Raw genomic sequence first — 144179 nt, 5'->3', positions numbered from 1 at the left:
TTTTATTTATTTTTATTTTCTATTTTTTATTAGAGTATAATTGCTTTACAATGTTGTATTACTTACTCTGTACAACATCATGAATCAGCAATATGTATACATATATGCTCTCCCTCTTGAGCCTCCCAAGCTGTTAGTTTTTTTTTTTTAAGAATTTTACTGAAATATAGTTGATTTATAATGCTGTGTTAATTTCTGCCATACAGCAAAATGATTGAGGAACCGATTTTTGACAAAGTTGCAGAGGTATTAATCAGAGAATGAATAATCTTTTCAACACAGGTGCTAGAACAATTGAATAACCATACGAAAAACTAAACTTCAATTTATATATTGCACAATACACAAAAAATAATTCAAAGTGGATCATAGCTGTAAATGTAAAACCTAGAACTATAAAACTTCTGAAAGAAAACCTTGTGGAAAGTCTGTTTACCCTTTGGTTAGACAAATATCATTATTTTAGACATGATATGACACCCAAAGCATTATCCCTGAGGGAAAAAAATTGATAAATTGGGGTTCCTCAAAATTAAGAGATTCTGTTTTTCAAAAGACACTGGTAAGAAAATGAAAAGACAAATTGCATATGGGAGAAAATATATACAAGCCCTATCTTGTAAATAGGTAAATACCTAAATATAGGTAAAATATCGAGAATATGTAAAGATGTTTCAAAACTCAATCATAAGAAAACCAGCAATCCAATTAAAAAATGGGCAAAATATTTAAACAGGCTCTTCACTAATAAAAATATAGGGGTGGCAAATAAACACTATAAAAGATGCCTACATCAGTTGTTAACCATGGAAATGAATATCAAAAGTATAATGAGATAACATCACATGCATGTTAGAATGGCTAGAATTAAAAAGATTTACTGTACCAAGTGTTAGGCTTCCCTGGTGGCTGAGATGGCAAAGAATCTGCCCACAATGCAGAAGACCTGGGTTTGATCCCTGGGTTGGGCAGATTGCTTGCAGAAGGGAATAGCTACCCATTCCAGTGTATTCCTGCCATCTTTTCTTAATATCTTCTGCTTCTGTTAGGTCCATACCATTTCTGGTAAGAATACACAGAAGAACTATACAAGAAAGATCTTCACAACCCAGATAATCACGAAGGTGTGATCACTCACCTAGAGCCTGACATCCTGGAATTCAAAGTCAAATGGGCCTTGGGAAGCATCACTACAAACAAAGCTAGTGGAAGTGATGGAATTCCAGTTGAGCGATTTCAAATCCTAAAAGATGATGCTGTGAAAGTGCTGCACTCAATATGCCACCAAATTTGGAAGACTCAGCAGTGGCCACAGGACTGGAAAAGGTCAGTTTTCATTCCAATCCCAAAGAAGGCAATGCCAAAGAATGCTCAGACTACCGCACAATTGCACTCATCTCACGCTAGTAAAGTAATGCTCAAAATTCTCCAAGCCAGGCTTCAGCAGTATGTGAACTGTGAACTTCCAGATGTTCAAACTGGATTTAGAAAAGGCAGAGGAACCAGAGTTCAAATTGCCAGGATCCACTGGATCATTGAAAAAGCAAGCAAGTTCCAGAAAAACATCTACTTCTGCTTTATTGACTATGCCAAAGCCTTTGACTCTGTGGATCACAACAAACTGCGGAAAATTCTGAAAGAGATGGGAATACCAGACCACCTGACATGCCTCCTGAGAAATCTGTATGCAGGTCAAGAAGCAACAGTTAGAACTGGACATGGAACAACAGACTGGTGCCAAATTGGGAAAGAGTATGTGAAGGCTGTATATTGTCACCCTACTTATATAACTTATATGCAGAGTACATCCTGAGAAATCCTGGACTGGATGAAGCACAAGCTGGAATCAAGATTGCCGGGAGAAATATCAATCACCTCAGATATGCATATGACACCACCCTTATGGTAGACAGCAAAGAAGAGCTAAAGAGCCTTTTGATGAAAGTGAAACAGGAGAGTGAAAAACCTGGCTTAAAACTCAACATTCAGAACACTAAGATCATGGCATCTGGTCCCATCACTTCATGGGAAATAGATGGGGAAACAGTGGAAACAGTGTCAGACTTTATTTTTTGGGCTCCAAAATCACTGCAGATGGTGACTGCAGCCATGAAATTAAAAGACGCTTACTCCTTGGAAGGAAAGTTATGACCAACCTAGACAGCATATTCAAAAGCAGAGACATTACTTTGCCAACAAAGTTCCATCTAGTCAAAGCTATAGTTTTTCCAGTGGTCAGGTATGGATGTGAGAGTTGAGCTATTAGGAAAGCTGAGCACTGAAGAACTAATGCTTTTGAACTATGGTGTTGGAGAAGACTCTTGAGAGTCCCTTGGACTGCAAGGAGATCCAACCAGTCCATCCTAAAGGAGATCCACCATGAATATTCATTGGAAGGGCTGATGTTGAAGCTGAAACTCCAATACTTTGTCCACCTGATGCAAAGAACTGATTCATTTGAAAAGATGAATTGGGAAAGATTTAAGGCGGGAGGAGAAGGGGACAACAGAGGATGAGATGGTTGGATGACATCACTGACTCAATGGACATGAGTTTGAGTAAACTCTGGGAGTTAGCGATGGACAGGGAGGCCTGGCATGGTGCAATTCATGGGGTCGCAAAGAGTCAGACATGGCTGAGTGACTGAACTGAACTGAACTGAACCCACTCCAGTATTTTTGCCTGTAGAATCCCATGGACAGAGGAGCTTGGTAGGCTACAGTCCACAGGATCTCAAAAAGTCAGACATGACTGAACAACTCATGTTTTCATACCAAGTGTTAACCAGGATGTGGAAGAAACAGAACTCTCAGACATTGCTGATGAAAAATGATTTGCCAGTTTCTTTAAAAGTTAGGTATATGCCTACCATATCATCCAACCAATCCACTTCCTAGATATATACCTAGAGATATGAAAACATGTGTACATACTCAGACTTATTCATGAGTGTTCATATTTGTAGTAGCCAAAAACTGAAAATAATTGCCAGCAACAGGTGAGTAGATTAAAGAATTGTGGTGTATCCATTCTGTGGTAGGCTGAAAAACTGCCCCCCAAAGACATCCAGATATAATGCCCAAAACCTCTGAATGTTACTTTATTTGGGAGAAGGGTCCTTTTTTTTTTTTTGTACGAATTTTCTAATGAAAAGATAATCCTGGATTTTCCAGATGAACCTTAAATACCGTTATAGTGACCTGATTAGAGACCTGAAGAGAAGAGGAGGAGGCCCTCTGACCACAGAGGCAGGGATTATGATGCAGCAATAAGTAAAGGGTTCCACACTTTTGCCAGGAACTGGAAAAGGTGAGTAACAGTTTCTCCCCTACAGCCCCTGGAAAAAGAGTGGTCTTCTGAAGTTTCGGACTTTGAGCCGCCAGAACTGTGGAGAGAATACATTTCTGTTGCTTCAAGCCATTTGGTTTGTGGAAACTTGTTGCAGAAGCCCCAGGGAATGAGTATACATTCAAGAGAAAAGTTTTCAGTAATAAAAAGAAATGAACACTTCATCCGCATAATAATACGGCTAAATTGGAAAATAATTACGCTGAGGGAAAGAAGCGAGACCAAAAACAAGACTGCATATGGCAGGATTCCACTTGCTGGAAACTATGGAGACAGAAAGCAGAAGAGTGCTTACCTAGGGTGGTAAGGGGCAGAAATGAGACATGACAAAGGGCACGAGAAAACTCTGGGGGGTGATAGATATCTTCACTATCTTGACTGTGGTGATGGTTTCACAGGTATATACACATGACAGCTTTATTAAATTAGACATTTTAAATGTATGCACATTATTATATGTTCATGATGCTCTATTGTATTTTAAACAAAGCAAAGCAAATCAAAATATAGATGGCCATCGATCACCAGTGCCCATAGTGTCCTGGTAGAAGTAAATCCAGATGCTGTCTGGAGGACCAGACACTTTCAACAGTGGGCTTAATAAATTCTTATCAATCAGCTTCAAAAGAATGGGAAGTCTGGGGGCTTCCCTGGTGGTCCAGTGGTTAAGACTCTGCCTCTCAAAGCAAGGGGACCAACTTTCATCTCTGGTCAGGAAGCTAAGGTCCCACATGCCTCAAGGTGCAGCCAAAATTTAAAAAACAAAAGAAAATGTGAAGTCATGGTATAAACTCCCAAAACACAGAAAGATGGAAGGCAGATAAAAGGCCTTGCAGGAAAAAAAGTAAGTATCAAAATCAGACTAACATTTCAGATATTGGAATGACCGGAATTGGAACATAAAATAAAATATGCCTACTATGTTTAAAGAAATAAAAGAGAATTAAAAATGTGAAAAATATAAAGGACTATAAAGTAATAATACAATAAAAGTTTAAAAAATAAACCCATAATGTTTAAAAATAAGCCTATAATAGTGGAAAATTAAAACCAGAAGAGCTTTCCTGGTGGCTCAGTGGTAAAGAATCCGCCTGCACTAAGCAGGAGTTGGGGGTTGAACCCCTGGGTCAGGAAGATCCCCTGGAGAAGGAAATGGCAACCCACTCCAGTATTCTTGCCTGGGAAATCCCATGGACAGAGGAGCCTGGTGGGCTATAGTCCAGTCCCTGGGGTTGCAAAACAGTTGGGCACAACTTGGTGACTAAATAACAACAGCAACTGAAACACAATTTTCTTTTCCTTTTATGACCCAGAACTCACTTGATCTTACAAAACTCCAACATCATAAGGGAGATCAGTGTCAGAGCACTCAGGACCACCTGCATAAACAGAGAAAAGTGTTCTGGAAAAATCCCACACAGAAGTGAGGATTTCGTCATCTACCGTGTTTTCCATCAATAAAGTCTTACAAAATTTGAATGTGGAAGCATCATGTTACCTAAAAGGAAAGCAGACCTGCCCCCGCACACACAGAAGATGAAGTGCTGGTGAGGAAGTGTAGAAACTGGAACACTGGTGCACTGTTGGTGGGAACGCAAAGTGGTGCAGTCACGATGGAAAACCATATGGAGGCTCCTCAAAAAAGTTAGATATAGAATTGCTGTATGATCCAGCAACACAGAATTCTCTTTGATCTAGTAGATACCCCCAAAATTGAAAGTAGGGGTTCAAAGAGATCCTTGTACACTCGTGTTGACAGCAGCATTGTTCACACTAGCCAAGAGGTGGAAGCAACTCATATGTCTATGGACAGATGGATGGATAAGCAAAATGTGAAAAAAAAGTCACTTGCTTTTTCATTATAACATCCCCAGGCATCTTTTTTGCTTTTTATCCCCCTAAACCTGTACCTTCTCCCATACACTTAAAATATGAGAGAGAATCTGTAAATCTCTTTAGATACTATATGTGTATCTGTGCTTTTACACATAAAAAAAGTAAGATTCAGTTCAGTTCAGTTCAGTCACTCAGGTACATCCGACTCTTTGCAACCCCATGAATTGCAGCACGCCAGGCCTCCCTGTCCATCACCAACTCCTGGAGTTCACTCAAAGATGTCACTTAAACAAGAAAAATGTATAGCCCCCCTCATAACAAGAAATCCAGAGGTTGATGATTTAGGCTTGGTTAATCCTTTATTCCACTGTAAGCTTATATGATCTTTTAACTAATCGACTTCTTTTTAAGTTTTTGTTTTGTTTTTTAAATTTACAGAAAAATTAAACCGAAAGTACAGAGGGTTCCCATTTACTTCCTCACCTATTTCCCCTATTACTTCTAGTCGCCCCTATTACTAACATCTTGCAATTGGTGTACATCTGTTACAATTGATGCACCAACATTAATTCATTACTAGTAACTAAAGTGGGGCTTCCCTCATAGCTCAGTTGGTAAAGTATCTGCCTGCGATGAAGGAGATCTGGGTTCAATTCCTGGGTCGGGAAGGTCCCCGGGAGAAGGAAATGGTAACTAAAGTGGGCTTCCCTGGTAGCTCAGATGGTAAAGAATCTGACAGCAATGCAGGAGACCTGGGTTCAGTCCCTGGGTTGGGAAGATCCCCTGGAGAAGGAAATGGCAACCCCTCCTGTATTCTTGCCTAGAGAATCCCACAACAGAGGAGCCTGCCAGGCTACATACAGTCCATGGGATTGCAAAGAGTCAGACACAACTGAGTGACTTACAAGCACACACACACAGAGTAACTAAAGTACATCATTTACATTAGGGTTCCTACTCGGTATTGTAGAGTCTTTGGATCTTGAAATATGTGTATAATGACTTGTGTCCTATATTAGAGAATCATATCAAATACTTTCACTGACCTAAAAATGGCCTGTGCTTGACACCTTTATTACTTCCTCCCCCCAAATCCCAGGCAACCATCTTTTTACTGTCTCAATATTTTTGCCTTTTCCAGAATGTCATACATAGTCATATAGTATGTAGCTTTCTCAGATTGGCTTCTTCTTAATAGCAAACATTTATACTTAATCCGTGTCTTTTTTTATACAGCTTTTTAAAAAATGTATTTGTTTAATTTTTATTTAAATGGCTGCACCAGATCTTATGGCATGAGGGACCATTAGTGCATGTGGGATCTTAAGCTGCAGCAAGCAGGATTGTTTTTAGTGGTGTCACGTGAACTCTTAGTCACAGCATGTGGGATCTCGTTCCTCAACCAGAGATCAAACCAGAGGCCCCCTGCTTTGGGAGCTTGGACTCTTAGCCACTGGACCATCAGAGAAGTCCCTCTCTGTGTCTTTTTATGCCTAATAGCTCATTTCTTTTTATCATTGAATAATATTCCACAGTCTGAATGTACTATAATTTGTTTATTCATTCATGTACTTGGTTGCTTCCAAGTTTTGGCAGTTACGAACAAAACTGCTATAAACACTCATATGCAGGTTCTCATATGGACTTAAGTTTTTAAATTACTTGGGTACACTCTATTTCTGGATCATATGTTTACTTTTGTAAGAAACTCCAACTGTCTTCCAAAGTGGCTGTGTGGTGTTGCATTCCCACCAGCAATGAGTGAGAATTCTCAGTGCTCCACATCCTCACCAGTGTTTGGGTTGTCAGCGTTTTGGATATTAGCCTTTCTAACAGGTATGTAATAGGATCTCATTATTGTTTTAATTTGCAGTTCCCAGTGGGGTCGCAAAGAGTCAGACACGACTGAGCGACTGAACTGAACTGAACTGAACTGAAGGACATATGATGTAGAACATATTTTTATATGCTTATTTACCATCTGTACATTCTCTCTTAAGGTATCAGTTCAGATCTTCCTGTTGAATTTTGAGTTCTTTGTATATTTTGGATAACTATCCTTTATCAGGACTTCCCTGGTGACTCAGACAGTAAAGTGTCTGCCTACAGTGCAGGAGACCAGGGTTCAGTTCCTGGGTCGAGACGATCTCCTAAAGAAGGAAATGGCAACCCACTCCAGTACTCTTGCCTGGAAAATCCCATGGATGGAGGAGCCTGGTAGGCTCCATGGTGTCGCAAAAAGTCGGACACGACTGAGTGACTTCACTTTCCTTTTCCATCCTTTATCAGAGATGTCTTTTGCAAGTATTTTCTCCTAGTATGTAGCTTGTCATTTCATTCTCTTGATAGTAACTTTCACAGAACAGGAGTTTTTTTTTTTTTAATGTTCAACTTATTACTTAAAAAAATTATTTTTACTCAACTGTAGTTGGTTTGAAATATGTTGGTTTCAGATGTTGTTGTTGTTTAGTCATTAAGTCATGTCCAACTCTTTTGTGACCTCATGGACTGTACTATATACATATTTTTCAGATTCTTTTCCCTTATAAGTTATTAGAAAATATTGAGCATAGTTCCCTGTGCTCAATATAGTAAGTCCTTGTTGGTTATCTATTTTATATATAATGGCGTGTATATGTTAATCCCAAACTCCTAATTTATCCCTCCCCCACTTCACCTTTGGTAACCGTAAGTCTGTTTTCTATATCAACTTATCATTTCTTTCTATCAAGGATAATACTTTTGGTGTTGTATTTAAAAGCTCATCACCAAATCCCAGCTCACCTGGATTTTCTCTGTGTTATTTTCTAGGATTTTTACGTTTAGGTCTATGATACATTCCATTTTCTTTTTTGATTAATAATATTCACAGTTTCCCATTTCAATTATGGCTTTGGTGACTATTTCCCATTTGCACTATAAATTGCACTCTGAAAATTTCTTTCCTCTTACTTTCTATTCCATTATGTTTTCCTGCTTCCTTTCCATGGCATTTCTTCTATAATAATCCTGTATGGTTTGGACTCGTGCAATAACTTCTGTAATCAGGAGCATATTATGCAATTAGTAAGTTGTCAAAGATCTCTCATTTACAAATGGGAAATAATTCAAACCTTAAAGGAAACTAACTTCATACATATCTAACTCAATATGTATCACCCAACCCAAGTGAAAGGGCACAGCTGAAAAGCTGTGAAGATTCATAAAGGATCCCTTGAATGGAACGTTCAAAGAAAGCGTGGTGTTCTAAAGGAGCTTGAGTTGGGATCATGCAATTCATGAAGTTGCACTCGCCCTTTGCAGCCTAACATACATGGTGACAGGTGGAGAAACTACAAATAGCCTTGGCCTAAGAATGGAAAAAATGATAAGCCAAGGCCAAGACTTTCAAAGTAACTGAATGATAGGAATGCAAGAAGCAGACATGAGGATACAGAAGAGGGTATTTACAGGCCTCCTAAAGAACCTTAGACTAGGAGAGAAAACTCCTAACTCAATTCTGTGCCGGTGGCGAGATCCATGAGTCCACACGGCATGAACCACAAACCCCAGCTTCTTCAGAACAACCCAGGCTTCCATCAGTCCTTGTCAGGACACCAGACTGAGCCACCCTGAGCTGCACATTTCCTGGGGACTTTGGGCTCCATTGGTTGGTGTTGGGTTTGGATGCTGGTGGAGAGTGGCTAGCCGGTTAGCTCACCTGTATCGCATTACCTGTAGGCTGAGCAGAGGGCCCTGGGCAGGGCATTTAGGAATTCTGGGTTTTGATTCCAGCTCTGCTTGTGGACTCACTGAACAATTTTGGCATTTTGATTTCCTCATCTTTAAAACTGGGATATGAGCTGGCTTGGCTGGGAAGATGACCATGAGTGATGAACCACAGACCATTCGGTGCTCTAAAAATTGTTCAGCAGATGAGTAGAGAGTTAACCATGAGCTCTAGGCCTCACTCTGCTTCACCCCACCCTTAATTTTCTTGTACATGAGATAGGTCTCATGACCCCTGAGATGACTTCCATTCCAAAATTCATCATTTTGGGACTTCTCTGGAGGTCCAGTGATTAAGACTCTGTGCTTCCAATGCAGAGGGCATGAATTTGATCCCTGGTCAGGGAACTAATAACCCACATAATACAAGCCAAAAAATAAAATTTAAAATGAATTTTAAAAAAGGAAGATAACAATTAAAAAAGGAAGATAAAACCCTCCAAATCCATTATTTTTTTTACATGGTATTTCATTTTATTATTTTTATTTTTTATCAAAGTATAGTTGATACACAATATTATGTAAGTTGTAGTGTATAACAGTGATTTATAATTTTTAATAGTTATGTTCCATTTATAATTATTATAAAATATTGGCTATATTCCCTGTGTTTTACAATATACCCTCATAGCTTATTTATTTTATGTATAATAGTTTGTGCCTCTCTATCCCTCACCCCTGTCTTTGACCCGCCCCACTTTCTTCTCCTGACGAATAACCACTAGTCTGTTCTCTATATCTGTGAGTCTGTTTCTTTTTTTGTATATTCACTAGTTTGTTGCATTTTTTGGAGTCCACATATAAGTGATAGCATACATTTGTCCTTCTCCATCATTTTAAGCACCAAAATCCATCATGTGGCAGTGGTTCTCAAACATGAGTGTGAGACAGAATCACCTGGAAGGCTGGTTAAAACACAGGCAGGAGCCCAAGATGGGAATGTCCCACAAGTTGCCCTAGGTCTCTGTTGCTGGTTTCTAGGGATCTCGCCCCCAAGAACACTAGTTTGTGGCTGTTGAGAAAACTAGTCAAAGGAAAGTTGCTGAGTCAAGCTCTTCATGGGCACACAACCCAGTACAGTACCCACACAACCCGTGCAGTACCCCAGGCTCTCCCCCTCCCCTCAGAAGATTCTTGTGCTTGGCTTCATGCTCTGCTGTCACCACTGGGAAGTCCAATTTTCAACAAGAGGCCTTGCATTTTGCACTGGGCTCCATAAATTACGTAGCCGGTCCTGTTCAAAGTTTTGATTCTACAAATAAATTTTGGGTAGTGAACAAGTGTCATTTGGAAAAGGCATCTTAAAAACCACTAAGAACCTTTCAGCTGTTTCTACACCCCAAGAAACAGGCTTACTGAGAAATTGTTCTTTTAGTTACAAGTGTTTTGCCAGTCTGCTCATCCACTCAGCGGAGGCTGGTATGCAGAACTGGGCAAGTCCTTGTTAAAATAGGGCAGGGTGAGGCCCAGTCTCATCATCCCACTTCCTTTGCTCCTTCCTGTCCTCTGTACACCAGGTCATCTGGGTTTTCCTCACTGCCCTAGGCAGAAAAGCCTTTAATAGGTTGTAGCAGGAATGTCAGGGCTTCCCTGGTGGCCTCAGATGGTAAAGAATCTGCCTGCAATATAGGAGACCGGGTTCGATCCCTGAGTCGGGAGGATCCTCTGGAGAAGGGAATGCCTACCCACCTAGTATTCTTGCCTGGAGAATTCCATAGACAGAGGAGCCTGGCGGGCTACAGTCCATGGGGTCGCAAGGAGTCAGACATGACTGAGCGACTAAGCGCATACACACAGCAGGAGTGTCTGTGTTTCAGAAGACGAATACTTCTGATTTTTTTTGAATAACACAGATTTGAACTGCCTGGGTCACTCATAAGGAAAACAGGAAACCTATCAAAGCATGAGTTTTAATTTATTTGCTATCTGTTTAATCATTTTGTCTTTGATCAACCCAAGTTCTTAAAGAAAAGTGTGGAAAAAAATAATTTGAAGTTGAGAAAATCCTATCCATCAAATCATCATTTTCTGAAAGCTGAGAAACAGTTACCATTCTTTGAATTTAGCAGCAGAATGCTTGAGTTCAGCATTGGAGCAAGAGGGTTTTTACAGCAGCATAGACTGCAATCCACCTCAAAATGTGGGCCCGACAGGAAAATTGTGGGGCACTTAAGACATTTTCCAGAAGAGTTGGCAGAGTTAGTCTCTCAGTAGTGTTCAACTCTTTACGACCCCATGGACTGTAGCCCCCGGCCACCCCCTCCGGCTCCTCTGTCCATAGAATTCTCCAGATAAGAATGCTGGAGTGGGTAGCCATTCCGTTCTCCAGGGCATCTTCCCAACCCAGGGATCAAACCTGGGTCTCCTGCATTGCCGGCAGATTCTTTACCATCTGAGCCATCAGGGAAGCCCATTTTCCAGAAGGAGACCAAAAATAGAAGCCAGAATAAAAATTCAATCAAACTTATTCATAAGAGGATTAGCATTTGTATCAGTATGCCAGTGCCTAGGATAAGATTATCATCCAAACCAACAAGATACTACTTAGGTTCCAGCAAAGAGTTGGCTTTTATTCTACCAAGGTTAATTGAACATACCCCTCACGTCTGAAACTTTGCGCTGTTCACAAGGTATCTAAGCACACTGAACACTAATGTAACATTGCTTGTACCAAAAATATACATATTTCAGGAGGGGAAATCTGGCTACAAGAGTCAATTCTGAATCCTGCCATCCTGTAACAGTTTTGTGAGTTTGAACTGAGTGCATTTCTCACACTAAGGGTTCCAGGGCTCAACCAGGTGCCCAATTTGAAGGCAGCCCTCTACATATGGAGGGTAAAATGGCCTTTACCACTGCCAATGCTGGAGACACAGAGAGGTGGATTCAATCCCTGGGTCAGGAAGAACCCCTGGAGGAGGAAGTGGCAACTCACTCCAGTATTCTTGCCTGGAAAATCCCATGGACAGAGGAACCTGGCAGGCTGCAGTCCATAGGGTTGCAAAGAGCTGGACAACTGAGCCCCTGAGCACACACGCATGACCCACTGCCGAACAGATAATTCTCACAAATTGTGCCTATTGCCAAAATGGCCATCCTAAATTCAGATCAAGGCAATATCTACTAATTTCAAAGGAATTAAAACAAGAATCTAAGTTTTCAAATCACATTGCTTGGGTGGATCACATCTTAATTGACTGCTTAGGGACTAAATAAAATTTTAATTCCTTAATCCCTTTGATACCAATGATAATTGACATCCAAAAACACATCTTCCTTGTACCACTCATTATAATAATGTTTTAAAATATCAGAGATGTACTTTGCTGTCTCATTGTGTCACCTACTGATTTTATACTGTGCTTACATTCAGACCCATAGGGTTAGGCCAGGCTACTTGAAGAAGAGCGAGTTTGTTCTGGATCACCTCTGTGCCAACCAGCTTCTGTGCTTGTCTTCATCGGCTAAGCCAAGAGAAGAACAACAGTGTTTTGCATACAGCTTTTCAAGAAATGATTCACTGCTGGACCTACGATGAAGATTACAATTCTTTATTTTCATGTGAAAGAGCTGCTAATGAATGTTCTTGTTTTGTTTTCAGAAAAAAACATCCAAAAAATCTAGCAGTGACATGGAGAAAGGAAAGGAAAGGGAAAAAGAAGCTAGATAATATGCAGCCTGAAGGATGCTTCTGAGCCATGATCACCGTCCACAGTCACTTATTCATAGGGTGACCAGAAAGTTTGCCTTCCAAACTGGAATACATCTGAAAGTAGAGGTAAGTAGCCTTGTGATTAGGAATTGGCCTTTTTTCCCTCCAAGTCTGAAATGTACAATAGTAGTTACATTTCATGCACTGATTGGTTGCATGTTGATTGGTTGCATGTTGATTGGTTGATCCCAAGGAAATGCATGTTGATTGGTCGATCCCAAGATTGGAACCTAAGCAATTAAAACTTATGAAGCCTGTACTATGGGCCAACACAAAGAGGAATGCTCTCCTTATGTCACCTCATTTCATCCAGGGATGAAAAGCAGATTAGAAAGAGAAAACGTTCAGTTTGCTTAGTCACACATTCATATATATTTCAGTAGTACACTTTTATATCATTGTATAATTCCATTTTTACCAATTCCAAAAATACAGGAATGCTATTATTATTTTATACATGTAATTATACATATTATAATTAAATATTTTCTAATTAAATGTAGAAGCCAAATGATCTAGGAGATTATATTTATAATTACATACTGATTGCGAATGCAGCTATTACCATATATTACTAGTTATACTTAAAATATTATTTTACTGTGCTAGATGCAATCATTTCTGCTTCTGCTTGTTGTTTCCTCTTTCCCTTTTCTTCCTCTTCTTATTCTTTTTCTTCTCTTCCTCCTCCTTGCCTTCCTCCTTCTCCTTCATTGCTGTCTTTAACCACAACAAAATAAATATTCAAGTTCCATTTTTCCTGTTCCTTATGATAATCATTATGAATAAAAGAATATTCCCTTAGGTGTGGGAATTAGCTTTTATTCTTTTTTATTGTTAACCTAAAAGAACCCCCTCAAACTCCTTTCTTTGTCCAGTTATTTTTTTTCTTTCTATAATATTTCCTTTTTCCAACACCAAGTTACATGGAAACATCAATTCTATTTAGTGCCTAGGTAAATTTCAGCTTTGAATTTGAGGAGGCACTGAAGAACCCTGAAAGCTGGTACTTGTGTGATCTGAGATTCAGGAAACCTTTGCCATCTCTTTCTGTATCACCAATTTCTTTTTATTAAAGGATAATTGCTTTACAATGTTCTGTTAGTTCCTGCTGTACAGTATTTTGAATCAGTCATAAGTATATATATATCCCCTCCCTCTTGACCTTCCCTCCCAACCCCCTCCAGCCCATCCCTCTAGGTCATCACAGAGCATACAGCTGAACTCCCTGTGCTGTATAGCAGCTTCCCACTAGCTATCTATTGTATTTATGTCAATGCTACCCTCTCAATTCATTTTACCCTCTCCATTCATTCTATCCTCTCCATCCCCCACTGTGTCTACAAGTCTATTCTCTATGTCCGCATCTTGTATCACCAAATTTTTATGTGGTTGGGCTGTGGAGGTCATAAGGCCAGCATCCTGTGTTAGATTCCCAGGTAAGCCAGACAGAGTCATTAGCTTCTGTGCTTTTTTTTTTTTTTAAACTTTACATAATTGTATTAGTTTTGCCAAATATCAAAATGAATCCGCCACAGGTATACATGTGCTCCCCATTCTGAACCCTCCTCCCTCCTCCCTCCCCATACCATCCCTCTGGGTCGTCCCAGTGTACTAGCCCCAAGCATCCAGTATCATGCATCGAACCTGGACTGGCAGCTCGTTTCTTACATGATATTTTACATGTTTCAATGCCATTCTCCCAAATCTTCCCACCCTCTCCCTCTCCCACAGAGTCCATAAGACTGTTCTATACATCAGTGTCTCTTTTGCTGTCTCGTACACCGGGTTATTGTTACCATCTTTCTAAATTCCATATATATGCGTTAGTATACTGTATTGGTGTTTTTCCTTCTGGCTTACTTCACTCTGTATAATAGGCTCCAGCTTCTGTGCTTTTAATCCCAACCCACCTTCTCTCCAGCACACATAGATGGGAGAGGAAGCAAGGTTGAAAGCGGAATGGATCAGCCAACTGATGAAGGGAGGTAAAAGCACCCCAGAGGCTCTCTTCTCTGAAGCCTCACTGGAGTTGCTCAGGTTTGGCCTCTGAGGAAATCCACAAAAGTGGGCTACGTCTACCCTTTTCCCCTCCTTGATTGTGATGCTGGGGGAGGTGAGTCTTCACACTTTGGGTCTCTGGGTAGCACTAAATGGTAAGGGCATCATTCCAGGGTGCTGGGGCTTGGCAGGTGTGAGAAAGGGGAAGCTGGCCCTTGAGCCCTTTCCGGGGCTCTCCCCACATGGTATCTCTGGAGCCTCAGCAGCTCTGCTCTTGCCAGAGATGGAAGATAGCGCCCTCATCTTCTGCCCAGCCACTGAGCTGTCAGCGGCTTTCAAAACACACACACATGTACTCCTGCCAGAGTCCACACTTTCTTTTTGTGTGTTTTTGTTTGTTTGTTTCAGGCACAAAGTAATCTGTAAGTACATGTAAGAGGGGAAAAAATGAATAAACATTCAGCAGCCAGGATCTGCAGCACTGCCTGCCACAGAGCATCTTAGGTAACTGTATCCTTTGCCATGCTTTGGATGCTAAGAGCAGAAAGTTTTACCGACAGCTTAAATTAGTCTGAGGTGATGAAAAGAATAATAAGCCTGCATATCCAGAAGGCCATGTGTGTGGTGCCTCACAATTGCAATACAGATGCCCCAGCCCAGGCATTCCAGTCAAGAGGGAGGGCACAGGTCATGCCAGCATGTCCTTGTCTCCCACCTGGACTTTTTGGGGGAAAGCAGCTCTAAGAAACAGCTCTCACTTATTTCCTGGTCTCATTGGTGAGAACTCAGACACATGGCCATGCTGGCTGCAAGGTGGGCCAGGAAAACAAATATTTGTTTCCTGTTTGTTTTCCTCAGTTTCTCCGGTGGAACCATAAAGAGCTTTTTATTTATGTGGCTTATATCTCTCAGTATTTACCATGTGCTGTGTGCTTAATCACTTCAATCATGTCTAATTCTTTGTGACCCCACAGACTGTAGCCTGCCAGGCTCCTCTGTCCACTGGATTCTCCAGGCAAGAATACTAGAGTGGGTTGCCATTTCCTACTCCAGGGCATCTTCCCGACCCAGGGATTGAACCTGTGTCTCTTGAATCTCCTGTATTGGCAAACAGGTTCTTTACCACTAGCACCACCCAGGAAGCCCAGTGTAAGCCCAAGAATACTGGGTAGCCTATCCCTTCTCCAGTGAATCTTCCTGACCTAGGAATCAAACCGGGGTCTCCTGCATTGCAGGTGGATTCTCTACCAGCTGAGCTACCAGGGAAGCCCAATATTTACCATAGCAGATACTAAAACTGAGGATTATTTTTAGTTAAAAAATTTTTACTTGGGAACAATTTTGTATTTTCAGAAAAGTTGTAAAGAGTAAGTAAGGAATTCCAATATGCCCAGATTCCCCTGTTGTTAACATCGTAATACAATTTCATGGAACATTTGTCAAAGCTAAGAAAATGACATTGGCATATTACTATCAAGTAAATATCTATATTTAATTTTATTTAAAAAAACTACCAAACCATTTTCCAAAGTAACTGTACCGTTACACATTCCAATCAGCAATAATGAAAGTTCCTGCATTATTTGAGTAGAACATGATGAAAACCAGTTATGTTGAAACATCAGTATTTTAACTACTTAGAAATTACAAAAAAAATAAGTAAAAGGAAGTGTCTTAAAATTGCTAAGCCATTGATTACAAATGACAAAGCAGAGATTCTGTGGTATGTACTTACACTGGAATATTATACAGCCTTAAAAAGGAATGAAATTCTGATGCAACATAGATGAATCTTGGAAATATTAAGTGATGGGAGCCAGCCACAAGAGGAAAAATACTGTATGATTCCACTTGTATGAGGTACCTGGTGTAGTCAAATTCATAGAAACAAAGAATAGTGATTACCAGGGTCTGGGAGAAAGGGCTAATGAGGCATTAATGTTTAATGGGTACAGTTTAGTTTGGGATGATGAAAAAGTTCTGAATATGGACAGTGGTGATGGTTGTACAATAATATGAATGCACTTAATGCCACTAAACTGCACATTTAAAACAGTTAAAATGTTAAATTGTGATGTATATTTGATCACAATAATAATTTTAAGAAGAAAAAAACAGAAATTTTAAGAATATTTATTACTTCATTTTAAAATAACAATAACAAACCCATAATATTGGTTTCACACAAAGAATATATTTTTATGAAACATAACTATATTTTCAAAAAATATAGTGAATGCAGTAGCATTTTTTGCACATCTTTATTATGTCTCTTTTTGTTTAGGTTGTAAAATTGACTTTTGTCATTTTAAAGATTTTTTTGATGTGGATGATTATCAGAGTCTTTATTGAATTTGTTATAATAATGTTCCTGCCTTGTGTTTTGATCTTCTGGCCATGAGGCATGTGGGGATCAAACCTGTACCATTTGCATTGGAAGACAAAGTCTCAACCACTGGACTGCCAGGGAGGTCCCTATACAGTATGTTCATAAAAGATAGCTAGATTCTCCTATCAGGTCCAGCAATCTGTTTCATTATCACATGTCATATAACACTGGGAGAATTTGACTATAAACTTGTGAGAGGGTGGGAGTAGCAAAACCAAGTCTGTCATTGTGTTGGAAAAATAGTTCCAATCTCACAGATACCCTGAAAGGGTCTCAGGACCGCTTTGAGAACCAGAGTGGCGTAGACGTGGTCATTAGTTTGGAATCCATCAAGGGGTGTCTGCCAAGGTCTCATGTTCCAATTTGGGGCTTTATCTTTTATTTGCATAAGTAAATGGCCAATATAAGTGTTAGCCTCAGAAGGAAAAGTCGTCCCCACAATTATGTAAAATTCTTTGTGCCTTACCAAACAGAAAACGACCAGCAGCTTTGAAAATGCAGGCTCATTTTTGTTTCCCTAGTATGCATTTGGATTTCAAAAGTCATAAGATCTTTCCCATCACAGCTCAGATAAATAATGCCTGTGTTTTACCCTCTTTCCAGGCATCTCTGCAAGAAGGACGCTTCCCTCGAAAGCTTGGGAATGGGGTATGGAGCAGGAAAACGCATCTGAGTCAGGGCAGTGGAAGGATGTATCTGCCTCCACCATCAGACTTTTGCTTCAGGGCTTATGGAAGATGTGATTGATGACATCCAAATTTACACTTGAGATCTTCTGCTGAAGATCTTCTGCTCCAAGGATCAAACCTAACTAGTCAGCCAACTGTTGTCAACGTTTGATTATATGCACTTGGTTCTCCCTATGCTCTGTGTGAAAAAGTTCACGTGGCAGTATTGGCAGAGGGAGGCTTGTGTCATCTTCCCTAAGTGCTTCAGAGGTTAACTCTGAAATGTCAGGAGCACTGTGGGCAAATTGCAGAAGCCAGAGAGGGCCTCCGTCAGCATCCAAGATCTGTGCCAGCGGTTTTCTGAAGAGGCACTGGGGTTTGCAGGTGGAACACGGAATCACCTGGGAGCTTCCTCAGACTACACTTGCCAGTTCCTTCCCCCAAACCCTGAGAGATGGATCTCGCCTCGCCGCCAGCCCGTTTAAAATCACTGATCTGGGTTGTTAGGAAAGAGCTTCATTAAACTTAAATTTAGCATGTGAGGCTGTGGATAGCCCCATCTCTGTTTCGGAGAAACAACTGTTTACTATTCTAACACTCTGGAAACCTGGCAAGCCGCTATGGGAGGGCTGGCAACCCTGAGCTCCCGAGGCTTCTGTGCAGCTGCTCTGTAAGGGACCCCTGCCCCAAGGGCTCCCACCTGCCCAGCTTGGTGTTCAAATTAGGAGGGGGTACACGACGAAGAACTTTGCAGGACCCAGAAGGGCAGCCGGAACCTATTTTTGATGATCCTGAGGATTATTAAGAAAGGAAATTCCACAAAGTCCTTGTAACTCTCAGAAAGGATTTTGTTCCACTGCTTGCTTTCTTTGTCTTCCAATTCTATTTCTGGATTTCCCTCTTTACGTTTCTAGGTCTGGAACTGAATAGCAATGAAGTAAAAGTGATCATCCTAAAGAGATATTCCTGGGTGAGAAAATGGGTTACTGAGAATCCCTGCCCCCACCTATGTGATAGTGGTCTTGGTGGACTTGTGGGAGGATCTGAAGGACAATTGGAGCCCTGGGAATTTGGAGGGGGATTTTTATTCTATTGTCGCTTACTCTAGGGGAAAGGCGATGTGGGTTACAGCTACCTAGGTTGTGGGGCTGAATTAATTGCTGCAAACTGAAAAATTGCCTGGCTCACACTTTCTTTCTGTATTTATTTATTTTATTGAAGTATAGTTGATTTACAATGCTGTATCACTTAGCAAAATGATTCAGATATACATATTACATATATATATGAAACTTATAACCATATACTTTGATTGTATTTTATTATAAGGTATTGAATATAGTTCCCTGTGTTATACAGTAGGACCTTGTTGTTTATCTGTTTTATATATAGTAGTGTGTATCTACTAATCCCAAACTCCTAATTGTCCCTACCCTCCTTCCCCTTTGCTAACCGTAAGTTTGTGCCCTGTGTCTCACACTTTCCTCTAGAAACATCTGTTGCAGGAAAAGCCTTCTGGTTAGATCCTCATCTTCTACATCACAATCACGGTACGTGACCCTGGGTGTTGGGAGTAGGGACACTGGACTGTAGAGGCGAAACAGCCCCAGGATCCACAAGTGACGTGATAGACAAGCCGCGTGATCCCGGCAGCTAAAATGAGACTCCAGACGCCGGAGGGAATGGAAAGTGATGACGCCGGACACCCGAACAGCACCGTAACCTCAGGGGATGTTCACAGCCAGGACTCTGTAAGCTGAATGGACTGCAACTAAATGCGTAAGACAGCCTTGTGGACAGAGAATGTAATGACGTTGCCTTTTATTTCCTGTTTGAAGTGTCCTGTCGAGCGAGCCTACTCATTACAGAGAAGATAAAGTAAAGCTTTAATTCATCACTATTTGATGTTGGAAATGCACCCTGGAAGAGGATAGAGTTTACACACTTGAAGGCTATATTTAGCCAAACTTGTCCAAAGCCATCTTTTCTGCAGTTATCTTTATTTTTGCCCAGCAGGCAGTGAATACATAATTAGTCCTTACGATGGACTATTCTCCCCAGAATTCTGGAAGCCAGGGCAAGATTTCAGAACCTTCTTTTTAAAAGATGTTAGTTACTGTTATAACAAAAATAACAGCAGTGAACTAACAGTGAAATATGATATATACGTGTGTGTGTGTATATATATATATATATATATATATATATATATATACTCCTTGTATAATTTAGTGAATGATACCTTTTATTTTTGAGATTTTTGCTCTTTTCTCATCTTTTTAAAGCCATTTTAAAGATGGAAATGTGGTTAATTTACAGTGTTATGTTAGTTTTAGGTACACAGCAAAGTGTATCATGCCTGCTCAGTCGCTTCCGTCATGTCCAACTCTTTGCAATCCCATGGACTGTAGCCCACCAAACTCCTCTGTCTATGGGATTCTCCAGGTAAGAATACTGCAATGGGTTGCCATGCCCTCCTCCAGGGGATCTTCCCGACCCAAGGATCAAACCTGTGTCTTCCGACTCTCTTGCATTGGCAGGAGGATTCTTTACCACTGGGCCACCTGGGAAGCCCTGACAGTTCTTATACTTTGATTTTGAAATATACATATGTGTTATAGTTACCTAAATACTGTTCTTTTATAGGCTTTCAATAATTAAACTGACTCCATTTAAATTTAAACAGTTACTTCTAATAGCAATAGAATGAAGTCTTAGTGGAGAAGGCAAGTTTTGCAACCTGAAATCTTTATTTATATATATATATATAGCTATAGAAAAACAGTGCATACAATTGGAACTATTCTAGGAGTTTGGAGAAAGGCTTAAAAGCAAATTTGAAATATGTCCTTTAACCTTCTTAATTAAAAACCAAAACAAAACAAGCAATCTGACCATCAGATGACTAGCATGTTTTTCTTTAATTTACACCCTCTTGGTCTTGCCCTAGGGGAGCCATTCTTTCCACTGAAGGTCAATGCCAATCCTGTAGGAGTCCATCAAGGAGTTCTTGGCACGAACCTCAGAAGCCACCGCAGTAGAACCACTGAGACAAGCCCTGTGGCTTCCTTTCTGCTAGGAGGCTCTGGGCCTGGGCAGCCCCTCCCTGACTTCAGGACATTGATCTACACAGGCCGCTTGCACCTGCCCCTCCCCAACACCCCCACTGGGCAATTCCAGAGATTCCCTGTGCCTCCGCTTCATAACAGTTGAGGTACCCGCATGCTCCTGGGAACACACACACTTTGCCTGTCTCTGCTGGGTTCCTTTGCCACTGCAGAATCATCGCTGCATCACACCATGTCTGAGTTTAGCCGATACTGTCTTCCACATGACAACCCCTCCTCGCCCCCTCCTCTCGTTTCTACAGTGAGTATCTGTTGAAAATAAGAGCTTTGCTGGAGAAAAGATAGAGAGGGGGCAGCATAGAGATAGAGAGTTCCTTTCCACCTTAGTCTCCTCGCCAGGCACCCTCCCCAACACCAGTCCCTGGTATTGACAATGCAAAGATGCTCATCTTGTCACCTATGTCCTGCTTCTGCACCTCTTCCCCTCCCCACCACCTTGCTTCCTCCACATGTCTGTGATGAGAAGAGTGAGAGGAAGATGGGAAAAGATAGACTCAAAGAGGCTGGGGCCCAATGCTGTCCCTCGCTGCCCCTGACCCACTCACTGTGTCACACCATTACTCACCACCCAGAGGGACCTCCACCCACCAGCCCTGCCCAGTCCACGCCCAGCCCCTCTCTGTTCCCACATCTCCTGCCCAAGTCCCTTCTTCTTTAGGATCTCCAATCCTTGCTCCCCACTCCTTCCCAGCCTCCAAGGCTCAGTAACCTCTGACCTCGGCCATGGGATCCTTGCCAGTAGTGTAGACCCGGGGGGTTCTTAATCATTTCTAGGACTACAGTGGTGGAAAGGTAAGTTCTTGACATCCAGAGTTAGGTCTCTGTCAAGAGTAGGATTTGCTCTCATCTCCCCAATACCTACAGAACAAAGTCCAGATTATGATCCACAGGCTTTTTATAACCTAGTCCTGCCCCTCTCTCCAGCCCTGCCACCCACCCTCTTTCCTATACCCTCCCCATATCAAGCCAACATAACACTTACCTTTTCCTTCATGTGTGCTTAGTCACTCAGTTGTGTTTGACTCTTTGCCATCCCATGGACTGTAGCCCGCCAGGCTCCTCTGTCAATGGGGATTCTCAAGGCATGAATGCTGGAGTAGGTTGCCAGGGGATCCTCCAGGGGATCTTCCCAACCTAGGTATTGAACCCACATCTACCACGTTGCAGGCGGATTCTTTACCATCTGAGCCACCAGGGAAGCCCAAGAATATTGGAGTGGGTAGTCTATCCCTTCTCCTGGGGAATCTTCCCAACCCAGGAATCGATTCTTTACCAGCTGAGTTACCTGGGAAGCCTATTATCCTTCATACTCTTTTCTTTTCTTTTTCCTTTTGGCTGGGCTGGATCTTCATTGCCATGCACAGGCTCTTTGTTTCTGAGCCTGGGCTCAGTAGCTGAGTGTGGGGGCTTAGCTGCTTCACAGCATGTGGGATCTTAGTTCCCCCACCAGGGGTCAAATCCACGTTCCCTGCATTGGAAGATGAATTCTTAACCACTGGACCTCCAGGGAAGTCCCCACACTCTTTTTTTGTATGAAATGTTGCCTTTCACCTCCTAACCATTTGCTATTCGTTCTTCAAGGAGCAACTAAAATGTCCTATCTGTTGTTCTCTATGACCTGCTTCTCCAGGCAGAATTCATTGTTCCCTAACCTGGATTTCCATCCCTCGTCTCATGCACACTTCTATTAGAGTGTTTATCACATTGTGTTCAAGGTTTTGTCTATGTTCTGCCCTCCTCCAGGCACCGTATGCAGCCACAGGCAATGTTTGGGAGGTCAAGGAACATATCTGATCTACTTCAAGTCCCAGGGAACGAGTGTGTGATAAACTAATGTGTGTTTCATGAATGAAGTCAAATATATGATACACCTTTGACTTATCATGTAAGATGATAATGTTATATGCAAGATGATAACCTTGACCTTGGGCTTCCAGCCTCTGGAACTGTAAGAAAAGAAATTTCTGTTGTTTAAGCCCCCAATCTGTGGTATTTTGTGATGAAAGACCAAGCTGACTAGCACAGAGCGTAATACCAGAGGAAGTCAGAACAGCAGGCGGAGGAAGAGATCTTTTAGGACCTGGTACACTGGGCTAAGGAATATGAAACTGTCACACTGTTTCTGTTCTGCCTAGTGCCAGGTATTTCAGTTGTCTCTTTATGCATGAAAACCACCTGAACCCTTAGTGTCTTGAAGCAAACACCACCGTTTATCTGCTCCTGATTTTGCAATCTGGGCAGAGCTCCATGGGGATGACTTGACTCTGTTCCATGAGGTATTGGCTGAGGTCCCACATGCAGCTGTGCTCAGCTTGGGGCTCCCCTGAGGATAGACCACAAACATGGCTTCCTTAACTGCATGTTAGGGGCTGCACGCTGCGAACAATGAAGCCGAATGGCTGGTGGCTGGCTGGGCCTTCTGCTCTCCCTCTGGTTCCTCATCATTTAGTGGTATATCTTGAACTCCTTTCTAGGCAACTGGATCCCGTGATGGGGAAAGGAGAAGCCACAGTGCCTTTTAAGTGCTGGGACCGGAAGTCCCAGAATGTCACTTCTGCAGCATCTGCCAATATTTGAAGAGGCTGGAGATGCTGAAAATACAAAATAGTTGTATTTTCCAACCCAACAAGCTGGGAAATATCTCCTCTAACTTTTGCTTGAAAAGAAGACAGGTTTTTTTGTTTGCTTGTTTGTTCTCCTTTTTTGGCCATACTATCTGGCATATAGGATCTTAGTTCCTCGACTAATCCAACCTGCATCCCCTGCAGTGGAATCATGGAGTCTTAACCACTGGACAACGTGGGAAGTGTCTTCTTTTTTTAATGGGTAAGATAGTCAATTTTATGTTATATGTTTTTTACCACAATAAAAAAGTGGCACAGCTTCTGCTTTGTTCTCTTGGAATCCTTAGCTGTGTTGTGAGGAAGCCCAGACCAGCCCTAACAGAGACATCACATGGAGAGGTATCCGCTCCCCCAGCATGGAGAGATATCCCCTTCCCCCACATGGAGAGGTATCCCCTTCCCACCACATGGAGAGGTATCCCCTCTCTAATGAGGTATCCCCTCAGTGGGCCCCACTGAGGTCCCAGCCACCAGCCAGCATCGACCACTGGGGTGTGAGTTAAGGCAACAGCAAGTCACCCCTGCCTTCCAGGCTTCCCAGCCCCAACATGCTGGAGCAGAGATGAGTCAACCCCCTCATTAACTATAGTCACCGTGCTGTACATTACATCCCCAGGACTTACTTATTTTATAACTGGAAATTTGTGCCTCTTGACCCCCTTCACCCATTTCTCCCATCCTCCCACCTTCCTACCCCATCTCTGGCAACCCTCAGTCTAGCTTTGAGTTCAACTGTTTGTTTGTTTTAGATTCCACACCTAAGCAAGATCATATAGTATTTGTCTTTGTCTGACTTATTTCACTAAGCACATGCCAACGGCAAGTTTTCCTTATCTTTTTATGGCTGAATAATTTTCCATAATATTATTATGAGTAATAAAGTATAAAATATACTTTATACCATAAAATACACCATGTTTTTCCTTATCCACTCATCCATTAATGGACTCCTAGGTTATTTCTTTATTTTGGCTATTGTAAATAATACTCTGTTCTTGGGGATTCTCCAGGCAAGGATACTGAGCGGGTTGCCATGCCTTCCTCCAGGGTATCTTCTCAACCCAGGGATCAAACCCAGGTCTCCTGCGTTGCAGGCGGATTCTTTACCATCTGAGCTACCAGGGAAGCCCAAATAATGCTGCAATGAACATTGGAGTGCCTATATCTTTCTGAGTTAAGGTTTTTATTTTCTTTGGATTAATATCCAAAATAGGATTTTCTGGGTCATTCAGTAGTTCTATTTAAATTTTTGAGGCTCCTATACTGTTTTCCAGTAGCTGCACCAATTTACATTCCAATCAATGGTACACAAGTGTTCCATTCTCTCCACAACCTCACCAACACTTATTTCTGGTCTTGCTAAATAATAGCCATTCTAACAGGTGTTAGGTAATATCTCATTGTGGTTTTGATTTTCATTTTATTTTTATTTTTTTATTATTATTATTGTTTTTTACTTTACAATTTTGTATTGGTTTTGCCATACACCAACATGAATCCACCACGGGTGTACACGTGTTCCCCATCCTGAACCCCCCTCCCACCTCCCTCCCCATACCATCCCTCTGGGTCATCCCAGTGCACCAGCCCCAAGCTTCCTGTATCCTGCATCGAACCTGGACTGGTGATTCATTTCTTATATGATATTATACATGTTTTAATGCCATTCTCCCAAATCATCCCCCCTCCCTTTCCCACAGATTCCAAAAGACTGTTCTATACATCTGTGTTTCTTTTGCTGTCGCGCATACAGGGTTATTGTTACCATCTTTCTAAATTCCATATATATGCATTAGTATACTGTATTGGTGTTTTTCTTTCTGGCTTACTTCACTCTGTATAATAGGCTCCAGTTTCATCCACCTCATTAGAACTGATTCAAATGTGATGCTGAGCATCTTTTCATATATCTGTTGGCCATCTGTATGTCTCCTTTGGGAAAATGTTTATCCTGCTCATTTTTAATTGAACTGCTTAGTTTTTTGCTACTAAGCTGTATGAATTCTTTATGTATCTTGGATCTTCACTTTTATCAGATATCTGACTTGCAAGTACTTTTCCCATTTGGTAGGTTGCTTTTTCATTTTGTTGATAGTTTCCTTTGCTGTGCAGAAGCTTTTTAGTTTGATGACATCTCACTTATTTTTCTCTTTGCATTTGATGTCAAATCCAAAAAATCATTGCCAACGCTGATGACAAGGAGCTTACTGATTATGTTTTCTTCTAGGAATTTTATAGTCTATGGTCTTATGTCCAGGTCTTTAAACCAGGTTTAAAGAGTTACTTTCTTGTGTATGGTATGAGCATGGTCCAGTTTCATTCTTTGGTATGTGGCTGTCCAGTTTTCCCAATACCATTTTTTGGAGAGACTTCCCTTTCCCTATTGTATATTCTTGTCTCTCTTATGTTTTATTAATTAATTTATTTTAATTGAAGGCTAATGGCTTTACAATATTGTGGTGGTTTTTGCCATATATTGACATGAGTCAGCCGTGATTGTACATGTGTTCCACCTTCTTGTCTCTTTTGTCATAAATGAATTGATAACGTATGTGTAGATTCATTTCTGGGCTGTCATTTCTGTCCCACTGATTTTTGTGTCTGTTCTTATGGCAATACCATTCGATTTCCAGTCTTCCCAGTGTTAGCCATTCTGGTGGATGTGTAGTAAAGTCTCACTGTGGCTTTAGTGTGACTGTTACAGTTGATGCTAAGAACATATCCATATGTTTATTAGACATTTAGAGATTGTATTTTTTGAAATGACTGCTAAAGACTTTTGCCCATGTTTCTGTTGGGTCATCTATCTTTCCTTTTTTATTTGAAGTTGTTCCTTAAATAATCTGGATATGGTCCATTTGTCAGATATGCAGTAAATATTTTCTCTCTATTCTTTGGCTTGCCTTTGAGCTTCATGGTTTTTTCGATCAACTCGTCTTTAAAGTATCATTACTCCTAGACGGCCATTTCAGAGAAGGCAATGGCGCCCCACTCCAGTACTCTTGCCTGGAAAATCCCATGGACAGAGGAGCCTGGTGGGCTGCAGTCCATGGGGTCACTAGGAGTCAGACACAACTGAGTGACTTTACTTTCACTTTTCACTTTCATGCATTGGAGAAGGAAATGGCAACCCACTCCAGTAGGCTTCCCTGGAGGATCCCAGGGACAGAGGAGCCTGGTGGGCTGCCATCTATGGGGTCGCACAGAGTTGGACACGACTGAAGCAACTTAGCAGCAGCAGACGGCCATTTGCTAAACTCTACTTCCCAATGGGGTCACCCTGTTTCTTTGGATTCTCTCTAATGTAACTGTCGCCTGTGCCCTGGCCTTCAGGACAGTGTCTCCTGCTGGCTGCATGGAACATCCTCAGAGTTCAGTGCACCTGTTGCTGTCCTTTTGGGGTCTGCCCCATCCCAGTGGGCATATCTGGTTCCCAGTTCTGGCATTATCCAGTCTTCTCAGACTCCCTGCAGTTAACTAACTGTGCCCATAGTGTTCTGAAAATAAGTTCAGGATGTGCAAACAATTGACTTATAAATGAACTTTGGAACCCATGACTCTGTCTATTGGGAAGTCCTAGATATTCTATTTACTTCGCCTGAGTCACTTAAGAACAAGTACTTCTAGTCAAAAAGAACTGAAATATTAAAACCATAATCGTGGATCACCAAGACATCTCTGCAACTTAGTACTAGCCTAAAAGTCTATGGGAGAAATGGTACTATGAGAAAAAGAATCTTTTAAACCAAGTTGAGAAATTCAACAAGTAATGATTGACATGTCAGTCACTGTTCTAAATACTACAGAAGTAACAAAAGGAAAAAAAAAAAAAAAACATGCACCAATCCATGCCTCCACAGCCAGCACTTATATTTTAGCTGGAGAGACAGATAGCAAACAGGATAAAGAAACAAAACATGTAGCATATTAAATAAAAAGTGCTAAGGGAAAAGAGATAGGTACATCATGAGAGAGGTTGTGGGGTGATCATTTTACATGGAATTTGCGGGTAAGAGCTCACCAAAAGAGTGATAGTTGAAGGACTTCCCTGGTGATCCAGTGGTTAAAGCTTTGCCTTCCAATCAGGGGGTGCAGGTTTGATTCCTGGTTGGAGAGCTAAGATCCTGCATACCTCAGGTCCAAAAAACCAAGGTACAAAAAGAGCAATATTGTAACAAATTCAATGTGTGCATGTGATAGCTGCTGAGTCCTGTCCGAATCTCTGCAACCCCATGGACTGTAGCTCGCCAGGCTCCTCTGTCCATGGAATTCTCCAAGCAAGAATACTGGAGTGGGTTGCCATTCCCTTCTCTAGAGGATCTTCTCAACCCAGGGATCGAACCCGAGTCTCCTGCATTGCAGGTAGATTCTTGACCAATTTCCAACTAACAAATTCAATAAAATTTTTAAAAGATCCACATAAAAAAATTTATATATAAAAAAGTGATATTTAAGCAAAGACCTGAGAAAAGAGAGAGAGCCATGGAGATATTTGGGGAAAGAAACTTTAAGGCAGAGGAAACAGCAAGTTCAAAGGTCCTGAGGTGGAAATGTGTCTCCTGTGTTAGAGGAACAGCAAGCATCAACAATGCAAATGTGGCTGGATTTGAGAGAGAAAAACAGAAATAGGTGAAGAGGCCAAGGAGATATTAGGGGACTAGGGCCTGACAGGGCAGTGATCTACAATATGACATAGTTGTCAGTCACTTAGTTGTATCCAAGTCTTTGTGACCCTGTGGATGGTAGCCTGTCAGACTCCTTGGTCCGTGGGATTCTCCAGGCAAAAATACTGGAGTGGGTAACCATTCCTTCTCCAGGGGATCTTCCTGATCCAGAGATCGAACCTGGGTTTCCCACATTGCAGGCAGATTTTTTACCATCTGATCCACCAGGGAAGCCCTGCAATATGACCTAGGACTATACTGACTTGGGATGGTGATGCTCAGAGGCCAAATTCACCTTGTGTTGTCGATAAGGTGGTAATTTCTGCAGCCCCGAGAAGAAAAGGAAAATGAGACATGGGGAAGGATGGGGCTAGAGACCTCACTGTTGAGTCAGAGGTTTGGCCAGCAGTAAGTGAGGAACACTGCAATTCTGAGTCCACAGAGGCAAGAAGATTCAAGGAGAGGCCAGGACATAGGAGGGGATCAACAAACCCCAGACTCAGAGGTTCAGCAGTGCCTGGCTGGCGTCTTGCAGAGAATTAATAAATGAGAAAAAGAGCTGAGGTCACTTTAAGAGATCTTACTGGTTCACAGCTTATTATTCAAGGATTATCTCTGTAGTGTCTGCCTGCTATGGGTCATTCTCTACTACCTCAAATTATAAGATTTTTAAACAATTTGTGAAGACTTAATGATTTTTATCAGCAAGAAAATTAGTCCATCTGAGCTACTATATCAGTTCTAGAAGTGACTTCTTTTCTTATTTTTTAAAATCCAATATGTTGGTAATCATTTTCAGCAACATGTGTTGTGTTAGTTCTGACTTATATTCCTCTGTTTGGCTATTTCCACATCTTTGGAAATAAGGTACATTTTTCTTTGTTTTTTCTCTTTTCCAAGGAAGAAGTTCCTTCTTTTCCCATGGCTCATTTTTCCTTTCCTTCTCAGAGTTGCAGCATGCTTTTCTTAACCATTCCCAAATTACAGCCATTCTCCTGGTCTGATATTGGATTGCCCAAGTTGATGGCTCCCTTCATGTAATAAAAGCTGAAGCTGTTGCTCCTCCTATGATTTGACAGTACAGAACCAGGCGGGTGAAGAGTCTCATCGAGGATCACAGACAAAATCTTTCTGTTCCCAGTTTCTTCTTACTTTCCTAGCCTAGAGACCAGTGATGACTCAGGGCATTATCAAACTTTGCATTAGTCATCATTGCTAGGTACCAACGTTACTGCAAAACCACACGTTCATTATCTCACACTTGCTGTGGGTCAGGGGTCCAGGCACAGTTCAGCATCTCACAGACCTGAAATTAAAGCATCAGCAGAGGCTGTGGGTGCATCTGAGGCTCAAGTAGGGAAGGATCCGCATCTCAGTTCATGTGGTTGTTGGCAGCCTTTAGTTCTTTATGGGCTGTTGGACTGAGGGCCTCCATTTCCCTCTGGCTGTCAGCTGAAAGCTGCCTTAAATTCCTTGCTAGGTAGATATTCCCAACAGTCCCTTGTTTCCTCAGAGCCAACAAGGAAGAGAGTCTCCTGGTGAAATTAATGCTACAATTGTATACATGTGCCGAAGAATTGATGCTTTTGAACTGTGGTGTTGGAGAAGACTCTTGAGAGTCCCTTGGACTGCAAGGAGATCCAACCAGTCCATCCTACAGGAGATCAGGCCTTAGTGTTCTTTGGAAGGAATGACGCTAAAGCTGAAACTCCAGTACTTTGGCCACCTTATGCGAAGAGTTGACTCATTGGAAAAGACTCTGATGCTGGGAGGGATTGGGGGCAGGAGAAAAAGGGGACGACAGAGGATGAGATGGCTGGATGGCATCACCGACTCCATGGACGTGAGTTTGGGTGAACTCCGGGAGATGGTGATGGACAGGGAGGCCTGGAGTGCTGCAGTTCATGGGGGTCGCAAAGAGTCGGACACGACTGAGCGACTGAACTGAACTGAACCAAATCACATATCTTGTCACCTTTGCCATATTCCATTGGTTGGAAGCAAGTCACCAATCACCAGCCCCATTTTCACTCAAAAGGAAACGTAAAGGCATGAAGACCAGTAAAGGGGATATAGGAGACCACTTCAGGATCTGTCTGCCAGCAGTTTCTTTCTTTTTTTTGTCACACGGGGCAGCATCTTAAGCTCCCCAACCAGAGACGGAATCTGTGCTCCCTGTGGAGTCTTAACCATTGGACCCCCAGAGACGTTCCACCCACAAGTTTCTTCTCGCCCTCTTGGGGCCGAGAAGACCAGACACACTCACACATTCAAAGCCAACCTACCAGAGGAGGGAGCATGGATTTTAGCAGGACATGCTCTACCCAGGAGTCTCTCCTTTATGGTCTTCATACAAGAGTTTCTTGATGTTATTAGACTCCATGCTCTTCCCTGGTGCCTAGAAAGCATCTCAACCACACACCCAACAAAGGGTCTACTTCTGACTGCTGCTGCTGCACCTACCTGGTCCAGGTGAGGCACAGACAGTAAAATTACAATTTAGCCTCACTCAGGTGGCACAGAATCCTCTCTGGAGTATATTTTGTGTGTGTGTGTGTGTGTGTGTGTGTTCAGTCGCTTCACAGTTGTGTCTGACTCTTTTGCAGCCCCATGGACTGTAGCCCGCCAGGCTCCTCTGTCTATGGGATTTCCCAGGAACCATACTAGAGTGGGTCGCCATTCCCTTCTCCAGGGGATTTTCTTCATCCAGGGATCAACCCCTATCTCCTGCATCTCCTCCATTGCAGGTGGATTCTTTACCACTGAGCCATCAGGGAAGCCCATATTTTTTAATAACGTGGAATATTTTCCAGAGCTTAAATGTTTGGGAAATATTTAAATAAATTATGACCCCCATAAAGTATAGTACCCTCAAATTTTGTAGCTATTAACAGAGATTTTAGCATGGAAAAATATTCCTGGAGTAGGGAAGCAGTTTGGAAAAATAGTAGTGATTTCAAACATGATTTCTTTAAAATATATGCATTTATGTGTATATATTAAAAGTGGTTATTTTTAAGTGATAAGGAAAATGGGTGATTTTCTATCTCCTCTTTTAACTTAGCTATATCAAAAAATACAGTGAAATATATTCTTTTGTATTAAAAGTCCTAGTTTTAGAACTTTTTGCTTATTTTTATTTGAGAGTGTGATCTATTTGAGATTGAGGACTGTGTTATTTATCTTTGTATGTCTAACCCCTTAGTAAAACTCCCTTTGATATATTAAGCTCTTAATAAGTGGGGTTTTTTTGACAGATTGGTTTCAGAAGATTTAAAACTGATATCAAGATATTCTGTGGCGATATGCAAGCAATATGAATTTCTATGCATTATTACAAAAAAAAAGAAACCTCCCCAATCTCCAAAACTTGCACTCTACTTCTTCTAAGAAACCAATTCCACTGCACCTTCCCCAATGCCATCAACTATTAGAGGAGGTAAAAGTGGCAAATGGCATGGTCCCTGGTTAAGGATGCTTTAGGCAGGTCAAATTCTCAGATAATCTAGTATTCCTTGTTTTAAGCTATAGTTTCAACTGTCTTTCTTGATATGACTTCTGAAACTAACAAGAAGAAACATGGAAGGAATTGGCATTACATTTCCTATTTTGGACCACAACTTTAGCAGTTGGTAATGAATATCCAATTGACTTTGAACTTTAGAATGAATGAGGAAGAAAAATAAGGAACCAAGTAAATAACCCCAGTACTATTGAGAACTTACTATAAATAATTCCTTGCTATTTTTTACTTCACCCAAAACAACTGTTACTCACCAGGAGTGAGTGGGCTAGAGAATTTTCCCCCCAAAATACTAAATGCTAACATATCATGATATGTTTATAAGTTGTTATTTCAGCAGTGCATTTTAATGCTTACACCATTTTTAAGGAATATTCAGTTCAGTTGCTCAGCCGTGTCCAACTCTTTGATACCCCATGGACTGCAGCACGCCAGGCCTCCCTGTCCATCACCAACTCCCAGAGTTTACTCAAACTCATGTCCTTTGAGTCAATGATGCCATCCAACCATCTCATGTTCTGTCGTCCCCTTCTCCCACCTTCAATCTTTCCCAGCATCAGGGTCTTTTCAAATGAATCAGTTCTTCACATCAGGTGGCCAAAGTATTGGGAGTTTCAGCTTCAGCATCAGTCCCTCCAATCAATATTCATGGTTGATTTCCTTTAGGAGGGACTGGTTGGATCTTCTTGCAATCCAAGGGACTCTCAAGAGTCTTCTCAAAAGCATCAATTCTTTGGCACTCAGCTTTCTTTATAGTCCAACTCTCACATCCATACATGACTACTGGAAAAACCATAGCCTTGACTAGACGGACCTTTGTTGGCAAAGTAATGTCTCTGCTTTAAGGAATATGGACGAGTATAATGTGGATCCTATTTTACAGAGGTGAATATTGAAGCATGGAAAGAGGCTAAATTTTTTTTACAAGATGAAAAAGTCAGCGGCCTATCAAATAACAGCTGTTATTTTTATTTTGAAAGTCAGTGGTCCATCAAATAATAGATATTAATATCACTTATCAATCTATCTTTAGTATGACTAAGACCTTTTTATCTCCTACTCAATGTTTTCTTTTTTTAATGTATGAAAATTTTTTTTTAGTTTTATTGAAGTGTGGTCGATTCACAGTGTTAATTTCTGCTCTTCAGCAAAGTGATGGTTATACACATATATATATTCATATAGAACCATGTTCTATTATGGTTTATCCCAGCATATTGAATATAGTTCCTTGTGTTCTACAGTAGGACCTTGCTGTTTATCCATCCTATACATAATAGTTTGCATTTGCTAATCCCAAACTCCCAATCCTTCCCTCCCCCTTGATAACCACAAGTCTGTTCTCTTTATGTCTTTGAGTCTGTTTCTGTAGTTTATTTGTGTTGTATTTTAGATTCCACATATAACTGATATCATATAGCATTTGTCTTTCTCTTTCTGATGAACTTCACTTAGTGTGATAATCTCTAGATCCATCCATCCATGCCACTCAACATTTCTTGATTCCTAGGAAAATAAAACAACAAATAACTAATTAGATCATTGGTCTTTTCTTTTTCCTTCTACAACTCTTGTATTTTATGATAATTAGCTCAGTTTCCCCGTTTTAGTCTACTCTTTGCCTAACTGTCATGTCAGGACCCACGATGGGGCGTTCAGGTACCAACTCTTCTGGCCTCAGCTGAGTAACAGAGCTGTCCACCAACATCATGATCCCAGCAAGAGTGAGCTGCATCTTGGATTTCCCCCTATAATTGTAGTCATTACTTCAGTCCTATCTAGGTTCAAACAGCTGTACTTTCTTCATTTATCATCCTAAAAAAAGAGAAAAAAAGCCTGCCACGTACTTGAGATTGTGTTAAGGCATGGCTGAAGGATGGGGTGAGGAAAAGAAAACCCTGTTACAGCTGCTGCTTTCCTGTGCCCAGAAGAAAGTTTCCTTTCCCGGTCACTCTATAACACACCTTCCCTTCTACCATCAAGTTCCTGCTTGGAAGTCCCTGGCTTTGTACATCCTAGTTTGAAATCTGTGCTCCACCCAGGCAAATCAAGTCAGTCTACTTACTTCTTTTCCCTCTCTTCTTGTCTTTTAGTTTCCTTTTCTCTCTTCACTGAAGGCTAATTTTTCTTTAAAAAGGTCAAATTTCAATTAGACCTTACCACCCGCAAGAATGTTTAATCGCTAGGTCGTGTTGGACTCTTTTGCTGCCCCATGGACAGTAGCCCTCCAGGCTCCTCTGTCCATGGGATTCCCCAGGAAAGAATTCTGGAGTGGGTTGCCATTTCCTTCTCTAGGGGATCTTCCTGACTCGGGGATTGAACTGGTGTCTCCTGCTTAGCAAACCAGCAAGAAAACACACACAAATTAAAATGAGATTATGTCACTCTCTTCCAGAAGTGCCTAAAGTTGACTATTGTTCTCAGAAAATGACATTTAGAAAGTATTGTTTCAAGTTAAATTGGCTTCTAGGTCTTTTTTTCTGATGTTGAAAATAAACATTCTTTCAACAAAATGAGAAACTGCAAGGAATTCAGAGAAGAAAACAGAAATCAGAGTTTCATCATCCAGAGTTAATATTAATATTGGCATATGTTTCTTTCAAGCTCTTATTTTATGCATATATGATTAGATATAAAATATACACGATTACTGAGTAGGGATAATTTGAGATACACATTTTAGTATCTCTTTTTATTTAGCATAGTGACATTTCCAACATAATTAAGTATTCAATTAAACATGTAATTACCCTCGAATTACTTTTAGATGCTTCCTTTCATTTATCAATTGAGAAAAAGATCAACCCAATAATTACGGGCTTCCCTAGTGGTTTAGACAGTAAAGAAATCTGCCTGCGATATGGGAGACCTGAGTTTGATCCCTCGGTCAGGAAGATCCCCTGGCGAAGGGAATGGCTACCCACTTCAGTATTCTTCGGGCTTCCCTGGTGGCTCAGATGGTAAAGAATTTGCCTGCAATGCGGAAGACCTGATTGAATTACTTTCAGATGTCTCATTTATCAATTGAGTAAAAGATCAACCATATATTATGGCCACTCCTAAAGTTTGAAAATTCTAACTCCACACTGGAAATTTTTTAATCTCTAAAAGTAAACTTAAAAAACTAGACATATGGAAAAATCTATTATTGCTGTCGATTTTAAACAAAGATTTCATATATTTTATTTTATTTTATGAAGAGCAGTGGTGCCATCCATCATGAATACCAAAATGCAGCTAAAAATAACAACTATGGTTGAGTAAGACAGCAAAAGATATTCTAAGAACAGATGAGGAAACATGATAGCAAATTCCTCTGTAGTTTGCGAATAGGCTTATGAGCTCTGTTGGAAAGTCTGGGTCTTCTGTTCAACTATGAAATAAGATCCAACTTAATTTCAATCTTGTCTTTGTGGGCTAGTAGTTAGGGAAATGGTCAGAACTGGTCAATAAATAAAATATAGTAGTTTTAAATGAGTATTTCCATGATGATTATAATAGTGCTAGAGAAAAAAATTTTTAGAAGGGTATATTGTTAAGAGGCTCAGAAGTTTATTTGCCTTGATAAAAGAAGGAAATGATACATTTTACCTACTTTCTTTTTTTTTAATTTAAAATTTTATTTATTTACTCATTTTTAGGCCACAACATGTAACGTGCAGAATCGTAGTTCCCCAACTAGCGATCAAACCCATGCCCCCTGCTTTGGAAGCACAGAGTCTTAACCATTGGACAACCAGGGAAGCCCTATTTTTAACCTACTTTCTTAAGAAATATGCAACCTGACTAGATCTGCAGAAAGCTAATGTGTTTGTGTGCTGTTAGTCACTCAGTCATATCAGACTCTTTTGTGACCCCATGGACTGTAGCCCTCCAGGCTCCTCTCTGTCCATGGAATTCTCCAGGCAAGAATACTGGAGTGGGTAGCCATTGCCTTCTCCAGGGGATCTTTTCGACACAAGGATCGAACCCAGGTCTCCTGTGTTGCAGGCAGATTCTTTACTGTCTGAGCCACCAGGGAAGCCCTGCAGGAAGTAAGATGTTCAGGTAAAGTATCTCAAGGCCTTGTTTGGGAGAAAAAGCATCTGGTTGGGATTAGAAAACCTGGATTCTCATCCTGTCATTTTCACTGACTGTTTGAGTGATTTGAACAAATTACTTCACTTATTTTAGACTCAGATTTTTCTTCCAATAAAAGAAAAGATAAAAGTAATGCATGCTCGTTAAAAAAAAAAAAAAAAAACTGTAAGCAATATTTAAGTATGTAAAGTAAAAATTTACTTTGCCTCACTTTCTGAGTCCACTCCATGGTGTAATGTAATCACTGTTAAAAATCTGGTGTACATCATTCAAATATACTTCTCTATAACAAGGTAAAATATATTTTTAAAATAAAAATGGAATCAAACTCCATATATTATCTTATAATTAGCTTTTTCCACTTAATACTATATGGTGGACATTCTATTCAACTTCAGTCTTATATTTCATGCTACAGAGATACCCTAGCGATGAAACAATTTCCATTACTGATGGAAATTTACATTGCCCCCAATTTTTCACCATCTAAAAATTATGAAACAAATATATTGGAACATATATTCAATGTGTATGTATTAGGTTTCTTTAGGATAGCTTTTTTATTTTTTTCTGCTTTTTGGCCATGCTGCATTGTATGCAGAATGTAAGTTCCCTGACCAGGGATGGAACCTGTGGCCTTTGCACTGGGAGTGCACTGTCTTAACCACTGGACCACCAGGGAAGTCCCAGGATTGCTTTCTTAAAATGAGCAAATTTTTAAAATTTGTGGAGGTGCTTCCAAACTGCCCTCCCAAAACATACCATTTGATATTTTCCTTAATCAGGTACAAGAATGTTCCTCCTGGACATTTTTGCCAACTTTAAATATTACATATCTTCTTATATTCTGCCACTATGGTCAGTGAAAATGGAATCCTACTGAAACTTTCTTAATTTATAAGAGGAAGAGTTGGATTGCATGATCCCTACGGACATCTTGGTTCTAAAATGGTACATATGGCAGCTTTCCCTGGCTCTTCAGTGGTTAAGACTGTGCTTCCAATGCAGGGGGTGTGGGTTCGATCCCTTGTGAGGGAACTAAAGATCCCATATGCTGCATGGTGTGGCAAAATAAAATTTTTTTAATATACAAAAGACTACATGTGGAGTTACATGGAAAACAAAATTGCCTTCCCTAAAGACGTAAATGTCTGGCATCATAATGGACTTTTCTGGGCCGTTTCTGATCTATCTGCAAAAGTATAATGTACAGTCCTAAGATTTCTGCTGAGGGATTCCAGAGAAGGTGGGAGATCTAGTTAGAGATATGGGATCTGACAATCTCATCTGATTCGAAGAAAGACAAATGTTGCTTTGTCAGCAATTTTAACTAAAAACAAAAAAAAAGCACCAAAAAAAGTAATAAAAGCACCAGAAATACACAGTCCTTCATTCAGTGCTACATGTTGTAACAATTCAAGGACAAAAGCTCAATATTTGACTTGGACTCTGTAACTATTGGTAATTCTACTGATGAAACTATATCAGTTAATGTCTTTCTGGCTAAATTTAGATATGTAGATATCGTGCTAATGCTAATAAAGTCGTCAGTTAGCCTCAGGAGGGGAAAAAAAGATTATGACAGAGCAATGGAAAATCTACCCAGGACAAGGTTAGTTTGACTGATGTGCCCTTCTGACTCTGGCAGTCACTTATCCCATTGAGTTACTATTTCTTTTAAGTGGCAGTTTGGAAGCCAGCTCCTAAATGTAAGGCATTTGTGAGTCTCCAAGGAGCTCCAGACATAGGCAGAGGCTTACATCTTAATTACCTTTGGCTTTTGTGTGACACCTTCCTTTCCAGTAGCTTTTTATTTCATAAAATCCTTGTACAGTTTCAAAACTTTTACCTTTTAAATTTTCAGTCAATCATACTATAAAATGAAGGAAATAATTTATTTTTTCTTTTAAAAATTTTTTATTTTTTATTGGCGTGTAGGCTCAGACAGTAAAGAATCTGCCTGTAATGCGTGACACCCAGGCCAGATCCCTGGTTTGGGAAGATTCCCTGGAGAAGGGCCTGGCAACTCACTCCAGTATTCTTGACTGGAGAATCCCATGGACAGAGGAGCCTCGTGGGCTACGGTCCATGGGGTCAGAAAGAGTCAGACATAATAGACTAACACCTTCACTTTTCATGGACGGTTAACAGTGTTGTGATAGTTTCAGGTGGTCAGCAAAGGGACTCAGCCATACAGATGCACGAATCCAAAGTGAAAGTGAAGTCGCTCAGTCGTGTCCCACTCTTTGCGACTCCATGGACTGTAGCCTATCAGGCTCCTCCGTCCATGGGATTTTCCAGGCAAGAGTGCTGGAGTGGATTGCCATTTCCTTCGCCAGGGGATCTTCCCGACCCAGGAATCGAACCCAGGTCTCCCGCATTGCGGGCAGACGCTTTACCGTCTGAGCCACCAGGACACGTATCCAAACCCCTCCCAAATTCCCTAAAATGCAGGAAATAATTTCTAAATGGCATTTGTGAAGAAATTTATTAGAATGGTAACATAACCCCAAGGATGAACTATCATAATCATCACCTCCTACTGGTCTCTGCCAGCAGCCTTTGCTGCTTTGACCCGATTTACAACTTTCCTGCCTTAAAGAGATTTGGCTTAGAGCATCTTCCATATCCAATCTTGGTCTCCCAATCCCACTTCCTTTCTTGCCTTTTTTGCTTGAGTGTACTCCGTGTTCCTATCAGCCTGGCAGTTCCCCAAACTCTCTGCTCTGTTTCAGTGACTTTTCACAGGTAGATCCACTGCTCAAAATAACTCATCCCCAGGCATGTCACCCCTTGTTTGTTTCTTTTCAATGTTTCAAGACGCAGCTCACACGTCACCTTCCCTGGGAAGATGAACTCCCTGGGGAAAGCTGACCCCTTTTGTGCCCTCAATCTCTGGTCTCATGTCTGTTACACAGATAGCAGAGGTTATTTTCAACGGCTGCCTCTGTACTAGACTCTGCTAACACCTCTTTCTGGAAGGACATGGGCCTTGTGTATTGGTCATCTTTCCATCATTTATCAAAGTGTCAAGCACACTGCAGAGATGTAGTTGACGTTCACTGAATTAACTTGAACTGACACTCCAGGAAAACCTGGAATGTACTTGGACACTCATTTTATTGGTGATCGTGGTGTGAGTTCTAAGAAAGCATTGTGTATAAACTAGTTACAAATCATGCAAACTCTGAATGAATCATATCTCTTGCATAGTGATCCCTAGCTCCTTATTACTGGGAAAAGGATGTATAACATTTCATTCTGTTATTTTTATAGTCTTCTTTGATGTACTTCTTGTACAATAGCCATGGTTCCCTAAAGATTCTGCGATCTTTTGAAATGTTTGACAGAACATTCAATGAAAACACAAGGCTAACAATGTGTGAAATAAAATAGAACTCCCTTTGCTATTGTTAATCCAATTAACTTTTAAAGGTATATGACCATCCTTCCAACCTTTAAAATGTTCAGAGAACTTTGATGTGACCAATTTTGAAGCTTTAATGTAATGGATTCCCCATTTACCTATCTGATAGTCCAAAATAATAACTGTCTATATATGAATACATTGCCCTTTAATCTAAGGCCTTGAATTCTTTAATGTCTGTAATTACACTTGTAGCTTAAAATTTGTATAAGTATGATTTTTACAGAGAGGTCCTCTGAGATACAGACTGAAAATTTTTTTGTCTTTATATGTATAGCAAATAGAGTGAATTCATTTCATTATTCTTTCTGTTATAGAAATCTGATTCCCATAACTGAATATCTTCTTCAAAGTATGCTCTTTTGTTCTAATGCTAAAGAAAAGCCCTTGAAAAAAATAACATAATTCAAAAGGTACCAGTGTCCAGTTATAAGTATGAAGGATGTACTCTATAACATAATGACTGTAGTGACCACTGCTGTGTGATAGATAGGAAAGTTATTAGAGAATAAATCCTAAGAGTTCTCATCACAAGGAGAAATCTTCTTTCTCTTCCTTTTACTGAATCTACTCAGGAAGATGGATTTTAGCTGAACTTATTGTAGTAATCATTTCACAATATATGTAAGTGAAACCACCACATTGTATGCCTTATACAGTGATGTAGGCCAATTATTTCTCAATCAAACTGGGACTAAAAAGCATATCCCCAAATGTCCTTTTTTATTTAAATACTTGTTAACAGATTATCTTTAATCAATTATGCGGAGCTATTTATGAAGAAAACTTAACTATATTAAAGTTCAAATACTAGAAGCTGACTTCAAATGAAAAATAACATTATTTAAAAATGGTTGGTATGCATAGATAATTCAGGAAAAGACCTTTGATTATTTGTTATTCATTTTTCAACTGCTCTTTGATTATTTTTGTTTTACACTGTTAAACTATATGCTTATATTTAAAATCTATACTTGTATATTAACTGTACATTTAATTATATGTAACTTTACTTTTTAGAATCCATCATTCCACATAATAAAATGACAACAGTCTGTGTACAACCGTGGCATGTTGGACGTTTGCATTCCTGCTGTATATTTCCAAATTGCATCTGAAAGAGTGATACTGATTTACAGTATCACTCATAATGCATCAATATATAAATTAAAATCTGCTTTTTCCAGGAATAAACATTACTAGGTAGAAAATTTAGTAGATATATGGTACATTAATTTAGTAGGTATATGGTACATATTTAGTGGGTATATGGTACATTAACCTAATCTACATTCCTACAGAGTTGAACATTTTCCTGTAAATTTAATAATTGGACTTTGTACATGTGAATCATTTGTTTATATTTTTTGGCTGTTTATCTAATTGAACTCAGTGTTTTTATCATTATTCTTATGAGCTATGTGTTAAAAGCATACATATATACATATTTTATCCTTTTATTTTCTGTATTTGTTGTTTTTTCACTCTGTTGCTTGTCTTTTAAAGGTCATTTAGTTTGTTTACCCATTATTTTAAAAAACAGAAGATACTTAAATTTGCCATTTATATGTAGTTATATCTGCTGAACTTTTCCTCAATAATTGTTTTCTGAAACATCTAGAAATTCTTTTCTCACATCATTCCTCATATTGATAAATATGCAGCTCCATTATTTTCTGGGTTTTCTAATACTTGTTTTAATATAGAGTCTCAGCATTTGATTAGGATGAGACTCGGTGTTGTTTTCATCTTGTTTCTTGTGTGGGTGCTTATTGAGCTTCCTGGATCTATGGATCATCATTCTTCATAAATTTGGAAAATGTCCAGTGATTGCCTTTTCAAATATTTTTCCTACCTGCCCCATTTCTTTGGGGACTCAAATTACAAACACATTAGTCCACTTGAAATTGTTCCATAGTTTACTGATGTTTTGTTCATTAAACAAACAAACAAAACCTCTTTTCTCTGGATGTTTCATTCTGATTACTTTCTATTGCTATGCTTTCAAGTTCTTTTCTTCTGTGATACCGGTGTGTGTGCTCAGTTGCTCAGTCATGTCCGATTCTTTGCGACCTCGTGGACTGTAGCCCGCCAGGCTCCTCTGTCCATGGGATTTCCCAGGCAAGAATACTGGAGTGGGTTGCCATTTCCTCCTCCAGGGGATCTTCCCTACCCAGGAATCAAACCCGCATCTTCTGCTTCTCCTGCATTGGCAGATGAATCCTTTACTGCTGAGTCATCTAGGAAGCCCTCTGTGGTATTTACTTTGTCATTATTCCCATGTAGTGTATTTTTCATCTCACACATTGTAGTTTCTTTCTCACTGGTGAAATGACTGAGATGACAGCCTCATGATTGGATAGAATTTCACTCCTGGTCATGTGTGAATACAGGTATTGTCCCCTCTGACTCTTTCAGACTGTTCTTTCCTCAGCTTGAGGGAGTTCCCTCATCAGCAAGTGCCGACCATTACTCGAGGGGGCCCTCTGCAGGTCTCCAGAGCCTTCTCTCAGATTCTCCATACTCATACAAATTTCAGCCGCCGTGTCCTCCCTGCACTCTTAGGTCCATTTCTTCAGCTCAGAGAGTCCATCCTGCTCTGCCTGGGTTTCCTCTTCTTGGGCTGCAGCCAGGAGACTCACCCAAGGTGATAAACTGGGGCAACCATGAGGCTCACCTTGCTTATTTTATTTCTTTCTAGGATCACTGACAACTTAGTTGCCTGACCTACAGTGTCTTGAAAAGCTTTTTGTATATTTGTCCACGTTTTGGTTGTTTCCAGCGGGAGTATAAAAACGGTACCTGTTATTCCATTCTGTTCAGAACTATAATTTCTTTAGGTATCTGGAGTCCCTTCTTGCATATGGATTGAAGAGATTATACATTTTGTTTTTTTTTTTTTACTCCATTCAAAGAATTTACCCCAACATCAATTAGTGAAAATTTTCTTCCCAGATTGTTTTTGATACTTACATTGTACTATTTTAAATGCTTACTAAAATTGGGGTTTATTTCTTGATTATCTAGCTCTTTGGGTAGTGGTGGCGGCGGTGGCTTAGTCACTAAGTCCTGTGCAACTGTTTTGTGACCCCATGGACTATAGCCAGGCTCCTCTGTCTATGGGATTTCCCAGGCAAGAATATTGGAGTGGGTTGCCATACCCTCCTCCAAGGGATCTTCCCAACCCAGGGATCAAACCCGCATCTCCTGCATCCCTTGTATCGCAGGCAGGTTCTTTACCATTGAGCCACCTGGGAAACCCAGCTCTTTGGGTACTGAGGATCTATTTGTCTAATTTTGCCCCAGAGCTATACTCTTTTACTGGCAGCTGCTTTGTCATATATTTGTAATATATTATAATGCTAATCTTCCCTATTATACTTTTCCATTAACTATTCCTCTGAGAATTTTTAAGATGTATTCTTTTATATCAACTTAAGAAACATTTTGTCAAATTAAAAAAAACCATTCTGGGATTTTTTCTTAAGACTGAATTAAATATGTATATTAACTTGGAGATGGCACACAGACATTTTACGTAATATTTGTCTTCCTATCCAGGAACATAATATAGCTATCAATCTTCTCCATTCATTCAAACCTTTCATTTTAATTTTCTAATGGCTTTTATAGTTTCTTCTCAAAGACCTTATATATTTTTCTCTCAGGTACTTTTATGTGTGTGTTTTGCTTTGGAAATTGGTCTTTATTTTCTGTTTGTTTTTGTGAAATTACAGATAAAACGTTCTAGACATCACATGTATGTTTGTATGTGTATATGTACTTGCACTGATTTAATGTCCTGTATTCTATACTATATCCAATTGTTTTCAGAACTGAATCCTTGACTTTTCAAGTATATAATCATATCACTAGGAAATAGGTATTTTTGTCACTTTATTTACACTTAAATAACTCCAGAAAACTAGCCTGGCTTATTGGGTCGTGAAGCTAGCTACAGCATAGTTACACGACAAGAATATTAGTCTGGATCCCAAATAGAACTGAAAATAAATTGAATCTTCATAGAAGTCTTTTAAAAATACCAAAGGGAGAATTCAAATGTAATACAAATCAAATAAATTGTATTTTTTTCTGTTTACCTCTATCTGTCTAATATCATGTCATACAAAGAACTGGTCTTCTCTTCAATTTATCCCCCAAACTGCTCTCTCTGCCCCAAGTTCTTCTTCAAATTCAACTCACATAGAGCCAAGTCCTTCCCCCCATCCCCACTCCTACCCAAAGTTTTCTGATAGCTATTTACTTCATTTTGCTGGCTTTCCTGGTTCTCTACTTCACCATTACTCTAATAAACAAAAAATCTTTCCAGTGGCAAATATTCAATGGAATTTAACTTAGGATGGGGTGGGAGTAAGGGGACTCAGGCTACCCACACCTATCATTTAGGGTACTTATTAAACAGATGATTGTGAATGCTTCTCATTAGCTAAGAAAATATAAACATGTGAAAGTCCCATTGCTTTCCAAAAAATGTTTAAAAACATTATTTTTATTAAAAATCTTAATTTATGTGGAAGATTTAATGAACCAATTTTTATCATTGTACATCACATTCAAACCTTAAATTTGGAAACCGTAGCTCCTTTAAGGCACCTGGAGATACAGCTGAACGCACTCTGGGGGTCAGAAAAATGCTCTGGTGTCATCTGCTGGTTGTTAAAGATATAGCAGGTATTTGCTATAGTTTGATTTCCAATTTTTTTTTTCTTTTCAACTTCCTACCAGTGCCTTTCAAAATAACCAGAAAAAAATAGTTGTAATTTTGGGTGGCAAGATCACAAGTGCTCAGATTCAAAATAATGTATATGACTTTGTGCAGGACACAATATGAAGAAACAAATTCTTCTCAGTTCTCACTGAACCAGTCATCTATTTGTTGGCACTTGGCTAACATATAGATTTCACATGCTGCATTTACAGTGTTTATTATGTACATCTTATTTTGTTTCTCATCAATAGATACATTTTCAAGGAGACAGTATGCCATCAGTCATAATATAGTGAGAATAATCCTATTTTAAGTTATTCCTGTAACAATGCTACTCTTACTTACTTGCATTCTGATACACACTTCTTGAACAGGAAGGAGATAGAGCTAGAGCTTACACGCATTTACATTCATTCATTCATTCATTTGTTCAGTTAATAAATATTTACTGTCAACCATATTGACTATGCCAAAGCTTTTGACTGTGTAGATCACAATAAACTGTGGAAAATTCTGAAAGAGATGGGAATACCAGACCACCTGACCTGCCTCTTGAGAAACCTGTATGCAGGTCAGGAAGCAACAGTTAGAACTGGACATGGAACTACATATTGGTTCCAAATAGGAAAAGGAGTACGTCAAGGCTGTATATTGTCACCCTGCTTATTTAACTTCTATGCAGAGTACATCATGAGAAACGTTGGGCTGGAGGAAGCACAAGCTGGAATCAAGATTGCTGGGAGAAATATCAATCACCTCAGATATGCAGATGACACCACCCTTATGGCAGAAAGTTAAGAACTAAAGAGCCTCTTGGTGAAAGTGAAAGAGGAGAGTGAAAAAGTTGGCTTAAAGCTCAACATTCAGAAAACGAAGATCATGGCATCTGGTCCCATCACTTCGTGGGAAATAGATGGGGAAACAGTGGAAACAGTGTCAGACTTTATTTTTTTGGGCTCCAAAATCACTGCAGATGGTGATTGCAGCCATGAAATTAAAAGACGCTTACTCCTTGGAAGGAAAGTTATGACTAACCTAGATAGCATATTCAAAAGCAGAGACATTATTTGTCAACAAAGGTCTGTGTAGTCAAGTCAAGGCTATGGTTTTTCCAGTGGTCATGTATGGACATGAGAGTTGGACTGTGAAGAAGGCTGAGCGCTGAAGAATTGATGCTTTTGAACTGTGGTGTTGGAGAAGACTCTAGAGAATCCCTTGGACTGCAAGGAGATCCAACCAGTCCATCCTAAAGGAGATCAGCCCTGGGTGTTCATTGGTATGACTGATGTTGAAGCTGAAACTCCAATACTTTGGCCACCTGATGCGAAGAGCTGACTCATTTGAAAAGACCCTGATGCTGGGAAAGATTGAGGGCTGGAGGAGAAGGGGACGACAGAGGATGAATGGTTGGATGGCATTATCGACTCAATGGACATGGGTTTGGGTGGACTCTGGGAGTTAGTGATGGACAGGGAGGCCTGGTGTGCTGTGGTTCATGGAGTTGCAAAGAATCGGACACAACTGAGCAACTGAACTGAACTGAACTGAACTGATATGCCAGGCACTTTTCTTTGGAGCAGTGATTCAGCACCAACCTTGAGAAAGTCCTGTCTTCAACAGCATCCTTGGACCAGCCTAAGGTATCCACATCGGTTCAGTTCATTTCAGTCACTCAGTCATGTCCGACTCTTTGCAACCCCATGAACTGCAGCACGCCAGGCCTCCCTGTCCTTCACCAACTCCCAGAGCTTACTCAAACTCAAACTTACTCAAACTCAGTGATGCCATCCAACCATCTCCTCCTCTGTCATCCCCTTCTCCTGCCTTCAGTCTTTCCCAGCATCAGGGTCTTTTCCAATTAGTCAGTTCTTCTCATCAAGTGGCCAAACTATTGGAGTTTCAGCTTCAGCATCAGTCCTTCCAATGAATATTCAGGACTGATTTCCTTTAGGATGGACTGGTTGAATCTCCTTGCAGTCCAAGGGACTCTCAAGAGTCTTCTCCAACACCACAGTTCAAAAGCATCAATTCTTTAGCACTCAGCTTTCTTTATAGTCCAAATCTCACATCCATACATGACTACTGGAAAAACCATAGCTGTGACTAGACAGACCTTTGTCGACAAAGTAATGTCTCTGCTTTTCAATATCCTGTGTAGGTTGGTCACAGCTTTTCTTCCAAGGAGCAAGTGTCTTTTAAACAAGCGTCTTTTAATTTCATGGCTGTAGTCACCATCTGCAGTGATTTGGGAGCCCAGAAAAATAAAGTCTGTCACTGTTTCCATTGTTTCCCCATCTATTTGCCATGAAGTGATGGGACCAGATGCCATGATCTTAGTTTTCTGAATGTTGAGTTTTAAACCAGGTTTTTCACTCTCCTCTTTCATGTTAATCAAGAGGCTCTTTAGTTCCTCTTTGCTTTCTGCCATAATGGCGATGTCATCTGCATATCTGAGGTTATTGATATTTCTTCCAGCAATCTTAATTCCAGCTTGTGCTTCATCCAGCCTGGGATTTTCCACAATGTACTCTGCCTAGAAGTTAAATAAGCAGGGTGACAATATACAGTCTTGACACACCAGTCCATTGTTCCATGTCCGGATCTATCTGTTGCTTCTTGACCTGCATATAGATTTCTCAGGAGGTAGGTAAAGTGGTCTGGTGTTCCCATCTCTTGAAGAATTTTCCACAGTTTGTTGTGATCTACATTCAAAGGTTTTGGTGTAGTCAATAAAGTAGAAGTAGATTTTTTCTGGAATTCTCTTGCTTTTTCTATGTGTTGATCTCTGGTTCCTCTGCCTTTTCTAAATCCAAATTGAACATCTGGAAGTTCTCAGTTCACATACTGTTGCAGCCTGCCTTGGAGAATTTTGAGCATTACTTTGCTAGCGTGTGAGATGAGTGCAATTGGGCAGTAGTTTGAACATTCATTGGCATTGCCTTTCTTCGGGATTGGAATGAAAACTGTCCATTTCCAGTCCTGTGGCCACTGCTGAGTTTTCCAAATTTGCTGGCATATTGAGTGCAGCACTTTCAGAGCATCATCTTTTGGGATTTGAAATAATTCAACTTGAATTCCATCACCTCCACTAGTTTTGTTTGCAGTGATGCTTCCTAAGTCCCACTTTGCCCTCCAGGATGTCTGGCTCTAGGTGAGTGATCACATCATTGTTGTATTCTGGGTCATTAAGATCTTTTCTGTATAGTTCTTTTGTGTGTTGTTGCCACCTCTTCTTAATATTTTCTGCTTCTGTTAGGTCCCACAAACTGCACAACAATTATACCAAAAAAATTCTAGCACTGTTAAGAAAGTTCTAGGACTCACAACAGGTTTCCCAACGTGGGGATCTAGCAAAGGACTGAGAAACCACCCCCTCCCCCCACCAGGGAATTTGACTTTGGAGGCCAGTGGGATTTGATTACAGAACTTCCAGAGAACTGGGGAAACAGACTCTTGGAGGGCACAAACAAAACCTTGTGCACCCCAGGAGCCAGGAGAAAAAAGTGTCCCCACAGGAGACTGAGCCAGATTTGCCTGTGAGTGTCCAGGGGTCTCTGGTGGAGGCATGGGCCGACAGTGGCCTGCTGCAGTCAGGGTCACTGAATACAACAGTGTGTGCACAAGTCCTTTTGAAGGAGATCGCTATTACCTTCATTGCCCCTACTTCAGTCTAGCCTCAGGCCAAACAACAGGGAGGGAACACAGTTCCACACATCAACAGAAAATTGGGTTAAAAATTCACTGAACATGGCCCTGCCCTTCAGAACAAGACCCAGTTTCCCCTACAGTCAGTCTCTCCCATCAGGAAGCTTCCATAAGCCTCTTATCCTTCTCCATCAGAGGGGAGACAGAATGAAAATCACAAGCACAGAAAACTAACTAAACTGATCACATGGACCACAGCCTTGTCCAACTCAATGAAACTATTAGCCATACTGTGTGGGGCCACCCAAGATGGGCAGGTCATAGTGGAGAGTTCTGACAAAACGTGGTCTCCTGGAGAAGGGAATGGCAAACCACGTTAGTATTCTTACCTTGAGAACCGTATGAAAAGGCAAAAAGATATGACACTGCAAGATGAACTCCCCAAGGTCTGCACATGAATATCACAAATACATGAGAAATTTGTTTTAAAATGTAGAAGTCTGTCCTTCAGAAACTGCCATTTAGCACTGCTGTGGCACATTCCATAACTCTGAATCAATCTCCAGGCTTTGATTTATATACTTAAGCTTCAGGGAAACAGTTTCTCGCCCTGTGTTCTCAAATAAAAGACAACCTTGTCTGAATGTTCTGAAGGTTTGTGAATTGTACTATTGCTGGACACTGCTTTAGTATAGGGGGAGGATTCAAATCCAGAAGTGCTTAAGTAAGAGAAAAGACAAATTGATGAACTCGTCACACTTTTCCTTTTAGACTGCATGTACATACTAGATTTTTGCATAGTAAAGTATAAAGTATTATTTCTAGGTAGTACCAAACACACAATTTCTTGTTTCCTTTTGTTTTCCAATTTATGGTTCTGGAGGTACAAATGAACTACTGTAGTACATACTCTCAACAATTGGATGTGGTAACTAAAGATCCTTTAACAGCATTAAACGATTCATATGATCCTTAAATTTGAAAATAGGTAGATATAGATAAGGGTTTCCCTGCTGGCTCAGACATAAAGAACTTGCCTTCAATGTGGGAAACCCGGGTTCTATCCCTGGTTGGGGAAGATCCCTTGGAGAAGGGAATGGCTATCCACTCCAGTATTTTTGCCTTGTGAATCCCAAGAACAGAGGAGCCTGGCAGGCTACAGTCCATGGGGTTGCAAAGAGTTGTACGTGACTGAGTGACTAACACAGATATAAGTATAGAATGAATGGAAGGGAATTCTGATCTTTCCTTTTTTTGGCAGAGGGGATGTGGTGGGATATTGATTCTTTACACTGGCAACTAGATAGACATGGAATGACAAACTTGTGAATAACTTTTATGAGTATTTTATTATAATAAGGTAATAATATTTTCCAAAAATAAAAATTAGCTTTATTTAATTTTAGTTAAAATGTTGACATTATAACCTGTGCTTTTGCCTTGTTGAGGATAATTCTTTTGAAAACACTGAGAATAAGTGAAAAATATAATCTTTGGATTTTTTACATAATTTATATTTTTATGAAAATACATTCAAATTTTGTACACTTTGAATGTAATTACATTTTATTTTTTAATCTTTTCATTCATTTTTGTCAATAGGACACAATTTGTGAAAGTCTGAATTAAACAACATAATTGATAATTATGCTGCTATGAAGGCAAAATTCTATGGGCTAAATATATAGGAAATCCATTAACCCTCAGTCAATCAATATTGTATCCAGTATGTATGCTTAGTCACTCAGTTGTGTCCAGCTCTTTGCAAATCTATGGACTGTAGCCCACCAGGCTCCTCTGTCCATGGGATTTCCCAGGCAAGAATACTGGAGTGGGTAGCCATTTTCCTCCTCCAGGGGATCTTCCCAACCCAGAGATTGATCCTGCCTTTCCCTTATTGCAGGCAGATTTTTTACCGCTGGGCCACCAGGGAAGCCCGTATTGTATCCAGACAGGTATGATAATAATTAAATGCTGTCATATTTTGTATTTTGCTGTCTTTCAGTCATATGAAAATATTTTTGTTTTGTCATTATACTTGTTTTTTTTTTAATCAAAGTTAAAGTTTATATCATATTGGAGGTTACCGTGTGTTAGGTTGATTTATATCTCTTAAGTACTTTAGACTGACAGCTGTTCTTCCCTCTGCACCTTTGCCTTGGTTCCAAAATCTTAGGGATGGGCTCCATGCCAGTGTGAAGACAGTATTCTATGAGTGGATACAAGAAATAAATAGGTAAGCAAACAAATCAGATCATTCCAAGTAGTTGTAACTCTGTGAAGAAAATACAAGCTTGGTATACTTGGTAGGCAGAAAAGAGCCTTGCTGTGATTGGAGTGAACATCAAGACTGATCCTGTCTAGGGTATTTCCAGTTTATCAAGACTGGTCATTCAGGTCTTGGCTTAAACGTTCCCTCCTCAGAAGGTCCTTCTCCAAAACACTGAAATTAATGATGCCCTCCCTCTTTTACCCCTATCCTATGGCTTTTTATTATTGCCAGCAGAGCTTTTATTACATTACCTAATGTTTTTCTGATTTATCTATTTGCCTTTTACCTGTCACTTCCTGGTGGGATGTAAATTCCACAAGAGCAGAGAACTTAACTTGTCTTGTCCACACTGTATGCCTAGCTTGGTATAAAGTGCATATGGAATGAAAGTATCTGTGCTCTGGAGTAAAGAAGAATGGGGTGAGGGAGGGCTTTCAAAAGTCCTTTAAAAAAAAGCTCATTTATTCAAGTCACTCTTATAAACTCGTTTTTTGGGGATTAGAGTCCTTGCCATGAATAGTGATTGAAATAAGCAGCAGAATCGATCACTCTGCCATGTGACATTTCCCATCGAATGAATGAATGGTTAATATACCATGTCTGAAAACAATGCTTACCCTTGCGTCAAAAAATACATATCACTATGGCTAAAATTTTGGATTTAATGTGTGTAAAATGGCAAAATGCATTAAAAGGGTTATTAAGAGGAATTGCAGAGCAACAGATAATCTATGACCAATATTTTAAATTCAAGTAACAACAGAAAAGAAGTTTGCTCTGGTCCTCAGCTGAATAATCAAACCAGGAGATAAGTTTATAATCACAAAAACTGAGGAGGTTGTAATCAGAAAACAACCAGGAATACATCCAAACAATTCTTTTTAAATGGAGAAAAAGACACAATTCAAGGTCACAGCATGTTTTTTAAAACAGATATTATATTTACGAATCTCTGTCTTGTTCTTTTTACTTTTCTAGTTAAAAATTTTTTTTTCTTCTCATTTACTTCTAAAGTAAAATTCAGCACAGTACCATATATCATTGGAACTAATATAAACATGTTGAACCAAACACTTGTGGCATCTCTCTGTTTATTTGCATGTTGATGAGGCTTGTAAAAATATGAGGATTTTTTTAGGCGAAAAAACTAATATGTCTTGAGGATAAAAATAGGCCTGATTTTCATTTCTCACTATTTTCATTTCTCCCAAAGCTAATCATTTTTGTAAAGAACAACAATAAAAATTCCTTTGAGAGATCTGTTTTTAAGGATGAAAGAGATATCCCTGGAACTTATAAAAACCACATCATTCTCTGCAAGGCAGTCAACACCCCATGCAAAAGATGATTAGCTATCTCTGGAAGTAACTGAGAAGTTTTGGTTGTTGTAGATGCTGTTAAGACAAAACAAAAATGAAAGGTTGTGTTCACAAAAAAGAGAGATCTGCATGGAGTAGAGAAGGGAGCCCCTCAAACTATCTGTTTCCAACAATCTTCAAGAAAAAAGACTGACACCCTGCATCAAAGAGAGCTCCACGTCCTAAGAGAAAGGAATGCATCTAAAAAATATAGGTAGGATATCCCATCTCACTCCCGCATCCTGTGCAGCTTCTTGGAGGGGCCAGTTCACTCCATTTGGGCACATACACTTGCTTGGGGAACAGACTGTGGTATACCCATATAGGACACTCTTCAGCAGCACCAATCTATAGTGATACTAAGACGTCTAGTGGTTATCTGGGACCAGGAGTGGGGCGGGCCACACAGCAAAGGGACCAGAGGGAACTTTTGCGAGTGACGGCAACTTTTTAAGTCTTGAATGGACAGATAGTGATACCCACTTATTCCTTTGTTAAAACTCATCGAACTGCTAAACGGAAGTGTGCGGTGTAGTTTGTAAATTGTATTTCACCAGGGTTAGTGAAAAACAAAACAACAAAACACACAGGGCACGTGTACTCCGGAAATACAGTGGCTGGCCCCAAGCTTCAGGATAGTGGTAGCCAACATTTTATTTGCAGAGCGGCTCGCGCTGCGATCAGTAGGTCATCTGATGAAATTCTCAGCCTGTTTTCATTTTATAGAGGAGATACCGAACTCCGAGAGATGAGAATTCAGTGTAGCTCACACAGCCCAAAGACCCTAGAGCGGGTATATCAACCCAGGCTCTGACTGCATGGTTCAGTTTTAACCACTGCACCATGCTGCCGGTATGTAGTAAAAATCTGGATAAGTATGTTGAATGAAAGATTCCTGCTGCTGCTGCTACTGCTGCTGCTGCTAAGTCACTTGAGTCGTGTCCAACTCTGTGCGACCCCATAGACTCCTGCTAAGGAACGTCAAAGATCACAAAAGGCCCAGTCAGAAACTGAGACCCAGCACCGAGCCAAGTACGGACCTCAAGCCTCCAACAGATCAGGACCGCGCGGCGGAGGGGCGGGGCTTCGCCGCCTGGGGGCGGAGTCATCGTTTCACTTTCCGGCAAGCTTGTACCTCTTCTCTTGCCGTAGTGCCTGAACCCGGAAGTTCGCGCGAGGCGTGCTCTACATTTCCGGCCGAGAGCTGGGCTTCTTGGTACCCATGTGGGAGCTGCTGTGAAGATTCATTGGCTTTTGAGTCCAGTCCAGAGTCGAGCTCTGGGTGAGCAGGGGCTGTGAGTCGGGGCGGTATGCAGGGGAGGGTAAGATGTTCTCGGCTTTTCGAGTCTCCGCGGAGTTGGAGCTGAGAAACGCTTGGCGCGGCCCTCGGGGATGTCATTGTCTATTATCGCTGTTGCTTTAGGGTTTGCACGTTTGGCGTCTGGGGGTTCCTGGACAGCAGGTGATGTGTCCGCAGCCGCGCTGAGTGCGGAGGAAAGTTGCTTATACGTGAGACATTTGCTGTTTGCTCGTTACGCCGTCTTACTATTTTGTAGAGGGTTCTCACGGTCTATCTGTTTCTTAACCTGTGTTTTTAGAAGTCTGCCAACGTGAACGATGACGTCCTTAGCGCAGCAGCTCCAACGACTCGCCCTCCCTCAGAGTGACTCCAGTCTCTTATCTAGAGATGAAGTTGCCTCTTTGTTGTTTGACCCCAAGGAAGCGGCCACCATCGACAGAGACACCGCCTTTGCCATTGGTGAGCTGCCTTTTAACTTAGGAAAAGCCCTGGGAAGCATGTGTTACCCGGATGTTGCTGTGTTTTCTGATCCGCTCTCTTAGCGGTTTGTAATTTGCTAACTCGACTTATGTTGTTAAGGGAAAGAGAATGGCAAATAACTACCTTCTAGATGCATAAAATGTGTATAGGTAGCCGTATCTGAATTTCACACCAAGGTTGGGGGGAGTCATCTAAGGTGTAGAAAGGAAGAGGCTAGAAGCAGAGGTTAGAGGGTCAGGGAGGGGTCTTCCAAGGACTGGCCTAGTTATTGTACTGAAATTGTATTGGAAAAAAAGAAAAAAGGCCCCCTGCCTGGAGGTACTTTTTCTTCTCCTTGGTGAGATGAAATTTATTTTTTATGTTGGATAGAAATCTATGTTTGGGACTGTATTATTCTAAAAGAGAGAGTGTTAGAGAAAACTAAAACTGTAAAAGAAGTGCGAGGTGAGTTTACTTGCTAAGAATTGTTAAATAAACTGGAGTTTTCCTAGGATGCACTGGCCTGGAAGAGCTGCTTGGAATTGATCCTTCCTTTGAGCAATTTGAAGCACCGTTGTTCAGCCAGCTAGCAAAAACCTTGGAGCGCAGCGTTCAGACCAAAGCAGTGAACAAACAGCTGGATGAAAACATTTCATTGTTTCTTATTCACTTGTCTCCTTACTTCCTGCTGAAGCCCGCACAGAAGTGTCTGGAGTGGTTGATCCACAGGTAGCAAATGAAATTACAGAAATAATTATGGGATGATAACATTGATGTTTTTAAGTAATGAGAACATTTATTAATTTAAATATTGAGATAAATACAGTTTGTATTGGGTGAGATAAGCATGTCCTTCTATGTTGAACTCATTTTTATTGATAGTGAAAAGTAAAACTACTTTTTAGAAGATCTTGAGTAAAGTCTAACCTCATTAGTTCTAAGGGGCTTATGTCACTTCGCTATTACAAATTGCTACTGCATATTTGGGGCAATGAGTGTTATTGAACTTCTTGCCAAAATAACAAAAATGGTGGCTTGGGAAGAGAATAATAACTTAAGAAAAGCAGTAATAGCTAATGTGTATGGAACACTTAACACCAGGCTGGATGGTAAGCATGTATGTGTTACCTCAGTGCTTACAACATTCCTATGGGGGAGGTACTTCTTTTATCCCCATTATACAATTGAGAAAACAGGTGTAGAAAGTTAAGCTGGCAGAGCCACATGACTAGTAAGCGGTGATATAAATTTGTTTCCAAGGCCTGATCTTTCATCTCCTTTTGAAATTGTCTTAAGTTTACTCAGTTTATTTTCTCATTTATTTACATCACATTGGTATCACATCATAGTTAATACATTTTTTTCTTATGTATGTTTTAAAAGTAGAAAGGCTTCCACTTCATTAACTGGAGGCATGGGGTTAAGGGAAGCCAGTGAGTCACTGAGAAAACATAGTTTAACCTGGGTCTTCTGATTATCACATCATTAGATTCTTCAGACAAAAAAAGAGTCAAATTTGTACTATTTCCCTCTGTCTTCTAGCATTTAATTTCCCCCAAATAGATCATTATTGTAAGGAGTACTTTTTGCCTTTGGTTTTGCATTTATTTATTCATGTAACTTATTTATTTAGCAAACATTAAGCTCAATACAAGGATAAATATGCTGCCCTTTCTTACCATTGTGAAATAAATGCCACAGTAAGGGTGTATACAAGGTTTTGGGAGTGTATGGTGATGCCTAAAGTAGTTGAAGAAAGCTTCACGGAGGAAATGATGTCTTGGCTAGTACTAAAGCCCTAATACAGAACTAATAAAAGGCAAGAGGTGTGGTGCTATAAGAGAGAAGGGATAGGAGAGCTTAGACAGAGGGATCACTTGGCTGGGAGAATTAAGAAAAACATCTTGAGAAAGAAGCCTGGAAAGGATTTAGATCTTAAAGGCTGCTGCTGCTGCTAAGTCACTTCAGTCGGATCTGACTCTTTGCGACCCCGTAGACGGCAGCCCACCAGGCTCCCCCGTCCCTGGGATTCTCCAGGCAAGAACACTGGAGTGGGTTGCCATTTCCTCCTCCAATGCATGAAAGTGAAAAGTGAAAGTGAAGTCGCTCAGTCGTGTCCGACTCTTAGTGACCCCATGGACTGCAGCCTACCAGGTTCCTCCATCCGTGGGATTTTCCAGGCAAGAATATCTTAAAGGCTAGAAAGGATTTAATGAATCTGACAGAATTAATAAAACTCTTATGTTAATTAGGTGGCATGACCAATATCAAGTTTTGTAAAATTCATGGACAAATTCAATATGCTTGTAATTACATAATTTTTGTATTCAAAGAAGGCAATATGATTTTGTATGTAATTAGTCTTCTGGTTTTAGGATCATGATATTAATAGTCAGGTAAACTGAGGAAACAGCTGTGGAAGGTGAACTTTGGAGAACAGAGAGGAATTGAGTGTTGCCTAGTTGACCCAGTTTGGTTTTCTGTTGGTTTGACTGCAGTGATCCCAAAATCATGTTAATGTAATAAACGGGTTTTTTTAAGGTTGAGAAAAAGTGAATGGATGTCAATTTTGATATTGAATATTTAAAAATATTACTGCATAAGAATTGGCCAACCCTATTGAATACTTTAATGTCTGTGCTTTAAGTGTGCTATACCTTGCTTCTAGTTTTATCGTTGTTTTAAGTGGGTTTAGGTCACTGATGTACCATTTGGGCACATAAGGAAATACATGCTTGTTAGTTTTGTATCAGTTTGAATTGTTTGCTTCTTTTTTCTCCAGGTTCCATATCCATCTTTATAATCAAGATAGCCTCATTGCTTGTGTTCTGCCATACCACGAGACAAGAATATTTGTGAGGGTTATACAGCTTCTAAAAATAAATAATTCAAAGCACAAATGGTTCTGGTTATTACCAATTAAGGTATGATTGTTGAATGACATGTATCTGTATTAATTGCAAGGCTTCATTAAAGGTATTTGGAAAAAATAAAGCCATTGGTGTTCCTAAGAGTACACCAAGTATTACCTCCATCACTTTTATTTCCTAGCTTCCATTTGAAAGTATGGTAAAACAGCTGGCTAGTATGAATAATAGCTGGCTTTTGTTTGGTATGTGATAGTAGAATAGGCAGTTTGTATTTTATTATCTTTGATTCTCACACAAAAAAAACTTTTTACAGATAAATAACAGGCTCAGAGAATTAAGTTACCAAAGTTCAAGCAGCTCTAAAGTGGCAGAGTCAAGATTTGAATCTAGACCTGATTCTAAAGCTTGTCTTTCCATGATACTATGCTGTCTGGCATTTAGAATTTTGGAACTGAAAAGCTTAAAAAAGCCAGGTGAAGAAAAGCATAAAATACTTAGAAAAAGTAAAAAAAAAAAAAAAAAAAAAAAAGACTTGAAGGACGTCAGGAAATTATTATTGTGAAGAAGATGCTAAGAATTAATTTACAGATAAATAATAGGATGATTGCCTTACAGGAAGGCTCTGGCTGAGATCAGATAGTGTAATTTTGTAGGAAAACAACTGACTTGCCATTACCACCTTGTTTATAACTATAGTAAAGAAAGTAGATGTATGTTGTTAGCAAGAATTTTTTAAATGTTGAGTGGTGATTTGGGCCAGCAGGCAGCAAATGGGATGAAAGTAGGCTAATAGGCTGTGACCTTGGAACGAGTAACTTTCTGGTTGATGTCAGGTCGTCCATGATCAGAATAGTAAAGAGAAAGGAATGGGAATTTTAATTAAAGAAGAAAAGAATTTGGATGTAAAGCATTTAAAGAATATTCAGGAAGAGAAGGCCAATCTGTAGTAAAGCCTATCAAACTTTTACTCATTTTGCTAGTAACATTATTTTTTTCCCTAATCTACACACAGACCCTGCTGTTCTCTAGACACACTTGTTTCGGGTATCCAAACCACACTTATCTATTACAATTTGCTGCAAATTATCTTTTCATTGATCTATTCAAAATTTATTGAGCACTTATATGTGCCATGCCCAGTGCTAGGTCGTGGGAAGAGCAGTATAAGTTGACTGGGTTCCTGGTCTATTTCTGTTACTAGTGTTACTGTAAAGCAGTGACAAAACCATACCCCATTGACTGAAAAACCAAGTCTAAATGGTAGAGTTACTAAGAACTTAGAGAATCTGGATTTAGATAAATACATATCAAAATGCAACACATGATAAGTAACCATTTTTCACTGAGTACCTCCACACACATTGCTGGCCCTTCTCTTTTGAATTTCTTAAGTTAGCACAATTTTATATGTTAATCTCTTCTTTACCACCAGTTATAATGGAAGACTATATTTTGTATTAATGAACTGTAGCAGTTTGAAGTTGTTACTTTGGTAGGTACTTAAATGATGAGTTGGTGAATTATCCTTAGTTAACAGTTGGTTCTTCCTGTCTGTAACAGCAATCTGGAGTGCCCTTAGCTAAAGGAACTTTGGTTACCCACTGCTACAAAGATCTTGGCTTCATGGATTTCATTTGTAGTCTGGTGACAAAATCTGTGAAGGTGAGTAGTAACACTGTTTCATGAACGTGTGATTCCATTAGAAGGTTGTTTCCTCGGCCTGGAGAAAGCAAATGGCCGTTTGTAGTAATAGTGGGACTTTGAAGAAGTGCCTTTTGTTAAGTGATCTCCTCTTTTCTTCATCTTTTCTGATGAGCAGCTTGATCAGTCTTTCATCATCAAAGCTGTTTTTCTGCAAAAATAAATTATTGTCTTCCTTACCAAATTCTTTACAATGACTGTTTAAACAAAGACACCGTCTAAAAATGTCAGAAAGCTTGTTTATTCTTGCCATGTTTAATTGAACTGTTAAATGTATTTGTCTAATATGGTAAAATTAGTGTCAGCCTGAAGTACTTGAGAGCTATAAATATTTTTATACTTATATCTCATTAGCTTTTCACTCCTGAATGTGTTTGGTTTGTGGTTTTTGTTCCAGGTTTTTGCTGAGTATCCTGGGAGTTCCAGTCAGTTGAGGGTGCTCTTAACTTTCTATGCCTCTACCATTGTGTCTGCTCTGGTGGCTGCCGAGACCTTATCCGACAATATAGTTGCCAAGCTGTTTCCATATATTCAAAAGGTTTGGCCCTGCTTATGTGTAAAATAGATTATTTTGTACTGGAAGAAATTTTCTTGCTTTTGAAAATTTCACTTAGGCATAAATGTTTTTACATTGGCAGTTTATTTCAGATGGTTTATGAAATTTAATTTTTAGGTAAAAAAGATGACTTCTTAAAAACTTAGCAGAGTGGAATCTTGGTTAGGAAGCTCCTTAAGAATGAACGTTGGGGACTTCCTGACTGGTCCAGTGGTTGAGATTTGGCCCTCCAACCCAGAGGGTGCAGATTCAGTCCCTGGTCAGGGAGCTAAGATTCCACATGCCTTGTGGCCAAAAAACCCAAAACAGAAGCAATATAGTAACAGATGTAGTAAAGGCTTTAAAAAATGGTCTAAATCAGAAAATCTTTGAGAAAAAAAAAAGAAAAAGTGAAATTGTTTTTAAAAGAGAATGAATTAGAAAAGTTCTTCAAGGCAGAGGCTCTCTTTTCATTCCTTTTGTATTGACTTCTTGATGTTTCTCCTGCCCAAGCGCCTCATAGCCTCCTGCCTTTCCAGGTCCCCCATAGACGAACTGCAAAAGCCCCCCCACCAGAGTCCCCAAATTATTGTCTTTAATCAGACACTGTTTTGTTTCTGAAGTCTCCCTTACACAGGTGGATGTTTGCAAATAAAAGAAGACTCCTTTGCTCCTTTTAGCATGTGTAGTGGATGTTTGAGTTAGGAGACCTTCTGAGATCCCTTCTGTCATCCGAGAGTCTTGTCTCATTTCCATGTCCCCTCAGGAAAGGGGGCCAGCATCTTGATTTTTCACTTCCGAGGAGTGTTGACTCTCAGTGTGCATTAGGTTGTATTCATCTCTAATTTATGACACTTGCAATTTGTCAAAGTAGAGTAACATTTTCCAGTAGGCTAAAATAACATAGTTTGTCGCTTTTCCTTATATTTTAAAAAATATTCAGGGATTGAAATCATCTTTACCAGATTACAGAGCTGCAACATACATGATAATATGTCAGATTTCCGTGAAAGTGACCATGGAAGATACCTTCGTTAACTCCTTGGCTTCACAGATTATCAGAACACTGATCAGAATTCCCTCTCTGATCAAGGATGGATTGAGTTGCTTGATAGTGCTCCTTCAGAGACAGAAGCCAGAGAGCCTGGGGAAAAAGTACGTACAATTGAATTGTGAATGATGATAATTGGAGGTGAATGAAGTTATTTTGAGTAGTTTTTTTCATAGGATAAATTTTATGCTATTTTTAAAAATTGCCATTCATTGTCTTCTAACATGTAAAGTCAACATCTTACGTCCTTGTTTCTTCAAAGGCCATTTCCTCACTTGTGTAATGTTCCTAATCTTATTACACTACTTCATGGGATTTCTGAAACATACGACATTAGTCCTCTTCTGCGGTACATGCTTCCCCACCTGGTCGTCTCCATGATTAATCAGATTACAGGTAAATGGTTTTACATGTTGTGTCCAAAAACTTACTTTCTCATATTTAATTTTCTTAAGATAAAAATCACACCCTGGTTAATATCTTTTAGATATCTAGAGTTTTCTGCTGTCCAACTCTTTTTGTGTAATTTGTCTGTTTTTCTGACATGAGAAACATTTAGGGTGGGGAGCAGATTGGTTGAAGGGAGAACCTTGTTAATTGAGTAATACACTCAGTATTTTTTTAAATTAATTTTTATTGAAGTAAAGTTGCTTTACAGTACTGTGTTAGTTTCTCCTGTACAGCCAAATGAATCAGTTATAACTGTACCTATATCCTTTTGGATTCCCTTCAGGTTACCACAGAGCATTAAATAGAGTTCCTTATGTATACAGTAGGTTCTCATTGGTGGTGGTGGTTTAGTTGCTAAGTCGTGTCTGACTCTTGTGATCCTGTGGATTGTAGCCTGTCAGGCTCCTCTGTCCATGGGATTCTCCAGGCAAGAATACTGGAGTGGGTTGCCATTTCCTTCTCCAGGGGATCTTCCCGACCCAGGAATCGAAAGTGGGACTCCTTCATTGCAGGCAGACGATTTACCAACTGAGCTATGAGCGAAGCCCAGGTTCTCATTCAGTTCAGTTCAGTCGCTCAGTCGTGTCCGACTCTTTTCAACCCCATGAATCACAGCACCCCAGGCCTCCCTGTCCATCACCAACTCCCGGAGTTCACTCAGACTCACGTCCATCGAGTCAGTGATGCCATCCAGCCATCTCATCCTCTGGCGTCCCCTTCTCCTCCTGCCCCCAATCCCTCCCAGCATCAGAGTCTTTTCCAATGAATCAACTCTTCGCATGAGGTGGCCAAAGTACTGGAGTTTCAGCTTCAGCATCAGTCCTTCCAATTAGTTACCTGTTTTATACATAGGGTCAATAGTGTGTATGTGTCAGTCCCAGTCTCCCAGTTCCTCCCACCTGCCGCCTTTCCCCCTTGGTATCCATACATTTGTTATCTATATCTGTTCTGTTTCTGTTGCAAACAAGATCATCTATACAATTTTTCTAGATTCCACATGTATGTGTTAATATACAATATTCGTTTTTCAGACTTTACTCTGTGACACCCTCTAGATAGTACTTTTTTTTAATATGTGTTCTTTTACATGTTTCTACATGAAAAAAGATGATGGAATTACTTTAAAATAGTTAAAACACATTGTTGAGTCAAACTTTCCCTTTTCATTTAGATATTTAATAAACTTTAGTGATTCCTTTATAATAAATATCTAGTTGCCCGAAAAAGTTTTTCTCTCTTGAGTCATTGAAAATATAAGATGAAAAATCTCATGTGTGAAAATCCAGATTTAAAAAAAGCCCAGAAGTTAATTAGAAGGTGATTATTTGCAGTATATGTTTTTCGCCTTTCAATAAATATGGAAAGACAAGGAAGACATTCTTGGTGCTGTTGCTACTAGACTAAGAAAGACGTTCTAAGAAAGTTGTCTCTAAAGTTACATCCATTTATTGGAAAACGAGGTTTACTTAACCCAATCTCAATTTAAACATGAGTTTTAGAAACATGACTAGCACAAAAAAAAGGGTACATTTCCTGTTCAGATGGTGAGTAATGAAGTCAGGGCCAACATTCATTCTTACATAATGGAAGATGACAGCTCTTGCTTCAGTAAGGAGGCATTGAGATGAAAGTGTAGCCTGTATTCAGGTAGTTTATTGAAGTGTAGATTCAGGTCCCAGCTCCACCACTTGTAATGTGGCTTGGGGAAAGACTGTATTCTTTGGACTTCTGTTTCATTAATGAGAGAGGCATGATAGTACTTGTTTTTAAAAAATTTAGAGGATTTCAAGTAAAGGATAAATGAGAGTGATGTATACAAAATGATTTTAAAAGATACAAATGACCAAATAGGTGAAGTACACTTGAAAATAGGTATAAAGCTGGATGTGGATATATGTCTTAAAGTTATTCCTGTAGAAAGATTTTCTGCTATAAAAAACCTAATAGCATGCACATGCAAAAACATTTTTCTCCAGTCAATTTTAATTTGTTATGTATGCTAAGGAGAAGAAACTGAAGAGATGGATGGTCAAGTCTATAGGAGACTCTTAGAAGCCATACTTACAAATATATCGCTGAAGAACAACTTAGACCATTTGTTGGCTGGGTAAGCTCTTACTTTTGACATGCTTTTGATATTTGTATTTCTGTGGCTAAGTATACTTCTCAGGGTTGGTTAACAGTTTTCCAGTATCCCTTTATAATGTATTTTTTGCTTTGTCCATGTTCATTTAATTGTAAGTACTTAGTCAAGTGATTGTGGCAACAGAAAAGAAGTAATTTCTCTTGTTTATCTTTAATGTACATATGTGATCATGCAGAGTTAATAGTGAAGATAAATTTGGGTTATATTATATGTAATTTGTGGTTGTTTAAAATTTCCTCATACTAAGTGGACCAAAATGCAATAAACAGTATATCACAGTTGGTAATCAGTAAATGTCATTAAGAAACTTAAACCACTAAGTAAAGATAGTTGAGAGTCTCCCATTTTCTTTTCTTAGTAGAAGGGCAACTTGATACAATGAAAAGAATGTAGTCATAGTAGTCAGAAAAAAAGTGGAGGTGTTAGTTGCTCAGTCACTCTTTGTGACCCCATGGGCTGTAGCCCGCCAGGCTCCTCTGTCCATGGAATTCTCCAGGCCAGAGTACTGGAGTAGGTTGCCATTTCCTTCTCCAGGTGATTTCCCAACCCTAGGGATTGAACCTGGGTCTCCTGCAGTGCAGGCAGAGTCTTTACCATCTGAGCCACCAGGGAAGCCCAGACATAAGTTAAATCCTTCCTCTTATCACCTCCAGGCGAGTAGAGTAGTAAGTTCTGAAGGTCAGGCTGTGTGGATCTGGTTTTGTCATTGTGTATCGTTGGGCAGGTACCTGTCTACAGGGTGTGTTATTTGTGCACCCTGCTCCCATGTTGGCTTGTGAATTAAATGAGGTTAAATATGCAAAGTACTGTTGAGAGCTTGGCTGTGGATTCAGACAGGGCTTGAACACTGTGCTCCACTTTTTATGATATAATAGCGCTCACTGGAGAAGGAACTGGCAACCCACTCCAGTGTTCTTGCCTGGAGAACCCCAGGGACAGGGGAGCCTAGTGGGCTGCCGTCTATGGGGTCTCACAGAGTCGGACACGACTGAAGTGACTTAGCAGCAGTAGCAGTGCTCACTGAGTATTGCCTCTTGTTGCTCTTCTTGTTTAACTTCAGGCAAATTAGAAGACTTCTTAGTCCAAGTTTTTGTACCCGTAAAATTAATCTAATTTTTACCCTGTGGAGGTCTGACAGAATTAATACATTCTAAAGCACGTAGTATGTAGTAGGGTTCAATACATAGTAACTCTCATGCCTGCTAGTATTTGTTTTGTTTTGCAGCCTTCTTTTTGAAGAGTATATTTCATATAGTTCCCAGGACAAAGTGGATTCTGATAAAGTATCTTTGCTTAATGAACAGTTTCTTCCACTTATCAGACTTTTAGAAAGCAGGTAAGCTGTGTGTATATGTGTGTGTGTGCACTTATTAATGTGTACCTCTGGTTTTATAAAGAGATGATTTACAAGTTACTTAATAAAGTGAAGGAATTATAAAGGGATTGTTTTTCTTTTCTACCTTTCAGGAAGGGACAATTAGAGGATTTAAATATATTTGAAATATAAGAGGGAATAAAGGTATGGGGACTATGGAGAGTATAATTTTTTATATAGACTGTTGTTGAAATAGTCATAATAACAAACTCAATTAGTGTCATTTGGTTTTACACATTCCGTTTGTCAAAAATTTGAGTCTTAATCTCAGTAATTTTTTAAAAAGTTAAATTTTTTCCTTTTATACCTGGATGGTCTGTGTAGTTAATAACTTTATTAAGAATAATGAACTGACTCTTTAATTTCATCCCAGATACCCCAAAACATTAGATGCTGTGTTAGAGGAACGCCTGAAGGAAATTACAGACCTGAAAAAGCAGGAGCTTTTTCACCAATTTATCTCTCTTTCTACAAGTGGAGGAAAGTATCAGGTAACTTTTTCTTCAGGGGATTTGTGACACGGATATTCATGGGATTATTTGAAGAGCTTGGGAAGGAAATTTGCTACTTCACTCCTCTGTTTGAGAAGTTCCATGGAGAGAGAAGATTTACTCAGTTTGCCTTAGTTACCAGAAGTAAGACTCTGAGGCAGGAATTAAGTAATTGCAGAAAGGTACAGTAATTTTTAAATAACTGTGAACCTGATGCTTATTTCAGGAAAAGTGTTATTTGGAAATTTTATGTCTAATGCTCATTAGCAATCACCAGAAGATGGCCTAACTTAGATTTCTAGAGATCCTTATCTTTCTCCTGCATCTTCACTTCTTAGCACAGCACCCACCAGCCACATGTGGCTATTTAAGTCATTGATTAGGAAAAGGGAAATAGATTTTATTTCATGATTATGTTCGGACTTCAGAAATTTTCTAGGGACAATTTGCCCCAAGTCTTTATGCTAGAAGTTAGACATTTATGTAGTTCTTATTGTTTGCCTTGAAAACAAATGTTATGAAGAGAAATGTGATTGTTTTGGTTTTTCTCTTCCATAATTAGACTTTCATCTTTAGTGGTATTTCATTTCCAGATCACAGGTTGATAGACTTCCTTCTTAGTCTAATTACATAAATAAATGAAGTTGTCAACAACTCCAGTGTCACATCATTTTCTTAATAGATGAAATGCAGTCCCTCTTAAGTGATCAATTTTTTTGATACATATTTTCATTTAGGTGCTAATACCCAGTGGTTTATCTTAGGTGTTTTTCACCTTGCCATCAGACATACATAAAGAACACAGAATCACCTCATAAGTTACTTCACTGATTTAAACCTACATATAGACACAACTATAAACGAAATCCCACTCCAATACTCTTGCCTGGAAAATCCCACAGGTGGAGGAGCCTGGTGGGCTGTAGTCCATGGGGTTGCTAAGAGTTGGACACGACTGAGTGACTTCCCTTTCACTTTTCACTTTCATGCATTGGAGAAGGAAATGGCAACCCACTCCAGTGTTCTTGCCTGGAGAATCCCAGGGACGGGGAGCCTGGTGGGCTGCCGTCTGTGGGGTCACACAGAGTTGGACACGACTGACGCCACTTAGCAGCAGCAGCATACACGAAATCACAGCATTCACAGTACAGATTTTTGTATCTATTTACAAATCATACTGTGTTTTGGAGGCAAAGATTTTGCTTTACTCTTTACTTTTGGTTTACTTTACATTTTGCTTTCTGAAATTAGATGGTTATTGAATATGTCAGCGTGGTGTGGTTTTCTTTGGTTCTTGATTATATGCTGCTCAGATTTAATGGTGAGATCATTTGCTAATTGTGATGAATCCTATAGTTTTTAGCAGATTCTGATACCTCCCTGATGCTCAGTCTGAATCATCCGCTTGCTCCTGTGAGACTTCTGGCCATTAATCATCTGAAAAATGTCATGACAACACCAGAGGTTTGTGTCAAATAGCTTTGATTTTTGATGTTTTTATCCTTGAGATGAACAGTGTAATTCTAGAGTAAGAAATTGAAGTTACCACCTAGAATCAATATTGTTGAATTATAGAGGTAAAGCTAATAAAGCAGATGCGAGTTCATTGGACAAAGATTTAGGACCATACGTACTGGAAGCCACCATTTTTAACCTGTATATGTCCTAGCTGGTAAAGAATCCACATGCAATGTGGGAGACCTGGGTTCAATCCCTGGGTTGGGAAGATCCTCTGGAGAAGGGAAAGGCAACCCACTTCAGTATTCTGGCCTGGAAAATTCTATAGACTGTATAATCCATGGAGTCGCAAAGAATCGGACACGACTGAGCGACTTTCATGTCCTAGTAGCAATTTGTTATCAATATGTTTCCACATTGCAGATGATTAGGTTAGCTTTAATTGAGAGTTTTTCAGACTGGTATTAGGGATGAATTTATAGAGGGTCACAAATTATCTGAGTTTTCAGTTTTGAAATTTGAATTTGACAGTCTTACTTAACATGAACATATTTGAGGATATCAGAATGATAGCTTTTGGGACCCTGTTCAGTTTTGGTACCTGCCAGTCTCATTTGTGTTTAAAATTTAAGTACAGAAGCTGACGTAATTTGTAAATAAAGCTTTTATGCCCAAATAGTATTTTACAAAGACTTTGCAGTGATTCGAGTAGAGTGGTATTTTCCAAACTTTAGTCATTCAGCAACATTTTTTTGCTGTTTTAGCTTACAACTGATGTTGTTTTGTAGCTTCTTTTAAATGGACTCACTGCTTTTCACATAGCCTTGATTGTTTGTTGTTTGTTTTCTTAAAATATGGTGGATTGGGGCTTCCATGGTGGCTCAGTGGTAAAAGAATCTGCTTGCCGATGAAGGAGACTTGGGTTTGATCCCTGGGTTGGGAAGATGGCGTGGGGAAGGAAATGGCAGCCCACTTCCATATTCTTGCCCAGGAAATCCACTGGACAGAGGAGCCTTGTGGGCTGCAGTCCATGGGGTCACAAAGGAGTCGGACATGATTTAGTGACTAAGCTACAACAATAATGGTTGATTTAAGTATTATATTTCTTTTTTTTTTTAACTTCTAATTTTGTTTTGGGGTATAGCTGATTAACCAACAATGTTGTAATAGTTTCAGGTACGGTATTATATTTCATGTGAACAGCTTAGTAATTCAGTATTTTTATAGGTTATGCTTCATGCAAAGTAAATATAAAATATTGACCATATTCCCTGTGCTATGAATTAACTGCTTGTAACTTACTGAATTTATGCCTAGCAGGCTTGTACTTCTTTATCCTCTTCATCTGTTTCACATAGCTTTTACATCATGAGTTTGAAGTGCTAATTGTATGTACATTTTATTATAGTTAGTAGAGTTGGAAATAAGAATGTGCATCTATGTAATATCTAAAATCACCTGATGCTCTACCGCTTGCATATTTGGGAAATTTTTGGACTAGAGAAAAACAGTAGGAGAAATTCATTTCTTCACAGCACATAGCAGTGTGAACAGGCTGAACTCTATAAACTTGTGTCGTGGCCGTTAAAACCAGATTCATATTGCACGTAGAATTTAATTTCAGCTAATCATAATTACTGCTTTAAATTTATTCATGACTTTTTTTTTTTTTAGTTTTTTAGCTTTTAACTTACAACTTTATAAATATTTTGAAAATGTTCTAATTTAGATTTTTAAACAGTTATACTTACTTTTGAAAATGGTTGATGTACTCATATTTGAAAAATACTGCTTTGCTTGGTTCATTCCTGATCTGGTACAAATTATGTTTCTTCCATAAATTGCTGCTAGATTTGTCTTACTGACTGATTGGATAAGTAAACTCAGTGAGTACTGTTCTTTGTTGTAATAGGAAGATTTCAGTGAGTAGAATAAGAAAGGAGTTCCTGAAATCTCCTAATATTCTTGAAGTCATTCGCATCCTTCTTTTACTCTTAATCCAGTCCTACCCTGGATTTGTTAGTTTTTCAGTGAAGGGCAGTGTATACGTACGTTCAACTTACAGGCTTAGGTACTGTAATTGCAGTTAATGTCTGTCTTCGCGTGCATTGATTTCCTTTCACTTCTCCATTAATGTCTGGACACAAGTAGGTTCCGTTCTCGAATTCCAGATTGAGCTATTGGGCTACTTGTTAGCTTTTGAGGAAAATTTGACATTATACTTTGACTTAGTTTTGTGGATTTGAAGGATTTTACTTTTTCTCTCCCAACCTTCCCTTCTGATCTACATTTTTCTTCTATAGGATTATTTACTTTTTTTTTTAACCACCTACAGGGAGAGCTATATTCAATTGGGTTCAGTTCAGTTCAGTTGCTTAGTCGTGTCCAACTCTGCAACCCCATGAATCACAGCATGCCAGGCCTCCCTGTCCATCACCAACTCCTAGAGTTTACTCAGATTCACGTCCATCGAGTCAGTGATGCCATCCAACCATCTCATCCTCTGTCGTCCCCTTCTCCTCCTGCCCCCAATCCCTCCCAGCATCAGAGTCTTTTCCAATGAGTCAACTTTCCGCGTGAGGTGGCCAAAGTACTGGAGTTTCAGCTTTAGCATCAGCCCTTCCAATGAACACCCAGGACTGATCTCTTTTAGAATGGACTGGTTGGATCTCCTTGCAGTCTAAGGGACTCTCAAGAGTCTTCTCCAACACCACAGTTCAAAATCATCAATTCTTCAGCACTCAGCTTTCTTCATAGTCCAACTCTCACATCCATACATGACCACTGGAAAAACCATAGCCTTGACTAGATGGAGCTTTGTTGGCAAAGTAATGTCTCTGCTTTTCAATATGCTATCTAGGTTAGTCATAACTTTCCTTCCAAGGAGTAAGTGTTTTTTAATTTCATGGCTGCAGTCACCATCTGCAGTGATTTTGGAGCCCAAAAAAATAAAGTCTGACACTGTTTCCACTGTTTCCCCATATTATTTCCCATGAAGTGATGGGACCTGATGCCATGATCTTCATTTTCTGAATGTTGAGCTTTAAGCCAACTTTTTCACTCGCCTCTTTCACTTTCATCAAGAGTCTTTTTAGTTCCTCTTCACTTTCTGCCATAAGGGTGGTGTCATCTGCATATCTGAGGTTATTGATAGTTCTCCCGGCAGGCTTGATTCCAGCTTGTGCTTCCTCCAGCCCAGTGTTTCTCATGATGTACTCTGCATATAAGTTAAATAAGCAAGGTGACAATATGCAGCCTGGAAGTACTCCTTTTCCTATTTGGAACCAGTCTGTTGTTCCATGTCCAGTTTAACTGTTGCTTCCTGACCTGCATATAGGTTTCTCAAGAGGCAAGTCAGGTGGTCTGGTATTCCCATCTCTTTCAGAATTTTCCACAGTTTACTGTGATCCACACAGTCAAAGGCTTTGGCATAGTCAATAAAGCAGAAATAGATGTTTTTCTGGAACTCTCTTGCTTTTTTGATGATCCAGCAGATGTTGGCAATTTGATCTCTGGTTCCTCTGCCTTTTCTAAAACCAACTTGAACATCCGGAAGTTCACAGTTCACATATTGCTGAAGCCTGGCTGGAGAATTTTGAGCATTACTTTACTAGCATGTGAGATGAGTGCAATTGTGCGGTAGTTTGAGCATTCTTTGGCATTGCCTTTCTTTGGGATTGGAATGAAAACTGACCTTTTCCAGTCCTGTGGCCACTGCTGAGTTTTCCAAATTTGGTGGCATATTGAGTGCAGCACTTTCACAGCATCATCTTTCAGGATTTGAAATAGCTCAACTGGAATTCCATCACCTCCACTAGCTTTGTTCATAGTGATGCTTTCTAAGGCCCACTTGACTTCACATTCCAGGATGTCTGGCTCTAGGTGAGTGATCACACCATCGTGATTATCTTGGTCATGAAGATCTTTTTTGTACAGTATTTCTGTGTATTCTTGCCACCTCTTCTTAATATCTTCTGCTTCTGTTAGGTCCATACCATTTCTGTCCTTTATCGAGCCCATCTTTGCATGAAATGTTCCCTTGGTATCTCTAATTTTCTTGAAGAGACCTCTAGTCTTTCCCATTCTGTTGTTTTCCTCTATTTCTTAAGGAGTCTTACATTTTTGTTGTGAATGATTTTATGTTTTATTTTCTTTCATAATTTAAAAGAAAAACATGAACTTTTTTTGGCAGAGTGCATGTCATCATCCTTATAAAAACTATGAAAACTAATATGCTTAATTTTAACACTGCTGATGTCTAAGGCACTGTTTTAAGCATTGATATGTATTATTTGATCCTGTAGCAGCCTTTTGAGGGATGTACTGTTTGTTATTAGCCCTGTGGTATAGATGAGAATAATGAGGCTTAGGAAGGTTATGTAACTTACTCAAGATCTCATAGCTTGTCCAGTGGTAGAGCTGGGATTTCAACCTAGACAGTCTCGTTCTGTAATCTCTGCACTCCCAATATGTAGGTTTTCTCTCATTTTTACAAAATAAAAATTGCATTTCAATTACACATGTTATATTTTCAGTGGAAACTGGAAAAAGTTTGTACCAAACAATTATTCATCTAAAAAGGACTTCTAGAGATGGCCTGCTGCTGCTGCTGCTAAGTCACTTCAGTCGTGTCCGACTCTGTGCGACCCCATAGATGGCAGCCCACCAGGCCTCCCCCATCCCTGGGATTCTCTAGGCAAGAACACTGGAGTGAGTTGCCATTTCCTTCTCCAATGCATGAAAGTGAAAAGTGAAAGTGAAGTCACTCAGTCGTGTCTGACTCTTAGCGACCCCATGGACTGCAGCCTACCAGGCTCCTCCATCCATGGGATTTTCCAGGCAAGAGTACTAGTTCAGTGCAAATTCAATTCCTGTGTGCTTAGTTTTGAATTTGCACCAGGGGCAGCAGAGCCTGTGTTCCTTGACTGGAATTCTGGAATGCCTTTCACAAAACCATACTTCCTTTCTAATTTAAAGTCTCGAGATTATAGCAGCAACTAAATTAATTTTTCCCCATTGTTCAGGAGAGTATCGATGAGTCTTTCATAAAAGAAGCCATTTTAACCCGATTGGGTGATGACAGTGTGGATGTCGTTTTGTCGGCTGTAAGTGCTTTTGAGGTGAGTGACTTTGTTGTGCATGGAAGTGCATGTTTTGCTTGTCAATATTTACTTACCGTTCTCACACGAATCACCTCTAGGCAGGAATATATTTGTAAATTATTCTTTTTTGGAAATAGTTCTGTTGAGATCACAGACTTTTAATTGGGGAGAGCACATAGGAGTAGTTAGATTACACAGCTTTATATATCTGGAAGTTCTTTTAAAATGGAAAAGTGCTTTTTATTAATAGTAAATTCCCGAGGTTCATGGGAAATTGGCTCCTGAGTGCCACTTTTGAGAAACTGCTCACATACAACTTTTAAATTATGGGATTTTAAACTTGTAAATTTGGGATTCTTGGGAGATAAATTCTCTTTTTTTGGGGGGGATAAATTCTTTATAATTCATAATTTTTTTAAGTTTAATAAGCACCATATTTGAAGCAAGTAAAAATTTACCCATGGTTATTTTTTTCTCTCTAGGTTTTCAAACAACACTTTAGTTCAGAAGTGACAGTTTCACATCTCCTGAATCTCTTTCAAAGAGCAGAACTTTCAAAAAATAGGGGATGGTAAGTATTTATATCTTCTCTTATAAATAAATTAGTGAAATTCTTGTATGAAGTTCACTTTTATTTGGATTTATATGGGCCATAATATTCTCTGTGTTTGAAATTTTTCTTAATAAAATGGAAAAAGAAATATAATGTGTGACATAATGCTAAGATCTGGGAAGTAGGATAGGAGGCGACTTTAATTTTTTACTTTATATAATTTTGTGGGGTCTTTCTTTTTAACAATAATAATATACTTTATAACTAAAAACAAATACAAATACATTAAATAAAAAATAGACTCAGAGGCACATGACACTTTTTGTAATATTTGATGAGCTTTTACTATTTCATTTTTGGCATCTACACTTTTTACATGGAAAACTGACTAAGCTCTTTAGAGAATGAGAGCGTGTCTTACAAGTTTTTATATCCTATGTAGTTGAACAGAACATAATATCTGTTCAGATATTATTTTTTGAACTTAAGAGTGAATCTTGGATTTCTAGTGGAGTTGAGACATAGTATAGTGTGATCTATGTTTTATGTTACAATTAATGATCTGTCAAAAAAAAATTGGGCTTCCCCTGTGGCTCAGCTGGTAAAGAATCCGCCTGCGATGTGGGAGACCTGGGTTAGATCCCTGGGTTGGGAAGATCCCCAGAAGGGAAGGGCTACCCACTCCAGTATTCTGGCCTGGAGAATTCCAGGGACTAAGTCCATGGGGTTGCAAAGAATCAGACACAACTGAGCGACTTTCACTTTCAAAAAAAATATGATTTGACAGAATTGATTTAAAATTCATGCTCCAAATAACCCCTTTGTTAGCATGGATTTTAAGTGATGTCTTGATGTTTCTTAGTAATGTATTTGGTAAAGAGACCAGGATTGTGTCAGTTGAGCTGGGAAAGTATAATGATGAGTTTTTGCTGAACTGAAGTCTCTAATGTATCTCAACCAAATGTGTTTATGTATCTTTAAGGTACAAGGTACTTGAGATCGCAGCAGGCATACTGGTTAAAGAGGAAATACTAGGTGAAAATGATCAGTTGTCGAATCAGGTGGTGGTGCATCTGTTGCCATTTATGATCATCAACAGTGACGATATGGAATCTGCTGAGATGAAAATGGCTGTTTATTTATCAAAATCAGGAATTTGCTCTTTGCATCCTTTATTAAGAGGCTGGAAAGAAGGTAAGAGATGAAGTTGTTTTTCAGAAAAAGTGAACAAGTGACACTTTAAAGAAGGAAGATAATGACAATTAAAAATGGACAGTGATTGTTATTTGAAATCGTTTATGTTACATGCCAGCAAGAATTTTGAAACTTTTTGCTAATATGAAAAGTATACTTTGAAAAGGAAGCTCACCCACTGATGAATTCTAAATTGTATGAAAAGAAAAATAAAAAGCACACCTTCACAGGAAGATTGTAAAACTTTTGCCTAAATTCCCTACTCTGCATTCAAGTGAATGCAGACACATTGATGACATAAGAGCCCCTGGTGTTTGATTCTTATATATGCATTCTTTTTTTTTTTAAACAGCTCTTGAAAATGTGATTAAAAGCACAAAGTCAGAAGAACTAATTGGCGTAGCGAATCAGAAGATGATTGAGTTGCTGGCTGACAATATAAATTCGGGGAATCCCTCTTCAATGTTAAAGATGGTAGGTACACTATTGAAGTCCACACCCTGGCTTTCCTTCTCAGAAGCTTTCTGGACTCTCAGTAGTTACTTTACTAGGTTCTTCTTTTATTTAAAATAACTTTTCCATTCTTGAGTACTTAGTTTTGTTTTAAAAATATATAGTGTTATTTAGTGTATCTTGCAGATGTTTGAAATCCTTAACATTTTGGAGAATTTATTTCATTGTGTTGTTTATTGGACCAGTAGGAATATAATGTATACTTTTTAATCTTTTTTCCTCTCATTTAAAGTATTAAAGTCATATTTTTCTTAAAAGAACAAAATATAATCTGAAAGAAATTTTCTTTTGCCTTAGTAAATAAACCTTTTAAAAACATAAAAACATTTATCTAGTTGGCAGGTGCAATTATGTTCATTGTAATTTCTCAAATTATTTTTATAATTAGAAGTCAATGCTTATTACTTTTTTAAGGTTTTATATTTATCATCTCTGAATATAGAACAAATGATACCCAGATAGGCAGAGGTTGAGAAAATTGTTTTTATGCCAACCGAAAGCCACCATTAATGGAGTTGGTTTATTTTTCAAGGTAGAGGATTTAATAGGTGTTGGAGAGAAGGAATCCTTTAGCTTGAAGCAGAAAGTGACTTTTCACGTAGTCATGGCTGTGCTTGTCTCCTGCTGTTCGTCCTTGAAAGAAACTCACTTTCCATTTGCAACAAGAGTCTTCAGTTTGTTGCAGAAAAAAATAAAGAAGCTTGAAAATGTCATTACTACAGTGGTAAGTAAGGAGTGCAGAGTCTCTGGAGAGTCGAATGTTGAGACCACTTTGTCAGTCACAGTAGAGCTGAAAATTGGAGGCTGAGATGCTGAGTCTTTGGATTCTAGGAGTAGAACATGAAGTGGCTTTTTGTAGTAGTAGGTAATGAATTAGGCACTCTCTTCCTTCTGCAGGAAATGTGATTAAGTAGTGGGATTTCAGGTTTGCGGTGTTTGTGTCTGATAATTGACTCTACTCTGTGTTATCTCTATTGGGCCATTTTCCGAGTTGTACTTAACTACATCTAGTGATAAGGAATTCACTAGATACATTACTGTTTGAATAATATTGTTTTGTTCTGTTGTTTACTAAAATAGATCTTTTGTATTATTTTTATTTGGATTTTGCAAGCATATTATTATCTTTGACAGTCTTACATATTGATATTTTTACCTACTACCACACCTTGACGTTACAGAGTTTTTTCTTTTAATATCTGCCATAAATAGCATCTTACAGTAGTGTCATTTTTATTTCTTGTGTTCCTTGTTGTAGGAGTTGCTCAACAAATCTCGTCTTTTTCACATTCATTTATACCCTTAGGATTTTATAAGTTCTATCACAGCCATTATAGCTAAATTTTTGTAAACTTTATAGAAACGAAGCTTCATATTTTAAAAAAGTGGCCCAGGGAATTCCCTGGTGGTCTCGTGGCTAGGACTTTGTGCTTTCACTGCTGGGGCCCAGGTTTGATCCCTGATTGGGGAGTTAAGATCCCACAAGCCTTGAGGCTCAGCCAAAAAAAATAAAACATAGTTCAGATGAGCCCTTCTTAACTTCTTTATTTTTTTGAATGCATGGTGACCTGGACTCTACTTGTTTCAGTGGTAAAGTGTGGACAAATTGAGCATTTTATGGATAGGTAACATGTTGTTTTATATCTGATACCCTTTCTGAAAGTTTTGAGCATCTTTTTGGCTGTAGTAGATCCATGGACGGAGGAGCCTGGTAGGCTGCAGTCCATGGGGTCACCAAGAGTTGGACATGACTGAGCGACTTCACTTTCACTTTTTACTTTTCATGTATTGGAGAAGGAAATGGCAACCTGCTCCAGTGTTCTTGCCTGGAGAATCCCAGGGACAGGGAGCCTGGTGGGCTGCCGTCCATGGGGTCGTACAGAGTCGGATACGACTGAAACGACTTAGCAGCAGCAGCACATTGAGCCAGTGAAATCCACCACCAGAGCCATTATCTTGAAAGTCTGGCTTTGGGTTATTTTACTTCCAAGTTACTACTCTGCACTTGCCTTGCGGAGTCTCATTTGTCATTTTCCTGCACCACTTCTCATGCTTCCTGTTGGCATTTTAGTGTAATTCCTATGCACCTTAACTTTATGCTTCTTGTTTAGAATCATCTGCAAATCTGGGGATTTGACCATGTATTATTCTTCAGATCAGCAGTAAAAGTGTGAAATGAGAAAAGTCTCTTCAAGGATCTCTTGGAAATGCAATTCCTAATCTTCTGTTTAGAAACATGCCTACCCTTTATTTGATAAAGCATAATTAACAGGAATAACATTTGATTTAGGGATGGGTTTTAAGAAAACACAGATAAAATGAAGCCACGCTGAACTTATTTGTGTCTTTTCTTGTGAATACTGATGGTTAGATGTCTTCAAAAATCTAATTAAAACAACTAATCTCCCTACCCAAATACATGTATAGACAAAATTTTGCAAATTACACAGTTGTACAGCCATTGCAGTCCATCTCTGTAAGTCATGTTCAGGACACCTTTAAATTAGTGCTGTTTTTGTTCTGCTTTAACATTTAAGGAGATCTCCTCAGAATGGCATTTTGAGCTGATGATGGACAGAGGGATACCATTGGAGCTGTGGGCACATTACGTAAAACAGCTCAAAACTGCCCAGCGGATTGCCGTGGAGGACTCAGTTTTACTCTTGTTTTCACTGAAAAATTTTATTCATACTCTAAAGGCTCCTAAATCTTTTCCTAAAGGTAAGACAAGCCATGAATCCCTTGAGTGTGATACTGTGGAAAACTGAAGTATTGATTCTCCAGTGTTCTTTGTCTTGAATGAAAAGTTCCCAGGGTGTATTCACATAAGCTTATGCGCCATTTCCCATTCTCTTCTCGTCCCCATAGATGATACATGGTGGAATCCCGAACAGCTGCAAGAAGACAGCAGAGACTACCTGCGTCTGCTCATTGGGCTCTTTGAGACGGTTCTCAGTGGTGCTGATGCCATTCACTTTCGGGTTCTGATGAAACTCTTCATAAAGGTACCAGGTCATCTTTTTCAGACATACTCTTCCCTTGAAGATGATGTTATAAATTATTTCAGTTTTGGTAGTTTTTAATGAAAAAGAAAGCAGACCTTTAAGCAGTGAAGTGTGTGATGATGGAGGCAGGCTGGTAAAGCTGTGCTGAATCATGACAGCAGTCCGGAGGTTGGACAGAGACTGACATGGCTGCTGGCCTCCTAACGTATTAGTCCTGCTCAGGTATTTAATAATCACAACAGCCCAGTGTATCTGGCTGACTAATGCCATTACCAGAGAGAAACTGTGGTTCAGAGAGGCAGTTCAGGATGTGCAGAGCCACTCAGTGGAGAGATTTCGTCACAGCACCGTGAGCTCCCTGCTGCCAGGCCCAGTGGTCAGTTCTTTATACTGTCTTAACCTCTAAACAGCGTTTGACACAGTTGACATGGGTCACTCCACCCTTAAAGTACTTTCTCAGTGAGGCTTCCTAACATCATTCTTGTCTGGGTTGTCTGCTTGCTGACCTCATCCTTTTCATTGTTTGAGCCCAAAATTATAGAGAGGTCCTCTGAATACCACTGCCAGTAAGTCCTCTGAACTCGTCTCTATCCTTCCCAGTGGGTTAAAGTACCCAGCAGAGATGAATTTTAAAGTGACTAGACAAAGCAAAACATTGCAGTAAATTGTTTTTTGTAATTGTACACTAGAGGAAAGATCTGGAACCAACTTATTTGAGTAAAGGGCTTCCCTGGTGGCTCAGATGGTAAAGAATCTGCTTTCAACGCAGGAGTCCCAGATTCAGTCCCTGGGTCGGAAAGATCCCGTGGAGGAAGGAATGGCTACCCACTCCAGTCTTCTTGCCTGGAGAGTCCCTCGGACAGAGGAACCTGGCGGGCCACAGTCCATGGGGTCGCAAAGAGTCAGACACGACTGAGCGACTAAGACTTTACATACTGTTTGACTAAAATTAACTTGACTATCTTTTTTTTAGGTACATTTAGAAGATGTTTTTCAGTTATTCAAGTTCCTTTCTGTTTTATGGACCTATGGTTCTAGCCTTTCAAATCCACTCAACTGCAGAGTGACAGCAGCGCTGCAGACGCAAGCTCTTTATGTGGGCTGTGCCCTGCTGTCTTCTCAGAAGGCGCAGTGCGAACATCAGCTGGCATCTGCATCTTCTCCAGGTACTACAAGTAGCCTTGTCCTGTTCTGTCATGACCAGCTGGTAATGCTTCCTCTGTGTGAGATGGATGAAGGTTGTGGTTTGGAGAATTTGTTTTTATTAGTGTGAGTGCACACTCTCTCTGTAGGGGTATGTGTGTGTGTATTTGTGTATATGTAGGAAATGGCAACCCACTCCAGTGTTCTTGCCTGGAGAATCCCATGGACGGGGGAGCCTGTATTTGTGTATATGTAGGAAATGGCAACCCACTCCAGTGTTCTTGCCTGGAGAATCCCAGGGACGGGGGAGCCTGGTGGGTTGCCGTCTATGGGGTCGCACAGAGTCGGACACGACTGAAGCGACTTAGCAGCAGCAGCAGCAGACTGTAGTTTGTTTGCAGTTACTTTTATATTGCTTTTAAGTTCTAAATATCAATTGCAAAATCTTGCCAAAACAGGTAACAAAAATGGTAGGTGATTAATTTTGGGTTTTTACTATCCAACTGTTGATTTTTTGAGTAGTAACAGGGCTATCTAGGGAAACCAAACCATCTTAATACAATTCAGCATTTAACTGATTGATCATATAAAATTGGTCTCCATTCAGGCAACCCTTATGGATTTATCTGTTTTATCTGGTATAAAGTAATTTTCAGGTTGGGCACTCAGTAATGAAACAGCCAAAAATAAAACTTATGTTTTTTTATAAGTGAAATTATAAATTTTGCAAAACATGCAGAATTTCATAAAGTTGATGAATACGATTTTGAGAAGTGGATTGACTTATAAAGTTATTGACAAATGAGAGGATCTGGCAGAATCAGACCCTATAGTGACTGAAGGTGAGAAAGTTGATGAGGATGATGGAATCATTTTAGTATGAGAGGAAAGAGTGGCCCGTGGGAAATCTGAACATGCTCTTGATTTTGTCTTTCCAAATCGCTCTTTATAAGTGGTCTGTGAAAGCAAACACTCTTTTTAAATGGTCTTACTTTTTTTTTTTTTAATTTATGTTTTGGCTCTCTGGATCTTCATTGTTGCATGCAGGCTTTCTCGAATTGTGATGAGCAGGGGCTCCTCTAGTTTCAACGCACAGGCCTCTCACTGCGGTGGCTTTCCCTGTTGAGCACAGGCTCTCAGGTGCTCCAGCCTCAGGAGTTGTAGTACACAGGCTTAGTTGCCTTGTGGCATGTGGAGTCTTCTCAGACCAGGGGTCGAACTCGTGTCCCCTGTGTTGGCAGGTGGATGTGAACTTGCTGCACATTTCTTAAACTTTTTCAATGAATACATTGTAAGCATCTTTCTATATTAATATATATAATTATATATTTTTAAATGTCTACAGAATATTTTATATGGAGATATGCCATATTTTATGAAAATAGTTATCCACTGTTAAACTTGTGAGTTTTAAAAAAAAGTCACAAGTAGTTAGATTTTTTAGTTAGGTATGAAATAAATGTGCTATCCTTTAGCATCAAAGGCAGTGGCTTGTGAGGGCCATGTCTCTTTGTAGGCAGCACGACAAAGGACCTAACTTTTCCTGTGGTATTGCGGCAAGATGAACTCCCTTCGTACTCCTGCTGCTTTGCTTTCTGTCACCTCCCCCTTCCTAAAGTACTTTTGCATTTATGCTCCCTAGACATGTCACAGGACTCTGTTAAAAACAGGAGAGGTACGTTCCGTTCTGCTTGAAAGCTCAAGGACCACTAGCATCGCCTAGGACCAGATAGAGGGCGCTTACTCATTGCACCTGTCCTCAGGCCACTCGACTGCGAGTGTCCGGTGAGCTGCTGCTGCTGCTATATCACTTCAGTCGTGTCCGACTCTGTGCAACCCCAGAGACAGCAGCCCACCAGGCTCCTCTGTCCCTGGAATTCTCCAGGCAAGAACACTGGAGTGGGTTGCCATTTCCTTTTCCAATGCATGCATGCATGCTAAGTCACTTCAGTCGGGTCTGACTTTGTACAACCCTATGGACAGCAGCCCACCAGGCTCCTCTGTCTACAGGATTCTCTACGCAAGAATACTGGAGTGGGTTGCGATTTCCTTCTCTGCAGTGAGCTTCTAGTCATACCTTATCCATAAGGAATCTTGGCTGGTATTTGTTTTCATATAATTACAAAAAACATGATGTTTGTTTAAAAGGAAAAGAGAAAGGACTGGAAATTCTAGCAAATAGATACCTGGGCCTGAAGCTGCCCTTTTTGTGAATTCATCTCTTCAGCTGTTCATTTCTGGCTTTATTTTATAAATTAATTTTCTGGAGACCAGGAAAATTTAACTTTTATATGACCTCAGAAAGGTATGAACGCTTGTCATACTGTTTCTTGGCATTCCAGAAGTAGTATATATAGAATGGATCATTTCTAGCAAGATAAAAATTACCAAAATTTGCCCCAGTAAATAGCATGGAATAAAGCATAAATAACTAACTACTATAAAAGGAATTTAGTTCTCTTTATCCCAGAGACTTCTCTTTCAAAAAACCCTGATTCAGTTGCTTTCACAGATTCATTTTACCAGATCCTTGAAGCCAGTTTATTTCAGTGTTGTTGAGCGGGGCAGGGCATAGAATGAAGGAAAGCCTCCAGATTTTGTTTAAAACCAGCACAACATGCTGACAGACAAAAGGCAGTGCGTGCTTTGAATAATAATGCAACAGTTCTAAATAAAATATTTCTTGGGTCCAGGAGCATTATTTTAGAGAATAAACATTTCCCCAGAGTTCATTCCAGCAGGACAAAATTGGTTCAAAACTGGGAACTCTATTATGTAATTGGCTAGAGAAAACTCATAGAATCATGTCCAAAGATCTGAAAAGGCATGAGATAAAAATCAGTAACTGTTCCTAATTAAGTGACAGCAGAATAGGAGTAACATGATGAAAATACTTCTCAAATCAGAAGCTAGTATTTTTGCCACATAATTGGGGAAACAAAAGCATTCTTGTTAAATTCATCATTTTTGTTGAACATGGTTCTAGTTGGCAGAAATAGATGCCTTTCAAGTACTAGTGAGATGTATGAATGATAAAGCTGACGTCCCAGGTCTGTGGGGTTCTTAAGTTGAATATTAAGCAGGACATCTGGCTAGTCATTTGGAAATATTAAAGAAGTTTGACTCCAGCCTTATTCCTTAGACAAAAATGTGAGCTGAACTAAAGATTGCACATTAAAAAGAAAACTTAGCTTTAGTGTTAGAAAATGTGGAGTACATATGATGACTATCTAAATATAGAGGTAGGTACTTTTTAAAGAGAGCACCTTTCTAAGCAACATATAAAGCTAGAAGAAAGTAGTCTTCTATAAAGCTATAAAGTTACCACGTCAAAAAGAATGTGAAAGCAAACATCAGTTCAGGACAAAATATCTGCCAAGCCTGATGCACGAGCAGGTTATTTCCTCTGCACACTTGCTCAGGGGTGTATGTACAGGGCGTTTGTTGCAGCGGTTTTAATGCCAAAAGACTAGAAACAATCTAAACTTTTACTAGTAAGGTACTAGTTTTTAAAAATATGGACCACACGATCTGGCATTTGTGTACAATTTTAAAAGGCTTTTACTTTAGATATGTATGTATCAGTAGTGGTATGGGAAACACTCCCAGTGTAACTGAGATGTGAGAGCGGCTGTGCAGAGCAGGACGTGTGTGCTCTGGTCTCATGTATTTTCAGACAAGCACACCACTATACATCTAGCATTTCTCTAGGGTAGTGAAAGGATTAAACAGTGACTTCAGAGAGGGGGTTTGTGCTGGGAGGAAAGTTGCAATTTTATGCTGTTTCAGTGTTTTCATTGTTACTTAAATGTTTTTCCCTTTGGTTTTAGTGGTGGTCTCTCTACTCATTAATCTGGGTAGCCCCATAAAAGAAGTGCGCAGGGCTGCCATTCACTGTCTCCAGGTCCTCAGTGGAGTGGCGTCCCAGTTTCATCTGGTCATAGATCACGTGGTTCCTAAAGCAGAGGAGATCACCTCAGATGCCACCTACGTTGTTCAGGTAAACTCAGTGGCAGAGAAGATGGAGTGTGTGCAGACCGTTGTGGACACATGAGCCATTCTCCCCTTCGTTGACGTTCTGCTTTGCAGGGCGTTTGATTGGCTAAGTCATTGAATTTAGAAATTGATATGTCAGTATCTGCACATCTTTATCCCCTAATCTTAAAAAGATAGCAGTATCATGTTGCATTTCTGCTGTCTTGTCACTGGCTAAAAGACCAGTGTTGGTAGTAAGCTACCAGACGGGTAGTGATACCATTTCCTATTCAGATTTCAAGGGCAAATGAAAAATCGTGAGCTGTGTTGCATCATTTGGGAAAGCATCTTCCCTGAGTAGCACACGGAGCCCCTGCCCCTTTTTCTTTAAGCCACTTTTCTTTTTTGTATCCTAGGACTTGGCAACTTTATTTGAGGAACTGCAGAGTGAAAAGAAGCTGAAATCTCATCAGAAGTTATCTGAAACTTTGAAAAACCTCCTTCATTGTGTATATAGTTGCCCATCTTACGTTACAAAAGACTTGATGAAAGTACTTCAGGACATCAACAATGAGGTATGTGTAACTTAGTGGGCTGTATCCATTGCAGGTGATGTTAGTGAAGATTATTTTAATTAGTCATGTGTGTACAAGACTGCGTGAGAGTTATATATATACACACTCAGGCGTGAATACTTTCATATTAATGTGAAAGAAGAGCTGAGGTGGAGGGAAAAGATACAGGGTACAAAAAACAAGCAGCAGTGCATTTCTGTCCATTTTAAAATTGTGTGTTATCCCTGCCTCATCATTGACTTGATGTTAAATGAATTTTAAAATCACAGGGAGAACTGATGACAATGCATTGATGAAAAACAGTTTGTGTTTATTCTCAGGTGAAAATCTCCACAAAATAATAATATTTGAACATAAAAGTCTATGTATATTTCAAAATTGTTTACTCTTTTTTAAAATACACATGGCTGTACATTTCTAGAGAGGTCGGGGGGAGAAACAGAGCTTTATGGTTCCAGGGAAGCCCGTGTTACGAAAGAAAGAGGTTTATGAACCATTTGTGTGATGGTTTGTGCTTGTAAGCCAGAGAAAACTGCTCCTTATCCTTGTGTTCCAAAAATTCCTCTGGACCTTACCAGTCTTGGGAATTGACTGCAAGTTGGAGAAGTAAGAGAGGGGTAGTGTTGTTATTTAGTCGCTAGGTCAAGTCTGACTCTTGTGACCCTGTGGACTGTAGCCTGCCAGGCTCCTCTGTCCATGGATTTCCCAGGTAAGAATACTGGAGTGGGTTGCCATTTCGTTCTCCAGGGGATCTTTCCAACCCAGGGATCAAACCGGAGTCTCCTGCATTGACAGTTGAATTCTTTACCACTGACCCACTAGTGATGGAGAAGGCAATGGCACCCCACTCCAGTACTCTTGCCTGGAAAATGCCATGGACGGAGGAGCCTGGTGGGCTGCAGTCCATGGGGTCGCAAAGAGTCGGACACGACTGAGCGACTTCACTTTCCTGCATTGGAGAAGGAAATGGCAACCCACTCCAGTGTTCTTGCCTGGAGAATCCCAGGGATGGGGGAGTCTGGTGGGCTGCCGTCTATGGGGTCGCACAGAGTCGCACATGACTGAAGCGACTTAGCAGCAGCAGCAAGCCACTAGTGAAGCCCAAAATTGGGATAAAATGGAGTAAAAGACATTTCATTACATTGTCCAGGCCAAGAAAATAGATGGCCTGTGTCCGCTCTGTGTCGTTCCTGATACAGTGTAAACTAGGAGTTGACAGTCTTGTTCTATGAAGCAGTGTCCCCAAGCTTCTTGGCACCAGGAACTGGTTTTGTGGAAGACAGTTTTTCCACAGAAGGGTGGCGGGATGCTTTCGGGATAATTCAAGTGCATTACTTTTATTGTGCACTCTCTTTCTGTTTTGTGGCCATTTTGGGATAGTCCGCCTTGACTTTAAGGTTAGGGTTCATGCTCCTGTGAGAATCTAATGCCACCGCTGATCTGACTGTAGGAGAAATTCAGGCGGTAAAGCAAGTGATGGGGAGCAGCTGTAAATACAGATGAAGCTTCACTCACTCATCTGCTGCTTACCTCCTACCGTGTGGCCCAGTTTCTAATGGGCCACAGCCCAGCCCTGGTCCACAACCCTGGGGTTGGGGATCCTTGCTGTAAAGGACCAAATAACAACTATTTTACGCCCTGTGGCTGTACAGACTCTGTTGCAGATGCTCTGCTCTGCCATCATATTGCCAAAGCAGCCTCAGACAGTATGTAAACAGAAGAGCATGCTTGTGATTTTCAACAAAATTTACAGAAACAGATGGTCCTCTGAACGTGTCCTGCAAGCCATAATTTGCTGGCTGCTGCTTTAGTTATTGAAGACTTCACATATATAATTTGAATTAATATTAATTATACCAAGTTGGAAATATTGTGTGGAAAAGCTTAATTTTATTTTTGTAGTCTAAAACTTCAGTTTGTATTTCCTGTTTTTAGAAAGTCTTAGAATGCCCACAGAGTATTACTGCTGAAAGATTCGGAGCTTTTGATTATTACAGACTGAACTGTCATGAGGCACCTGGGTGCCTTAGTTGGATTAATAGCTGTCCTTATGCCTAGGAGGTCATTACTGTTGGTTTTTTCCTTCTGTGTTAAGCTTCTAGTCTTACAACATCTCTTTGGATGTTTTTGTACAGCAAGGAAAAACTTGCATCAGTATAAATAACTGTCTACTAATAAACTTTCCAAACTTTAGCTGGTGCTTTCTCAGCTGTTGTCAATGATTGAACAACTTTTAGAAAAGAGCCAGAAGGAGCCCGCAGCTGTCCTGAAAGATGAGGCCATTGCCCTGCATCTCATTCTGGGAAAATATAATGAATATTCAGCTTCTCTTTTACATAAGGACCCGAAGAGTCTAGATATATTTATAAAAGCTCTGCACACAACAAAGGAACTTTGCATGGGAATGCCAGCCATTCAGATTACAGCTCTCGAAAAGGTCAGTGATTTCTTTCAGAGATTAAAGCATGTTAAGCTTTTGAAAATTTGTAATGTTTACTTCGAGAAGATAAAATGGTCTGAACGTGTTTCAAAGGAATATGATACATTTGACCCATTTTTGCAAAACTGGATAATGTACATGAGTCATTAAACTGACAAAATGGGGACCAATTTCACATTGTAAGACAATGATGGAAACGTCATTTTTAGAATTCAGGTTTGTTCATAGATCTCAGTTGCCTTTCTTCTGCCTCTAGATTACGAAGCCATTTTTCGCAGCTATAACAGATGAAAAGGTTCAGCAGAAGCTTTTGTGCGTGTTGTTTGATTTATTGGTGAACTGTAAGAACTCACATTGTTCTCAGACTGTTAGCAGTGTTTTCAAAGGGGTAAGTTGCAAACTTGTCATTTATTAATATTTACTCTCTTCCAAGTAATGCCATGTTTAAGCCTTCTCCCTTTTGTAATTCCTTTAGGAAGTCAGATATTCCCATTAGCCAGAATCATAGAAAAGTAGGTCATAGAGAAATGCAAAATCAAAAGTTGTAAGTCCTCACTATTACTTTTATGGTATGAAATATTTAGTTTTGAATGGTAGGGTGTGTGTTAGTTTAGGTGTTACTCACCTCCTAGGCAAGAACAGGAAGGTGTAGTGACTTGATGTTCAGCAGGGTCACGGATTATTATTCTACTTAATTTAAGTTGTTTAATGACACATAGAATGGAATTGAGAATCTGCTCATTGGTTTCTATGTATGTTGGAACCTAGCTGTGGATCTGAATAACTACCTAATTACCCTGTGTGTTGCTTTGTTGTGCTTTTTAGGGAAACTTTCTTTCACAAAAATACATAATAGCGTGGTGAAGTCCTAGTGTCCAGATTCTGCAGTTCTCAGAATTATAACATATTTTCTTAGATTTCTAAGAAAATTTGTTCTAAGTGGAACAAATTAAGGTACAGAGCAGTGTGATAATGTGCTCCTGTGTGTGTCTAAGCTTTATAGAGTTGTTGGTATATGGAATATTCCCCAGGAATATATAAGGGATTGTCAGTGAAGTTTCCCTTTGGGTATTGGACTGGGCTCTAGGGTCATAGGGAGACATAAAATGGGACAGAGACGTTTGCATTGTATCTCTCTAAATCTGCGTAAACTGCTCTAATGGTATCCGTGGAATCCTATCATCACGCATTCCTCCTTAATATTCTAGATTTCTGTTAATGCTGAACAAGTCAGAATAGAACTGGAGCCACCAGATAAAGCCAAGTCCTTAGGCACAATTCAGCAGACGAGGAGGCAGAAGATGCAGCACAAGTAAGCGTGGCTGTCCCCAGGCCGTGAATGTTTGGAACCATCGTGACTTTTTTGATGCCCATCAATGTGGCATAATTGGTTACAATAGTCTTTACTTAACATTGACAGTATTTGCTTTTCTTTTTGTCTCGTCCGATTCCCAGAAAATCACAAGATCAAGAATCTGTCCAGGAAGTTGGAGGTTCTTACTGGCAAAGAGTAACCCTCATCCTGGAATTATTGCAGCACAAAAAGAAACTCAAAAATCCTCAGATACTGATACCGACTCTTTTTAACCTGCTGTCAAGGTAATAACACTTGCCTTTGATCTGTGAGAGAATAAGATTCTAATTCTTGCCTGTTTTCACACTCTCTTCTTGCTCAGCTAGTCTGTAAAACAATGCAAGTTGAATACTATAGTTGGAAGATTTAAAGAATGGTTACAGGAACCTGTTTGCCAAGGCCTGAAACTAACCTTCATCCTGTATGTGTGGTAAATGAGCACTCACCTTGCAGCCTGCTTTCCTGCTTCGTGGTCAATACCGTGTCCCTGGGGCATCATTACCTCTGTTTAAGGATGTAGTGTGACACCTGGTTCTTTTAGCCCTGCATCATTAGATAGCCATAGTGTGTGCCTTGCATGGTGGATGTGTGCTCTCGTCTGAAGAAAAATAATTCTCAAGGTTGTCCTCTAAGAAGGTTCAAAATGGGTTGATGGAAAGTTCGGTAGAAAAGAGAGATAATGTGATGTCAGCGCCTGCCTGCAATAGAAGAATCAGCATTAGAAATCTCACACTGTGTTTACAGACACAATGTTAATATTTTAGTTCTTCGTCATTTAATATATGCTCTGGGCATTGGTCATTACTGCAGAACTGAAACTGTACAACCCTTTCGTTTCCCATCGTTTCTCTTCTGGGATTCCTGAAGGTGTTTAGAGCCTTTGCCACCCGAGCAGGGAAGCATGGAATACACCAAACAGTTAATTCTTAGTTGTCTGCTTAACATCTGCCAAAAACTGTCTCCAGAAGGTGGCAGAATACCCAAAGGTACGTACATTGTTGGAAGCAAGTGGGGAAGGATCATCTGCTCTGAGTGTGAATGTACTTACCACTTGCAGATATTTTATTTCTTGCCCTATAGACGTTCTGGATGAGGAGAAATTCAACGTGGAATTGATAGTCCAGTGCATCCGTGTTTCTGAGATGCCTCAGACCCATCACCATGCCCTTCTGCTCTTGGGTACTGTTGCTGGAATATTTCCTGTAAGTGTTAATGATCTTAAGGCTTATGCAGGTATTTTGGATGTTTTCTTCCGTGGACATATATAGGCGCACATGGTTGGGATTCTGTGGGGTTCTGGACCTTACAGTGCAGGTGGGCCTCCCAGGCCTGCCTCTCTAGTTGAGGCAGTGAGCTGGTTGATCTCTCTAAGCTTTGGCTCCACCTTTTGTAAAGTGGAAAATACAGTAACCTTCATAGAATCGTGAGAGCGGGACTGGATAATTTATGGTTAGCACTTAGCATGGCACTTGGTGCAAGGTAACTCCAGTAAGTGGACTTAAAAGTAATTTGATTATAAACTGCCTCAGTTAAAGAAATCGTGTTCCTTATAGAAATCCATCATTTAAAGATTTTTGAAGAGATGGGAATTATTTTCATCTAAGGGATATGTTCCTAACTGATGATTTTTGATTCTTCATGAGCTTCTGTGGGTCTCTTAATCTACTAAAATGATGTGTAAGATTTAATGTGTGTGGGATTTTTTTTTCCCTTGGTACAGGGTCAGTAGCCCTCAAAGGGGTTGACAATCCAGAAACAATTAAGAATCATTGATATTTTTCTTTTGTTTTTATTGAAACATAGTTCATATTGTTACAAAATCTGCCTATTAGAAGTGTACGGTTTAGTGGCTTTATGTACTCACGGTTGTACAGCTGTCACCATATGTATTTCCAGAACACTGTCATCAGCCTCAGAGAGAAGCCCCGTATGCATTAGCGTTCAGTCCCTGTTCCCTTTACCACCACACCACCTCCTCTGGCAGCCGCCTATCTACTCTTCTGTTCTGGACATTTCCTGTGAATGGAATCGTATAATACGTGGCCTTATTTGTGTCTGACTTTTTGCACTTCGCATGTTTTCAAGGCTAATCCATTTGGAAGCTTGAATCAATACTCCTTTTATGGCTGAGTAGTTAACCATTGTAGGACTTTTCCTGGTAGCTCAATGGTAAAGAATCCGCCAGCAATGCAGGAGACTTGGTTCAGTCCCTGGGTGGGAAGATCCTCTGGAGGAGGGCATGGCCACCCACTCCAGTATTCTTGCCTGGAGAATCCCATGGACGGAGGAGCCTGGTAGGCTAAGTCCAGGGGGCCATAAAGAGTCAGACTTAGAGACTAAACAACAGCAACAACAGTAAACGCTTGTATGTACATTGTTTCATTTATCTGTTCAGTAATTGATGGACATTTAAGTTGTTTCCACTTTTTATCTGTTCGTTAATTGACATATTTGTTGTTTCCACTTTTTGGCTGTTCATCATGCTGCTGTGAACATTCATACAGGAGGCTTTGTGTGAACGTGTCAGTATTTTCAGTAGGAGTAGAATTGCTGGGTCTTAACTTCATGAGAAACTGTCAGGCCATTTTCAAAGTGAGGTCATTTTGTGCCCACCACGAAGTGTCTAGGGGTTCTAATTTGCCCACTCCCTCACAGTTATTACTGTCTATCTTTTTTATTATACTTGTCCGAATCGGTGCTTTCTGATTTGGATTTTGCATTTCCCTCATAACTGATGTTGATCATCTTTTCATGTGCTTATCAACTGTTTATTTGTGGAGAAATGTCTTTGTGCATCATTTGCCTGTTTTTAAGCTGGGTTATATTTTTTTATTGCTGAGTTGTAATGAATCATTGATATTTGATCTGCTTAAGATGGAAAATGTTGAAAAATGTGTTTGCTTTCAGGATAAAGTTCTACACAATATCATGTCTATTTTTACATTTATGGGAGCCAATGTGATGCGTCTAGATGATACTTACAGTTTTCAGGTCATCAACAAGACAGTGAAAATGGTTATTCCAGCACTTATTCAGGTGAGTTTTCTACTGTCATTGGGGTTATATTTTATAATTTTTAAGATTTTACATGGTGTGAGATTCAAGTAGTAGTTAATAAATGACATTAAAAGCCTCTCCAGAATGCTCAGGTATCAGTGCCCATTAAATTTTAGAGTGATGAAGCTAGGGAGTAGTCTTGGAAATAACATCTTTTCCAGAAATATCTATAAACATCCCTAGCTGATTGTGCTGTACTGCAAGGGTATAAACTAAACAAGTACCTTAACATTCTTCTGACAAAGTGAATTTATAGTCAGGTTATATCTCAGGACATTGCGTCAGTTTGATGAGACCCTTAAGTAGGTCTGTGCAGATAGGAAGTTTTAAAGATATGGTGGCAAATGTGTTAACATACAATTTAACTGACGTTTACCAAGTGTTCTCTGAAACTTAGTACACAAAGAGATGACTGAGACCTGGTCTCTAACAGCCTAGTCTCAGGAAGAAGTGAAGACTTTGAAACTAAAAAAGAGCCTTGAAGATGAACGGGCATGGTTATCCACTTGGGTTTTCTCTTTACCTCCACTGCTGTTACTTTCTTTTCTCATGTTATTGACCATTTTCTCTGTGACCATACCGAGCACCTTCTCCTTTTAATCTTGCTGTAAGGTTGGTATTCTTTGTGTCCAGCAAATTAGCCAGTGTGGGACACATATATAAAAAGGAAAATAACATTATGCATTCATGTGATGTATGCCAGTGGGATAGAGAAACACTGAAGAGTTCATTGTAGGGGAAGGCCCATATGGGCCAGAATGACCACAGACTTTCATAAGAAATGCACTTCAAACTGGTATGAAGAGGGTAGGATTTGTCCTCTGAAACAGCTGGCGGTCCCGGCCTGGGGTTGTGCACAGTGTGTGTGAGGGACGTGGAAAGCAAAGTCGGGTGGAAGTCGGGGCGCTGGGTTAGCTGGCCGTGTCTCTTTCTTCATTCTTTCATTGATTCAGCAGTGGTCTTTCATGCACCCGTACCAGATGGTCAGAATTGTATTCTGAAAGCAGCAGGGGGCTGTTGGCTTTGTACTGCTGCGCTTGTTAGACGATACCGTCCTTCTGCAGGCATAGCTCAAATCCTGTTAGGTTTTTCTGGACGCCCCCAGAGCAGCCTCGCTCTCAGGGCCCGTCGTTGGCCTCTGCAGTCTTTTCACGGGAGCGTGGTGCCTGGCGGAGATGAGCGCCTCCTTCCGGGCGGGGCTCACGTCCTGCACTCTGTGGTCCCCTCATGGGAACGTAGTCTGTACTCCTTGGTTGTTAGAATCCCTTTGATAACTGTCTTGGGGGCACATCAGAAGGCCTTTTCGAGTCTACTTAAAGCTTGTCTCATGGCGAGTTGGCTTCTCCTTGCTGTCCCCTGCTTGCTGCCCTGCAGTCTGATGGTGGCGACTCCGCCGAAGTCACAAGGAACGTGGAGGACATCGTGGTCAAGATCATTAACGTGTTTGTGGATGCGCTGCCCCACGTGCCCGAGCACAGGCGCCTGCCCGTCCTCGTCCAGCTTGTTGACACGCTGGGCGCAGAGAGGTTCCTCTGGGTTCTCCTGGTCCTGCTCTTTGAACAGTACGTCACCAAAACTGTGCTGGCGGCCGCCTATGGAGAAAAGGTCAGAGCACAGAGCGGGGTGAGAAGAGAAAACGGGAGGTGTTTCACATAGATTTTGCATTACTTTTCACTTTAAACTTGTGGCTGGTGATGCTTAATGCGCATGAGCTCAGAAGTGCTTTTAAAGGCATTTTTTTATATTCTTTGGACCTACTTCCAGAGCCTGAGGCACTGAATATCCTTGGGAGTAACAGGACTTCTCCTGAGGGTGACTGGAATTTAAGAAACAATTGGTGCCATGCTGGGTGGGTCTCTTTTAAGCCCAACAGCATAGGGCTGTACAGGAATTAAACTGTGTCTCATTTCAGGGGGCAGGGGAGGAGAGTCAGTGTTAGAGAGGCCAGTGAGATGCAGGTAACTGTTTTGAAGAGCCCTGTTGAGAGAGATGAGGGGGGACTTACAGGTCCAAGGCTGTTTCTAAATGACTTCTTAGACAGTGGGATCCAGGAATAGATCTAGAACCTGTGTTAAGTAATTCAGTTCTACCAGAAATCATAATGCAGTTTATCCTGGACTTAAACCTCTTAATTCTTGTAAATTGGCTTTCTTATGTAAGGAACTCACTATCTGATTCTTCTAGTCATACACATGACCATTCTTATGGTCTGTGTGGAGTGGCTTTGTGTGCTGAGAAGTATTTTTAAAATGTTTCCCTTATTTGTACTTGTTAAGTAATGTAAATTTGAGAGGTACAGTTTTATTACTTCTTTCTTTCCTCTACACAGGATGCTATTTTAGAGGCAGACACTGAATTTTGGATTTCCGTCTGTTGTGAGTTTAGTGTCCAGCATCAGATCCAAAGCTTGATGACTATCCTTGAGTACTTACTGAAGCTGCCAGAGGAAAAAGAAGGTAGGTGTTAGTCAGATGTTAATTATTGTTTGATCTGGAAGCTTGAGAGAAGCAGAAGATTATGCACTGTATCCTCAGAACCCATGGCATGTCTTTAGAAGGGTTTTTTAAAGTAAGTCAGTAATTTATATGTCTGTCACCTTCTCAAATCTTTGTAGAAAACAGTAAGCAGGATTTCTACCTGCCATTCCTCAAACGTTGGTTTTTGTGTCTCTGTGCTGGTATGTGGGCTGTGGAGTGTTCTGAGTGGGATGAATTATAGTAAAAAGACAGCAAGTTAGTAGGACCTTATTAGCTGTATCTTAGCTTTCCATTAAAATGCGAGCCATGTGTGGTGACAGGCTAAGTACAACAAAGCCTGAATTTTGATTCACCCTCTAGGACAGTGATTTGTAAGGGGCCACCAGTAGACACATACCCCTTTTATATTCGATACAATTGAGTATGGAATTTTACGAAGTTTAAGGACAAACGTCCTCAACTTTTAGGTTTAAATGTTGAAGGGGAGGGATGACCCTCCTTCAGTCCATTGTGGGCCATCAAAGTACATGCCTCTGTAGCTTCAGAAATGGGGCATGGAGCCAGTTTAGACTCTTTTTGCAATATCTTTGTCTTCGATTTGTTTGTCTCAGTTACCTTGTTTTTTGTTTGTTTGCTTTTGTCTTATATACTCTATTCTCAGGGCTGTTGGATATTTTATTTGAAAATACATCTTTCACTAATTTAGAAGAGGAAAAAGTAGATATAACAAATTATATATGTATATAATAGGGCTTCCCTGGTGGCTCAGACAGTAAAGAATCTGGCTGCAATGCAGGAGACCCAGGTTTGATCCTTGGGTTGGGAAGATCCCCTGGAGAAGGGAATGCTATAATACCCACTCCAGTATTCCTGCCTGGAGAATTCCATGGGCAGAGGAACCTGGCAGGTTACAGTCCATGGGGTGGCAAAGAGTCAGACATGACTGAGCAACTGACACTGTCACTTTCTTTTCATGTATATTATATGGATATGTTTAGTAATATACATGTGTTTTATGCATAACAGAGTTCTCTCTAAAACTTGTTTGCATTTACCATGCTCATTAATACCTGTATCTATATACTAAAATATCGGTCGAAGGTGAGTGAGGTCACTTGTTCATTGTTCTTTTTCAGAAACCATTCCCAAATCAGTATCTAACAAGAGCGAACCACAAGAAGAAATGCTACAGGTCTTTAACATAGATGCGCACACCAGCAAGCAGCTGCGGCATTTTAAATTTCTGTCTGTGTCCTTCATGTCTCAGCTCCTGGCTTCCAACAATTTTATCAGAAAGGTCAGATGTTCTTTAAATGTATTTATGATATAATTTTGCTTGTTCTGAAGAAATTGTGGTTTAGGCTAGTAAAAATAGTTTGGCAAGTGTCTCATGAAAACATGAGGCATGCCTGTAAGAGAAAGCAAATAGTGCTGTTCACTTCAACATGAACATGTGTTGGGCACGACCTGCTAAGACTGCATATGCATCAGCCCTGTGGCTCAGCAGTTCTGTCCTCAATTGGTGCATCCCTGCAGAAGTATGAATGTGTGCACCCAAAGACATTGAAAAGTATGTTAATGGTAGCATTATTGAAGGTGCCCGGACTGGATCAGTCCACATGTCCATCAACAGTGGAGTGGATAAAGCGTCGTCATCACTGGACGCGGGTGAACCTCACTGACGCGCTGTTGACACTCATCAGTATAACATCGAAGGAAAGAAGGCAGAAAGAATGCATCCTGTGGTTCCTGTCGTATTAAGTTCAAAAACAGGCAAAACACACTTGTGGTTTTAGAAGTAACAACGGTGTCTGTCTTTGGAAGGAGGAGAGGGCAGGAGTCGGGGTCAGGTAGGGGAGGAATTCTGAGGTGCCGATAATACGCTGTTTCTTTACCACATATAGTGAGCTCTGCACACACTATTTGTACATCTTTCTGTTTGTGTGCTAAACTTTAAACAACAAGAGAGAAAGAAGTACATATGGAAACAAAACGAAGACATGAAGAAACAGAAAGAAGAGTCAGGGTCATGACCAGGAACACAAGAATGGCTGAGCATTTGAATATCTCTGTCCTTTTAATGCATGATCAAGACAGGAAATCTGTGATCACTGAAGTATTCAGACAAACAGCTTAGAGAATTCTGTACTTACTCATGACTTAAGGACAATGATCATCAGCATCATGAGGTAGGTGGATCTCCTTGGCCTGATAAAGACATGGTTTATACCACACTTCATCATGAGGCCTGAACGTGTGCCCATCAGAGCTTGGAACAAGGGTGTTCTGGGTCACTGTTCACACTCAGCTAAAGGAACAAAGTGTAAGAATCAGAAAAGGACTTGGCAGACTTGTTCAACTAGTAATTAGCTAAGCAAGCTTGCTTGAGAGTGACCAGTGTAGACACTGCTTGTGTCAAGCAGAGTCTAGGCCGGTGGTGGTGCCTGATGATGCGAGTGGATCAGTGTGACTGGACATCAGCTGGCCACACCCACGTGATGTAAAAAGCACTTGCCATGTCGGGCGGCACCGTGTGACAGTCGGGGGAGAGGAGTGTGCGAGCCCTAGGTCTGGTATGATTTGTGCCAAGTACGGGGGAAGGCTCACGTCACGTATAAAGTTAGATTAAACAAAAGGTAGATTAAAAACTTCAGTGTGAAAAGGAGTGCTTGGCACTTTGAGAAGAAAATCAAAGAAAACATAACCAGAGGATGGAGAAGAATTTCTTAAAAACTTCAGTAAAAAGCCACCATAAGCAAAATGAAAAGAAAACCACAGGCTAAGCTGTTTATAAGTCAAGAGGCATCTGTTTCTATTAGAACAATCGGCAAGAAATATGAATTCACTGAAGAGGAATCTGAAATGGCCAGTGAGATGAAACAGCGTCCTTAGTAAGAAGGAAAAGGCAGGTGAAAGGGGATGCCACTGTGATGTTATCAAACTGGCGGAAATTTTAAAGTTGTTAATACAGGAAGCCGCAAGGCTGTGGGGACACGGTCATTGTTCTGCGCAGTGTTGGGCATTGGGACTCGGCACTGCCGCTTCTGGAAGCGCTGAGCAGTGTCCCGTCAGGCGAAGATGTTGGCCCCTGTGATCCAACAGTTCCCTTTCTCTACAAAAACTTGGCTAGGTGCTCAAGGACAAAGGTTCTTTTTAGCACTGTTACTAAAGGAAAAAAGGATGAGGGGGGTGACATAAACTAAACATCCACAAAGAGAGGTGAATGAGTAAGTTGTGATACATCAAGAGGAATAGTGTGTGCAGTTAAAATAAGTGAGCTAGAGCACCATGACTCACTGTAGAGAGACCCCCCAAAATCGAATGTCATCAAGGAAAGCGTGTTGCTGCCTGGTATGTTTTATGACATTTAACTGCAGGTTGAGGTTTGTGGGGCTCGGGGTGGAGGAGATTGGGATTAGAGAGCAGTGAAGTAGGGACTGCAGCTGTACCTTCATGTTTATTACCATCTTAAAGTTAGACACAGGCCTCACAAAAGATTGCCGTTTCATAAAATTAATAGGTAAGGGTTACATCATATGCTGTATTTTTCTGAATCTTTGTAGTATTTTATAGATAATATCTATAAAGTGTAATCAAAATAAGGGAAGTGGAGTTAATACAGTATGATGGGGGTGATTTGGACCTGATTAAGTTGTAATATCAGAAAACACTGGGGAGTGAGGGGAAGAATTTCTGAAGTTTCACTTCACTTCAAGTGATTTTTCATCACTGACTTCCATATTGTTCTTTAAAAATCAGGTAGTTGAAAGTGGTGGTCCTCAGGTGTTGACAGGCCTGGAACAGAGGTATGTTCCCTTTTTTTCTTTAATTTGTATTCGGAAAGAATTTCAAACTTTTAATCAGAAAGCTGGAAGAAGTTAAAACTCTCACATGAGTCTCCTGTGTTCCAGGTTGCTAGAAACAGTTCTTGGCTACATCAATGCTGTAGCACAGTCCATGGAGAGAAATGCAGACAAGCTAACTGGGAAGTTCTGGCGAGCACTCCTCAGTAAAGCTTACGACATGCTGGACAAGGTGGGCATTTATTTCTCTCCATCTTCTGTGTTTTGTTGCTGTGCTATATCATTGTCAAGTTATTTATCAGAAAGTTTTACTTTAAGAATAAAGTTAGCGATACCTTCTCTTAATAGAATGCAGCTCAGATTTTTCTTGGAAAAGAATTTGATGCCTAGAGATCATTTTACCTGAAAAAGTTGCTTATCTACTGATTATGAGATTGTGTATCTCAGTAAATTTAAAGCATTAGCTTTAAATGTTGAGTCATATCCTACTGTATAACGTTCCAGTTTATTCAAGTGGAATAAATGATAACCTAATAGGTGGAGTGTGTAGTTCATCAGTAAAATCACTGGCCAGGACCACTGTTTAAAATTGAGCTGAGTTGCTTATCTATGTCGCATTGAGCAGTTAGCTTAATGACAGCATCCTCTTTTGGTGTTGTGTGTTTGATAAATGTGGTTAGTCATGCCTCCCTGAAACGTGAGTGTAAGAACTAGATAAGAATGGGTGTGTGCAATCGCCTCATACTTTGAAGGTGTGCAGCGAGTGGAAGTCTGTCTTAAATGATTCATCTTCCCTTTTGTGTTTTATATTTTCCTCTTTTGTTAAATGTGAACCTGCTGTTTAGGTCAACGCCTTGCTGCCCACAGAAACCTTCATCCCCGTGATCAGAGGACTGCTAGAGAACCCACTGCCGTCTGTTCGCCGGAAAGCTTTGGATCTTTTGAACAACAAGCTACAGCAGAAAACCTCCTGGAAGAAGAAAATTGTAAGTGAAGACTACTAGAGACCCATTACCCAGTCCTTGCTTCATCAGAGCTGCAGTTAACTCCTTGTAGTTTCTCTAATGGTACAGTTCAAATAAGTATGTTATTATCCAATAATGCTGTGCTGCCTGTGTGTTTAAATGTGATATGAACTCTGGAGCACTATGTATGTGTTATAAGAGCTATTAGAGTGGAATTGCAACCAAATGGAATTCTTGCTTAATATTGACCACATGTTGCCTTAACTTTGGCATGATTCTAGTCCTTTTTCACTCCAAACTGGTAGAGTGCTTTATATAAATACAGAATTGACTGCAAGCACATGCATTCATTTATTCGTAAGTAACACAAGTGGGGCGATGGTTGCTTGTGTATAATCATATGGCTTAGGACTTCGTGGTCTGATCTTCATTTAAGCAATCTCAAGCAGTAAAAATGGACAGAAGACTAGCATTTCTTTGCAGCTTTAATTGTTTGGGAATTCTGGCTGTCTTCCTCAGATTTACCATTTCCTCGACCTGGTCCCCGTCCTCGTGGCCATGGTGAAGCATAAAAGAAAGACGTTAGAAGATCAACCAATAAACAGACAGACAGCTCTGTATACCTTAAAGCTCTTATGCAAGAATTTCGGTGCAGAAAATCCAGAGCCTTTCGTCCCGGTGCTGCACACCACTGTGAAGTTGATTGCTCTGGGCGCAAAGGAGGAGAAGAACGTCCTGGGCAGTGCCCTGCTATGCGTGGCCGAGGTGGTCTCCACCCTGGAAGCCCTGGCCATCCCTCAGCTCCCCAGGTACGCCGAGGGGACCTGGGGCAGGACCGCTGCACAAGGTTTCTGCTACCAACTGGGAAGTAAAACCTTAGTGACTTTTTTTTTTGCCCGTTAGAAGAAGTTTCATAAAATTCGATTTGTTAGAGAAGTGATCTTTTCTTCAAACTGGAGAACACAGCATTCTCATTTACCTTTATGGCGTGTGTTGGCCCGTTTCTGCTCCCCTTGGACCAGCAGTCCTGGGAAGCAGTGGCGACAGCACCGTCTCATGAAGGAGCCCTTCCATGGTCAGGCCACGACTGGCCCGTGCCGGCCACGCTGGGAGTGGCCACTCCTGGCTGTCTCGCTGGCTGTGCAGCCTTGCCAGGGTTACTTAGCCTGTAGGGCTTTGCCACCTACAAACCGAGACAGTGCCTGTCTCATGGGGTAATGATGGGGCAGTGCATGCATGGCTTTTTGTTTTTTTGAGATTAAAAAAAATTTTTAATTGCATAGATTGCTATTTTCATAAAATACAGTAAAAATAACTAGAAAAATGAAATAACACAGGCACACAAAATTTCTTATTACTATTAGAGTCACAGACATAAAATTACTCTGCCCAACTGCTATAAATGTTTAAGAGCTTGCTGTCTCCTTACTTACTCTTTGTAGACCAGTAACAGTTTTTTTTTGGTCTTTTTTTTTAATTGGAGTACAATTGCTTCCATGCTTACCTGACACGTAGCAAGTGTTCAGCTGAAAGACATTGTCATGTTTTAAGTAAAGTGATACTGAGTTGGTACTGTGGGCCCTGGGAGAGCTCTTGCTCTTGGGAACATGAAATGTATAGCTGTTTCATGGGCTCGGACGTCAGAATGAAAGGGGCACGCATGGCGGTTTGGATTTTTTCATGGTGACTTCTGCTCTGTCTTCCATTCTCCGTTTGTGCTTTAAGTTTTGAAACTTGTGTCCTTTCTTTCCAGCCTGATGCCGCCACTGCTGACAACCATGAGAAGCACCCGCGAGCTGGTCTCAGGTGAAGTCTACCTGCTCAGCGCCCTGGCAGCCCTGCAGAAGGTGGTCGAGACCCTGCCGCACTTCATCAGCCCCTACCTGGAAGGGGTCCTGTCGCAGGTGAGTCAGTGACCACAGTAGGGGAAGGGAAAAGTTAGAGATTCGATCATTTTATTTGTGCCTGAAGCTTTCCATTTGGCATGGAGACTCTTATTCTGACAAGATGTGCTTCTTACCAAATGTGTGCCTTTCTCACTTTCGCTGTCCCCCCAGTTCAGTCATGAGGTTGGTATGGGCGTTGCTTTGTCAGGAGACTCTTTCTTTCTTTGATTTTGCAGGATGTATTTTACTGCTTTCTTTTCCTGTGAGCTTTTTGGACTTGGGCTGATAGAGCTTCTTGTGGAAATGGGCATGACTGCTTTGTTCCTAACATGAGGGTTTCTTGACCCTACGGTGTCTTTCAGAGTGGAATGCCTGTGCTGCAATTCAGACAGTGGGCCATTGGCATTTCTAGCCAAATGAAAATGCCTGAGAATGGCCCCCATCTGTTGTGTTGTGTTGATCACTGGCCATTTATGAGGTTAGGAGCCTTAGCTGCTTGGACGCAGATGACTTGATTGATTCACATACTTTCTAGCCACACCTTGAAAGTAGACGTCATGAAGAAAGGGACGTCTGCATCTGAGCAGCTTTCTAGATTCTTTAGCAAAGAACGTAGCTTTCGTCATGGTCCCTGGATCCTTGTCCTCTTAAGATCACTGTCCTGAGCCCTGCCCTCTGTCCTGCCTCCCACCATTTGCCTGCATCCCTGACTCCTCCCTGGAAAGAGGCATCTGTCCGTTTTCTTCCATTTTAATTTACATTAAATATTAAAAATAAGTCTTTATTTTTATTTATTCTTACGTTTGGGGTTGGTGCATGAGGAGTTCTGTGTGAGGCTAAGTGCACTGAGCGTTCCCAGTCACTGGCACGTGGACCGGCTTCTCCATCCTCACCAGGACTTTCTGTGCGTGTGTAGACAGATGCTCTCGGTGAGGACCTGTGGTGGCCTTAATGGTGGTGGTTATTTCCTACAGGTGATTCACTTGGAGAAAATCACTAGTGAAATGGGTCCTGCCTCCCAGGCTAATGTCCGTCTCACGTCCCTTAAAAAGACACTGGCTACCATGCTGTCACCCCGAGTGTTACTGCCAGCCATCAACAAGACATACAAGCAGATTGAGAAGAACTGGAAGGTTAGACTGTATGGGGTATTAGACTTCGGAGGATGGAGATGTGGTACTTAAATTTTAGATTTTCACTTAAAAGAAGAATATGGTTATTTAATGCCATTACAGATGTATTAATGAACTCTAGGAGTATTAAAAACGGGCACATCTCCTGTGTGTTTTCAGAATCTCATGGGCCCGTTTATGAGCGTCTTGCGCGAGCACATTGGGGTGATGAGGAAGGAGGAGCTCGCCTCCCACCAGCCCCAGCTCACCACGTTCTTCCTGGAGGCCCTGGACTTCCGCACCCAGCACGCTGAGGTAGGCATGTTTCCACCCGCCTGTCCTGAAGGTACCACCTAGCTCAGAGCCAGAGAAAAGTCTAGCTTTGTAACCTGTTGTACCTGCCAGAGTTAGACCTAGATGTCAGTACTCTGGCTAATAAATTAGCTCTTCTGTTTTTAGAATGATCTGGAGGAAATCGGAAAAACGGAAAATTACATCATTGACTGTCTCGTAGCCATGGTGGTCAAACTTTCTGAGGTCACATTCAGACCCCTGTTCTTCAAGGTGAGGTTTCTTCCTCCACTTCTCTTACTCACATATCAGTCACAAGATCCATAGAAGAAACTAATATTACTCTATCTTTTTAGCTATTTGATTGGGCTAAGACTGAGGATGCTCCCAAGGACAGGCTGTTGACATTTTACAACTTGGCAGATTGCATTGCTGAAAAATTGAAAGGGCTTTTTACCCTGTTTGCTGGTCACTTAGTGAAGCCTTTTGCTGACACCTTGAACCAGGTGAACATCTCCAAAACAGGTAGGTAGTGGCCTCTAGGTCAGTTGGCACGCTTGCTCTGTGTACATTACACCAGGAATAGTAAGGAAGATATATTTCTTACTTGATAGTCAGTTGTCAGACACTGTTTTAGCATGTTATTAATTGGTGCTTCCCTGGTGACTCAGACAGTAAAAGAATCTGCCTGCGATGTGGGGGATCTGGGTTCAATCCCTGGGTTGGGAAGATCCAGCCTAGAGAATTCCATGGACAGAGGAGCCTGGCAGTCCATGGGGTCGCAAAGAATCAGACATGACTGAGCAACTTTCACACACACACTATTAATTTACTCACTCGGGAGAAAGAATAAAGGTTCATTTCTTTGCTTCTAGAATTAACTCTAAAACATTAAAATTGATTTATTCTTTAATACTAATAACAAGCAGTCCATTTGCCAGACTAAGCAATCTTAACAACCAAGAATGTTAACAACTCTAAAAGAGTGAGCCAGTCCCCTGAGACGTCTATTTTCCTTCATCCTGATTGATTTCTAGATCATTTTAGAAATACCCCTCTACTTATAGTTCTTATAATAGTGATTTGAATTTAAACACTGGAGATTTGAAACTCAGCTTTTTTTGGTTTTGTTTCCATTTTTACTCTCCCCAATCTACAGATGAAGCGTTTTTTGACTCTGAAAACGATCCTGAAAAGTGCTGCTTGCTACTACAGTTTATTCTGAACTGCTTATACAAAATCTTCCTGTTTGACACCCAGCATTTTCTAAGTAAAGAGAGAGCAGAAGCCTTGATGGTGCCCCTGGTGGATCAGGTAACCAGTGGAACCATTTGCTGTTAAAAGTTGGGACAGTCAGTGGTACGTGCCTGCAGGGTTTATGTTGACCAGAACCACAGTTTGCTGGGTTTTCTTCTTTTTATGAAATTTTAATTTCAAAATTGATTTCATGTTTCTCATGAATGTAACTGTCTTCACAGTGGCATTGACTGAGTTTTTAATTTTTCAAATAAAAGGCATGATTAAGGTCTATTAAATTTTTAATTCTTAAAAACTGAGTTTCTTGAGTGTGTGTAAGGGTTTGGCTGCTCTTCTCTCAGTTTCTGCAGAGGAAAAGGGGCGATGCCATAGGCTGTGATTCCATTTGAGTTCCTCGCAGGTGGTAGATTTGCTCTAGAGAGTAATAGAATAAGTAGTACCTGGTTTTTGAGCCTGCTATTAGGAAGGATAGTAAAATACCATATACGTTGAGTATTTTTTTCAAACAGCAAGAGACCCACTGCTCAGTCCTTGTCTCACTGTCAACAGCTGGAAAACAGGCTTGGAGGCGAAGAGAAGTTCCAGGAACGGGTGACAAAGCACCTGATACCGTGCCTTGCGCAGTTCTCAGTGGCCATGGCCGATGACTCGCTCTGGAAACCACTCAACTACCAGATTCTGCTGAAGACGAGGGACTCCTCACCCAAGGTCAGGCGCAGTGGTGCAGCATGGATGCTGTGCGCTTGGCACCCGTGGCCACGGCCGCAGGACCTGCACTGCTGTGTTTAGTGCCGGGGGTTGGCCTGTGTCAGGCAGAAGACTGAACCTGAGAAATCTGAATTCCACTTACAGGCCATTTATAAACAGCAGTCCTTCCCACGCCCATGGTGTGTTAGACAGGACCACTAAAATGCTTTATACTTTTAAATACTGTAAAGACTTCAGTTCCTCGTGTTTTCTTAAGCACCATTTACACGTCAGTGTACTCCCAGACACATGCTGTGTTTGTCCACAGACTATTCCTTTGAGTTAGAGCAGTGTATTATCCTGTTGTATACACATCTCTGGCCTAGGACTTTGTGGAATAACGTGCATCAGCATGGGGCAGTGATGTGTGGAGGTTTGAAGTTTTCAAGCTGTCCTAGTGATGGATCACCATTTCGCAAGCTGATTATGACACTGGAATTTCAGTGGATAAAACAGACTGAAGCAGAATTTTATTAATAGATTTATTGGTTGAAATTCACAACATTTAGTTTTTTGGAAGTAATGGAAACCATGAGGCTCTTCCAGTGTACCCCTACATTTTAAATTGTAGGTTCTTACAAAGTTTCTGCATTAGATTTATTGTAACATGTTTTGATTGTACCAGATCAGGAAAATCCTGATTGAACATAGGCAGTTACAAATGTTTTTTAAACATCTCACTTTGCTGTATCCAGATATTCTTTAAATTACCCCAAACCAGAAAGAGGACTAAGATGGCTTTTGTTTCAGAGTGAATGACTAAGGCTTTTGTTTCAGAGTGAATGACTAACAAAGCAAACAGCTGCTTGGGTTCCTTGTCACAGACAAGACATGTAAGCAGCACTTCAATCTTTAAGTTCCAACACTAGGACATTTATGACACAGTCAGTGTCTTCTGGTCAGGCTGAGGAGGGTGCAGCCCCTCACCCCACCACATGGTGACCCCAGTCGGGGTTGAGGGCAGGAGTCCTGCCTGCAGTGGCTGGGGACACACGCCCGCCAGGTGGGCATCAGCCAGGCCAGCCAGCAGCTCCAGTGCAGTCACATTTGATGACACACTCCAATTTGCATGTGGCTTTTTTTTACTGTTTTTGTTTAAGGAAAATGTTATTAAAAAAAAAACATTCAAATGAAAGGCCTGCAGTACTAGAACACAGATTGAAAGGCTGTGACTTACAAGGTTGCCCATGTTATTAAACAGATCTCAAACTGTTAAATGAACTGGTATGCTAAGATGAAGCTTGAATGGAGAGTGAAATAACAGTTTAAGATTCAGAGCATGTCTCAAGTTAGATCATAAATTAACAAACAGAGCTATAATAGTTCTTTGGTTTTTAAACAATGATTCTTCATCTTTTCAGGTTCGATTTGCTGCTCTGATAACTGTGTTAGCACTGGCTGAAAAACTGAGAGAGAATTATATCGTCTTGTTACCAGAATCCATTCCGTTCTTAGCTGAATTGATGGAAGGTAATTCCCAAACTTCTAAGAAGTAATTAAACCTCTGTAGGAATGTGCCTAGTGGGAACGCGCATTTGGAGAAACTGTGATGAGCTCTTGGCTCCAGCACTTTGCCTGGAGGCTGAGCTCCTGTTTTGAGTGGGGTGGAGGGAACAGTTAGAAAGCAAACACCTCCTCCTCATTTGAGATTTGTTTACAGCATAATCTTACTGTCTTTACCTTTGTGTTTTTTGCTGATGGTACAGACTATAATGTTGTTTTGCTTTAACCTCATACATGACTATGATTGAATATTTTGGTCCACAGATGCAGGGTTATTATATCAAAACATCCAGTGCCACTAAGGATACAGTGGAGTAGCACTGTTAATGCCCCGCACTTACTCTGTACTCTGTGTGGATGAGCTCATTAATCCTCACCAGGCACATGCCCTTAGCCCTTTTTTTTTTAAATAAAGGAAAAAACTAGAGGCTCTGACAGGATTAACTAATCTGATAACAAGTGTGACAGGTGGAACTGGGGTTGAAGTTCAGGTTTGTGCAGCTCTGCACACAGAGCAGAGTGAGCATGGTACTACCATGCAGCCCAGGAAGTAGTACAGATACGAGCAGGGGTGGCGGAGGCAAGGACTGATGCTTTCACGCTGGCGTTCACTGCGCATCCCAGCCAGGTGCCTGCGCCTTTGTTCCCCCGCCGCAGGCGGGGCTGTATGAATGACTAAACAGAGCAGCATTGCGAGGTGTCTGGAATGTTCATTTGTGCACCACTGTTTGGGGTCTTTGTCTGCTTCCCTAGTCTAAGACCGTAAGAAGGGGAGGCAGGCAGGAAGGAGAAAGGCAGGAGGGACTTCAGGATGGCTTCCGCCTCAGCACTGTGCTCACTTCTCTCCTGACTCAGGGACTCAGCGAGAGCAGGATGTGCAGACCAGGCTGACGAGAACCGAGGCAGGAAGACTGACCTGATTTTTTTTTTTTTTAGATGAATGTGAAGAGGTAGAGCACCAGTGCCAGAAGACCATCCAGCAGCTGGAGACCCTCCTGGGAGAGCCTCTCCAGAGCTACTTCTGAAACCCTGGGTTCGGGTGTTTCGTACTCTGGTCAGAGATCAGACCGCTCTTTCATGTCTTTATTCTGGGTGTTCGGGACCATGTTACTTTTGGTGCCTTAACCCTGCTTGGACTTCTTTACAAAATCCCCTCCTGATCTATGCGACCACAGAAGCCTTTCCTGCCAGTTGTACAGAATCTACAGAGAGTAAATGATACGTGGTATTTTTATACAGACTGCTGTGTTTGTTTCAGCATTGACTATGTGTGTAGTGTGTGCTCAGTTGCTCAGTCTTTGGGACCCTTTGGACTGTAGCTCGTCAGGCTTCTCTTTCCATGGGATTCTTCAGGCAAGAATACTGGAGTGGGTTGCCATTTTCTCCTGCAAGGGATCTCCCCAAGCCTGGGGATCAAACCCAGGTCTCCTGCATCACAGGTGGATTCTTTTACCAATAAACCATCGGGGAAGCCCCAGCACCTATTACAGTCTCTCTTGATTGATGTTACTGTCACTACATACATGTTTAATGTTAGCATTCAAAGCTAACCTGCATTTGGACTATAAAACCTGAATGTTCGTGGTAAAGGAATAGCTTTTGCATGGTATCCATGTCAGGGATTTCACTCAAAGCAGCTCTTTACTTTAAGAAAATGACAGTTAGCACCCAACAAGAATGCTTTCAGCCCTGAAGCCACTGGATTTTTACTTTTCGTTCTGGGTGGATAACACTTCAGTCTTAATTTTTGTGTGTGCCCCACAGAGCAGGTCGTTCTGGAATGCATCTTCTACTCTGGACTGTCCTTTATCCTTCAGTCTCTTGGGGATAGGGTGGGGTGGTAGAGGCAATAGACTGTTTACAGAACCACCACACCCAATGATCCTACAAATAGCCAGGGCCTTGAAACACTCGGTGGCAAGAAGGAGCCCCTCCAGTTAGATGTGCTCACATTTCCACTGGCAGTTAACCAAGAACTGAGGAGTAAAGTAAGTAAAAGAATTTTTTCAAAGCTTTAACGTTCTCTCTACACCATGTCATGGTGAAGCTAGAAAGTGAACACTCAAGCAGAATTAAATCTGCCTTTATTTTGTTGAAGACATTAATTGATGCCTTTAAAATTTTTAAGGCATCTAAGAACTGTTCCATAGCTTTGTTAAAGTCTGAAAGCCCTTGATCTAATTTAATATAGAAATTTAGTGTGGAATTGTGACAAGCAGAAGGCTGGTTTGCGTCTGGAGACAGAGCTTGCTAGGAGTGCGTATTTCTCTTTAAGAAATGTCACAACAGGATTTATTAATAAATGGTAACAGCTTATTTTCTACAAATGATCTTAAGATTTTATATTTACTCTATCAAAGAACTCTTAGTACTGTCCACATAAAAGGAAAACGTACTGTGGTTAAGAATTAAAGAAAACAAGGTAAGGGGGCTTTTCTTTTTTTCTAAGTGGTCCACAGTTTCTGCCATCTGCCAGGCCCTCTGATGTTCTTTTCTGAAGGAAAAAAATAACCCTGGGGAGTCTAGACCCTTCTTGCCTTGTACAGCTTTCCCAACATCCCTACCTCCACTATTTTTTTTTTTTTTTTGAGTTTGGTGAGACTCCACATAATAAATTAACATGAAAAGATGGAAAAGAATTAAGTGCTAAAAGCGTCCACACTGAGTACCTTTAGGAGTAAGATTGGTAATAGTATTTTCTGCAATATATGGATACAAATAATATCTAACCACAAACTGTTACGAAAATATCCCCAAATCCTGGCAGAATTCAGCCCAGCAATTTAACATGATAAAATGATGCGACGGATTTAGCTTTCTCCCTCCCCCACTCACAAACTTCTGAAATTCCCTGTAACAAGATCTGACCTGTAAGAATTCTACAAAGAACTTCTGCCAAACTTGCTTCAAAGAATAATAGACAAAAATTACAGAAATGCAACAGTTTAACTTGCTGATACAGGTCCTGATTTTAATCACTAAAAGCAGAACAACGTTTTGATCTCCGTCACTAACGATGACGGACCCGTCTTCAGACAGCGGAGGCAGTGCTGGTCGCGCTGACCAGCGGCAGAATGCCAGCGCCTCTCCACTTGACTGGTCTCGGCTGCTGCAGTTTACTGATGGGGCCTGCTTTATAAACAGCCATTAAATCTGATCTTGACACTGCTTTGTTACCCACAGACATTTTACAGATTGAGACCGTCTCTTGTCTACCTTACACTCTCTGTAGAGTATGTGCATAGGAGACCTCTGGCTCACTCGAAACTCCAATATTCTAAAATATGCATTTACTGGTACAGAAATCAGTGGCCTTGAGACTGACGTCAAGTTAATTTCAACACCATTTGGTTCAGTTTTGCTTTGCTTTTTGCCTTTATCATTGTGCTGTGTTTAGAGTTCAAAGTGTTAATCATTTGGTAATGCTTCCAGCTCGCAGAGCTAGATATTTATCATGCTAAAGAAAATCTCCAGACATAAATCAACATCAAACCTCCCAATTATGGGATACAATCAAACCCTGAGCCAGCACTGGAGGAAGTGTCACCTATAAATTTGTGCCCTTAGGAGACTTAATAGAATAATCCTTCTAAGTCCCTGGTGAGTCCAGTGCGTGAAGGAGCAACAGTGGCCCAGAGCTTGGCAGAACAGGGAATGTACGCGCCCCACTGTATCCCTGGCTCCCAGCACACGTGGAAAGATAAATGCTCAGTGCAGGCTGGCTTTCTCTGTTGCAGTGGGCACTTCCTAAATACTTGCTGAATGCAAAGCAGGTTTACAAGAGGCAGTCAAGGTGCAGAGGAGAGCAGGAGAGCCTGTTACAGTAATGGCTGTGACTACTGTGGCATCAGTCTTCTCACTCGGCTCGGCAAGTCGCGCAGCAGGGACTAAGGACACCCAGCGGGACTTAAGGACTTTAACAATGTATAGAAAGCATGTCATGATAGAGGCATTTTACCAAGGCCAGTGTTACCAAGGTCATGCTGTATTTCAGCATTTACAGCCCTCGTGTCGGCTACCAGCTCCGCACTTCCAGTAAGTGGATGTCGCCATCGATCTCCAGCGTGTCGACTTTACTCAGCTCCTTAAACCTGTGCTTGTACTCCAGGCTGTGGACACCATTCACCGCGACTTTGAATTCTCTGGCGTCACAGTAAATTATCATCTGGAAGGAAAGCACACACGAGGGTTCCCCAGGCTTTAGAAGGTTTTGTGTCTTGCACACAGAGTGTTAAAAAGTACACCATTTAGTTCTTCTCCCAGCCTGCCAGCGCTGACACCCTGCCACGGTTTCTAAGCTCTGACGAATGCGTATCTGGTGGTGGCACTTTCTGCCTTGTCCCACTCAGGGAAGTGGCTCTCACGTGCCTGGAACCTCACCATGGCCTGAGGCCCGCTGGTCGCTCGGTCCCCCGCTCCTGCCCCGCATGCACCCACTCCTGCCCCGGCTCTCAGTGAAGTGGGAAGTCGCCTTCCTCAAGACACATGGGAACTCAATTGAAGGAGAGAGAGCTGCTTCTTGCCATGGGCTAGGAACCCAGGGGCTTCGGTCCTCACTTCTCTGCCTCAAACTTGGGTTTGGGGCAGCTCAGAAAATACTAAATCCCAGAGGGTTAGGGCAGCTGGAGGGGACTGCACAGCTGCCTGGTGACTCTGATTCCCACCCCCACTCAGCACACTGTTTCTGTAACGCTGGTCAAAGCTCCTTGTTCTATGAACCTCTGCATTCTGGCAGAGATGCAGTTCAGAGTCATCACTGGTATTAGCCCTTCAGAGTTAACAGAAGAATCTGCAGTCCTTTTAAATCTCTCGTCCACCTCAACCTATTCCCTGCTACCATCCCCCGTGCCAGTCCAGCCACTCACTCCACCCCGTCTCCACCCTCACTGAACAGCCCAGCAGGGCGAGTCCACGCTCTCCCCTCGCGCCCTGCCTCTGCCCCAGAGGCAGACAGAGGCACAAAGTCTGGATCCTCAAAGCAGCAAACTGAGTGTCTTTTTTCTTTTGATACAACTAGTAGAAATGACTGCTGGGGGAGATTAGTAAGGCGGAAATTCCACGGATAACAGCAGTAACTGACACAGATGAAGGCAGAAGGGTGATGCAGAGAACTGGGGGAGCTATCCGTGACTGGGGGTCCTGTGCCCACAACGGTGGAAACCCCAGTTTGAACCAGGCAGAAAGACTTCTCTGGTGAACATTTAACAATCTCCACAGAACAGAGGACACACCACCCCAACAAGCTCAGAAGGGAAAACAGGCTGGTGTTAGGCAGACACTGTGAAAAGTTTCTATGGGACATCAGAGCAAGTGGAGAGCCAGCATGTTAACAATGGGAGATAAGTGGCCCACAGCCTGCTGGACACGGTACTGTGCCAACTGAATTTATAAAAAACAAGAGCTCACAGATAAAGTTAAAGAACCGAAAGACATTTTTAAAATGAAAAAAATTAGCCCCACGAAAAACCACAATGATCCAACATGACGTCAATTCCCCTTCCTGAAGTAGAAGACCAGGAAAAGACTATTTAAGAGAATTTATTATTGTCCTCTTTCATACTAATGCAGTACTCCCAAACTTGGGGCTCAAACGGGTCAAAAAAGAAGACACCAGTTCCCAGTCATCAGACACAATCCTCGACCTTCTTCCAGAGCGCCCACCGCTCCTTCAGGGAACCCACGTCACCCACACGCCGACACCTGCCAAGTGAGCAACCCTGGGGCCGCGCTTCCCACCTCCAGCGACTTGTCCATATGTCCGCAACATCTGAAAAATGCAGTGTACCCACATCCTTCTGAATCCCAAACCAGTATCCATCACTTTCAGGAGCCTGTGCTTGGCTCATTTCTGTCTGTTACTCCACACACACCAGGGCATGCCTTAGACTGGAACTTATTAATAAAACTAGTGTCAAATTGCCACCTTTTATTCAGCCTGACGTTCATGCTTTCACCAACTCTGAGGAGTCTGGCAAGCTCCAATTGTCTACAGCACGTGACAATTTAAAATGCGGAGGCATGACCAAAATCAGTGACCCTCAGCGACCACATGAGGAGTCAGTCACGTGAGCTAGTGAGGGTACCCAGCCAACCACGTGGTATCCGACACATCGAGGAGACTGGGCTCAGCAGCCTGGAAGCACACCTGGGGAAAGGCTGTGCTGTGATACTCCACCTCTGGGGGCTCAGGACTACACGCCTTCAAGTCCTGGTGGTCTAAATGTGTCTTTCTCTGAAGGCACACAAGCAGGATCGCTTTAGAAAGTGCTGCCACCTCAGCTGCATGTCACCAAGGCGACAGGGCAAGGAGTCTCGGCTCCCATGTCCTCGTGGTCACTTAGGGTTCAACATGTTACTCAGCCCTGAGACCAGGTTCCTGTTAAAATTCCTATTAACTAATAGGGGCTACACAGAAACTGTCATCATGAAAACAAACATTGGATAATTCCAGTGTAAATAATGTGGCACTCGACTGGCTTGGCCGTTTGTGCTGATTACCTATGTTACAAAATGGCATTCAAAATAACAGTCTCCAGCTAAACAAAACCACACACAAGCTCCCCATATTAAGCTGTACTTGATTTAAATAGTGAAAGTCACTCAGTCGTGTCCGACTTTTTTTGGCCCCATGGACTATCAGTCCATAGAATTTTCCAGGCCAGAATACTGGAGTGGGTAGCCTGTCCCTTTTCCAGGGGATCTTTCCAACCCAGGGATTGAAACCAGGTCTCCCACATTGCAGAAGGATTCTTTACCAGCTCAGCCACCAGGGAATCCCAAGAAGACAAGAGTGGGTAGCCTATCCCTTCTCCAATGTATCTTCCCGACCCAGGAATTGAACTAGGGTCTCCTGCATTGCAGGTGGAGTCTTACCAACTGAGCTATGAGGGAAGCCCAGGATGGACAATTTATCCTACCCCTACCCCCAGGATTCTTTTTCCTGTACTGTTTTCAAAGAAGATAATCATCTCACCTCAAAGTACATCCCAGGACTAAAAGGGAAACAGGTAATATTTCTCTCTTCTTCTCCCCAGGCCTCCTGAAGAAAAGAATTTCTTACAAATGCTTTCACATTCAGGCGTGGGTTCAAGTGGAGAGCAATATCCTTGGATTTTCCTGACAGCAGATCAACAGTAAAGCTTTTGAGAGAATTAAAGAAAAAATTAATTAGCCAAGGAAAAGAGAGGGGTGCCATTTTAACAATAAGGATTAAACTCAAAGACCCAGGAATGCCACCGAAGGTGATGTTTAAAATTGTGAGTCAGTATACCATTGGTATAAGTATGTTATTTGCAAAATGAAAATATGGAAAGCTTAAAAATCAGTGTTTATAGATCCGACTGGGAAAAAATTACTGGGTTAGAATAAGTGACCCGAAGGATCACATCTGTCACTGGAATAGGGTCCCTCCAAAGCAGAAGCTCTCTCAACATTTACAAGTATTCTGTTCTTCAAAGGGTACTGTGTGTGCTCAGTCGCGTCTGACTCTTTGTAACCCCTTGGACTGCAGCCCGCCAGGCTCCTCTGTCCATGGGATTCTCCAGGCAAGAATACTGGAGCAAGTTGCCGTTTCCTTTTGCAGGGAATCTTCCCAACCCAGGGACTGAGCCTGAGCCTTGTGCTGCCGGCACTGGCAGGCGGGTTCTTTACCACTAGTGCAACCTGGGAAAATAGCTCGCACTTCAAACTTTCAGAACTCTGCACATCTCTGGAAAAGATTGTAAGAGTAGGAATTTGTAAGTCCATGACAAGAGGAGTCCTGACAGAACTGATCTGCTCTCGTAGGCTGCCCTGCAGTTCAAGGCGAGGGCGTGCCTTGTGGACAAAAAGCCACCCTCCTGTCTAGCCACAAAAAGCCTAGGGCTCTGCCACCAACTTTGTCCTTAGCAGTCTAACTGCCTCTGGCTTTAACCGTCTTATTTTTCAAATGAAGCTTATGACGCTAGCCCGACTTGCACCTCACGAGACTGCCGTGACAGGGTAAGAGACGCACAGCCGCATCCGCACTTTCAAGGTCACTTAACGGTACTGACCCTTTGGCGTTTGTATTTACTTCTCCTTTTATGACGATGGTCCGTCCAGGGCCCATGGAGGAGTTCAACCTTGCTACGAACGGCAGAGTCTGCAAAGAAACCCCAGTCAGTGCCAGGCAACCTCAGAAAGAGATCTTGTGGGAGAACTGCCTGAAGACACCGGGACATGTTTAAAGGCCGTGACCCTGTGACCCCCGTGAAGGGACAGATGAGTCTGCCTTGGTCCCACGGGGGTCCCCGGCCGTCAGCACTGTGCCGGCTCCCAGCAGACTCTCCATGAGGCTGTTTCAGACCATGAAGTGAACGGATGTGGGGAGGGCCCTGAGCCTCCGAGTGACACTCCCTCTGAGAAGTCACCTCGGCTGGGGTCTGGCGTGTGCTCTGTGTCCAGCCTGGAGGGGAGGCGGCCGAGGCCGGGGCAGTTACAAAAACACACTCGGGGCTCAGGGACCTGCTCTCCGTCCATGACACACAATGCCAGCGCCAAGTGGCTGCTTCGGGCTTGGACTGAGGGTGGAGATTACACAACCAGCTAACTAAAACTTAACTCGTTACACAGAATTAGGAAAATTTTGGCTCTTCAAACCTTTGACAAACAGTTGGTAGGTAGTATTTTGGCGCAAGTCAAAGTGTGATTGGCCGGCGAAGCTTTGCTCTTGGTGTAGACAGTTCTGGGGACGATTTTAGAAATGTCTCCTCTATTACTAGGCTGTAGGGAAACAGTTCTGCAGTAAGGTATGGAATAAGTGAAGCTGTCTTCCAAGGTTTAAACTTCATTTCCTGGACACTCTTATAAAAAGGTTCCACATGTTATTTAGCAAAAATACTTACAAGCTGTGACTCGCCAGACTTTTGTACCTATTGAAAAAGAAAGACAAAAGGAGAATGTGTGGCAGGCAAGAAATAAACGGTATAACATGAGCAATCAGATGTTCCTGGCTGTACGACTCAGAGCCTGGGACAGCAGGGCCTGCCCAGCACTGGGCAGGGGACATGTAGGTGCCAGTGCCTTCTGAACACATGCAGGGAGCTGCAGATTGCCACGCAGGCTGCGGACAGTCTGCCTGTCCAGTTCATCGTCTGAATTCTGTAACCTCCACCGTGAGCTAAGCATTCTCCAAAGGCCACACACGGGGTCAAACATGTTTTACTTCTTTCCAGGGTGCTCCCCAGATGCTGAGATTAGAGTCTGCTTATGAACATGCTGAGATCAGTTAAGACCTCACTTTTCTCCACTAATAACAGCTAAAAGGTCTGAACTGCACTTGTTTCCATGGGGAACAAGTGGAAACGTGGAAGTTGTTTACTGATGCACTGGTTGTGCTCACTAGGTATAAACACCTCCTGCCAGCCCTACTCGGCAGTTAAGAAAGTTTTTTGTACATGAGATTGGTGGGGAGTGGTCAGATCAGAGTTTAAACAGCAAAACTTAATGCAACCGGCACCCTGAAGTATATGCCTCAATTTTCAACTTCCAGCATATTATTAAAAATGTAAGTTTTCACATTAAAAACATGTTTTCATATTAAAAATGTAAGTTTTCATATTAAAAACATAACTTAAAAAAAACTCAGCCTGCCTGCCACCAAATTTACATGGCAACTAAAAAAGACATTTTTAGACATTTTTAAACTTTAAGAGATTTAATATTTACATTTTCTTTACTTATCCCTGTTGGTTCCAGAGTAGATCCTTGGGTACTTCCTAAATCCTGAAAAAAAGTTCAGATTAATGTTTAACATCCATCAGAATTGTAAATATAATCTTCTTGACATATCAAAAAAATCATAAATGGTACTAAACATGGAAAATATGGAAATATCCAAAAAGGCAGGAACATCAGCATCCTTCTCCTACTACCAAACTGACAAAAGCTACAGAGGTAAGAACAAGTGTGAAGACTGAGTGAATGAATCAGAGTCTCGAGACTGTAATTTGTTTTACTGTTTGTGGAGGGCAGGTTAGCAATTTCAACTGGACATCCCACTGCTGGGAAACAGTTTTAGAGAGAACTACTCCACAGTACTCCCACGTCAAGGAAATATACCCCCACTCCAGCTATAAAAGGTTGGTTGGTTGTTGCATGGTTATCACTTTGGGTTTTTTGTTAGAACCATGCTAGATTTGAGATCTACAGGCAATAAAGCTCTAGTCAATGATTAGCATTCTACTAGTCCGAATATTTTGGAGAAGGCAATGGCACCCCACTCCAGTACTCTTGCCTGGAAAATCCCGTGGACGGAGGAGCCTGGTAGGCTGTAGTCCATGGGGTCGCTAAGAGTCGGACACGACTGAGCGACTTCACTTTCCCTTTTCACTTTCATGCGTTGGAGAAGGAAATGGCAACCCACTCCACTGTTCTTGCCTGGAGAATCCCAGGGACAAAGGAGCCTGGTGGGCTGCCGTCTATGGGGTCGCACAGAGTCAGACATGACTGAAGCGACTTAGCAGCAGCAGTCCGAATATTTACTTCTAAGAAATTAACACACTAGTGAGGGATATATTTACACTGTTTTCATCTCAACAGATGATGTTAGTTAAAGATGTTTCCTACCATTTCATCAGAAAATGTCACCAAAGAAGACCCCCAGACCACCCTCCCCCCCGCCCCCTATGGAAGGGCTCTCACCGAGCTGAAGCTGAAGCCCACAGAGTGAATGATGACTTTGCCGTAAATGCCCAGCGTGTCGATCCTCTCTGGGCTGATCCTGTGGGCATACAGCAGGGTATGCCTTCCATTGACAGCCACCTGAACAAACAGAAGACAACAGCCCCCTCCAATAAAGCAGTTAATAAATGAATTTTATTAATTTATCCAAGTTTAAATCTGCTGACTCAGATTTTGAGACTTTTTCCCACAGGTCTCCCCATGACACGTCTGACCAAACTGTGATGAAAGCAACCAGAGCAGACAGCACTCTTAACTTCCTCTGAGTTCTTCCTCTGACTGAGCACCAGGGACACTCTCTCCAGATGGATCACACATCGGTGAACACACGACCACATCCCCATGTGTAGCAGGCCTGTACATGAGACACCCTGGGTGCCCATGAGCCCTGGCAGAGACCTGCCCCACGACCTCATCACCCTGCTGTCCTGAGGACCAGACTCTGGAGACCACCCCGCACAAGGCAGGTGCTCCACACACATTTGGGTAATTTGCTGAATGAATGAACCCAGGCAAATGACCCAAGTTCTCTGAAATTCCTATCTGTGAGCAGGAAGCATGCGCCCTCCAGACGCTGCTGTTGGGAGGAGATGACCCCGTCCCTCTCGTGAGACTCCAGCCCAGTGCCTGACCGAGAGGGCACCAGTGCTCCGGGCTCCTTCTTCCTCCCTCCCAGATGCCAGTACACGTGTACGGAGTGTCAGGAAGACACGCAGAACACAGTATGGTCTCAGACCCCAGGGAGCTGCAAATCCCAATGGAAGGCAAAAGGCAGGCAGGAAAAAAAACCAAAGCACAACAGTACAGACAGGCGTTAAAAAAAAATGATACAGACGCAAGGACTCCAACAGCCAGAAGAGGGAGGGGTGGGGGGAGGGGGAGGTTTTGGGGAGGAGGGATGGTGGGAGCAGGCTCTGAAGGTCAGAGGGGTCTGCACCTCGGGTGGAATGTTTCCCTCTGTGCCGTCAAGTCTCTGCTCTGGGAGGCTCCACAGGCTGGAGCAGCCTCGGGACCACATTCCACCTCTGCACACACTAGGGATAAAGTGCTCAGCAGTCCTGACGATACGTGGGCTTTCTAAGATCTCCTCTGATTAGAATCTCTGGATCCTACGGGACGAGGCAGCACAGGACGGAACTGAACAACCCCCCTGGCCCCAACGACAGGATCCCATGTGTCTGTCAGTTCAGACTCCCCCACACTCAGGGTTCTAGTGCCTGCAGTTAACTCTTCATCATCAGTGTAAGCCTGAGCCAGTTCAGAACGAACTCAGTCCTGCAAGGAGAACAATCCAGCAAAGATCCAGTCACACTGGACCTGCATGGTGACATGAGCAGGGACACAGGAGCCAGGCTGTGCCCACCTCAAGGGAAGGTACCCGCCGTGCCCTACTTCTGAGGAGAGTTATAAAGCCAAACCCTTCCTCTGGATTTAGGAGATGTATGGGCGAGTTCACGTGTGTGAAGGGCTTCCCTCATGCTCACTGTCATGAGTGAGGAGTCAACCTCCACCCTCCAAAACCTGCCTGGAACTTCTCTTTCAGGACCATGATCACGATCTCGAATGACTTCTCTTTCTTGAAAGGCATGTCGTAGGTGATCTCCTCCCAGCCCCACTTCTCATTTCTCAGAGTGTTGCAGACAACGCAGTTGGCCCTTTTGAAGCGTGGATTGAAATGGAAGGCCACATCAGCTCGGGGTTTCACGCTGCTGCCACACTGCAGGTCCACCTGGAACCTGTGGAGGGAAGAGACGGGCCACGTGGGGGCTCAGGAAGGCGGCCGCGTGGAAACCCAGGCCTGCTGACCCCCGTCCACTCCGCTGCTCACCCACCAGGGGGCCGGAACGGCCCAGAATAAGCACCAAATTTCCCAGCCTCCCTGCAGGAGGGCTGACCCAGGAGTCCCAAGCTCTGCCAACGGGGTGGAAGGGAAGAATTCACAGAAAACTATAGGAAACAGCCTCAACAGTCAGTTGACATCTGTCTTCTGTCCACCCCAAATCTTCCCCCCAAAAACCACATATGGACCCAGGCAGCTACAGAAACACAACGTGAGGACCAGAGCCGCAGCTTCCAGGAACCGTGAGAAAGAAGACATCACCCTGGGACAGCGGGTGCGAGCAGGAAGGGGCTCCCACCTCTGCCAGCTCGATGGCACGGCCTTCAGCCGTCTGGGCTGTCCCCTTTAGACATCACATTCGCCTCTTATTTAAACCACTGTTACTCGGGCGTCAGTCATACAGAGCCAAGTCCAACTCCAGCTGATACTGCTCATCCAGACTTTGTGCCCAAGGCAAGCATTAGATAAAACCACCTGGACAGGTCTGAAGAGATGCTGTGCGAAAGTTACACTGTAACTAGGCCACGTCCTTGTCATCTGACCACAATTCCCTCCACTAGCTATGTTTCTAATTCTGCACACTAAAGTCAGACTCACAGCAATAAAAAATCCAAATCACCTGTATTTCAGTTTTTCATTCCAGTTTCCTCAGCACCTTGGCCAAGGCTGCTGTAAAAGCAAAATCAGCCTCAAGTATCCAGATGGTCTCTCCTACATTATTTGCTGTTGTCCCACAATCACAAAGACGCACTTTACTTGTGTTCTCATCTAACACAATGACTTTACCTGTCCGAGTCACTAGGAACATGCCCACGTAGTACAATCAACGTTCCCGGCTCCAACTGCTCAGAAATGGTCCCAACATAGGGGATGACCTAGGAAAAATAATTTTAACAAATGGTCACTTACAAAATCAAAGGACTACACTCTTAAAGGCTGCACATGAATTTGCTCAGACCCTAGCATTTTTCCAAGTCCTCAACATTCAAACAGCTGAGCAGGAACAACGTAGCTTAGAGACAGCAGGACACCTGCAAACCACTCTGGATTCTGTAGAAACAGACACATACTATTTCCAGTACTTTTTATCTGGCTGGAGTGTGTGTTCATGCTCAGTGTGTCCGCCTCTTTGTGGCCCCATGGACTGTAGCCCACCAGGCTTTGTGTCCATGGGTTTCTCCAGACAAGAATACTGGAGTGGGTTGCCATTTCCTCCTCCAGGGATCTTCCCAACCCAGGGACTGAACCCACATCTCTTGAGTCTCCTGCCTTGGCAGGCGGATTCTTTACCACTTGAGCCACCTGGGAATATCTGGCAAAGGGTTGTATGAAATGCCACACCTTGCCCCTCTGTTTTTCCTAAGGTTCCAGGGATGATCCCAACATGATGTAGGCCAGGCCAGGCCCTACTCTAGCGCTGAAGAAGACAATGACAAGCACGCACTGCCTGCAGAGAGCACTCCACTAAGCCGCTCTACCATACCTGGGACTGGGTGCCTTACCTTACCCACTGGGCTTCCACACCACACCCCCCATGGGAACCAGAGACCTGCACGGTCAGAAGGATGCACTCAGGGTGCCTGTGGGTCTCTCAAGACATGGCATCTACAGACCTCACCTGGTCCAGGGTGCAGGCCTGGGCCCTGACAGGGGTTCCCACACAGGATTCGGGTCTCCCACCTGCCCCTTCCTTACCTGGAACCCAGCATTTTTGTCTGGGGCCTGACACATGATCAGATCTTCTCACTCCCCTCCCCTGGGTGGCTCCACCATCCTCCCTGACCACTGGTTATGTGGCTGCATCTCCTGCACCCCAACCACATCCCACTTCCATCTGCAGCCTCTGACCGACCGAGACAAGCAGGCCAGATGCCAGCATACCAGCATACCGAGCTCACCTGGGTTATGACATCTATGCTAAAATTGATCAAGGTAGCTTTGACTGTCAAGAAGTAAGAAATGAAACAAAAGAGGCCGTATAATCCCATCTCAAACACAATCTTCTGTGTGAAGCTTTTTCCAGACTCCCTGGGCCAACTGAGTCAGCCCCCTCTGAGGGTCATCATGGTACTCATTACTCTGTTCCTGTGCAAACATATGCCTAGATTTTGAGCTGCATGGGGCAGGACCTAGCCATCATCTTTACACCCCCAGGACAGAGGTCAGGCGATGATCAACAATCACTTGGTGAATGAATGAGCTCTCACCATTCTGGAAACTGGGTTCTGACAGGCGTGGCAACTAAACAGCTGCTGAACAGAGTGTTGCTGCCTTAAGCAGTAGCACAAGAAATCACCAAAGCCAGTGACCATCTGGTGTCACAGCCATTGCTGGGGGCAGCGTGGGGGAGATGAACGGGGCATCAAACCAGAAAAGGAAAAATATAACAGATGTGTAGAGCATGGCCACAGCCACACATCAGACTGGATGGTTTCTGTGTATAGAGAACGTGGAAGTCTCTTGGCCACAGGCAAGAATAAACAGCAGCATCTTTCATGATGTATATCTTTTAATAAAATGAGAACCGTTTTTGTAACTTCAATTTTTTTTTATATTTTCAACTTATATTTGGGCTTCCCAGGTGGCTCAGTGGTAAAGAATCCACCTGCCAATGCAGGAGACACAAGAGATGCAGGTATGATCCCTGGGTCCAGAAGATTCCCTGGAGTAGGAAATGGCAACCCACCTCAGTATTCTTGCCTGGAGAATACAGAGGAGCCTGACAGGCTACAGTCCAAAAAGTTGGACATGACTAGCAACTGAGCACAACTTATATTTATGCAGAATATTTAATAACACAGAACTGTTAGTGAAATAATTATCAGTGAGAAAGTAGCCTACAAAACTCCATACAGTGTGGTCTCAACCAAGTTAATAATAAACATCAAAAAGGAAAGAGAAAACACTAAAGAAGTAAGCCAAAACTGTTACAACGCTTTTCTTGAGGAATGAGATTTTAATTTTCTTCTTTATATATTTGTATATTTTCCAGATTTATATAATAAGCATTTATAATGTTTATTACCACAAATTTTTTATTGTATCAGTCTGAGAAACAACTGTGCTATAAATTTGGGCCATTTGCTGTTTGTTTTCCATATTAATGCTTTCTACTTAGGAATGCACCCTAATTTATATTAATACCACTGCTGCTGCTGCTCTGTCATGTCTGACTCCTTGTGACCCCATGGACTGTAGCCTGCCAGGCTCCACTCTGTCCATGGGATTTTCCAGGCAAGAATACTGGAGTGGGTTGCCATTTCCTCCTCCAGGGGATCTTCCCGACCCAGGAAATGAACCAGGGTCTCCTGCATTGCAGGCGGATTCTTTACCTGCTGAGCCATCAGCAATACTCAACTTTTTTGGACCATATGAAGGAAACAAAAGCCCCTCAGCCCACTTACTCCCTCACAAATAGGCTCCTGTGGAAAGGGAGAAGGGTGCTGTTTTCAAGGCAATTCCAAGCTTTGAGGCTTTGATGTTTCACAAATAATTTACATAAAACAATACAACACAGACCTGAACACACTGGAGACAGTGTCATAAACTTAAGCCTTAGTCAGGTTTGGCATTAACCTGCCTGAACATCCAGCGGATTCATACTGCTTTGCCTTTTATGTCATTCATCAGATGTCTGCTCTACACCAGGGTTGGGTCAGGCAGCCTGCAGCTGGAAAGAAGTATGAGTTCCGTCCATCCAGGAGGAGCTGATGATACAGCTGGGAAGAAGTCAGATACCCTCCAAAAGATGATTAGTGGAAACCTGACACTCTGTCCAGCTGTTTGAATCAGAACCTCCTTCCAGCTGGGAAACCCTCTATCTTATGAACATGAGCCCTCATCCAAACTGTGATGAAGGCATATGATGCAGATCTGTCCGTCAGCACCCCCAGTTCAGACTCTAAGCTGGACGTCATGACAAGCAGCAGCCAGAATCCTGCAGTGCTCACTCGGGCCGAGGGGGGCAGCAGAGGCGCCGGCGGCGCCGCCAGGGCACAGAGGACGGTTGGTCCGCTGCGGGCAACAGCCCTGAGCCCGGTTTGGGCTGCTGTCTATGATGACATCAGTGACAAGCCTGGTTCTTTGGTCCAGCCTGCTGACATCACTTAATAAATTCCTTTTCTGCTCAAATTAGCAGCTGGCTTCTGTTTTTGCAACTATCAGCCCTGGCCAAGTCCGCATCTTCCCAAAAATGGGGCAGGAAGGAAGTGTTGAATAAATGCTTCAGAAAAATATATAGAGAGCTGTAACTGAGGTGGCCACAGCTGATGAATGAGGTATGATGTGACCTGGGGAAAAAGTATAGTTAGGCAGAAAGGAGAAGGAAGCCAGTTCAGGTAGAAATGTCCAGCTACGAAGGCAGAGAGGCAGGGAAAGACAAAACTTATCTGGGAGACAGTAAACAGTAAGGGAGCAGCTAAAGACAGAGTTAGAGGCGGACTTTAGACTAACAAGACAAAAGTGGGATTGGGAACAACAATCCAGTGGGCCGGGGAACATCGGGGAGGCCGCCTGGCAGCAAGTAAGCCTGGCATAGAGAGATAAGAGCCTGATCCACGCTGATGGCAGCAGACGCTGAGGGGGTGGGGGTGGGAGAAGATAAACACTGAGCTATATCAAAGAAAACTGTCTACGTGGGGCCCCCACCTAAAATGGTAAAACTGTGGAAGAAACAAATTTCAGAAGGAAGATGACGACTTTAGCTGTGAACACCCTTAGTGTGAAAGGTTGGCAAGACATCTAAGGGGAAATACACTGAAAGGAGTGGGAGACTCAGGACCAAGATTAAGGGAATGGCCAAGACTCAGCAGTCAGAGAAGAGATGATGACTTAATGGAATGAGAGATACTAGACAAACTGAGAGAGGAAGTCAGGAGCAAAGTCTCAATGGTGGTCAGTTACGGGCTGTGCAGTGTCAACACAGCAGACCTGGCTGCTGGCTTTGAAAGGCTTCCTTCCAAGAAACGTGAATTTAGGGAGAGCACCCACCACCCTAACTGAGAAGGGGGGGTTACCCACCTCAACTGTTTGTGCAAACATGATTTATGCTGAACACCTGCTTTCCTGCTGGGAGTCTGGAGTTTTGGTACCTCCTAGGCAGATGCTACGGAGAAGGCAACGGCACCCAACTCCAGTACTCTTGCCTGGAAAATCCCATGGATGGAGGAGCCTGGTAGGCTGCAGTCCATGGGGTCGCTGAGAGTAGGAAACAACTGAGTGACTTCACTTTCACTTTTCACGTTCATGCACTGGAGAAGGAACTGGCAACCCACTCCGGTGTTCTTGCCTGGAGAATCCCAGGGACGGGGGAGCCTGATGGGCTGCTGTCTATGGGGTCGCACAGAGTCGGACACGACTGACACGACTTAGCAGCAGCAGCAGCAGGCAGATGCTATCTACACAACATCTCTCAATAAAGACCACAGGTGGTGAGTCTCTAATGAGCTTCCCTAGTAGAGAATATCTCACACGGTCACAGCTAGCTGCTGGGAGATTTAACTCCATCCCCTGTGACAGCACTGGCAGGATACCCTTGAAATCCTGTTCTGATCCCCTGGACTTGGCCCCGTGTGCCTCTTCCCTTTGTGGTTCTTGCTCTCCATCCTTTCACTGGGACACATCACAGCCACGGGCATGACTGAGCTGGTGAATCATTACAACTGAGGGTATGTGGGAGACTTCAATGCAGGGAGTGAGAAAAGAAAGAAGAAAGAAGGATCTAACAGAGCAGGGCAGTCATGTCAAAGAAGTCAATTTCAAAAAGGGGATGTCTCTAACATGGAAAAATAAGGAAGACCTCACTCCTGCCTCCACCAAAAGATAATGAAATGGATATCATACTCTCTGACACAGTGATTCCACTTTTATAGATTTCTCTTGTAAAATACTAGCACATGTACACAAATTTGCACCTCCAAGGATGTACACTACAGCCCTGGAAAATCATAAATAGATCTAGCCCTTTAACAGGGGGCTGGTTAAATAAGTCACAGTACATCCACACAGTGGGCAAATTACGCAGCCACTAAAATAAGTGAGGAAACTCTATGCTGACACCTCCAAAATGTGTTAAATGGAATAAAGCACAGTATAGCACAGCTTATCCAATATGATACATGCATGTAAAGAAACAGTATACAAAAGGCGATACACACAACATATGTTCTCTCTTGGATATTCACATACAGTCTCAGGAAGGATATACAAAAACCTGGTAGAAAAGTTACCTTTAGGGAGGGTAAATGAGCACCAAGGTAGAAGGAAAATTTATGTTTTAATGAAATCCTGAAATACTGCTTGAATTTTAAAAACATTGTACATATCTTTTCTTTGTATTTTTAACATAATAATAAGGAAAAGTCATTTGAATTTGGGATAAATGAATTTAAAATTTTGAAGACAGATTAACTTCAAACTGTTGGGGGCTTGGCAGCATGGAAGGACACTGAAAGAAATGGATCCACAAAAGGGAAACTGGTTTGGAAAGAAGATGGGAGTTTTGTTTTGAACTCACAGTCCTGAAGGGCTGGCAGGGCATCTAAGTGAGCTGGAGGTCACAGAACGATATACAAACTGCACACATATTCAAAAGGTGATCAGTCAACACAGAAATAGATGAAGCACAGGCTGGAATCAAGATTTCAGGGAGAAATGTCAATAACTTCAGATATGCAGATGACACCCTTATGGCAGAAAGTGAAGAGGAACTAAAGAGCCTCTTGATGAAAGTGAAAGAGAAAAGTGAAAAACTCAACATTCAAAAAACAAAGACCACGCATCCGGTCCCATCACTTTATGGCAAACAGACGGGGAAACAACAGAAACAGTGACAGACTTTCTTTTCTTGGGCTCCAAAATCACTGCAGATGGTGACTGCAGCCATGAAAGTAAAAGACACTTGCTCCTTGGAAGAAAGGCTATGACAAATTGGACAGCATATTAAAAAGCAAAGACATTACTTTGCCAACAAAGGTCCGCCTAATCAAAGCTATGGTTTTAGTGGTCATGTATGGATGTGAGAGTTGGACCGTAAAGAAAGCTGAGGGCCAAAGAATTGATGCTTTAGAACTGTGGTGTTAGAGAAGACTCGAGAGTCCCTTGGACAGAAAGGAGATCAAACTGTGTGTCAGTTGTTTAGTTGTGTCCAATTCTTTGTGACCCCATGGACTGTAGCCTGCCGGGCTCCCCTGTCCATGGAATTCTCTCGGCAAGAATACTGGAGTGGGTTGCCATTTCCTTCTCCAGAGGATCTTCCTGACCCAGGGATTGAACCCAGGTTCCCTGTATTGCAGGCAGACTCTTTACCATCTGAGCTATGGAGAAGTCCCTGAGATCAAACCAGTCAATCCTAAAGGAAATCAGTGCTGAGTATTTATTGCAAGGACTGATGCTGAAGCTGAAACTCCAATACTTGGCCACCTGATACAAACAACTGACTGACTGGAAAAGACCGTGATGCTGGGAAAGACTGAAGGCAGAAGGGGACGACAGAGGATGAGATGGCTGGATGGCATCACCGACTCGATGGACATGAGTTTGAGCAAGCTTAGGGAGTTGGTGATGGACAGGGAAGCCTGGCGTGCTGCAGTCCATGGGGTCACAAAGAGCTGCACACGACTGAATGAACTGAAAAGACAGCAAAGAAATAAAGAGAGACACTGAAGACGAGAGTGGTAAAAAGACAAGAAAGAAATGAAACTACGGGTAAAAACACAAGAGGGCATGGAGGAATAAATTAGGAGCTTGGGATTAACATACACACACTACTACTTACAAAATGGATAATCAATAAGGACCTACTATATAGCACAGGGAACTCTACTCGGTACTCTGTGATTAGCTACATGGGAAAAGAATCTGAAAAAGAATGGATATGTGTATATTTGTAACTGAATCACTGTGCTATACACCTGAAACTAACACAACCCTGTAAATCACCAATATGCCAATATCAACTTGGAATTTCAAAAAATTAGGATTCAGAAAAAAAAGATCAAAATGCAGAGTCATGGTGCAGAAATCAATAGAGCAGAAATCGACTGTCTCAGGAAGGAAGTTAGCAAAAGAACAAGGGAACAAATAGGAAGGATCTTCAGAGATTTTTAAAAAGACATTTTTATCGTTTTGTGTTTTAAGGTTAAACTGCAAGGTAGAAAGGGAGGTCCTTAGAATACTAAGGAAAAAAGAATCAATGTGGAAGTAAGGTTCCTAAGGAAATTGGAATCATGAGCTTTTCAGGGTGGGATTAATATTAGCAAATGGCTTGTTAACTAAAAGCGAGAACCAAATGGATTAATTTCTAAATAACTTCTCAACTCACACCTGATCACATCCTAAGACCTCTATAAACAACAATAATAAAATATTTAAGCAGATTATTGAGTTGCCAAACAAGAGATTTCACTGAAGGAACTTCTGGTATGAAGATACTGTCTTCCAAATTAGTCACTCAATTTGAGTGGAAAGAAAAGTGAGCCGAACTTTCTTAAGTCTTGGAATTCTATCAATTGAACTTGTCGATGAAATATACTAAATAGGAAAAAAATTATACAGGCCAGTTATACAACTGACTTAATCTTTTCCAAGAGTGAATATGAACAGAATTTGTCTACCATAATTTTTAAATATATTTTAAGTCATTTTTATTGAACTGATTTTAATTATACTGTTTTAGCTGGTGACAGCTGCCCCAAACCAAGACAAAGCCCTTGTGAAGGCTACTCGACATCCTCAAGGCAATCCAGTTTGCTTCCGTATTTGGAATATATTGTTGAAATAGTTATACTTTTGAAATTATACAATCAAGCAAACCATGCAGACAAGTGTGGTGGCCAAAATGTTCATTTGGGTTTCTCCACAACATGACGGAAAAACCTGAATGAACTTTTGGGCCAAACCAATATATTATTCAAAAAGACATTATGCATTAAAAAATAATTTTGAAAGAAGCTTCAGTTTTATAATTGACACATTCTGTACTTCATGCTCTCAAAATAAGAAATGCCTTAAAACTAACTCTATGTTTCTTTACTGATGTGAATGAATAGAATTCGTATCAGTAGGAACTGAAATTTAACATATAAGAGATAATACACGTGGACCAAAATGTTAGAAATGTAAAGAGATAAAAATAGAAAGATGGCAGTTCTGTCTTCACAAGCTTAATGAAGAGTATAGCAGAAACTCCATAAACACTTGCCAGTTGAGTGAACTGATCACTAAGGAAATACCCAGAATGCAGGAAGATATCTACTCTGGAAACATGCTGTCATGAACCATTCTCAGAACGGCACCAGGAGTCCTGAATGCAGCATCTGTTCCAAGTGCCCTGTCCTCAGGTAATGAAACGTCAGCTGATTTTTGTTTCAACTCTGCAGTTGACGGTGCTAACCCCAGAAACCACAGCAAACATCAGTGTGCTAGTATCAAGACAGGCGAAGATCTCAGGTTATAAAACTGTTTTCTAAATAACACTCAAATAAGGTGTCTCTGTGATGCAGGGCAGAGCTGAACATTAACCCGACCATCCACCCCTCCTGGCTTGAGCAAGGGTTACATTTCGGTTCCCCTTGACAGGGAGAATATTTCTTTTTTTCTTTCAATCTTTGCAGAAAGTTAAGTCTACAACTTTGAGATGTTTTTAATCCTTGAGATGCACAAAATCTTTTAAAATGTCTAGCTGACTTCAAGTTCAGCAAGTGTTCCTTAAAAACTACTTAAGTAGTTTTTAAACCTACTAGAAATGAAGGCTATTTCTTCCAAAACTGACTTTGCTTTATATGGTGGTTGTACCTCATTCTTACACAATGACAGTAAACGTTAGGGGGAAAAAAAGAGCTAGAGCTACAAAGAAAATAACAAAAAACTGAACTCACTTACACTAATAAGACTGGCTGAAGGCCTTACTTGAAGGACTCTTACCAGGAGTCTCCTACAGAGGGTTTACCAAAAAAAAAAAACCAAAAAAAAAAACAAAAGCAAACCAAACAAGCAGCAACTCTGTCTTGGATGTAAATTCAAGATTCAGTTTCGGACATATAGAAACTAGACATTTCTAAAGATTCTCCCACCACAGGAACTGAAACCAGTTCATTACTGAAATTCTAGCAATTACATTCATGGGTTCCTGAACTGGCCTGAGGTTCACACAAGACTATTAGTTTTTCTCCTTCTCCACCTCACCACTGGCTTTGAACATTCCCCTGCTCAAGTAACAAGCGGGATTTGAAAGGCAGAGGGAAAGCTGAGAAATGAACTTCTCACGAACAGGTCTAGTTAAAAAAAAGAAAATGAAAACGTGTACAGAAAGAAATCCATTCCCTCTGGAAATTACATCTTATGATGGTCTAAGCCTTCTTCCCACCACGATCAGAGTGGTTTTCCCATCGCTCTTCCTCCATGTTCTTTATTCACAGCATGTCTCATCACCCCGTACAGCGGACCTTTGACCTACACAGGTTTGAACTGCGCAGGTCTGAATCCACTTACACTTGGATTTTTTTTTTTTTTCAGTAAATACGTACTATCTATTGGCGATTGGCTGAATTCCCAGATGCCGAATTGTGGGTACTGAGAGGAGAGCTGAATATTGAATTTAAGCATCTGTGGGGCTGCAAGGGCTGGAAATGGCTTTGAGTCAGCACCCACTGCAGTTCCATCACATAGCAGCTGCTCCGTTTATGTTTACTGAACTTCACTTCTGCCCCCACCCACCCCCTGCAATGAGTAATTATTTGTTGTTGTTCATTCGCTAAGTCGTGTCCTGATTCTTTACACTGCAGCATGCCAGGCTCCTCTGTCCTCCACTATCTCCCAGGTTATTATTGGGTTGGCCAAAAAATTCATTTGAGTTTTCCCGTAAGATGTTATTGAAAAACCTGAACTAACTTTCCAGCCAATCTGATATTACTCTTTGGACTTGCTCTCAACACTGCCACAGGCAAAAAGTGATTGTGGAGATCAGTTACCGGGTTATAGATGACATTCTGCAGATTGTTTAAGGACATCATTCTCTTCCACCTTATTGTTGACTGGGCTCTCTTCCAGGTATGGTCTAAGATTTTAAATACGTTTCACTTAAAGAATTCCCAGATTGAAGCCGAGGCACGTGCCCTATGTAAAATCAAAAGAGAGGGAAAGAAAAATAAGCATACACCATTTTTCTTCATATTATAACTATTTTAAAATATATCAATGATTTTACTGATATTTATCCAATAACAGGATGCTATTACAACCAAAGATCTGACTCCAACTCTTATCAAATGTACTCTACTAAATAATTTTGTATTATGAGGACAGGACATATTATATTTAAAAAATATATCTGTAGAACATTTCTAACTTGGAAACTTTATTAGAAATACTTATTACTGGGAGTTCCCAGTGGCTAGTGGCTTTTACTGCTGTGGCCCAGGTTCAATCCCTGGTCAAGGAACTGGGATCCCACAAGCTGTGCAGCACGGCCAAAAACAAAAAGAAAACTTATTATTAAAATACTAAACCAAATGGTAGGAAATACCCCTATAAATCATCAGAGATATTCACTTAAACTTTCTCATCTGTACAATGAGAATAATAATAGTGTTCACCTCACAGGTTTATTCTACGGATTAAATGAATAAATAAAACAATGGAATAGCACATGCTTTAGAAGTTTTATATATTGTTATTAGTAGAAGGGAATGCTCTTCCTCCTCCAAATTAAACAAGTTGAAAGAAAAAAAAAATCCAGTGCCTCAAATATTAACTTCCCTGTGGCTTAGAAAAAAAAGTGGGGTGTGGAGGATCAGCAACAGTTTTCAAGATAAAAGGACCCATCAGTACTACATTTAACAGCTCCAGGGAAGACCTGAAGACAAAGAACTAAAAGAGAAACAAAACTAAAGCTTCTGACATTTTACTTCCACTAATTCTATTATACCAAAGGGCAATACACACTGATCACATCTATCACTTTGAATCTATTAAGAAAAAAAACTGCATTTCCAACACTGGATGTAACAAACTGAGTGGTTATGTTAAATTTCAGCAAGAGGGATTTTGTAGGTGAAATTACAGTTACAAATCAGCTGATGTCAAGACAAGGAGATTGTCCTCCATTATCTAGTGCTATTGCTGCTGCTGCTGCTGCTGCTAAGTCGCTTCAGTCGTGTCTGATTCTGTGCAACCCCATAGACGGCAGCCCACCAGGCTCCCCTGTCCCTGGGATTCTCCAGGAAAGAACACTGGAGTGGGCTGCCATTTCCTTCTCCAACGCATGAAAGTGGAAAGTGAAAGTGAAGTGCTCAGTCGTGTCCTACTCTTAGTGATCCCATGGACTGCAGCCCACCAGGCTCCTCTGTCCATGGCATTTTCCAGGCAAGAGTACTGGAGTGGGGTGCCATTGCCTTCTCAGATTATCTAGTGGGCCCCATGTAATTACATGAGCCCTTAATAAAGAAGGAAGCCAGAGAGATGTGGTAGAAGAAGAAATCAGAGGTGTGAAGCATGAGAATTCAACACATGATTGCTGGCATTTGAGAGGGAGTGTAGGTGGGCACACAAGGAAACTGTAAGAAAGAAACTCCGAAAACAAACTAAAGTATCCTGGAAGTGGGCTATTCCCGAGAGAATAGAGCCCAAACTGCAAACACCCGCACTTATCTTGTGACACCCTAATCACCTAACTTAGCTAGTAACACTCATCCTGGTCCCCCTAATTTCTGATCAAAGAGCTGTAAGAAATAAGCGGGTGTAATCAAAACATCAAGTTTTATGCCCTAAATATATACAATTTCTGTTTGTCACATATACCCCAATAAAGTTGGCAAAAAAAAAAAAAAAAACTGTATCCTTCTTGGCTTATAAATGTGACCGCAATCTATTAACTTGCTACGTTAGTCAAAAATCTCAAAACTTTTTGTTTTGCACCATCAAACTCGGGAAGTATCAAGAAGACCAAAAAAGAAAGGATACAGAGTTTCCACGGCCACATTCAGAATTTTCTTGCGACCAAAGAGTGATCCAATTTAAGCCATAGGCCCGTGTGAAACCAATCATTCCCGGAAACACCCACAGGCACGAGTCCTGCTCTAATAAATTAACACTTGGTTCGCATCCCAAGAAGCCATCATGATGCTGAAGCAGTTAAAGGACTTGCGTTTCCCTAACGTTTAATCCTACAGTCAATGACTCTGCATCTCACAAAAAGAGTGTTCAGAGTCCGGGAGGACCAAGGAGGTCTGCCATTCAACTTGAAGAGCCCGTCATTTAAAACACTGGGAAGGAAACGACCGCGATCCCACCGAGTGAAGGCGGCGCTCGGCCCCAGGCAGGGAGGTCAATGGTGCGAAGGCAGCCCCGAAGGAGGGGGTGGTCAGCAGCGGGGCCAGCGCCGGGGGCCCCGGGGCCGCGACCCGGGACCGCGACTCATCCCTGGGGCGCCGCGCGCCGGGCAGTGCCCGCCGCCAGCCGGATCCTCCGCGGTGACAACACGCGAGACGGGGAGACGGGAGCCAGCCCCACCTTCTGACTCTGACGCAGGGCCAAAAACGCCCGTCCCCCTGCTCGGCCGGCGCACCCACCGCGGCGACAGCCCCCCGACGACTCACCCCGGGACTGGCGTCTCAGCGCTGAGCGTTGGAAGCTGTCGGTCCGCAGCGGCGCGTCGTCCGCGTTCCCGGCCGGGCGCGCGCGGGCGGCGACCGGAAGCGAGAGGAGTCAATCCGCCGCCACTTCCCGCTTCGGGCGCCCCGGGCGTCGCCGTCGGCGTTGCGTCTGTGTCCGGGTCGCGCTCCCGGCTCCGCTGGGCTGGGGGCCCGGCCTCAATGCTGCCCGCCACCGGGCTGGGCCTCCTGCACAGCCTGGGGACGCGGAGGGCGACCGGCTTGCTGCGGGACGGCAGAGAGGGAGGGGGCTGAGTGTGTTTACAAAATTCCCAGACTCTTGCCTGCAGTCGGGACTGGGGCCGGGAAGTGCGGCAGAGAGACCACCTGCTCCCTCCGCCTGCGTGTCCGCGGCCTCCAGCTCCGGTGTGGACGCCGCACAGGCCTCCCTGGACCCGGCGAAAGCCCCCTCCACGCGGACAGGGGCGGGCGGGGGGGAGGCGTCTCTGACCTTCCCTGGTCGCGGGGGTCAACGGGGTAGGTGCCAGGTATTTATTTCTCTAGGTTTGCTTCCTTATCTGCCTGGGGTCAGAGTCCAACCAGTGCAATGAAAGAGAACCTGATTTGGAAGCACCCCGTTTGGGGCCACAACTTCGGGTGTAAGTAAAGTGATGGGGAAATGGGTTCAGTATAGCTGGACTTCGTCCAGTCTGGATCCGCCAAACATTGAATCTAATTTGGACTTCAGTCCCTGCTGCTTCTCCACCAATTTTGTGTGTTGCCGTTTTCTTAGTTTTATCAGGACTTCCCTGAGAAAAATGTCAGCGGTACAGAGCCCAGTTGTAGGTGTTCACAAATAACCAGCTTTCCTGTCCAGGGCCCATACTGACTTGCCAGTTTGACCTACTGGCTGTAAAAAAAAACGTCAGCGACAAGTACAAAGTTACGTAAGCTACCTTGAACACCTGGTCCACTTTGTTTTCTGATAGGGATCATGAAGTTATTATCTTCCTACTTGTCTCTGCTTGACTTTTATCCAGGTTTCCTTTGAAAGGCAGGTTTTGCTGTCCCTGCCCTGGACCTTCTCCTCGGTATCCTTGGGCTTTATTATTTTTTATTTAAATTGAGGAATTCATTACACACTCCATACCATCGAACTCACATTCTGATTCCCTATTACATTTCTCTTCTATTCATTTTCCAAGTTTGCTTCACTCTTCAGGATTCAACTTCAGTAGCTGAATTTAACCTTTAAGATACACTACCTGGAATTTGTACTTAGCCTTGTTTGATCTGTTCAACACGGATTTAAATGAGAAGAGGAAAATGTCCTGTATATTCCCCAATGCCTAATGTAATAATGCTTTGCATGAAGTTGACACTCTAAATGTTAGGTTAAAATGACAGGTTATTGATAAAGTGAGGAGCAATTGAATGTCTTCACAACTTTGCCTGGGTTGATTACCTTTCTCCACAAAGTTGAAATAAATATACATCAATGCTCTATTTCTTTGGTAAATGGAATTTAGGTATAAATGGGACTGTGTAAATGGGCTTCCCCAGTGGCTTTGGCCATCTGATGCAAAGAGCTGGCTCACTGGAAAAGACCCTAATGCTGGGAAAGATTGAGGGCAGGAGGAGAAGGGGACAACAGAGGATGAGATGGTTGGATGGCATCAATCACTCAATGGACATGAGTTTGAGCAAACTCCTGGAGATGGTGAAGGACAGGGAAGCCTGGCTGCTGTCGTCCATGGGGTCTCAAAGAGTCGGACATGACTGAGCAACTTCACTTTCACTTTTCACTTTCATGCATTGGAAAAGGCCATGGCAACCCACTCCAGTGTTCTTGCCTGGAGAATCCCAGGGACGGGGGAGCCTGGTGGGCTGCCGTCTATGGGGTCACACAGAGTCGGACACGACTTAAGTGACTTAGCAGCAGCAGCACCACACCTGTGTGCTAAAAGTCTACTCAGTGTCAATTCTCAGTGAGGCCCTTCCTGACCACTGTATTTAAAATTGTATACACCCTCCCAAAACACACACACACAATCCCCTATCACTCTTTCTTGCTTTATTACTCTCTAGCATTTACCATATTCTATCTAATATGCTATATTATTTACTTTTTTATTTTACTTCATCCACCAGACTACAAGCTCCATGAGGACAGGAGCAGTTTTGACTTCTCTTGTTTATGGCAAGTAGGAATTTTTTTTTTCTTTTAGACCTCATTGTGCAGCATGGGGACATTAGTTTCCCAACCAGGGATCGAACCACATGCCCCCTGCATTGGGAGCACGTAGTCTAACCCCTGAGCCACCGGTCTTTACCCTGACTGTTCTTGTTTCAGTGGCTCTGCATTCCAGTGGGGGACACAGGGAGTGAGGCATTTTGGGGACGATTAAGATGATGTAATTGGGAGCATTTGGGTGACTACTTTAGTTGCCTGCCTGGGAAAGTCTCTCCAAAAAGGTGACGTTTAAGCTACTGGTAAATCAAAGAAAGGAGATAGCTAAACAAAACGAAATGACAACTTATGGACTGGGAGAAAGTATTTGCAAGCTTGTGGCTGACAAGGGCTTAAAGTCCAAGATATATTAACAGCTCATGCAGCTCAATACTAAAAAAAACAGCCCAATAGTAAATTGGCAGAAGACCTTAATAGACATTTCTCTAAAGAAGATACACAGATAGCTGACAGGCACGTGGAAAGATGCTCAGTGTTCCTAATTATTAGAGAAATGCAAATAAAATCAAATGCAATCAAATTAAAATAAATGCAAATCAAATCAAAATATAATATGCTATCATCTCTCACTGGTCAGAATGGCCATCATCAAAAAGTCTACAAATAATAAGTGCTGGAGAGGGTGTGGATAAAAGGGAACCCTCATACACTGTTGGTGGGAATGTGAGTTGGTGCAGTCACTGTGGAAAACAGAATGGAGAGTCCTTTAAAAACTAAAAATAGACTTGCCGTGTGACCCACCAATCCCACCCCTGGGCTTATATCCACAAAAGACAAAAACTAATTTGAAAAGAAACATGCACCCCAATGTTCACAGCAGCAGTATTTACAATAGCCAACACGTGGGAGCGACCTAAGTGTCTACTGACACATGATGAGTGGATAAAGAAGGTGTAGTGTATATATACACACACACACACATGTACAACAGAACATTAACTCAGCCGTAAAAAAGAATGAAATAATGCCGTTTGCAGCATTGCATGGACCTAGAGATTATTGTACTAAGGGAATAATGTCAGAGGAAAACAAATATCTATGATATCCCTTCTCTGTGAAATCTAAAAAAAAAATGATACAAATGGTCTGATTTACAAAACAGAAATAGACTCAGACACAGAAAACAAAGTTTTGGTTACCAAAAAGGAAAAGGAGAGGAGGGATAAATTAGGAGTTTCAGGTTAACAGATATGCAGCAATGTGTATAAAATGGATAAAGTTTCTACTGTATAGCACAGGAAATTATATTCAATAACCTATGATGGAAAATAATCTCTCTATATATTATACACACACACACACACATATATATACACAGCACTACTTATTTGTAGACTTTTTGATGATGGCCATTCTGACCAGTGAGAGATGATAGCATATTGTAGTTTTGATTTGCATTTCTCTAATAATTAGGTACGTTGAGCATCTTTCCATGTGCCTGTCAACCATCTGTATAATCTTCTTTAGAGAAATGTCTGTTTAGGTCGTCTGCCAATTTTTTATTGGGTTTTTCTTTAATATTGAGCTGCATGAGCTGTTTATATATATATATATACACACACACACAGACTTCCTTGGTGGCTCAGTGGTAAAGAATTCACTTGCAAGGCAGGAGACAAAGAAGATGTGGGTTCAATCCCTGGGTCAGAGACCCAGGAGATTGGAGAAGGGAATGGCAACCTACTCCAGTATTCTTGCCTGGAGAATCCCATGGACAGAGACGGGCTACACTGGGTTGAAAAGAGTCAGACACAACTGAAGCAACTTAGCACACATATATATATATAATATATATATATCACTTTGCTGTATACCTGAAACACAACATTGTAAATCAACTATATTTCAAATTTTTTTTAAAAAAAGAGTAAAGCAACTATACTCCAATAAAAATTTTAAAAAATAAAAAAGTAAGAAAGATGGGAGGCAGTCACATGAAGATCTTAGGGAAGAGCACTGTTGACTGAAGGAATAGATAATGCAGTCTTTTGGCCTCTTGGGAACACATTGAAGGCTTTCAGGCACAGAGACCACCAGCACAGCTAAGCAGAGTAAATGGGGGAGAAATGATAAGTGATGAAGTCATGGACTTTGATGAGGTCACATGGGAGAGCAGATAGATGGAGAAGTTGACCTGGACAGAGCCCTAGGGAGAAAAAAAGAAGAAAAAACAATAAAAGAGACTTGAGAAGGGGTGGCCGTGGAGACCTGCTGCAAATGTGTCATAGCAGCCAAAGGAAGGAAGTGTTTTAAGAGAGTTAAACAACCAGTTGTGCTGTTAAGAGGTCAAGGAACATAGAAGTGACCAATGAATTTAGCAACATAGAGGTCACTGGTGACTGACTCTGAAGTAGATTGAGGCATGTGAGGTGGTGGAAACAATGACTATAAATATCTTAAGAAGTTTTGCTGTGAAGAGGAACAAAAAGTGCTAAGGCTAAGGAAGCAGTGAGGTAAAGGGAATATTTTTATTTTCTTATTGTGTTTCTATTTTTGTTTTTTAAGCAGAAGATACTACAGTGGCGCCTTTTATCAAGTAAGCCACAATAAGAAATGCATTTACTTTGTGACTTGTTACATGCCTATTTAAAGCATGTAAACAAAAAGTTCACAGAACCCTACTCTCATTTTTCATTTTAAAATACTGCTTATAACTCTCTAAAATGTTCACAAGACCAAATGTTACAAATTGTAGACAATTGCCTTGGACTTCCAAAGATGAGGGATCATTTCTGGTTGGATCAATTTTTTTTTCAGTCTATCTTTATTGACCTCTTTCCTTACTCAAGAAGCCACATTCATAAAGTACGAATTTAAAAATAGTGTGATATAAAAATACTAAATACACACAATACTATAAAATAAACAAGGACCAAGGACCTACTGTATAGCACAGGGAACTATATTCAATATCCTGATAATGGAAAAGTATTTGAAAAAGAATATATATTGGGTTGACCAGAAAGTTTTTCAGGTTTTTCCATGAGATGTTACAGAAAAACCCATATGAACTTTTTGACCAACCCAATCCTATATATATATATCTCCTATATGTATATGTGTATATATCTATATGTATATATCACATATGGCACTGAATGGCTGAGTGCCAGAGATGCCTTTAAATTGTGGTGCTGAAGAAGACTCTTGAGAGCCCCTTGGACTGGAAGGAGATAAAACCATTCAATCCTAAAAAGAAAATCAACCCTGAATATTCATTGGAAGGACTGATGCTGAAGCTGAAGCTCCAATACTTTAGCCACCTGATGCAAAGAGCTGACTCATTAGAAAAGACCCGTATGCTGGGAAAGATCAAAGGCAAAAGGAAAAGCAGGCAGCAGAGGATGAGATCGTTAGATAGCATCACTGACTCAGTGGACATGAATTTGAGCAAACTCTGGGAGATAGTGAAGAACAAGGAAGCCTCGCATGCTACAGTCCACGGTATCGTGGAGTTAGACACGACTTAGTGACTGAGCAACAATATATGGCACTGAATCACTTTGATATAAACCTGAAACTAATGTTAACATTGTAAATCAACTATACTTAAAGAATTAAAATATGAAGTAATATATGTTGCCCCAATTTAAAAAAAATCACATGATTTTAGACTTATGAATTTAAACTGTATATACCATTCACAGGATTAATTGACTAAACAAACACCTGTCATATTTTGTCAATGATGTGAACTATGTTGTTTCAAGCCAGGAAACATTTCTAGTAGTGATTTTGCTTATTATTGTGCTGCTGTGTTATCTTTGTTATTATAATAATTTTTGAAATGTTAACCCTCAAAACATTCATTAAATGGTGGTGCCACTGCTGGGAAAATATGCTCCCATATCAATAATTATGGAATACAAGTTACGTGTGATAAAACATTATAAAGAAATCTAAATAATTACTTTTTTTTTCCACCATGAATTTAGGAGCCAGAACTCTAGAACCTTTAGCAATAATAATGATAAATAAAAGCAGTATTAAAAAGTTGCCACAATACGTATAGATTTATGAACTCTGAGAACACATACCCTGGTTTCCATTTATTCTTGTGAGAAAATTAGTCTTGAATTTTGCAGGCTTTAAATTATGCAGTCTTTAGGAATGCATTCTTCACACTATCATAGCACTCATATTTCTTATACGTGTGTCTCCTTTCCAAGGAAATTTTTATGGTTGGTGTCATCTACTTCTTCTGACTCTCCCCACCCCCATTCTACATGGACTCATGTCCTCTTTGAATCCTCTAGCTTTGAACTAATGTCTCCCACACCCCAATACTGGTACCACGCATAGAACTCAAAGTCTTTTCTCACCCCCTAGACCCCCTGTGTTGATTGATTAGGCTTACCTCTTATGTTCTACAGGATCATGTCCCAAATCTAGTCTTTTCAGGTCTGAGAAACAAGCTTCTAGAACTATGGCTTTGTCATAAGATAAAAGAACCTTGGAGACAGGAGAGCTCTTCAGAGGAGTGTGGATTAATTTATCCCAGTGGCTCCAAGAATGAGATGCTGCCCCATATTCAAAATACTTTTCTTGAATGCCTTGGCAGGCTATGGTATGTTAACTAGAACATGTTATACTGTTATTTGATATAAGAATATATCTGAAATTATTTAAAAGTCAAAACAAAATAGAACCCTTTAAAAATTTACGTATACACACACACATTTATATAAATTTAACAAAATGCTACACACTAGAGATACAGTGGAATATAGCTTTCCCAGGGACTTCCCTGGGAAAAAAAATATAGCTTTCCCAGGGACTTCCCTGGAGGTCCAATGGCCCAGTGGCTAAGACTCTGCATTTCCAATGCCAGGGGCAAGGTTCAATCCCAAGTTGGGGAAATAAGGAAATAAGATCCTACATGTTGCACAGTGTGGCCAAAAAAAAACCCATATATATATATATATATGTATGTATGTATGTTTGTGTGTGTGTGTGTGTGCGCACGCGTGTGTCCTCAGTCGCTCAGTCTTTGTGACCCCATGGACCGTAGCCTGCCAGGCTCCTCTGTCCATGGAATTTTCCAAGCAAGAATACTGGAGTGGGTTGCATTTCCTTCTCCAGGGTGTCTCCTACATTGGCAGATGGATTCTTTACCACTGCGCAACCTGGGAAGATGAAATGAAGTGAAAGTCACTCAGTTGTGTCCAACTCTTTGCAACTCCATGGACTATACAGTCCATGGCAGTCTTCAGGCCAGAATACTGGAATGGGTAGCCTTTTCCTTCTCCAGAGGATCTTCCCAACCCAGGGATCAAACCCAGGTCTCCCACACTGCAGGCAGATTCTTTACCATCTGAGCCACAAGGAAAGCCCAATCTTTCCTTAAATCTAGTGGGAGTTAGACATTCAGTAATCACATATATGAATTTTTTAAAAGTGCAAAAGAGTGATATTAGTAACTGTTAATCTTCATTGTGATCTTTGTTCCTTCATAGTTGCTGCAATACATAAAATCGTTAAAAGGCCTCCCTCAGTCTCCCTCTCTCAATAGTTAACCAACCCCTCCTGCACACAGCTAATCTCCTTCCAGCTTATATTTACACAGCTCATTATAAAATAAAGTGACAAGCAAAAGCTCAAGGGAAGAATTTTTGTGACAGGTTGGAGCAAGTAAGAAATCCAGGTGGTTTTTCCAAATAGAAAAATGTTATTGAGTCCAAATACTTACAAAATAAAAAAAAATTAGTTTGAAAATTTCAAAACAGACACATAAGAGGGAGTGGGATGAATTCACATCCACTCACAGCTAGGTCCAGCATGGACATATCTTATCAGCGAGTCCTATCTTGTTTCATCTGCTCCTAACCCACTCTCTCCCCACCCCCAGATCACTTTGAAGCGAATCTCAGACTCCATTAATCTGAAAAAACTTCAAAACTCCTTGTTAGACTTTCATGTTAATCAGATCAGGTTCAGTTTCTTGCCCAGATGACTTCATAGTGGAATGTATTTCCAATTACAAGTCAGCAGAAGAAGCTTCAAGTCTGGTTGTTCTTCTCTTCTTTTTAAATATTTATTTATTTAGTTGACTGCACCAGGTCTTAGCTGTGGCACCAGGATCTCTGATCTTAGTTGCTGCAGGCAGGATCTTTAGCTATGGCATGCTAACTCTTGGTTGTGGCTTTCAGGATCTAGTTCCCTGACCAGGGATTGAACCCAGGCCCCTGCACTGGGAACACGGAGTCTCAGCCACTGAACCACTGGGGAAGTCCCCTGGTTGCTTTCCTATTAGCAATAACCACACCTCAGGGAAACCTCCGGAGAAGGCAATGGCAGCCCACTCCAGTACTCTTGCTTGGAAAACCCCAGGGACAGAGGAGCCTGGTAGGCTGCAGTCCATGGGGCCACTGAGTCAGACATGACTGAGCGACTTCACTTTCATGCATTGGAGAAGGAAATGGCAACCCACTCCAGTGTGCTTGCCTGGAGAATCCCAGGGATGGTAGAGCCTTGTAGGCTGGCGTCTACAGGGTAACACAGAGTTGGACATGACTGAAGCGACTTAGCAGCAGCAGCAGCAGCAGCAGCAGGGAAACCTCATTGGCTGTGCAACACTGGTGGTTTTTCTATGTATGATATCGAGACTGGTCAGTGGTTTGAGATGTTCTCAGCCTGATCCATTGATCTAGTACAGAGTTCCCATCAGTTATTTTTCTCCCCACCACTGCCTGGATCCATTATTTCATGAAAAACTGAAAAGTGATATATCAGTGATAACATTCCTCCTGCATTTATAAGCTGGATTTCATCTATAAGGAAATATTGTTTCCTATTTGGTAACCCCAAGCTGAAGTTTATGCCAGAAAGGCAGGTCATTTGCTTGATTCCTTCCCTTTACTTAGTTTTCTTAATAAGTTGGTTTCCTAGCCTCCACAAAAGGTAACCAATGAGTTAGTTTTCTAAAATATCATTATGAATATTAATATATTTGATATGTTTCTATTTTTCCTGATACTTAAGGTATCCCATCTTTAACCAACCCTTGGAGTTGGCTTCTGACTTCTTTTGACCCAACATAGTGATCTTAGCTTCCTTGCTCTTTGGTATGACAAGATGTCCCAAGCTACCATTTTCATTTCCTGCCAAACTTAGATTTAGCAGTTTCTCCAAGGAAACTTGTAGTGGGAAATGGCATATAGAGACCAAAGTTTTGATGAGGGATACTCATGGCATCTGGGTTGGTTTCTAGACTGCCTAGTGAATAGAGCTAGAAGAAGAGTTTTATTTTTTAAATATCTGAGTTTATACTGATTTCTTTCACTTTAGTATTACAATGTTTTCACTGAGCTTTTTTTATATTTATACCTCACTTTTCTTGTAAAAAAGTTTCTAACAAAATCAGTATAATTACTTATTTGCTTTATCTTATATAATAGTTTCAGGGTAAAAGGATAAATATTATCATAACCATATGATTACAAAACCAAACCAATGTTTATTTGCAATTTTTTTCTATCCTTAGGCTATATCTCATAAGATACAGATATACACACACACACACATATTAATAATTACATTTCTGTGTTTTAAAGTAATTTGATAATACTACCCAAAGTGATCTATAAGTTCACTGCAAGCACTATCAAAATCCCAACAATGTTTTTGCAGAACAAAAAAAAATCCAAAAATTTATATGGAATCTCAAGGGACCCTGAAAAACCAAAACAGTCTTGAAGAACAAAAAGTTGAAGGTCTCACACTTCCTGATTTCAGAAAAGTAAGTGAGTAGGCAAAATGTAGGCAAAAAGTAAGTGAGTAGCCAGTATGCTGCTGGCATAAAGACAGACACCTAGACCAACGTAACAGAAGAGAGAACCTTGCAATGAACCCTCGTGTGTGTGGTCAAATGATCTTTAGCAAGGGTGCCAAGACCACTCAGTGGGGGAACAACAGTCCCTTCAATGAATGATACTGGGAAAATTGCATATCCACATGCCAAAGAATGAATTTGGATGCTTATCTTACACTCTCTATAAAAATTAACTCAAAATGGATGAAAGAACTAAACACAAAAGCTGAAACCATAAAATTCCTTGAAGAAAACTTCATAACATTGGATTTTAGCAATGCTTTCTTAAATATAACACCAAAAGCACAGATAATAAATTTAAAAATACACAAATAGGACATCAAACCTAAAGATTCTCTGTATAAAGGACTCAACCTACAGGATGTAAAGGCAACCCGTGGAATGGCAGAAGGTGTTTGTAAATTACATCTGACAAGGGGTTAATATCCAGAATATATAAAGAACTCCTACAACTCAACAGCAAAAAGACAAATAATCCAGTTCAAAAATGTGCATAGGACTTTAAAAGACATTTCTCCAAAGATAATATACAAATGACCAACAAACATAAGAAAAGGTGCTCAACATCATTAGCAGTTAGATAAATGCACATCAAAACCACAGTGAGGTACCACCTCACACTCATTAGGATGGCTATAATAAAATGAAAATAATGTGTTGGCAAGGATATGGAAAATCAGAATTCTTTTGCACTGTTGGGAGTACCAAGTTGTGCAACCCCTATGGAAACCAGGATGGAAGTTCCTCAAAACATTAAAAATAGAATTACCATATGATCCAGCAATCCCACTTCTGGGTATATATCCAGAAGAACTAAGAACAGGCTCTTAAAGAGATATTTGCATACCCATGTTCATAGCAGCATGATTTGCAATAGCCCAGAGGTGGAAGCCACCCAAATGCCCACTGACAGATGAAGGGTAAACCAAACGTCACATATTCATATGATACAGTATTACTCAGCCTTAAAAAAGGAAGGAAACTTGGTCACATGCTACAACACAGATGAGCCTTGAGGACATTATGCAAAGTGAAATAACCCAGTCACAAGAAGACAAATACTGTGTGATTCTGTTTATAGGAGGCATTTAAAGTCATCAAATTCATAGATAGTAAAATGGTAGTTGCCATTGGCTGGGGGAAGAGGAAATGGGAAGTTGTTTAATGGGTAGAGAGTTTCAATTTTGAAAGATGAAAAAGTTCTGGAGATTGGTTGTGCAACAGTGTGAATGTACTTAACACCACTGAACTGTACACTTAGAATGGTTCAGTTCAGTTCAGATCAGTTCAGTCGCTCAGTCGTGTCCAACTCTTTGCGACCCCATGAATCGCAGCACGCCAGGCCTCCCTGTCCATCACCAACTCCCAGAGTCTGCTCAGACTCACGTCCATCGAGTCAGTGATGCCATCCAGCCATCTCATCCTCTGTCGTCCCCTTCTCCTCCTGCCCCCAATCCCTCCCAGCATCAGAGTCTTTTCCAATAAGTCAACTCTTCACATGAGGTGGCCAAAGTACTGGAGTTTCAGCTTTAGCATCATTCCTTCCAAAGAAATCCCAGGGCTGATCTCCTTCAGAATGGACTGGTTGGATCTCCTTGCAGTCCAGGGGACTCTTAAGAATCTTCTCCAACACCACAGTTCAAAAGCATCAATTGCTAAATTTTATGTTATGTGTTAAACACAATTTTTTTTAAGTAATTGAAATAATGTATCTCTGTGAGTAAGCCACCACCTTAATATACTATTTACACTCATTTGTTTCATTGTGCTTTCAATTCTTGGGGCTTGCTTTGTATTTATTTAACTTTGGTTTAATTCTGGTTTATAATTTTGTGATGTATTTACATGAATTCAAAGCCAAATTTACAAGATACATTCAAGGAATTCTAACTTCTCCGCCTGTGCTCTCCATCCTAGTTCCTCCCTCTTTCTACAGGTAACATTTGTGGATGGTTACCTCTACCTATTCATATTCTCATCTTGGATAAAAAGTAGCACACCATGAATAGTTGTGTACTTTCCTCTTTTTACTTCACATATAGCTTGAAGATCACTCCACAGTAGTACACAAAGACACTCCTCATTTCATTTCTATAGCTCCACATTACTCCACTGTGTCAACATTCCATAGTTTACTTAACCTGTGGATACCTGGGTTGTTTCTCATCTGTCATAAGTAGTGCTTCAGTGATAACTTTGGGTACGTGTCTTTGAATATAGCCACACTATCTCTTTGGGATTGATTCCTAGAAGTGGCACATTTAATATTATCAAGATGTCAGTTCTTCCCTAATTGATTGATAGACTCAATGTAATCGAAATCAAATATAATCCAAGTATTTGATGGATATCAATAAACTAATTATAAAGTTTATATGGAGAGGTAAAAGACCTAGAACAGCCCACACACTATTGAAAGAACAAAACAGAAGCACTGACACTCCCTAGCTTCAAGACTTGGTGTAGAGGTACAGTAATCAAGAATCCCATAGTATTCTCGAAAGAATAAACAAACAGATCAACAGAACTGAGAGCCCAGAAGCAAAGCCACATAAAAAGAAGCAACTGGTCTTTGACAAAGGAGCAAAGGGAATAAAATGGAGTAAAGATATCCTTTTCCGCATGTGGTTCCGGAACAATCAGACATCTACATTCAAAAAAATGAATCTAGATACAGACCTTACATCCTTCACAAAAATTAGCTCCAAATGGGTCTTACACCTAACTGTTAAATGGAAAACTATAAAACTCCTAGAAGGTAATACAGGAGAAAACCTAGATGACCTTGGGTACAGTGATGACTTTTTTGATACAACACCAAAGACAGGGTTCATGAAATAATTAACTGATAATCTGAACTTCGGTAAAATTAAAGACTTCTGCTAGCAAAAGACAGTATCAAGAGAATGAGAGGAGAAGCCCCAGACTGGGACAGCATGCTGGCGAAGAACACCTCTATTAAAGGACTTACACAGAATATATCAAGAACTCTTAAAGCTAAACAAAAGCAACAAAAGACACCCAACTTAAAAATGGATCAAAGACCTTAACAAACACCAAAATACTTTTACCGTGTGTTCCAGCAATTGCACTCCCTGGTATTTGCTCAAATAAGCACAAAACTTTCTGTCTACACAAAAAACTGCACATAGATGTTTACATAGCATATAACGTAACTATAACTGCCAAAACTTGGAAGCAACCAAGATCTCCTTCAGTAAGGTGAGTGATAATCTGTATGAGCTACCATCTGCGTTCCCACTGACCTCTCCCTCGACTTGCTCCTTTAGACCTAAAGATGCCTACATCTGTTAGTTCCTCCTTGGGTTCCTTTCACTCCTGTGACTAGTTCCTTTATTAAATTGTCCTGATGGAACTTACCATTTGTTCCCCCATAAAAATACTGACTGAATTCGAAATTCTAGCTATCAAAGATAAACTTTGGCTTCCTAACACAACAGATGCCTGTTTTCTTGCCTGTCTTCATTCCTGGATTTGTTGATCCCTTGAGGGTCGGGGTCTATCGTTGTATTCTCAGAACTCAGTTGAGGGCTTGCCCATAGTAAATGCTCGGTAAATGTTTGCTGACTGACTTACTGTGATTTCTCCTATTAGTTTCTATTTAAAACTAGAAACAGAAATAATCTAAAAGAGGTATAAGCAGCTCTTCTAAATCTGTCACTCCGGAAGAATAACCCTTTTTTGATCTGGCTTTTTTCAGAGACATATACATAGAGAAAGAACCAATTCTTGCCATTTATTTCTCTTTGTTTCCCTTTTCCGGTCGGTTCTCCCATGTTGCTACTTTATTGAGTCCACAGCAAACATGATGATTTTCTGTATCCTGGACAAATCCAACTGCTACTGCCCTGATTGCTTGGCTGTCTTGGTGTTTTGGTGTGTGTCTTCCTGGGAGAGAGGCTGAGGGGCCTGCAGGTGAAGAGGTGGGATAGATGGTGATATTTGGAACAGGGTTCTTCGCTCCACAGCCCTGTGAGAAGCAGGATCTTCAGCTCTGCAGAGGACAGCAGGGGTCCAGAGCGCTTTCAGCATCCTGGCTGTCAGGGAGACAGAAGGCACCCTGCTTGGTTGGACGCACAGAGCCATCTTCACTGGCTTCAAGTCCAGCCTCCTCCTCACTTTCCCCTCCGCCTTTGCCTGGCTTCCCTCAGCTGCTCAGAGCTGCTGTTTTTGCTTCACTCTCCCCTGTGGGGACAGCTTTATTCTTTAGGTTTGTTTTTTTTTCCTATTGGGATACAATTCACATAACATAAACTTCACCATGTGAAAAAGCACTCTAAAGCCCACAATTCAGAGGCTTTGTAGTAGGTTCACAACTCTGTGAAAGATTGATTGCCATCTAATTCCAGAAGATTTTTGCTTTAATCTTTGAAGCAGAAAATGAATGGAAGGGGATGAACCTCATTAAAATAAAAGTGTCCTGTGTCCCAGAGGCATTCACGGTTTGGTATGTAAAACCCCTCATTTGGGGTATTTTCTATTTATAACATTTTTCCTCCTCAAGAACCATGATACTGTTTAAAATATTTTTTTAAGCTTTCACTTTATTTAAAGTATTACTTTCTTAGTTCCATTTCATTTCTTCAGCATATTTCGAATCACTCCAGGCCAGTTAGTGCTAATGGTAATAGTGAACTACAAACAAGGCCCCATCTGTGGTTTGCAGCCCAGCGGGCTTGACACCAGTTATCAGGTTATTACGGTGATGAGTGCTGTGGGGTAAATATAACAGGAAGACAACCAAGTCTGGGAGGCAGGGGCACTTTCCTGGTAATAGCGGTGTTAGAGGCAAGACATGGGGCCTGAAGAGGCTGGGCTAGGGAAGGGCGGCGGGACCAGGTCTGAGTGTAGCTGCAGTGTGGGGAGCTGAGGACCTCAATCTAGTGCGGCTAAAGCTTCAGGTGCTGTGGGAGAGTGGACACGATGACAAGCCACACACGCAAGTCACGGGGCCTTAGAGGCCATGCTGCAAATTTGGGATTTTATCTTCAGTGGGAGCCCATCAAAGGAGTTAATGTGGGGGTGGCAGGATTCGTCCAGCGGTTGGAGACCACTTGGGAGGCTCTTGCAGGATGAGAAAGGGTGGCTGCCTGGCTTAGGACGGTTGTGAGGATGGAGTAGAGGGAAGAGATTTAGGAGACATTTGGGAGGGGGTCTACCAGCAAGGTAGATGGTCAGATAGGGAACTCTGGTGAAGAGGAAATGTGGACAGGTGAGCCATGGGTTCTCTTCAGGACGGGTTGGATTTGAGGTACCTGGGAAGCAGCTGCGTGGAGATGTCAAGCTGATAGTTGGGGCGTCTGGCAGCTCAGTAGACCAGCCTGGGCCAGAGAGAGAAAGTTAGGAGAGGCGGAAGGTGACTGTGAAAACACTCTTCACATGCAGGTATTACAACATCCAAAACACTTCATCAGACTACTTATTCACCCGAGTTTCCTTCTACCTCAGCGATTCTCACTTTGTTCTGCCCGTTCCTGGGTGTGTGTGGCACCCTCTCCAGGAATGTCTCTCGTCATGTACAATGACTCTCCCTCATCTAAAACTCCCGGAGGGTAGAAAGGTGTTGCTTATCTTTGCATCCCTGGGACGTATTGTAGAAAGTCACTAGGTTTCTGACTGATGACTGACCAAGAGAACAAAGGAATCAACGACTGTGTTAGAATCTGCATAAAAGCACCAATTAGAGTTATGGTGGACACCCATTTAATTTTGTAGCACCCATTATGATAGTTTAATCTCTATTTATAAAGGAACATATAAAATCATGCAAGACATCAAAATGAAGGCATCTTCAAAAGTACAGCATGAAGACATATAAAGGATCACAAAAATTCAGTCATATAAAAGCATTGCTGAAGAAGTCCTCCATGGAGCTTTCGAGGGTACGTCTCAAAGCAAAATGGTCATTGGAGGTCACATCAAGCAGAAGAGCTCAGCTCAGCTCAGGGACCATGAGAAGCTATAATCTTTACATTTCCAAAAGGGT

At 41.4% G+C, this 144179-nt stretch overlaps 2 protein-coding genes and 1 long non-coding RNA gene across 12 annotated transcripts; 2 read left to right on the top strand and 1 right to left on the bottom strand.

Moving 5' to 3' along the window:
- Nucleotides 1–12476: 12476 nt before the first annotated feature.
- On the top strand, nt 12477–19612 carry LOC101908221 (uncharacterized). The gene is made up of 3 exons (XR_009493239.1): nt 12477–12730; nt 14589–15169; nt 17658–19612. It is a non-coding gene; the product is annotated as an uncharacterized lncRNA (long non-coding RNA).
- Nucleotides 19613–52362: 32750 nt separating this feature from the next.
- HEATR1 (HEAT repeat containing 1) lies at nt 52363–103447 on the top strand. 4 transcript variants are annotated; one of them, XM_059882604.1, is made up of 45 exons: nt 52363–52457; nt 52777–52934; nt 53447–53663; nt 55717–55858; nt 57365–57466; nt 57903–58043; nt 58984–59195; nt 59354–59487; nt 61546–61648; nt 62913–63023; nt 63436–63553; nt 64910–65017; nt 70036–70131; nt 70596–70684; nt 71649–71860; nt 72213–72338; nt 72910–73097; nt 74911–75094; nt 75242–75378; nt 76352–76544; nt 80352–80521; nt 80913–81071; nt 83266–83508; nt 83768–83899; nt 84720–84823; nt 84967–85110; nt 85733–85851; nt 85946–86067; nt 87773–87901; nt 89297–89527; nt 90252–90378; nt 91536–91696; nt 94159–94205; nt 94311–94434; nt 95048–95188; nt 95687–95976; nt 96921–97071; nt 98028–98186; nt 98346–98480; nt 98625–98729; nt 98813–98981; nt 99616–99770; nt 100263–100421; nt 101822–101930; nt 102900–103447. In XM_059882604.1, the coding sequence occupies exons 2-45, from the start codon at nt 52793–52795 to the stop codon at nt 102986–102988; spliced, it is 6429 nt and encodes a 2142-aa protein (XP_059738587.1). In that variant the 5' UTR covers nt 52363–52457; nt 52777–52792; the 3' UTR covers nt 102989–103447. The 4 variants fall into 4 exon arrangements, with proteins under 4 accessions (XP_059738587.1, XP_059738586.1, XP_059738588.1 ...); XM_059882603.1 differs by having other exon boundaries at nt 52774–52934; NM_001076448.3 differs by having other exon boundaries at nt 52372–52457; nt 52774–52934; nt 72213–72334; nt 72906–73097; nt 102900–103434.
- Nucleotides 100929–134746, bottom strand: LGALS8 (galectin 8). Of its 7 annotated transcripts, none has more exons than XM_015460929.3 (11): nt 128011–128165; nt 125472–125616; nt 115291–115379; nt 114190–114400; nt 112626–112745; nt 111651–111707; nt 110828–110854; nt 110583–110705; nt 109997–110085; nt 108937–109102; nt 100929–106128 (listed from the first exon to the last, which is right to left on the bottom strand). In XM_015460929.3, the coding sequence occupies exons 2-11, from the start codon at nt 125511–125513 to the stop codon at nt 105979–105981; spliced, it is 1074 nt and encodes a 357-aa protein (XP_015316415.1). In that variant the 5' UTR covers nt 125514–125616; nt 128011–128165; the 3' UTR covers nt 100929–105978. The 7 variants fall into 7 exon arrangements, with proteins under 7 accessions (XP_015316415.1, XP_015316414.1, XP_015316416.1 ...); XM_015460928.3 differs by having other exon boundaries at nt 128097–128165; XM_015460930.3 differs by lacking the exon at nt 128011–128165 and adding an exon at nt 127791–127881.
- Between the last annotated feature and the right edge of the window lie 9433 nt (nt 134747–144179).

This window comes from Bos taurus, chromosome 28 (assembly GCF_002263795.3).
Source record: "Bos taurus isolate L1 Dominette 01449 registration number 42190680 breed Hereford chromosome 28, ARS-UCD2.0, whole genome shotgun sequence".
Classification (NCBI taxonomy): Eukaryota; Metazoa; Chordata; class Mammalia; order Artiodactyla; family Bovidae; genus Bos; species Bos taurus.
This window is presented reverse-complemented; position numbering and strand designations above follow the sequence as displayed.

Excerpts from the sequence above, each read along its gene's own strand:
- HEATR1 (XM_059882604.1), top strand. The coding sequence starts at position 52,793 with ATGACGTCCTTAGCGCAGCAGCTCCAACGACTCGCCCTCCCTCAGAGT. Across the intron at positions 57,467-57,902 it reads TGGTGACAAAATCTGTGAAG|GTTTTTGCTGAGTATCCTGG; the intron begins GTGAGTAGTAAC and ends TTTTTGTTCCAG. Across the intron at positions 90,379-91,535 it reads GCTGCCAGAGGAAAAAGAAG|AAACCATTCCCAAATCAGTA; the intron begins GTAGGTGTTAGT and ends GTTCTTTTTCAG.
- LGALS8 (NM_001045954.2), bottom strand. The coding sequence starts at position 125,513 with ATGATGTCCTTAAACAATCTGCAGAATGTCATCTATAACCCG. Across the intron at positions 110,086-110,582 it reads CTACCAACTGTTTGTCAAAG|ACTCTGCCGTTCGTAGCAAG; the intron begins GTTTGAAGAGCC and ends GTTTCTTTGCAG. Across the intron at positions 109,103-109,996 it reads GTAAATACAAACGCCAAAGG|CTTTACTGTTGATCTGCTGT; the intron begins GTCAGTACCGTT and ends TTCTCTCAAAAG.